The 142,865-nt window shown below is 32.3% G+C and overlaps 16 protein-coding genes across 25 annotated transcripts in view; 8 read left to right on the top strand and 8 right to left on the bottom strand.

Moving 5' to 3' along the window:
- The window catches only part of LOC101247821 (probable WRKY transcription factor 57), a 9,557-nt gene extending 3,875 nt beyond the window's left edge, over window positions 1-5,682 (top strand). The window contains exon 4 of one of the 2 annotated variants that reach the window (XM_010322575.4): window positions 5,370-5,682. The gene's annotated coding sequence lies outside the window, so the exon portion shown is untranslated. Of the gene's footprint in view, window positions 1-2,797; window positions 3,189-5,369 lie in introns of those variants that run through there. The other variant, XM_004239019.5, reaches the window with a different exon arrangement.
- A 3,660-nt stretch (window positions 5,683-9,342) lies between these two features.
- On the bottom strand, window positions 9,343-11,780 carry LOC101247524 (uncharacterized). Its single transcript, XM_004239018.5, has one exon. The coding sequence runs from the start codon at window positions 11,275-11,277 to the stop codon at window positions 9,682-9,684; it is 1,596 nt and encodes a 531-aa protein (XP_004239066.3). The 5' UTR covers window positions 11,278-11,780; the 3' UTR covers window positions 9,343-9,681.
- An 11,595-nt stretch (window positions 11,781-23,375) lies between these two features.
- Window positions 23,376-29,814, top strand: LOC101247218 (probable mitochondrial-processing peptidase subunit beta, mitochondrial). Its single transcript, XM_004239017.5, has 9 exons — window positions 23,376-24,769; window positions 26,568-26,732; window positions 27,135-27,272; window positions 27,365-27,516; window positions 27,750-27,858; window positions 28,207-28,305; window positions 28,448-28,513; window positions 29,086-29,193; window positions 29,372-29,814. The coding sequence occupies exons 1-9, from the start codon at window positions 24,092-24,094 to the stop codon at window positions 29,456-29,458; spliced, it is 1,602 nt and encodes a 533-aa protein (XP_004239065.1). The 5' UTR covers window positions 23,376-24,091; the 3' UTR covers window positions 29,459-29,814.
- Window positions 29,815-44,420: 14,606 nt separating this feature from the next.
- On the top strand, window positions 44,421-48,075 carry LOC101246925 (uncharacterized). The gene is made up of 9 exons (XM_004239016.5): window positions 44,421-44,664; window positions 44,758-44,975; window positions 45,529-45,643; window positions 45,969-46,058; window positions 46,248-46,421; window positions 46,512-46,631; window positions 46,964-47,074; window positions 47,778-47,859; window positions 47,931-48,075. The coding sequence occupies exons 1-9, from the start codon at window positions 44,524-44,526 to the stop codon at window positions 47,993-47,995; spliced, it is 1,116 nt and encodes a 371-aa protein (XP_004239064.1). The 5' UTR covers window positions 44,421-44,523; the 3' UTR covers window positions 47,996-48,075.
- A 2,983-nt stretch (window positions 48,076-51,058) lies between these two features.
- On the top strand, window positions 51,059-56,830 carry LOC101246631 (probable methyltransferase PMT5). 4 transcript variants are annotated; one of them, XR_741379.3, is made up of 10 exons: window positions 51,059-51,397; window positions 51,619-52,579; window positions 52,674-52,809; window positions 52,973-53,213; window positions 54,172-54,397; window positions 54,893-55,041; window positions 55,182-55,485; window positions 55,943-56,075; window positions 56,159-56,367; window positions 56,500-56,830. XR_741379.3 is itself a non-coding variant. In XM_069297850.1 (9 exons), exons 2-9 carry the CDS (start codon window positions 52,068-52,070, stop codon window positions 56,306-56,308), a joined length of 1,851 nt encoding a protein of 616 aa, XP_069153951.1. In that variant the 5' UTR covers window positions 51,059-51,397; window positions 51,619-52,067; the 3' UTR covers window positions 56,309-56,830. The 4 variants fall into 4 exon arrangements, 2 of the variants coding, with proteins under 2 accessions (XP_069153951.1, XP_069153950.1); XR_741378.2 differs by having other exon boundaries at window positions 51,099-51,397; window positions 54,890-55,041; XM_069297850.1 differs by having other exon boundaries at window positions 56,159-56,830.
- An 805-nt stretch (window positions 56,831-57,635) lies between these two features.
- Window positions 57,636-63,136, top strand: LOC101246346 (cytochrome c oxidase assembly protein COX11, mitochondrial). The gene is made up of 8 exons (XM_004239014.5): window positions 57,636-57,916; window positions 59,574-59,679; window positions 59,803-60,169; window positions 60,246-60,298; window positions 60,989-61,061; window positions 61,176-61,280; window positions 62,520-62,600; window positions 62,692-63,136. The coding sequence occupies exons 2-8, from the start codon at window positions 59,597-59,599 to the stop codon at window positions 62,791-62,793; spliced, it is 864 nt and encodes a 287-aa protein (XP_004239062.1). The 5' UTR covers window positions 57,636-57,916; window positions 59,574-59,596; the 3' UTR covers window positions 62,794-63,136.
- Window positions 62,882-64,700, bottom strand: LOC101264120 (MDIS1-interacting receptor like kinase 2). Its single transcript, XM_069297848.1, is given in 2 exon segments — window positions 62,882-64,541; window positions 64,543-64,700. Coding segments are annotated over 2 exon segments (1,332 nt in total). The 5' UTR covers window positions 64,587-64,700; the 3' UTR covers window positions 62,882-63,253.
- A 13,440-nt stretch (window positions 64,701-78,140) lies between these two features.
- Window positions 78,141-81,694, top strand: LOC101246054 (14-3-3-like protein GF14 iota). The gene is made up of 7 exons (XM_010322572.4): window positions 78,141-78,381; window positions 79,052-79,358; window positions 79,863-79,950; window positions 80,030-80,139; window positions 80,255-80,403; window positions 81,229-81,335; window positions 81,416-81,694. Exons 1-7 carry the CDS (start codon window positions 78,309-78,311, stop codon window positions 81,437-81,439), a joined length of 858 nt encoding a protein of 285 aa, XP_010320874.4. The 5' UTR covers window positions 78,141-78,308; the 3' UTR covers window positions 81,440-81,694.
- Window positions 81,695-82,521: 827 nt separating this feature from the next.
- LOC104647322 (uncharacterized) lies at window positions 82,522-84,746 on the bottom strand. The gene is made up of 5 exons (XM_010322571.4): window positions 84,572-84,746; window positions 84,130-84,205; window positions 83,400-83,451; window positions 83,170-83,239; window positions 82,522-82,878 (listed from the first exon to the last, which is right to left on the bottom strand). Exons 1-5 carry the CDS (start codon window positions 84,668-84,670, stop codon window positions 82,789-82,791), a joined length of 387 nt encoding a protein of 128 aa, XP_010320873.2. The 5' UTR covers window positions 84,671-84,746; the 3' UTR covers window positions 82,522-82,788.
- Window positions 84,747-90,695: 5,949 nt separating this feature from the next.
- On the bottom strand, window positions 90,696-93,370 carry LOC101245761 (uncharacterized). Its single transcript, XM_004239012.5, has 5 exons — window positions 92,846-93,370; window positions 92,126-92,198; window positions 91,840-91,891; window positions 91,579-91,648; window positions 90,696-90,979 (listed from the first exon to the last, which is right to left on the bottom strand). The coding sequence occupies exons 1-5, from the start codon at window positions 93,014-93,016 to the stop codon at window positions 90,893-90,895; spliced, it is 453 nt and encodes a 150-aa protein (XP_004239060.1). The 5' UTR covers window positions 93,017-93,370; the 3' UTR covers window positions 90,696-90,892.
- A 290-nt stretch (window positions 93,371-93,660) lies between these two features.
- LOC101244583 (pentatricopeptide repeat-containing protein) lies at window positions 93,661-98,515 on the bottom strand. Its single transcript, XM_004239008.5, has 6 exons — window positions 97,838-98,515; window positions 95,901-96,132; window positions 95,323-95,805; window positions 94,974-95,180; window positions 94,354-94,491; window positions 93,661-94,262 (listed from the first exon to the last, which is right to left on the bottom strand). The coding sequence occupies exons 1-6, from the start codon at window positions 98,440-98,442 to the stop codon at window positions 94,074-94,076; spliced, it is 1,854 nt and encodes a 617-aa protein (XP_004239056.2). The 5' UTR covers window positions 98,443-98,515; the 3' UTR covers window positions 93,661-94,073.
- A 6,667-nt stretch (window positions 98,516-105,182) lies between these two features.
- LOC101245458 (PLASMODESMATA CALLOSE-BINDING PROTEIN 3) lies at window positions 105,183-108,490 on the top strand. 2 transcript variants are annotated; one of them, XM_010322569.4, is made up of 4 exons: window positions 105,183-105,771; window positions 106,293-106,538; window positions 106,632-106,665; window positions 107,817-108,490. In XM_010322569.4, the coding sequence occupies exons 1-4, from the start codon at window positions 105,717-105,719 to the stop codon at window positions 108,094-108,096; spliced, it is 615 nt and encodes a 204-aa protein (XP_010320871.2). In that variant the 5' UTR covers window positions 105,183-105,716; the 3' UTR covers window positions 108,097-108,490. The 2 variants fall into 2 exon arrangements, with proteins under 2 accessions (XP_010320871.2, XP_004239059.2); XM_004239011.5 differs by having other exon boundaries at window positions 105,220-105,771; window positions 107,820-108,490.
- Window positions 108,491-109,214: 724 nt separating this feature from the next.
- On the bottom strand, window positions 109,215-113,515 carry LOC101244871 (alpha/beta hydrolase domain-containing protein VTE7). The gene is made up of 10 exons (XM_004239009.4): window positions 113,210-113,515; window positions 111,993-112,087; window positions 111,816-111,913; window positions 111,651-111,700; window positions 111,087-111,182; window positions 110,890-110,979; window positions 110,614-110,706; window positions 110,392-110,487; window positions 109,820-109,885; window positions 109,215-109,703 (listed from the first exon to the last, which is right to left on the bottom strand). Exons 1-10 carry the CDS (start codon window positions 113,405-113,407, stop codon window positions 109,530-109,532), a joined length of 1,056 nt encoding a protein of 351 aa, XP_004239057.2. The 5' UTR covers window positions 113,408-113,515; the 3' UTR covers window positions 109,215-109,529.
- Window positions 113,516-120,386: 6,871 nt separating this feature from the next.
- Window positions 120,387-125,571, bottom strand: LOC101263811 (alpha/beta hydrolase domain-containing protein VTE7-like). Of its 4 annotated transcripts, none has more exons than XM_004239416.5 (10): window positions 125,191-125,571; window positions 124,102-124,196; window positions 123,926-124,023; window positions 123,760-123,809; window positions 122,995-123,090; window positions 122,790-122,879; window positions 122,287-122,379; window positions 122,074-122,169; window positions 121,231-121,296; window positions 120,387-121,121 (listed from the first exon to the last, which is right to left on the bottom strand). In XM_004239416.5, the coding sequence occupies exons 1-10, from the start codon at window positions 125,377-125,379 to the stop codon at window positions 120,906-120,908; spliced, it is 1,089 nt and encodes a 362-aa protein (XP_004239464.1). In that variant the 5' UTR covers window positions 125,380-125,571; the 3' UTR covers window positions 120,387-120,905. The 4 variants fall into 4 exon arrangements, with proteins under 4 accessions (XP_004239464.1, XP_025886858.1, XP_069153948.1 ...); XM_026031073.2 differs by lacking the exon at window positions 125,191-125,571 and adding an exon at window positions 124,485-124,612; XM_069297847.1 differs by lacking the exon at window positions 125,191-125,571 and adding an exon at window positions 124,306-124,402.
- A 5,635-nt stretch (window positions 125,572-131,206) lies between these two features.
- Window positions 131,207-134,910, bottom strand: LOC101245164 (alpha/beta hydrolase domain-containing protein VTE7-like). 2 transcript variants are annotated; one of them, XM_004239010.5, is made up of 10 exons: window positions 134,591-134,910; window positions 133,088-133,182; window positions 132,911-133,008; window positions 132,756-132,805; window positions 132,582-132,677; window positions 132,410-132,499; window positions 132,180-132,272; window positions 131,965-132,060; window positions 131,816-131,881; window positions 131,207-131,710 (listed from the first exon to the last, which is right to left on the bottom strand). In XM_004239010.5, exons 1-10 carry the CDS (start codon window positions 134,795-134,797, stop codon window positions 131,453-131,455), a joined length of 1,149 nt encoding a protein of 382 aa, XP_004239058.2. In that variant the 5' UTR covers window positions 134,798-134,910; the 3' UTR covers window positions 131,207-131,452. The 2 variants fall into 2 exon arrangements, with proteins under 2 accessions (XP_004239058.2, XP_025886857.2); XM_026031072.2 differs by having other exon boundaries at window positions 132,648-132,677.
- Window positions 134,911-141,871: 6,961 nt separating this feature from the next.
- LOC101244287 (uncharacterized) overlaps window positions 141,872-142,865 on the top strand; it is a 4,132-nt gene continuing 3,138 nt past the window's right edge. The window contains exon 1 of the mRNA XM_004239007.3: window positions 141,872-142,148. Coding sequence (XP_004239055.1) covers window positions 142,017-142,148 — 132 coding nt within the window. The 5' untranslated portion in view covers window positions 141,872-142,016. The remainder of the gene's footprint in view (window positions 142,149-142,865) is intronic.

Below are 142,865 nucleotides of genomic sequence, written 5' to 3'. Positions count from 1 at the left end.
TATTTTGCTTTTTTGGGAAGCTTTTCATAAAGATCTCTTGCTTCGCTTGGTCAAATACCTTGTTAAATTGTAAAGTTTATCTCATATTACTATATCAAAAATAATTATTAGTTTCTTAATTATTGTTAAGTATATATTTTTAGCGGCAATTAATGTTTTTTGTATCTCTCTAAAGCCTTTAACTAAATTAGTTCTAATGCAATTAATACTGATAAAGACTTTAGAACTCTTTATAAATATCAATATTTATTACCACTAAAAGTTGTTTTTATTATAATGTATAATTGTATAAAGTTTTACATGAGGTAAATGATACAATTCAATACATGTTAATAATTGATTACTAAAGATTCCAAGCAGTTTATAAGTTTAGTCGAGAAATATATATTAAGTGATTTTTTTCTTATCTATCTAATTTTGATAGAGAGAATTATCCGATATTTGTTGTCGGTGGAAGATGATCAGATCAATCTATAAGTTAGTTTGTAAATAATAATAGGACATAGGAGTTGTCAATATTTTTATGTCCGGTCAAATCGAACAAGATCCCAAGTGATGGAAATGAAAAGTTGATAAAGTTTTAAAACATATAAAAGTCTCTTTCCCATAGATTGCTTTCCCACCGCAACCTTTTTTTTGTGGGTGTTGCTTTGTCTCTTTAAAAGTATTAATATATCTTTCCATACAATATAGTAATAATATTGACTTGTTTGGTCCCCCACTGGTTTTAAGCAACAATCTATGGTCTAATTGATGCATGATCTAGAAGTAATTGATGATTGATGCTTTTCATCCATTGTTTTACTATTTACAAATGCTTGTTACGATTGAATTAGTTTGATTATATTGTGATTGAAAGTTATAACCTTGTGACAGATTTTGGGATCTGTGATAACACGGCTAAACTAGTATAGTAGATAGAAAGTGGCCCTATAGCTAGCAAGTAGCTACTGTTCAAAAGGATGACATATATATATATCAAAGATTAAGAGGGGGGCCGTTTAAGAAAAAAAGAGACATATGATTAGTATATTCGTAAGTTATTTAGAATGTGGCATAATAATTAATGATGTGGTTGAGAACCATGAATTATCATGTTCAAATTTTAATTTGATCTCCTCATAAGGAATTTATTGATTTATGTGTGTGAAGAATAGCAAGTTGATAAAGAAATAAAGCTTGAGTCTAATCCGATCTCAAAAGCTAGTTCATTAAGTGAGGATTACCCGTCCATATTCCCATCCATTTGCCTATGTGTGACACCCACCCACCCCACACGCACATCTAACACTGAAGAGCATAGATAATATATACTTTCTCTATTTAAAAAAAAAAGACCTTTTTACCTTTTTAGTCTGTTTAAAAAGAATGACCACTTTCTTTTTTTTGATAACATTTTAATTTCTGCTTTCCATGTGACATGCATGTTTAAGGCTACAAGATCAAAGGACAATTTTGTATATTTGACCTAACTTTAATTTAGAATTACAAGATTCAAAAGTATTTTTTATATTCTTTAACTTCGTGTCAAAGTTAAACCAGATCATTCTTTGTGAAACGAAAAGAAGTATAGGTCAACATCAGAAACAATGAATTGAAATGTGTCTGGCTCTGAAACCATGACATTGATGATGAGATAAGGGTTGGCCAGAATCATATAAGAAGTCCATGCTATGGAACACCAACACAAGTACACCATGAGAATTTCTCCCTTAATGACATTTTCTTGTAATTAAAACCAAAAATCATAGCACAATTGCACAAAACTCTTAGTTAAATTTCTTCACATAAAATTAAAATGAGAAAAAGACTTTCCTTTTGTTAGTGGGGATTAGTTTTGACAAGAACCGAATATGTGATTGTTATGGTACATCAATTTGGCCATAGAGCTTTAAGAATCAGAGACCAAAGAAGGTGGCAATGGCGCTCCCTTAGCAGGTAGCTAGCCAGCATGCCAAATAATTAAAGGGAAATATTGCTTTGGTTGATGTTACACATCTCATGCAAAACATGCACAAGTAATAGAATAAGTCACGCTTGTCTGCGTAAATGGAAGCATATTTTTAAGTTGTGTGGTCCTACATGATCATATGCTTTGAATTTATTTTTTTGAGATATTATGCAAATATTCTTTCAGATTTTTGTATCTATGTAACGTGTGATCATACAATTTTCATATGCTTTAAATATTCTCATTTTCATTTGTGTTTTTATGTTATTTGAACTCTTCAAAAATGTTAGCGAGTTTCGTGTTGGATCTTTCAAAAACCATGTGTTTGGAAAATCTGACATGAGTATGTGGTAATGTTTTTGGAGAGTTTCGAACGACAAAGGTTAGTTTAACATACTTCCTCCGTTTCAATCTGTTTGTCATGTTTTGACTCTGTACAGAGTTTAAGAAAGTAAAGAAGACTTCTAAATCTGATATTAAATTAAGATATGTCAAATGTACCACAACGTCGTGGTTTTAAACATGTCACTTGAAAATTAGAAGTAAATAGTTGTCAAAAAAAGGAAAGAGATATTCTTTTCTTAAACAGACTATAAAGAAAAAGTATGATAAATAAATTTAAACGGAAAAAAGTATATTGGACTTCGAATGATGAATAAATATTGATAAATGTGAAAAGGTCCTAGACAAATGTATGCTCTTCCATCGACATGATTCAGGATTTATATTTGATGAGTTTAACTTTTTATTTACTGAAAATATTATATATTTTATAATTATGGGTTGTGAATCTAATATATTTTCACATTTTTCATGATTTTCCCCCTAAAAAAAAAAACCTTCCAGGTATATATTATATAGCATGGATGTCATTCTTGAATTTAGCTGGAATCAACCCTCTATTTTATATGAAGTTAGCTATAGCTAGCTTTTTATATTTTTTGCTGATCATGATATAGGAATCATGACTTATTAATGGAGAGCCATTGGATATATATAGCAGCTCTAGATATATAATTGTAGAGTTTACCCTTTTTTCAACTTTCTGTTGTTGGGATTGGTCATTTTGGGGGTGGGGGTGGGGTGGGGGGTGATAACATTTGACCTAATTAATATTGTAATTACATTGGCATTGTGTCAGTTATAGCTCAATTTGCTATATTTCTGTTTTAATTTGTGTAATGTATCAATTAACACTACTAAAAAAAATATCAAAAATCAAAAGGATTAAGATCCACAGACGGCTGCTGTAACTTAATTCGGAGAAAGCAAGTTCGATGCGACGAGCTTGACCCAAAAAGTAAACTCGTTGCTTTTACAGTTTTGATTTTCAAATTTGAGACCTCTGACGTGAAAGTTTCAAGCCAAATTCACTAGCCACCCTGAAGGGTTCGAACTATGTAAGTTTTGTCCTTAGAATTTTCATAAACATATGTTAAGAAAATATAGTAATTTGAAATCGAACCCATATATTTGTGATGGCATCGAACAATTCTACCTGCCTAATCAAGACTACATAACATAATTATCCTTCTAATATGGATTTTATATATCAAACCTACAATTATCTAAAAGGCTTCTACATATCATGTGCTTGTGTTTTAGTGTTGGTTCAATATTAGAGTTAAACTCAATTTATTCTTTTAGTTTCATATTTATTGGTTGTTATAATTTTAATAATTTCTACATATCAATATTGGACTAAGCTTGACCCCATAATATCGAGCTATAGTATTACAATTTTTTTTATTCTAACAACAAAATATATCAAGCAAGTTAAAATGTAGATATCTTTTTCGTAGATTTTACTTTTTAGGGTATATTTTGGGCGGGCATCGTGTAATTGCGTGGATTTCTAAGTTGCTCTATTGTCAGTTGACGTTTACCTTTTACCATATCCCTCTTTCTTCCTTTTCATGATATAAAAACTTTATATTATAATTCACCTTTTCCTTGTAACCTACGTTATCTTATTATTGTCGTTTTCACACACAATTTCTGTACATATCTCTCACCACTTTCCTCATCCATGCGTGAAGTACACACATATTATTATTTGTTAATGGTTACTCCTTTCATTTTTATTTTTTAGTTTTTTTATTTGATGTTTAATATTTTATTTCGGTTCAATGGTGGATCAATATCTTTAGAAATAAGGTATCCGTCTTAGGCCCCCAAATTTATAGAGGCCCTGTTTAACCAAAAAAAATAACTATATTTATTTCTATAAAACTTAAGAACAAAAGAAGAATATAAGATCAATAGAGGAACAATATAAATTTTCTTTCTTTCTTTCAAATATATCAATATTATTCTCAACAACTCTATTTATAGGATTATATTGAAGAATATCGAAGAGTGTCATAAATATTTCATTAAACCTTGAGAATTACTACCCATTATGGAGGAAATAAAGTTAGGAGTTATGCTCATTCATTTGACCATATTATCAACAACATTACTATCAATAAAGGATGAAATTAACATTGGAGTTATGGTCATTCATTTGATTACATTAGCAACAACATTACTACTCATAAAGGAGGAAATTAACCAAGGAGTTATGGTCATCCATTTAACGATTAAAATGATTTACAACACTCCTTCTTGGAAGACCATTGATAGATAATATGCCTCGTTAAAACCTTACTTAGAAAGAAACACCGTAAAAAAAATCTTAGTGAAGGACAAAAGAGTACACATATCTTGTTATACGCTTTATTTGCTACCTCGTTAAAAACCTTGCCAGGGAAACTCATTGGGATAAAACCTAGGTCAAGAGAAAAAGAGTGCAGCGCGTAGTTTACTCCCCCTGTTACAAACATCATTTAATTTCTTGGAGACGACGCATTCCAATCTTGAATACCAACTTTTCAAATGTTGAGGTTGGTAATGCTTTAGTGAACAAATTCGCCAAATTATCAATCGAGCGAATTTGTTGAACAGTTATTTCACCTTTTTTCTCAAGATCATGAGTGAAATTTTTTTTTGGTGAAATGTGTTTTGTTCTATCTCTTTTTATGTATCATTTCTTTAGCTGAGCTATATATGCAGCATTGTCTTCGTACAATGTAGTTGGAATATCTTTTTTCATAGGAAAATCACACATTTCTTGAATATGTTGAGTTATTGATCTCAACCAAACACATTGTCTATATGCTTCATGGATGACTATTATTTCTGCATGATTTGAAGAAGTAGCAGCTAATGTTTGCTTCATTGAACACCTATAGTTGTGCCTCCATATGTAAACAAATAGCCTGTTTAAGATCGAGCTTATGTGGATCAGACAAATATCCAGCATCTGCATAACCAATCATTTCTGACTTGGATTTATTAGAATAAAATAATCTCATATCAATGGTTCCTTGAAGATATCTAAGTATATGTTTGACTCCAGTCCAATGTCTCTTTGTAGGGGCCGAGGTGAATCTTGCTAATAAACTTACTGCAAAACAGATATCTGGTTGAGTGTTATTGGCAAGATAATTAGTGCTTTAATAACAGTAAGATATGGAGCTTCATCAAGAAGTTCTTCCTCATTTTCTTGAGGTCGAAATGGATCGTTAAGTATGCCAAGCGGTCTCACAACCATCAGGGTATTCAACGGATGTGATTTGTCCATGTAAAATCGCTTTAAAATATTTTTTGTGTATGTTGATTGATGGACAAATATTTCATTTTTCAAATGTTCAATCTGTAGACCAAGACAAAATTTTGTCTTACCAAGATCTTTCATCTCAAATTCTTTCGTTAAACACTCAACAACTTTTGAAAGCTCATTAGGAGTGCCACTAATATTTAAATCACCAACATACACATCTGTTATAACAAAATCAGATCCAGACCTTTTTATGAAAACACAAGGACAAATAGGATCATTTCTGTACCCTTCCTTTAGCAAAAATTGGCTAAGACGATTGTACCGCATCCGTCCTGATTGTTTTAATCCATATAAGGATTTCTGAAGCCTTATAGAACCAACTTTTTTCGAATTTTTATATGCTTCAAACATATTGAATGCTTCAAGAACTTTCATGAAAATATTGTGGTCCAATGAACAATATAAATAGGTTGTGGCAACATCTATTAGACGCATTTCAAGCTTTTCATGTACTGCCAGATTTATTAGATACCTGAAGGTAATTGCATTCACTACAGGAGAATATGTATCCACATAATCAATGTCAGGCCTTTGCGAAAAATCTTGTGCCACAAGTCGTGCTTTATATCTTAAGACTTCGCGTTTTTAATTTCGTTTTCGCACAAAAACCCATTTGTATCCCACTGGCTTGACACTTTCAGGTGTTTGGACTATTGATCCAAAAACTTCACGTTTTTCAAGTGAAGTCAATTCTGCTTGAATTGTCTCCTTTCATTTTGGCCAATCATTTCTTTGTCTGCATTAATTGACAGATTTTGGTTCAAAATCCTAACCTTGTTGCATTATTTCAACGACAACATTATAGGCAATATTATTTCATTTCACCTTTTTCTCGTTGAGACATCTTCATTCTCATTATTTTCAGTTATTTGAACCTTCTCATCCATTTGACCACATTATCAACAAATGGAGTTATGGTCATCCATTTGACTACATTATCAACAATATTACTACTCATAAAGAAAGGGAATTAACCAAGGAGTTATGGTCATCCATTTAACTACCAAAATGATTTACAACAATTATATCTTTTTTTAGTTCGTTTTGCAACATTAAAGAATGTTTTTTTTCTTTTTTGTCAAACTTTTGAATTTAACTTTCACATAATATGTTTAAAATCACAAGATTAAAAAATAGTTTGATATATATATATATATACGACCATTGATGAGTACAAAAATTCTTTCTGAAAATAGAGGTTGCAAGGTCACATGAGGGAATAGTACTTTGTCAAAGAAAAATATACTCTAGAGTCAATATCAGATTTAATAAAGCACAAAGAAAAGAGATACATCAAAAAAATCAAACTAAACTTAGAATAACTGATAAAGAATGATATTTTTATTTTGTAATTTGCAATTTTACATATTCAGGATTTTTCATTTTTTACTAATGAAAAAATTGTTTTAGTTCTTAAATGTAAGTTCAAATTGATGGAGATCACGCCGCCTCAATTGTATGTTTAGTCATTCCTCAAAAAATGCTGGAATTCAAAAGTCGTATAAGTCTAAAATTAAAATTTAAAATTAATACCAAATTATGACAATAATTAACCTAAAATGAGAATCTTCTAAATACAAGACCGCGAAATTAGCTACTTAATAAAGTTATAGTGTCTTTGATTAACATATGCATAATTGAGCATACTATAATTAGTTCTCTTATTTGCTCTTATCATTGTCAAAAGGGAAAAGACTCAAATATGCCATCGAACTATTAGTAAAGGCTCATTTATGTTATCCGTTAAAAGTTTATCTTATTTATATATTGCTGATAAAGAAAATGCTCATTCATGCATTTCTTTTTAAGTTCGGTTTTGCAAAATCATTTTTTACACACCAAACAAGGTTTAACACTTTTTTAAATGGTATTTTTGGATCAAATGCTTAATAAGTTATAATTAAATTGATCATAATTTAAAAGTAATAAATCATGCTAAATTAAGTTTGATAAAAATTAGTTACATGACTAAATATTAAAAGAAAGTAAAATTAGATTTTGTATTTTAATTGTCTAAACCTTTGTAAAACTTAAAAACAAATATTCAATATTATTGTTATTCTTAGTGTTGAAATGATTTTTTTTTTTGCATTACTATTAATTTTATTTTTGTCTACACTTTATTATAATTACCAACATGTGCGGACTATAATTTTTATTGAATCATTAAGAATTTCAACTTTCAAACAAGAAATAAATATATGAAAAGATAAAAACTATGAAAACGTATAAGAAATATTTAAAAATTATATAAAGTAAGTATTTTTAGGTATAAAATAAAATGTCGGAATGATTTGGTCTCGAGTTGTTTTTTTTTTTGTTGAAACCATACCAACCCAAATATAATCGGATTTTTTTCCAACATCAAACCAACTAAAACAAACTACTAGTTGAATTTTTTTTTTTGATTTGACTTAATTTTCCATTTAATCTGATTTTCAATTCGATTTTATACACTCCTTCTCGTAAGTACTTTATTGGGCCGGTAGTTGATCCATCAAACAAACATAAAAGAACTTAGTGGGCTATTTTTTCCCTTTTGGTACAAAAGGCCCAACTGATTTTGCAGAACAAAGGAACAAAGAAATAGTTTGATTGTTAGTTAGAATTATGTGGGTAGTAGTTACCTAGAAATAAATTTCTAATTACGTTAGTTCCTTAAAAGAATTTTATAAAAATGGATGGATACAATAATTAAAGTTCGGATATATTAAATACTGTCTCGGATACATAAATGTAGCTCATAAACATTAAATATTGACTTAGATACATTAATATTAGCTCGGATACATTATAGTTCGAATTCATAATAGGTAACTCGGATACATTAAATACCGGCTCATATATATTCATATGCAGCTCAGATACATTAAAGAAATAGAAGATTTTGGGAATTTTTAAAAGTAATAGGGGATAATAAAAATAAGTAAAACAAAACATGTGTATTTCCGTAATTTGCCTTTTTATATAAAATAATATATAAATCAACTCATAAATTTAATGTATTCTATTTATACAGGATTGTCTACAATCAAACACCTTACTTGATGAGTTTTGATGAGATCTATTAATATTACAGTAAAAATTAGTAAACAACCACAAATTATGCATTTACCTCCATTTCCTACTTTTGTGCTCCTTAAATTTCTCAACCAATAATTTTTTGATTTTTTTTTACTAGAAAAAGAATAGGTAAACTTGACTAGTTACATGTCAAAATCTGATGTCAGAAATTTAACTGAGTTAAAAATGAATTTGTTACGATTAGCTTAAGTTCATTGATCATACGTAAAATTAACTCGAATAAGTAAAGGAGGTGTTCCAAAAATTAAGACGTTAAACAATTTAGTAAGTTTTATGTTTAAGTAGTTGACTATTATTATTACTTGTTTCCACTTCAAACTAAAAACAATCATATATCTTGTGTTAGTGTGGTTGAACATTGCTACTTGCACTTGCTATAAGTGATGTTGGGTGTAACAACAACGTAACCAGTATAATCACATAAGTGTTAAAGGAGGGATGCAACACGAGAACTTTCTAGGGGTCGTGTATTCTAGTACTACTCTTATCCAAGCTTGCTTAACTTCGGAGTTTTGATGGGATATCTGGTGTATTAGTGTTGATATGATAGCGTCTTAAGTGAAGATGGTGAATTTGGTGAACTTTGTAAATTTGGGAATGACAATTTCATCAAGAAGTACACAACAGAGATAATAAGCTTCTTCAAATGGCAAAACCAAAGATATCACTAGGCTTTTCGAATAAAGCTAATGAAAAAAGAAAAGACAGATATAATTTGAATGTCTCAAAGCTAAAGAAATGAATATTTTTTAACCAGCTAAAATTTAAGCATATGGTTTTGATATGCCAAAAATTAGACTGAAATGTTGTGAGGTTCTTTTCAACTGATAAGCAAGAATGAAAACTACTATATTTATGGTATCAAAACAGTGAAGCAACTCTGCCTGCTAAGTTGCCTATACATTCTGCCATTGTCTCTGTCAATCTGGAAACGAGCTCGTTGCCAAATGCTCGAGCATCTTGTAACCTTGTTTATCACCAACTACCAAGACACGAGGTGTGCATGCTCATCATCGTCATCATCAAGAGGAGCAGGAAGATTAAGATCAAGTAAATCATCGACTTTCTTGACTGCTGAAGATCGATTCATGTTCTGTTCAGTTCCAACGATAAAATGAGATCTTTTGTGGCCACCTAAAGCTTGACCAGACTTGAAAACACGGTCACAAAATGGGCATTCGTGCCTTTGGGATTTCTTAGGCTTAATAGTTTTCTCAGGATTGTAAGACTGATCTTTAGCAGTAGAAGCTGGTGTTCTACTGCTAAATGTCTCTCTATTCTTGTCATCGACACTACTTTCACCAGTTCCATTTATTGACTCGAGATAGGCGTTGGCCTTTTTATGACATGGTCTATGTCCACCAAGAGCCTGATAAGAGTTAAAACTCTTCTTGCAGTTCAAGCACTCATACTTCTTCTTTTGAATAGCATTGCATCCTTCGGAACTTTTAGGACCGAGCTTTATCTTCTTAACGGACTTGTTCCCTAGTTCTGAATGATAAGAACTATCCTTCATTCTCTTTCTTGGTTCACATTTATCTATATATGAAGCTATCGCGTAATCATCATAGTCACATTCCGCGGTTAAATCCTTCCTTGACTCTATTGGATATTTCTTGGTTCTGTTTAACCCCTTGCCCTTATCAACCCCAGACTCAGCATGGCTCATTTGTGAAGTGCTCCATTTACTATTCCCATTTCTATTGAACCCATCGACAGATATATCCGATTCAACTATAGTATTGTCATCTAAAAAGTATCCAGAATCAGAACTCTCAGATTCAGCTTGATCAACATCTAAACCACTAAGTTTCTTAGTTCCCGGTGTTTCGTTTTGATTATAAACACATTTCATCCTATCCTTTCTACCAAATTTCATGTCAGTAGAGGATGATTTTGTCTCCAAAACAACAGAATTGTTATCAGAAGACTCAACAACTGAATTAACACCATTCCAGTTCCCTGTATCCCTAGACAACATCATCAAACACTTTGCTACAACTTCCTCTTGATCTAGTTCATCAATCTCAGAAACAGATGATGAACCATAATTAACAACACCATTATTATTATTACTATTATTATTCACTAAACAGTAATTAGAAGGCTTAGCTACAAGTCTCTTGTACCTCTTAGTCTTTAATGATCTGGTCTTCATCTTTGTCTCCTCCTCTTCATCATCATCATCATCATCAGTTTCAGTATCTGAATGACTGTCCATCACCAACTTCTCTGAATGACAAGCCATATGACCACACAAAGCTTTCATTGACTGAAACACTTTACCACATTGTTGACAAACTCTTTCCTGAGGAGGCAAAGGTGAAAAAGTTGAATCAACAGCCCTCCAAGTTTTCTTGGGATTTTCTCTAAGTCCATATCCAGAATGACTACCAACATCAAATTTTGATTGATGGGGAGTTTCTCTACTACTCCAAGATTCAAACTTTTCAACATTTCCTTCAACTACATGAGATCTCATATCACCTCCTAATGAATTCCCACAAAGGGATTTTTTGTCACCTACAAAATTCAAATCTTGATTGTCTTCCATTTCAGTTAAAAATTCAGCAAACATAGCTCAAATCATATATACCCACAAAGCCACATTTCAAGAAACACCCAAAAATCCAAAACAAAAAACAAAACTTGGAAAAAGCTCAGAACTTGGACTTGGACACAGATTTAACAATTATTAGAACTAGTCAGATGTGGGCACTTTTTTTTTTTTTGGAGAAGTAAAAGAACAGACCCACAGCAAAAAGAATGAATCTTTGAATACCATATCTATGTAATCTCACTCTGTCACACAGAAAAAAACACTAAAAACACATCAAAAGAAGAACACCCTTTTGCTCAAATGTTCATTTTTTTCAAGAATCACATATGAAAAAACCAAAAAAAAATAAAGAAATTGAATCTTTGAACTGAAATAGCCATAGAACAAGCCAAAGACTCTTTCTTTTTCACTTTATTTGTGTGTTATTATATAGTTGAAGGAGAATTCCATGCATGAAAAGAAAAATTGTGAGAAATAAGCCCAAAAAAAAACACAAAAAAGGGTAAACGTGTAATCTTTAGAGGATTATTCGTTCTTTAACAAAATTAAACAGTCAAGATCTATTAAATTTATTGAAATTTATGAAAGCAAGACTTTTTAAAAAAAAAATAAAAACTATTTTAGAATTTAATTCCTCCTATTAGAAATTTATATAAATGAGTTAATGACATTATAATATAAATGATTAATGACATCATAATGTGTGTGTTTTGGATCTAACTTAAAAAGAGTTATGTCTAATAACTCAAAAATCATAAATTGGAACTTTTAATTTATGATTTTTGACTAATTTTTGTTATTTTAACTTAAAATAAGTGTTTAAAAGTTTTTAAATTTATTTATCCAGACCCTATAAAATTATTTGTACATTTTCACAAATTAAGTCAATTTTTTTTTGTTATACTACTTTTTAGTATTAAACTATATAAAATAATAATTATTCAACTATTAGTAAATTTAATTTAATAAAATATGTCAATAATTAAATTTCTTTTAAGACTATCAAGTCAACATGAATTAAGTAGTATAAACCAAAATTAGAATATGCTTTATTACTTAGTCAACTCTGCTTAATACTATTATTCATTTTGAATAATGGTTGTATATAGAATATTTTTTAATTTATTTTCCAAAAATCTGCATTTAATAACTTCTTTTATTTTTTTTGGGTCATTTTGGGATTTGATGTGTCCTATGTTAACTTGGAGATCTTATAGCCCCAAACAAGCACGCAATTTGATTGTCACTGTACACCCATTTTTTCGCTTCTAAATTCTTGTCAAGTTTTATTTTATACTTCTCTTAAAAATATATAATAATTAAAGATAAAGGTATATAAAAATCAAATTGATCAATAAACTGAATTGAAAAAATTTATTTATTATTATTTGATTATTGATTTAACGGATCTTTAATGGTTTTATAAAAAATTATTGAAGTATTGATTCGGTATTGATTTTTTTAGGAAAACTTTCACATATAGTCACTTAAAAATAGTTAATTACACTCCATAGCTATAGTTTGATAATTACAATTTGTAGCTACATATTATATGGAGGAGAGAGACGAGCGAGACTGGGAGAGAGAGGAGAGAGGCGAGAGAGGGGAAAAGAGTGGGAGAAAGGTGAATTGTATATGTATATTGGTTAGATAATTGTATATTATACATACGTATTTATATATATGGCAAGAAAGATTGGGAGAGGAAGGAGAGAGGCGAGCGAGACTAGGGGAGAGGGAGGAGAGAGGCGAGCGAGAGAGGACAGAGACTGGGAGAGAGGAGAATTGTACATGTATATAATTGTATATAACTGTATATTATATATATGTATTTGTATAAATGGCAAGCGAGATTGGGAGAGGGAGGAGAGAGGCGAGCGAGATTGAGAGAGGGAGTAGAGAGGCGAGCGAGATTGAGAGAGGTAGGAGAGAGGCGAGCGAGAGAGGGCAGAGAGTGGGAGAGAGGTGAATTGTATATGTATATAGGTTAAAAAATTGTATACTATATATATGTATTTGTATATCCTGGCGAATTATACATATACAAACATGTTAATTATACAAATTTGAAGTCAGTTCACGTAATTAACGTATAATGTTAGTCGTGAGTGGTAATTATAGCAAAGTATAGCTATGATGAGTAATTAAATAGTATAAGTTTGCTTAGCCGCGTAATTTTTTCTTTTTAATATTGGGTTAATAACCCATTAAGAATAGGAAAAATAACTTAAATACACAACTATAAGTTTAGTATTCTCTAATTTTCCCTTCTTTTCTTAAACATTACATAATTCTTTTTTTAAAAAAATTTTAATAAAAGTTTAGAAATACATAGTCTTCTCTCTCATATAACACACACTTCCCCTATCATGCCTATTTTTTCTCCACTAAAACACTCAATCTTCTGAATCACTTTTTGAATATTGAATTATTACTTTTAATTAAACACGTTCCACAACATTTAATATGCAACTTTGAATTTCAAAATTCAAAAATATGAAATTTCTGAAAATTGGAAATACCATTGTTCTCTGGTTCTTCTTCTTCTTCTTACACCATCATCCGTCTCTGGTTCTTCTTCTTCTTCTGAGTCCATCATCCGTTCTTGTTTTCATCTTCTTTTCTTCTTGTTCATCATTCTATTACATCATATTAATGGATCCTTTTACGAATAGGAGAATTTATGATTCGGACAATGAAAATTGGAAAGAAAATAGAAAAAAGTCTTTGCATGATCCTATGAATGTTCAGAAGGATTCAAACAAAGATATTGGGGAATCTTCTAAATCAAAGGTTGCTAAAATACACCAAAAAAGGAGAAAAGCATCAACAACCATTATTTTCAGGCCGACATTGCTTCGGGTATGTCTTTTTTATACTTCTTTTAAAATTATTTTTAAGATTATAGTACGTTTGAACATATCTTTATAGTGTGTTATAGTGTTTATTTAATTTTATGATACGTGAATTAATTGTGTGTCAGATGCTTTTCTATGTATCACGAGTATTTGAAATTGTTATCATGTATCAGATAATAAGTTTAATATATATCGACTCAGTGTGATATAGTGTTTAGTCGATGCATTGATTCATGAATCAATTGCGTGTCAGATGATTTTATATATATCATGAGTATTTGAAAATAGTTATCATGTATTAGACAATAAGTTTAATACATATCGACTCAGTGTGTTATAGTGTTTAGTGGATGCATTGATACATGAATTAAGTGTGTATCATATGTTTTTTATGCTATATGAATTTTTGAAAACTGATATCATGTATCAGTAAGGTATTAGTTGTTTATTTAGTATTAGTTGTTTTATTTAGTATTTATATTCAATATCTTTAAAATATAATTTTTTTTTCAAATTGGAGCCACTCAAGTACAAGATAAAGAAGATACCAACACATCCCATAAGTTTTGCTGTCAATTTTAACAACACTTTTTCTGAAGGACTTTGAAAAATATATAGGGGAGAATGTAATCCAACTGTTTAGGGATACAATTTTTGGACCCTTTTTAGATATTACTAAATGTAATTTTCAGGTCAAATCACTAAGTGTTTGTTGTTGTTAGAGTTGGAACAAAGCAATCATAATGTGTTGCGTATTAGACATTCAAACGGGTGTATCCCAAATTCCTGAATGTCTCATCAAAATTGATGTATTCATCATGTATCATCCACAATAACAACAATCAAATTTGTATTTTTCGACTTTTCACTGGATGTTCATAAAATTGTCTTCGATCTAGATGATATAATCTTGAAGTTTTAAAATTTGAAAGTGTTATTTAATTACGTGTTGAATTAATGTTTCTTCATGATCTGTTACCGTAACTTAAGCTAAACTAAATAACCAACTTAAATGTTCCAATTTTTCCCCTTTTTATCTTAACAATTATTAAATTACTGTGTATCATTTATCATGTATCACAATGTACTAATGTATCAAGCGATGACAATTTTAGGGGATTATTAGTAAATACTAAATTAGTCAGGACAGATTGTAAATATTATATTTCACTATGAGATTTCTTAAATTTTTCAGAAGAATATAGTAATTTACTATTTTTAACTATATATATCAATATTAAATATTAATCGCAATATCTTACTAGTAATGACTTTGTCATCAACCTTCGATTCATATTTCATTGTGACTTTGAGTTAACAACTTCACATTATTCAAATCATCAAAATCAAAAGTAATTAAGAATCGTATTCCTCTTAATTATTCTTCGTGTTACATTTGTATAATTCTTTGCATGTTGTTGTTATTGTTTCTACTTTATCGGCACTTGTTAAATTACATTATTATCTTGTCGCGTCAAATTTATCAGAGAGAAATCATATATTTGTTTGATAAGCATTTTCTTATTGGTTAAATCGAAAATCAAACCGTTAAGGATCAAAATCGATAATCGATAAAAATATATTCTTGATTTGATTATTGGTTTAGCGTATTTAAAAATTAATAAACCGAATCGATAATACATAAAGTCAAACCGAATCAAACCCAGTGCACTAATTTGGTTGAATTATTTTTATTATTATTATTCTGTTTGTTGATTTTTACTTATTTGTGTATTACAACTAATTATATAATTTTACTTATTCTGTTTAAAAAATCAAAATATAGTTTATCATTTTGTGTGTACTTTATGTGTATTATTATATATAATTTATTTTCTAATATTTAAATGACTTATAATTATAGGATTAATATAGTAATTACTTAAGAGATATGTCAAGTCAAACATGAACATTGAACAAGTAAACATGACAAAACTTTTCTTTTGCAACCATTGCCACATTCTTTTTTGGGTGCACACAAGGTAAAATTGTGCTCCTCCTTTTCTTTCATTGATAACTCCTTTCATTGATAAGGAGTTTCGAACTTGAGACATCTAACATAAAAATTTCGACCCAAACCATTGGGTCATTCCAAAAATCTCTTTTGTATTATATTAATGTTTCTCAAATTCTAGTTGTCATATTATATTTTGGAAAATCAATTATGTAAATTTTGACAAACATTTAATAAAATCTATTTATTTAAACTGCCATGAGACAATTATAAGGAGGTTCTTTTTTCTTTCTTATTAATTAAATTAACTTTCAAAAAAATAATAACATAACAATTAATTTGAGCCAATATCAACTTATAAGACAAAAAATAATTGAGTTCACAAATATTGATATGCAACAAATTATAAGGTTTTTCTTTAATGATAAGAGGGAAATTTTTATACATAGATGGAAAGGCCAAGTACTTGAATATTAACCTTTATAGTTTAGCTTATTTTGATATGTGCCAGAACTATAAAATGTTTGAGTTAGTTGTACAAGTTATATTTTAAATATCAAAACATAAATGCAAACACAATCATTGTGATTTTGTTAGTAGGGCATATAAGAGTTTGCGTTCAATTTAGTTGCTCTCTTTTAGACATTTTAGTAAAATCTCTATATACATCTGTCAGACATACATATTGTCTTAAAGAAACAATATTAAAACTAACTAAAATAAAATTTATTTATATATATATTTATAGGAAAATATCCAAGTATCCCTCAACCTATGTTCGAAATTTCAGAGACACACTTATACTATACTAAGGTCCTATTACCTCCCTGAACTTATTTTATATGTAATTTGTTGACACTCAATTTTGACCCGCGCTGGTATAAATTAGTTTTCGAGCATCTTAAATTTTCAAACAAGTTAAAATAATTAGTTTTATAAATTTTTAAAAAAAATATAAAGTTCGCGTTATTTTGAGTAATTTTGTCATTTCTTATAACTTCTAGATAATATATATATATATATATATATATATTTTAATAAGTATTCTATTAAACTAATTTAGTTTAAAATGATGGTTATATTTTGAATCACTATTTTACAATTTAAATAATTATATTACTAAATAAAGAAACTCGTTAATTAATTAATACAAATTCATTTTATTTAAGGTGTGACCAAATTTATTATCCTAACTCAATTTGGCTATCTATTAAATTAACCCTCTCAAATTTCCAAATTCAATTTTGCAAATTCCATCTAAAACCCATTCAACCAATTAAATCCAGCCCCCATTCAAACCCATTCCCAATTTCAGTAAAGGGGTGGGAGATTTTTGAGTTTGGAAGTTGGTTGAGAAGTTCAGGTTAGCAATTTTGGGTTGAAAATTGAGAGAGAATTTCATCACTAAGGGTGGAGAAAATTCTGAAAAGAAAATCATTCTGTTTGTGGCGAGTTTTTTTCGGAAATACTTTGGTCTCTCTACTGATTGGTTTCAGAAGAACGGAAGAGGTCGGAGAATTTTAGAGAAACACTCTGTTTCATTAACAGGTGTTCGACCGTGCTGTTTCGTCGAAACGTCGTAACAGTCTCAGTACATCTCTTTCGTCGAGGGGCGGAAGCTTGTTCGCGTTGGAGTGGTGTGTGAAGTCGTCGCCTCCCTCCCCTGCTCGTGATCGTCCCTTTTCGCTGCTCCGAAGAAGGTACATCCTCCGTTCTTGTTTTATCAATTTTCTTTATGGAGCTCGAATAGTGGTTCATGTTGCGGTGAACGTGAAACGTTACATCGTATGTTGGTTTGAATCTGCTGGACCGTTGTGCGATAGTTCTGTTTTTTTTTTTTTGGGTTTTGTTTTTGCGCTCCTTTGTGTTGCTCATCTGTTCGTTACAAGTTTAACATGAGGAAAATCATACTGTATTGGTCTCGAGTTTGTTCTGTTTCGGGGAATCTCTGTTCGAATATTAATCGACTTGCTTTGATGTTTCATTTCGAACTCAGTGGCCATTAAGTTTCTGTTTGGTTCAAGCTGAAATTTTCCCATGATAATAATACTCTGGCATGTTTTGTTGAATGCGAATAAGTTTCTTTCATCTTCTTCAATAGTTTGTGATGGTTGAGTTTAATTCGAATTTGTTTTAAGGTCGAATGTAATTCGTCTTGCATAGTGAAAGCATAGCTGTCTATAACCATGTCTTTCTTCAAAATATTTCATGTATACACTTCCCGTTTCTCTTTACATCTCGTACGTTTATTTGGGATTATGTGTGCCATGGTAGGTTAGAGATAAGCGTGTTGTTTCAGTCTTGGGCGTCACTGTGTTTCGCTAATCGTATAATGCTTAGTTCGGTCCGGTTTGAATAGGCGAAATCTATGTATAGCATGTATTTTGCTTGTCTCGTTCTTACTTCACATGAATTATTGGCTGTCTTTAGTAGTTGCCTGAGAAGGTTGAAAATTTAGGAGTCTATTGCGTATGAAAAAGACAAGTTTATTGAGAATTTGAAAACATGTGATCTCTTGTATACTCTTCGGATAATAGCATTATTGTCTTCTTGGTTCGTCAAACTGATTTGTTCTTGATATAGGCATGAGGTCGTCTGTTTGATAAATGGGAAGCATGTCCCTTTGATATATTTTGAAGTTTGTTGGACATTAAATGAATAAGCATTTCCAGAAATATAATGTATAGGTGATACATAGATATTAATTTTAAGGTTACTTTCAGTTTATGAACCCTTGTCACTTTTTGGTTCGGTCGATTGCAAAGTTATAGGCCGCGGTCTAATTTGATTTTCTTGGACAGTCCTTGATAATTAATTCTTTTATTTTCTCGCTCTTATGCTAATTTATTGTAATCTTGTTGCATGTGAAAACTCCCTTTCAAGTCCGTTTGGGACCCCGCTTTCATCCATGCATTAGGAAGAGCCATAAAGGCTCGGAAATTCTCATCGAGTCAAGCCTTGAAACCGACGAGGAGATTCCGAAGTTTAGAAGGTTGAAGAAACTTGAAGGAAACGGATCGGAAGACCTCTCCATTTATTTAGTGTATTTTTATTTGTAATGGGCATAAGCCCTTGTTGTCGTTCTTTTATATTTTTTATTTTCTTGTATTTATGTTGTATGTTTAGATTAGGACAGGTACAAAACGGGTCAAATACCCAAAAGCAGGTGGGTCCAACATTCGGTCAAGGCAAACAGAACCGAAGTTGGACCCAAATCTCTCTCTCTCTCTCTCTCTCTCTCTCTCTCTCTTTACTATTCGCTTACATATTTGCTCAAATTTCGTTAGTTTTAGGATTAGAATAACTCCAAACCCCGCCGAACACCTTTCATTTTATCGAACTTAAAAAATTAAAACTGAATCTTAAAAACAATAAATTTCAAACTTTGCAAGTTTGTTTAGAGTAAAAGTTTAAAGGGTTCGACTAAAACAAAAACTCAAAATGACAGATTGTTTAAAATTCATGACATGTTTAGATGAAGCTTTAAAGAAGTTCAACTTTGGAATAGATTTGCAAATTACAAGATAAATAAAAAATATTTCAACTTCTGAATTTGGCTAAGTAAATTTTGATAAAATTCAAACTTCAATTCGCAAAGGTTAAAACAAAAATAGTCAAATAAGTTAATCGCCGGAAAATCGTAAGTTAGCGGAGTGTCTTAGGTGCCTTACACCTTCCTAACATACTAATAAGAATCTCGAACCCCCTAAAAATAGTTTCAAAACAATTTTTCTGTTTAAGTTGTTCAGAAACAAAGTTTTCTTGATTTTCCTTAAAAATTAAGTGGCGACTCCTAAAAATCGAAGATATCTTCAAAAATAAAACAAACTCTTTTCGAAATCAAATTATTTTTTGATAAAACATAATTTTCTACCCCTTTTTAGCCTACGTGGCACTAGTTCGGAAAAAAAAGTCAATCGTCGTTGGGCCCACAAGATAGTGCCACGTAAGCTAAAAAGGGATAAAAAATTATTAATAAAATAAGTTCAGGGGGTAATAGGACCTTAGTATAATATAAGTATGTCTCTGAGATTTCGGGCATAGGTTGATGGGGTACTTGAGCATTATCCCTATATTTATTTATGAAAACATTTTAGAAATAGTGACATTTTGAGGCCTAATTGTTCAAATTATTGTCCAAACGTAACATTACAAAATCTATTGAAAATTTTAAAATCGCTTTCTAAATATATATAATAGTTTTTGAAATTCGTTTTGCATCAATTATACTACAACAAATACATGTTGAATTGTTGGATCATTGATACATGACAAATATCATAAAACTCACGCTATATTTGATATATTTTTAAAAGCTTTCACAATATATGATAAATATAATATATAATTTTGTTTATTAGGTAACTAATATTTATTTATTATTTAATTATGATTAATAAACAATAATAATTCTCACTCTACTTCGAAGATTCCTTTGTAATTAAAATTAATTGAATTCAATCAACATCTAGTAGTTTATGATATTGGCAAAGTCAAAAAGAATTGCCTATTCAATTGGCTATACATTATGCATCCAAAAAATGAATGACTAGGAATTGAGTTAATTATTTTTAGAAGTCAATATATGGTGGATTGAGTATTTTAATTTGTTAATTCAATCTATTACGCTTATATTTATTGAAATTTAATAGTTATCAAAATTTTTGGAAAATTATCACATATCTATCTCTATTCAATATTGAAACCAACAAATACATATACAATCATACTTGAGCTTTACATCAGTCACTTGTCTTACTTTAAATTAAAACATGCGCGTAAAGAGATAAAGAAAAAAAATTAATTTTTTATTTGAGTGAAACACCTTACATAATTTTTTTAAGTCATTTCATACAACTAAGTAACTAGGGTAAAAACTTATTCTGTTGAATGTTTACAATAATCTAATTAAGTTAGTTTTAACAATTAAAAATTAAAGAGAAAATTCATATTTCTTAAACATGGTTAAATGATGCATGTAAAAATCATATCTTATATTATTAATTTAAGGTAAACAATTGATATAAGTAAGTATACTATTTATCACTTACTACTAGTCTAAGTTATATGACACATACTAAATTAGTAAATTTCAAATTGTGAAGGAGGAATTAACTCTACATGAATGATTATCCTACAATTTTCTATTCTCAAATAATGTATGTAATTATTTCTTGAGTGAATAATTTCTTGTGAAATAGTTTAAGTAGCACAGCCTATAATATGAATCATTATCCTAATTTTTTCATTAATTGGCTCTAATTTATAAATTAGTATGTACTAGCTCTAATGTTCTTTGCAGTTGACTCAAAAAGTCCTATTTTATACATATCTAAAGTGTCCCATGTGTAACGTAATCTTTTAAAAAAATTTAGTCCATTTTAATCATAGTATATTTTTAGTTTGATCAATCAATCATAAGTCATTAGGAATTACTCTTTCGTTCTTATAGTAAATATGTTGAAAGAGTCATAAGCCATTAGGAACTTCTTGATTAAGGATTTGAATTATTATTTTTTGTTTTTATTCTGATTTTAGCTATGATTTTTAAAAATAAATGATGTAATTTTTTAAAAAACTTTAATCAATTCAAATCATCGTATATTCTTAGTTTGATCAATCAATCATAAGCCACTGGGAATTACTCTTTCGTCCTTATAGTAAATATGTTGAAAGAGTCATAAGCCATTAGGAACTACTTGATTAAGGATTTGAGTTATCATTTTTTTGTTTTTATTCCGATTTTAGCTATGATTTTAAAAAATAAATAATGTAATTTTTTTTAAATTTTAGTCAATTTAAATCATCGTATATTTTTAGTTTGATCAATCAATCATAAGCCACTAGGAATTACTCTTTTCGTCCTTATAGTAAATCTTTTCGTCCTTATAGTAAATATGTTGAAGAGTCATAAGCCATTAGGAACTACTTGATTAAGGATTTGGATTATCATTTTTTATTTTTATTCCAATTTTAGCTACGTATTTAAAAAATAGATAATGTAATTTTTTTAAAACTTTAGTCAATTCAAATCATCGTATGTTTTTAGTTTGATCAATCAATCATAAGCCACTAGGAATTACTCTTTTCGTCCTTACAGTAAATATGTTTGAAGAGTCATAAGCCATTAAGAACTACTTGATTAAGGATTTGGATTATCATTTTTTATTTTTATTCCGATTTTAGCTATGTTTTTTAAAAATAAATAATGTAATTTTTTTAAAACTTTAGTCAATTCAAATCATCGTATATTTTTAGTTTGATCAATCAATCATAAGCCACTACGAATTACTCTTTTCGTCCTTACAGTAAATATGTTGAAGAGTCATAGGCCATTAGGAACTACTTGATTAAGGTTTGAATTATCATTTTTTGTTTTTATTTCGATTTTAGTTATGTTTTTTAAAAATAAATAATGTAATATTTTTTTAAAACTTTAGTCAATTCAAATCATCGTATATTCTTAGTTTGATCAATCATTCATAAGCCACTAGGAATTACTCTTTCGTCCTTATAATAAATATGTTGAAGAGTCATAAGCCATTAGGAAATACTTGATTAAGGATTTGGATTATTATTTTTTGTTTTTATTTCGATTTTAGCTATGTTTTTTTTTAAAAATAAGTAATGTAATTTTTTTTAAACTATAGTCAATTCAAATCATCGTATATTCTTAGTTTGATCAATCAATCATAAGCCACGAGGAATTACTCTTTTCGTCCTTATAGTAAATATGTTGAAGAGTCATAAGCCATTAGGAAATACTTAATTTGGATTATCATTTTTTGTTTTTATTTCGATTTTAGCTATGTTTTTTTAAAAAATAACTAATGTAATTTATGTTAAACTTTAGTCAATTTAAATCATCGTATATTTTTAGTTTGATCAATCAATCATAAGCCACTAGGAATTACTCTTTTCGTCCTTATAGTAAATATGTTGAAGAGTCATAGGTCATTAGGAACTACTTGATTAAGGTTTGAATGATCATTTTTTGTTTTTATTTCGATTTTAGCTATGTTTTTAAAAAATAAATAATGTAATTTTTTAAAAACTTTAATCAATTCTAATCATCGTATATTCATAATTTGATCGATCAATCATAAGCCACTAGGAATTACTCTTTTCGTCCTTTTAGTAAATATGTTGAAGAGTCATAAGCCATTAGGAACTACTTTGATTAAGGATTTGGAATATCATTTTTTGTTTTTATTCCGATTTTAGCTATGATTTTTAAAAATATGGAATAATAGCTATGAAGTTTAAAAAAATCGAATAAAATAGGAGGACGACTAGTGTTTTTTTTTCCGTTTTTAGCTATGAAGTTTGAAAATATCGAATAAAATAAGAGGATGACTAGTTTCAAACTTGCAGCCTTATGGTGCGAAGTGAAATTTAATACCACCACTTCACATAACAACTATCTATTAGAGTCATTTAATTTATTTATATATGAATGTCGTAATTTTGTATTTCATATAAATCAATATAAAATACATACTTTAACTAACGTGCATTATCGTTGGTGGTGCACTCGTCGTCTTCAAATCTCTGCTTCGTCTCTGATGCACACATGACCACCATGATAATTCCTTTTGCAAAATGATGTATAGGCATTTTACAAAATGTTATCGCATGTAAGATCATTATAAAATTTTCAAATAAAAGGTTTCAATGAAACTCACTCTTACAATACTTTTTAGCCGAGTGACATAATACTCTCCAAATTTTGAGCTGCAAATTGTTCTCAACTTTCGATTCGACATTTTTAATCATAATTATGAGTTCGAATCTTCTTGAATACAGAGTCTGGTGAGTAATAGTGAAAGGAGGGGCCTCTATGCCATAAGTTAAAAGATTTGGGTTTATTTCATATAAATTCTAATTTCCTAATTATGAATTAGTAAAAGGGTAAAATCGTCTTTACACTTATTGCTAGCCTTCCTAAAAGCCTTCCTATCTTCTCCACTGTCACTACAAAACTTTTCTATACTCCAATTGGCTCTTTCAACCACACACCATGGCCACGCGCCACCTTCTTAACCTCACGCGCCGCCGCTCTCGAATCACTCCCTTCACCGTTCTCCCACCATGCATTACCTTCTCTTCTCGATCCTCCACCTCCATAACCAACCCCTCCCAATCCCCCTCCTTACCCTCCCCACCTCCCCCAGACGCCATGATCTACGATCGCTTAGCTGAACAAGTCAAATCGAAGATCAAACGCCTCGAAGACCCGAACCCGAGATTCCTCAAGTACAATTCCCCCGATCCTACTGTAGCAGATCACACCTCAATCCTATCAGCACCGGAGACGAAAGTCACTACTCTTCCTAATGGTCTTCGTGTTGCTACGGAATCGAATTTGTCTTCACAGACAGCTACTGTTGGAGTTTGGATCGATGCTGGATCGCGATTCGAAACTGAGGAGAATAATGGCGTTGCTCATTTCCTTGAGCATATGATTTTTAAAGGAACTGAGAAGAGGCCAATTAGGGCATTGGAAGAGGAAATTGAGAATATGGGAGGGCATTTGAATGCTTATACTTCTAGGGAGCAAACTACTTATTTCGCCAAAGTTTTGGGATCTGATGTGCCTAAGGCAGTTGATATTCTTGGGGATATTTTGCAGAATTCTCTATTGGAGGAAGATAAGATTATTCGAGAGCGTAGTGTGATTCTTCGCGAAATGGAAGAGGTATGAGGCAAGAAACAAACGATTTTTATTGATTCGTAATGTATAGTAGAAGTATCTAATTTTGGTTTCAATTTGGACATTACTTGATTAGAAACTAGTACTACAAATCACAATCTTTTAGAATTAAGGTATTTAGGAAGTGTGTGAGAAAAATGTAGTTAAACGGAAAAACAGGTTGAATCCCCTAGTATTAACAATGTATGTAAAATGAGTACCAATTATTCTTAAGATATACCAAAAAAAAAAATTCTTGTCTTTAAGAAAGTATGATTGAAATGCAACTGTCCTTGAGAGTTTTGGGTGATTCAGATGGAAGAAGGAAGTTGCTACTTATAATAGGAGCTGTATCAATTGCTAATCCATTTGAAGTTAATGATCTAGAGTATTCTTTGTTTAGTTAAGAACCTTCTTATTTAAGTAGGATACGTTACCAGAAGTTTATGTCCTGTTCCACTACTGTGGTTCAGAATATAGCGATTCTACTTTACGCTCGTAGGTGCAGCTGATAGAGGGATCAAATGGTATATAGTTCATTTTTGGTAGCTTGAAGAAAGGGAAAGCTCCTACTCTAGTCATTGAGTGACATATAAAATAAGGAGACATCTTTATGCATGCAAAATATCTATTCCAAACATATATGCTATGGTTCCTTACTTCGACAGGGTACAAATATCTAAATTGCTTCAGCGGCTGCAATGGCTATAACAAAAATTGAGAAAATGTCTCCTTTTAATTGACGATGCTCTCTTTTTAGCTTTCAAAGCCAGTAGTTTAAAGATGACATTTACAATGATTTTGTCAAAGTGAATGTTTCCAATCTCAGAGAAAGCTGTCACTTTTATCTAAAGAATCCTTGCAAAGTATTTTGAGACCATTTACAGTAAGATGAAAATGTGCTATGATGATTACAACAAATTTTATGCTGTAAAGCTAGATTAAGCAGCAGGTTGAAAGTTTCTAATGTTTTTGACAATATATATCTACTAATAGTTCCTTTATTCGATTCTTGACTGGTTGGAGTGATGGAATTTCATCTTTAACTTTAGCCTGTGCAGAAATAGGCTATATATTTGATGTTTTTCATAATACCTCCGTTCATTTCTCTGCTGTCTGTAATTGATTGCCTAGTATGTTTACTTATGTTGAGATATCTGATTTTGCACACTGGAGAGACTATGTGAGACTGAAAGGCTGTCGTGAACAACCATCTAGTAGAGGAAGTTGAATCAAAAGAATAAATAAATGGATAGAAAATTGACTCTAATAAATTCTTAGCTAATGAAATGGTTAAATTGATTAAAAAGAAAGGGAATTTTTGGCAGTGTAGATGTCCTCATCTATTTAGTGCCAGTAACTTGGTCAATATTTTTTCTTTCTTGGATTGATATTATTGCTATCTTCATTCCTGTACCCAGTGTTATAGTGGTCCTGGGCTGTCCGCTCAGAGGCTATCTTGCTTGCAAATCATTCTGATTCTATATGAAGACAATGGTCAGTAACTGCAATGATTTCAAATGGTATGCCTAGTTTGTCTCTAGTCAGACTAAACAATAACCTCTTTAGCTTCTCCAATAATGGGTAACCCTAGTTGGCCATGTAACCTTTCATTGATGTCCTTGTAGATCTGTTTAACGGGTGTATTTGTTCATGGGGAGTCAGGTAGGTTTTCTTTATGTTACACTGTTAATTCTTCTGTTGGAGACTTATATTTTAGTCGAGGAGTTTGTATCTGTACTTGGTAAATTTTTCATTGAATCTCAATATTTGTGATTCTTCATGTTGGACAATCTTCTTGTAGGTGGAAAAACAACCCGAGGAAGTCATCTTTGACCAGTTACATACTACTGCATTCCAATACACTCCATTGGGTAGAACTATTCTTGGACCTGCTCAGAACATTGAGAAAATGACAAGAGCTCATATACAAGATTACATTTCAACCCACTATGGTGCTCATAGAATGGTACGGAACCTGTCATAGCTGATGCATTATCTGTTGGCGACTTCCTTGCTTACTAGCTTCTTCTGTTAAAAAAGATACTACTGGGATTCACCCTTTATTTCGAATTGAATTTTATTGATTTCATTGTAGTCATGTCAAAAGATTTCCACTTTTTTACCTTCTCTAAAGGAGCAAACATTAAAGTGATCCCACTTCTACGCTTCCTTGATCCAAATGAATGACAATCTGTCCTTTCCAGTGTGGTATCATATGACCTTCCATTCCAAGCCTAGTCATGTATATCTCAAACGCATAAAAAAAAATCCCGTGAGCACAAAAAAAGGGAAACTAGTGTTTTGTTATTTTTTTGTTTTTGATCAAACTTCTACCACACTAAAAGCGTCATTTAAGTCTTTGCTGTAGGTAATTTCTGCTGCCGGAGCTGTGAAGCATGAAGAAGTTGTTGAGCTAGTGAAGAAACATTTTACAAAACTATCATCTAATCCTATTACCACTTCCCAATTGGTGTCAGAAGAGCCAGCAATATTTACAGGTTCAGAGGTGTGGATAAACTACTTAGTTATTTACTCTTCTAGTTTATGTATTTTATATGAACCTTTTTACTGATTTTTGTTCTTCTTCCACATAAATAGATACGTATCATTGATGATGATCTGCCTCTCGCTCAATTTGCTGTTGCATTTAGTGGAGCGTCATGGACAGACCCTGATTCCATAGCTTTGATGGTCATGCAACAAATGCTCGGATCATGGAGCAAAAGTTCAGGAGGAGGAAAGCACATGGGGTTGGTCCTTTTCATTTGCTTAAATTAAACAAAAGTTAATTTTTTTTTTATGAATCAAGAGAAGTTTTTGAGTACTACCAGCAGCCAAAAAGTGCCCCTTAGAGAAAAGGACAATAGGAGTATTATTTGTTGATTCGTAATGCTTCATTTATTTTGGTTGAGTTGTTCTTTTCTCCATAAAATAGAAAGTTACTGAATTTGCTATCTTTCATGGGTATATGATCTTTGAACAGTTCAGAGCTTGTTCAGAGGGTGGCCATCAATGAGCTAGCTGAAAGTGTGATGGCTTTTAACACCAACTATAAAGATACAGGGCTGTTTGGTGTCTATGCTGAAGCTAAGGTTAGAAGAAAATTTCCACTACCTTTGTTTAATCAAATCTCAACTACTTCAGTTTCATTAACTTAGTATTATGATGTGATTTGCTGTATAAGGTCTTGTGGTCACTAAACTTTTGTTATCATGGTTCATTTGTTCTCTTGTGAATTGACAACTAGGTCAGGCCATACAAAAGCAAATTGAAATGTAATTCCAACTTTTTCCGTATTAAAGAAAAATAACAATTTGAAATGTAAAAACTAGTGATTGACATCATATTCGGTAAGTGATTGATGCATTTCTGCAATCAATGTAAGCAATCTTTGCATTAGGACTGTGGCTTTACTCATCCTTGTTTTCTACTTGTTACAGCCTGATTGCCTGAGTGACTTGGCTTATGTCATCATGAATGGTATATGCAAGTTAAGTTACAAAGTGTCTGATGCTGATGTGGTTCGCGCACGTAATCAGGTATTTGTTCACTCCCCAGTTATTCTTTTTCAAATGGAATAGCTGAGTGTTATTTGCCTCCATTTGATTCTAGGGACTTCTACTGTTGACTGCATGTCCTTTTAGCTGTATCAAGAACTTATATTTTCTTAATCTTCTGCAGCTGAAATCTTCTTTGATGCTCCACATTGATGGATCAGGCCCTACTGCTGAAGACATTGGACGGCAGGTAAAATTACATAGAATATATTTATAACCAAAAACAATTATAGGAGCAAGTGTTTGGCTCCTTAGGTCTGGTACATTTTAGTCTCCTTGTTCCTAACTCCATCAAGCAAGGCTCTACTATCATCATAAAAATAATGTAAGATAAAATAAAGGCTCTGCTATAGAAGGAAAAAGAGGGAACATACGTCGGCAATGCCAACCAATAAGTAAAGAAGAAGAATCTTAGCGGAGGCAAAAGAAGCTAGGTAATTTCTTTTCATCTACCTAAACTTTGGTAGGAAGAGTTATCCGGTACCTGTCCTAACGGGAGGTAATATGTATTTGGTGGAATAGTCTAGGTGCACAAGTTTGTCCATGTCACTTTTCCTTTAAATAAATGGAACCTAGATGACTAGGTGGTAGGAGCATTGCATATAGTTAATACATTTCCTCTCGTCAGTATAGCAGATCGTGTTCTGTTTGCTGGATTCTTTGCTGTCAAATGGATTGCCGTGATTGCATTCTAGTTCCTTGACACCTCCCTTTATAATCACTGAATTTACTTACAGTTGAAAGTTTCTTTTTTTATTGCAGTTAATCACATATGGCCGCAGAATTCCATATGCTGAGTTATTTTCCAGAATTGACAGTGTCGATGCTGGAACGATCAAGCGAGTTGCAAATCGTTTTATTTTTGACAGGGTAAGTCCCTAAGGCCTTCTTTACATCTACTTTTAGTCAATAACTATTTATATAGGCTATAAGTTGGTTATTTTATTAACACGCCATAAAACTATATGAATTACATCTTATATTTCCTGAACCACTACAAATACAAGAGGATTAAAACTATCTTTTTAATATGATTTTCCCTTTGTAGGATGTTGCAATATCAGCTAGGGGACCAATTCAAGATTTGCCTGATTACAATTGGTTCAGACGCAGGACATACTGGCTGCGGTACTAGATTGCTAATTCTTTCCTGATGACTTAAATTCATCTTCTTTTCCCAGTCGTAATCGTGACATTGGGCATTATACCACACATGGTCTACAAAACACTTTTGTCAATAAAATGAGCGACAAATTTTGTTGATCACTTTTGTTTTTTGTACATGGTGTTCATGTCAAGGAGAATACATTACTTGCTTCTGCCTTTGGCTGTCGATTCAGTCAGCATAAAGTTGCATCTCTTTCTTCTGCAATATATTTCGAAAATTGCATCAACTATTTTCCCTGTATTAGCATTCTTTGGGTAAAATATACCATTTGTGGTACTGGCTTGTTATTTATACACATACTTAACATCTCTCTCTCTCCCTCACTGCGTTGGTTGAAACTTTACTTCTGTTATTCAAGTTTTACTGGTTTGCTGTCTTCAACCAGCTTGTTCCGATGAACTTACATCATCCTCGACTATTTCATTAGCTACCTCTCACCAGTTAAACCCGCAGTTAACTCTACTGACAGATGTGTGAAGAACTCTGCTTAGGCAGATGCGAAAAAATCACTTAACATTAGTTGGGACGAGCATTTACTGTGGCGAAATTCATGATTGTTTTTTCTTTCTTTCTGAAATAAGCATTTAACATGGTACATATTATGGACAACTGACTATTTTCTGTGAATTACTTTGATATCTTTGAACATTCAGTCTTGTCTGTGGCGAACAATGTTTTAAAGGCGGGGATGCAAGGTGAGGTGTTATACCTAGCACAAGACGAGAGGTAAGTTTCATGGATCTACGAGGCGTACCTACGACTTATGAAAATAAGAAAAAGTAAGAAAATAAGATATATCAATTATAAAATTCTCATTTTATTACTAAGAAAATAAAAAAAAAAAAGAGTAAAATATTCAATAATTCTGCAAATAAATTTAAACAAAACAAGAATAATATAGAAAAAAAAATATTATGATTTTTTATTTGAGTAAAATAAAAACACTAAAATGATAATATCCGAGATAATATTTAATTTGAAGTTATCATCTACATCATCATCGACTTCCAAAATGGGTGGGGTATGTGTCAAGTCTAAAAGAGTAAAAAATGGGTGAGGTAATTATTTTCAAATTAAAAAATTAACTTTAAGATTTTTCTTTTTTTTTAAAATTCAGTAAATATGAATTTGTTAACGAAAAAAGGAAATATATTCTTTTTGTTAGACAATAAAAAACATATATCAGCTCAAAATAAATTTATGGCGAAGACTTTTTCCTTTTGAAAATCTTGACTTTTTTGATCTTTTCTTTTTTTCCTCGTAATTTCATATAAAGGTTTTATTTTTAAAATAAGAGGAGTTTTAACACACGATGAAGTTATTCATATGGTAAACACTTTCACTTCTAATCTCAATGTTGTTGGTTCAATTCAGCAGCTCGGCAAGAAAGTTAGAGTTCCTAGGAAATGCGTTAAAAAAATAAGTTCTTCAGAGCAGTCTTTGAGCTCCCACTTCCTTTCCAATTTGATAACTCGAACTCACAATATTTAGATTGAAAGTAAAGAGTGACTACCATTTGAATTATGTTCAATCAAAGTCTTGTCTCCGAAATACCTTTATGGAGTTGTGATGGAAAAGAGCAAAAAATGTATGCATTTCCTTAAGGAAACAATCTCCCCCTGAAAATTTTTTCCTGATATAATTAGTTCAAGTTTCACTTTATTCTTGTCTTCTAATTGTAAGTTAGGTAACTAATCCTTTTCATCTTTTATATTATACTTTAACCAAATTAAGTTCAATTCCAAATTAAACTTATCTCACTACAATTATACAAATGCAATGAAGGATCTATAGTTTTGAGGATATAAAACTTTGTATTGATAGAATAAAAAGGAAGAAATTAATGTCATGGGGAAAATGTTTTTCCTTGTAGTAAATGCAAACTTTTTTGCTCTTTCCTTTTTTCAATCACAACTTGACAACAAGAGGGATTGCTTAGATGGTAAGCAACCTTCAACCTTAAAGTTGCGGGTTCGAATCATCAAGGAAGCAAAAAGGCGAGAGTCCCTAGATAGGAGTTAAGTCCGAATAGACCCTAAAGTAGTGCTCTAATGATGATGGTCATGAATCCGTAATCTTGAGGTTGGAGGTTGAGGGTGGTTACTTACTACCTGTGCAACCTCCTCTTTTTTTTTCGAGAAACCTTTACCGAGTTGTGAAGGAAAAAAGAAAAAAAATCTACATTTTTCAAAAGAAAAAGAATTACTTCTCATTTAAGTTTTTTCTGATAATTAGCTGAAGTTTCAAACTTATTCTTGTCTTTTGGTAACTGATTTAATTACAAGGGATTTAAAGTTTTTAAAAAAATAAGTAAGGATTATAATTTTAAGATTTTTTTTCTTTGTTCCTTCACAATTTCATAGGGGTCTATATTAAGATGGGGAGTTTTGATTCTTTTAAACATAATAAGGGGTTGTTCATATGGTAAACACCTTTCATCTCTAAGCTCAAGATTGTGGGTTTGAGTCACCAACACTGTAGGGAAGTGGGAACGAATACCTAGGAAATGAGTTTCAAAAACCTTCAATCTTAAATTTAGTGATGATCATAATCCCTTCTTTTTCAAAAAAGACGTGACAATTTGGTCGGAAAATTTGAAAAACTATAAAAAAAAATTTAATTTAAAATAAATCGATCTTTTTTTAATTTTTTAGTTAGAATGAAAATTTGGCCAGAAAATTAAAAAAAATATAATATTTTTTTAGTTTTAATATAATTCGATCTTTTTTCCATCTTTTAGCTAAAATGTATTAAAGTTAAAAGAGTGAAAATGATTAAAAAGATAAAATAACACTTTCTTCTTGAATATACTTTAAGAGAAATAAGAAGTCTTTTCTCTACTTCCTACTTTCTTCCTCTTCTAAATTTATATAGTTTCATAACACGTTATCAGCACGATTCTTCTATTCTTAAAGAATTGTGATAGAAGACGAGAAAAGTGCAAATGCAAAAAGGTTGCAATAAGGTTCTTATATCTTAAAGGTATGATTTATCTTTATATTATAATTATTTATGTAACAGATCTGAAAGTACCATCTAAAGTAAGTATGTAAATAGACTTGTTGACTTTTTATACATTCAATTTTAATCGATTGGGAAGAAAATTTCTTAATTTATTTTAATAATTGAATAAGCACAATTTAGTGAAAGGTATGTTTTCAACCTTTATATGAGGTATGTGATCTATTAAGCTATATTTGTTAACCACTAATGTTGATTATAATAAATCAATAATCTCAATTTTGTGTGTAATTATACGTACGATCATATTGATGATCATCAAATGTGATAAAATTACAATTATTTTGAAGGTTTGAGGTTGAGCCTCATTATGGGTAAGACGATAGATTTAAGTTTTATCGCACCAATAGAATAAGACGATGGATTTATGTCCAATCGCAAAAAGAGGGTAAGACATTGGGTTAAAGTCCTGATGCATCATGATTATAAGATATTGGGTTCAAGATCCATCAATTTATGACATAAAACACTTTTATATGGATAAGACATTGAATGTGAGTCTAAATGCACCATATTGATAATATAATAATGACTAAAGAAAAATTAATTGTTTTTGATGAGAAGTCATGAAATTTACTGAATTTGCTCAATTACATAAAGTGAATGTGGTTGTAGTGCATAATATGTCTGAAAGAAGACAGGTGATTGAATAACGCACATAAATATGGAAAAAGGTACTAAAGCTATCATAATTTGATAAGCTCACATGTTTGTGTTCCATTCATGAAGTATGAGAACTTCTGATAAATGCTAAAATATGGATTCATTCTCTAAAGGGAATGAGATGTAAGCCACCATGCTAGTCATGAGAAATATTGCGACCTTGGTCAATGATGTGGTATCACCAAGAATGTCTCTAAGAAGACATGTATTATAGAAAAGTTTCATGTTTTATCTTCGGGCTTGTATTGGACAAGAATTAATGCAATTGAGGCACATTTTATGGTAAATAAGAACTTTACTAATTCTTATACTTTCTTAGTTTGACACGATTGTCTAGGACATCGTTAGTCTATAATGTTTAGACGAATTATGAAAAATTAAAATGGTCTTTCATGGAAGAAACTAAAAATTCTTTTAAATTGTGAGTTTTCTTGTAATGATTGTTAGCAAGACAAGCTAATTGTGACACCATCATAAACGAAAGTTGAGATTGAATTCTCTGCGTTCTAGGAACGTATACAAATATTTGTGGACCTATTCATCCACCTAGAGGATTGTTTAGACTTAATGGTCCTAATAAATGTTTCTTCTATATGGTCTCATGTGTGCCTATTATTATCTTGCAACTTGATGTTTGCAAAAATGTTGACACAAATAATATGTTATATGCACAATTTTCTTCAGATTAGTTCATTCAATGATGGGATCATGACTCACCTAAAGGGTGAAGTAATTGAGAAAAAATAAATCTGAAAATTACTCTTGGAGTAATAAAATTGAAATTTAGTCATATAATAGTAAATCAGAAATTTACTAAAGCAAAAGGCACATGACGTAGTAAACTTGGAGTTTACGAGTACTAATAATTTTATTAGTTGGCACGAACAATTTGGTCATCCCAAAGATGTGCATACTGAGTAATGGACATACATTGAAAAATTAGAAGATTCTTCAAAAATTCTTTACGTTGCTTGTTTTCATGATAAAGTTGATTGGATCAACTAAAGTTGAGACTAAATCCCTAAATTTTGAAAAATATAAAAGGTGAATATGGACCCGTTCACCTATCATGTGATATGATAAAAAAAATTGCATCAATAAGATAATCACATGTGTGTTTGTTGTCAATTTGCAGTTTGACATTCGCAAAATTGTTTGTGCAAGATAATTGAGCTAAAAGCACAACTTTCAGAATATGAAATCAAGATGATTCACCTTGATAATATTGATAAATATATAAGATGATGTAACATTAAATGTCACACATAGTGAATCATTGCTTATGAAAATAAAGTTTCATGTGTTGATCTGAAATATGATATTACATACAAACGTAGTTAATTAGTTTATGGTCAGGGACCAAATAGTTTTCATCTGATAATTTTGATTTGCAATATATGATTAATGAATATACTATGATGCACAAAGATAGATTCTTCAAAAGATTGAGATATATGTTAGTTTGTCTAACATAAGGGGGAGATTAAAAGCAACACAAGAGTTGTAAATACATCTATTGAATGTCCCTCAAGGATAAAGTCTATGACATGCATGAAGCATGATAGACTAATCAATTCTAAATAAAATAATCCTTGAAAAAAGGGGAGGATCAAAGAATCAAAATGATCATAATAAGGATACAATATGCTCTTGGAGAGCCTACTGTCACGGACCTAATGATTCTGACAAGACTCCGTGCGGCACTTGACGGTTTACTCACGATTCTTTCACGATCTCGTAAACTCAAGTAAGCCTTTTAATATTCGGAACGCTAAGAGAATAAGAAGAAAGACTAAAGACAGAATTTTGGAAGAGAGGACTTGTATTTTATTAGTCAATTGATGGATGATTTACAAATACAATGACCCTCCTATTTATACTACTCTAATGCCTAAGAGTAAATAAATGTTGTTATACAAGTCCCTAAGTACATGCACTCAATACATGTTCTACATTCCTAGAATGTGTCTCTAACTCTTCCAAAAGGCTCCTAGATTTCTCTAGTCTGCCCCAAGATTCTAGAGCCTCTCTAAGGCTCAAGGCCGTGCCCCTTCGTCTGCTGCACAGTTGGACCGTCTGCCCCCTTCGTATGCTGCAATCTGCCTGGATAGGTGGAGGGATGTCACAATCTCCCCCACCTAATGATGCGACGACCGCGTCGCATTGCGACTGTATCGGTGTCGAGTTCTGCCGTGCGATTATCAACTCACGTACTTGATCAATCCCTTCGAGTAGCCTCCTTAACGATTGCGCAACTTTTCTCGACCCGATCTTTCGAACTTCCTCCTTCATATGAGGCAAGTGCCTCGGTGGCTTCTTTTTCATCACGACAGTGTTCCTTCTTGGAACCTTCATGCGCGGTGGCAAGGACTTTACAACACCATTGTCTTCTCCCGAACTTGCAATGGTTGTTGCCGATGTTAACCTCATCCTTACGTCGACCCTCTCGAGCTTCATAGCCGTTAGTCGAGCCTGTCCCTCCGTCGCTTGTGCCTTTACCATGGAAACCGTACATGCTCCTCCTTTCTCCATAATCATCAATTTTTGGAGATGAGGATCGATCACTGCATGGCACTGCTGGAAGAACTTCTGCCCAAGAATAATATCAAAGAGATCTATGGGAGCGACGATGAATTTGGTTTTCCCTTGCCAATCGCCTATCGTGATGTTCACTCCGTGCGCAACTCCAACTACGGGAGTCGGCGGTGCATTGACCGTCCTGATTTGGGCGTTGCTTGGACTATAACGCAACCCCAACCTCGTTGCTGCCGTCTTGGTCATGATATTGACCTCTGCACCTGTGTCGACCAACACACGAGCACTTTTTCCATTGATCTTGATGTCGACATATTGAGCGCATGCCATAGACTTCGCAAGCCCCTGTTCTGCATGCTTCAGCTTCGCTTGCATTGGCTTCTCTTGCCTTGGCGTCTTCGATGGTTGCTTGATGACAGGTCCGCATAGGTTTATCAAGCCCAACTGCTTAGTCTCCCCGACTTCATCTTCCTCTTGGACTTCCTTATCCTTCCGCTCTCAAAGGATAGCACCAAGACTCTTGAGTTCAGGGCACTTTTTATAACTATGCGGCCCGCTGCATAAGTAGCAACCATTTCCCTTGGCAACCTGTTTCCTCACCAAGTTGCCACGATCTTCGGATTTCTTGCCGTCGGACCTATATGTGTCATGCTTGTGAGGCCGTGGCTCCTCGCCTCGCCTCTTGGGTTGTGGCCGTTGATCCTCGCCTTCACCACAATCTTCCCCACTATCATCATGACTACCTTCCTCGTCGTCCTCCTCGGCACTGTGAGACTTCTCCTGCCTGAAGTCTGTTATGGCTTCGGCCTGCGTGATGGCTTCATCAATAGTGCTGACCTGTCGCCGCTCCAACTCCGTTCTGGCCCAATTTTGCAGCGGATCCATGAAGTGGAACAACATGTCTTCATCCGTGAGGTTGGGAATCTGAAATGTAAGGGTGGTGAACTCCCGCACATACGCGCGTATGCTGTCCTTTTGCTTCAACTCCCTAAACCTGCGCTTTGCCTCATAGATGACGTTGTTAGGGTAGAACGCCTTCTTGAACTCCTCACGGAATTGCTCCCATGTGTTCAAGGTGCATGTCCCCTTCTTGATGTCGGACTCTTTACGCCTCTACCATAGTATGGCCATCTCCGAAAGATACGACACCGCAATGTTGATATTGTTCATATCACTTCGCACCCGATTACACTTGAAGTAATTCTCCAAGTGCCATAGGAAATTCTCCACCTCTTGTGCGTTGCGGACGCCTTTAAAGATAGGTGGCTTGGGAGCCTCGACTCTGGCCTCCCTTTTCCGGTCAAGTGATGTGGATCCACCAACCTCCCTGTCTTCCTTGAGCGCTGCCACTTCGGCCTTCAACGACTCAACTGTGCCAAGTGCTTCCATAAGTTTGAACTCTAGAGAAGTAATGGCCTCCTTTGTCTCGAACTCGGCCGGCTGGCGTACCTCCAACTCCTTCCGGATGTTGTCGTTCTCCTCAAGGGCGAAGTCTTCAAGGGTTTTGAATTTTCTGTCCGTCCCATTCAAGCGCCGGCCTAAAATCTCAATGGCCTGACTCGCCATTTCTACCCTTGCAACCCACTCTTCTCCGACAGTAACGTCTATGAAATCCTCGCCGGTCTCTTCGTCACTTCCATCGACAATTGTGGGCGGGTGAGATGTTTGCACCTCGCTTGGTGTGGGCTCGGGCAGAATCCCTTCATTTCCCTTCTGCTGCTTCTTCCCTTTCTTGTTCTTCTTTCCTCCATCCGTACGGACGTTGGTGGTGGTGCTAGCGCCGATAACGTCTCATTCGTTTGTCATTCTCTTACAATGAACCTGCTCTGATACCACTTGTCACGGACCTAATAATTCTGACAAGACTCCGTGCGGCACTTGACGGTTTACTCACGATTCTTTCACGATCTCGTAAACTCAAGTAAGCCTTTTAATATTCGGAACGCTAAGAGAATAAGAAGAAAGACTAAAGACAGAATTTTGGAAGAGAGGACTTGTATTTTATTAGTCAATTGATGGATGATTTACAAATACAATGAACCTCCTATTTATACTACTCTAATGTCTAAGAGTAAATAAACGTTGTTATACAAGTCCCTAAGTACATGCATTCAATACATGTTCTACATTCCTAGAATGTGTCTCTAATTCTTCCAAAAGGCTCCTAGATTTCTCTAGTCTGCCCCAAGATTCTAGAAGGCTTCTAGAGTCTTGCACAAGCCTCTCCAAGGCTCAAGGCCGCCTGCCCCTTCGTCTGCTACACACTTGGACCGTCTGCCCCCTTCATATGCTGCAATCTGCCTGGATAGGTGGCGGGACGTCACACTATGACATAACACTTTATGAAACCTCATGAGAGGGGTAGCTACCTAAAAATTAATGAAGTGATGAGATCTCAATAAGTTTAGTCGTATTGTGAATCGATACAAAATGGTATATCGTTGATGATATATTTGATACAATAGCGCGCAATATTGTAAAAGATTATGAGGATATGAATTTTACATCTATTAAAGCATTCTTGTGTAGAAATAATTATCAAGTGAAAAGTGGAATGATGCATCTTGGTAAGCGTAAAGCTTATTTGACTTGCAATCTAGGCACTAGAAGATGTCATACATCTAACATTGAATGTTTTCACTTAATAAAATTGAGATGAAAATATCTGATAAGTTCAAAATCTAAAGCATATACAAGTTTTTGAAAAACTTATTTATCGTCCTCATAAGGATTAAATTGATTCAAAATGCATAGAGAATATACAAGTATTATTATGCAGTTGACAACTAGAATTGAAACTCTTGAAGAGTTTTCAAAAGGCAATAAATTATTTGCGTAAAGAAGTCAAAGTAAGGAAATTGCAGAAATCTTTGATCCTGAAGGAAATATTCATAAAGCAAGATAGAAGAAAGCATATTTCATCAATGTTTTTCTACACTCATGAGCTCCCAAGAATGGTGATATCAACATGCAACATGTTTGTTCAAGTAATACTACAATTGATTTATCCACCAAGTCTCTACCAACTACAACTTTCAAGAAGATGATGCTCAAGATTGGAAAACGAAAATGCAAGTCTCTTGATGTTTTCATGAGGGGGAGTTAATACATGATGTACTCTTTTTTCATCACAAGGTTTTGTTTAATTGGGTTTTCCTTGTAAGGTTTTTAATGAGGCATCCATAATGCGTATTATTATATATGTGTACTCTTTTTCCTTCACTAGATTTTTTTTCTACTGGGTTTTATCTAGTAAGGTTTTAACGAGGCACATAATCTACCGACATTCAAGGGGGAGTGTTATAAACAATTTGTATTATAGTGAATGTCTAATTATGTGGAGTCCTAGTAGGATATGGTTAGGAATCCTACTTGGGGACCAAGTAAGGTTTTCCCTATAAATAAAGGGTTTTCCTTCATTGTAAATAAGATTTGTGAAAGATTTATGAATCTTGAATATACATCAAGAGAAATAAGAAGTCTTTTCTCTTCTCCCTACTTTCTTCTTCTTCTAAATTTATATAGTTTCATAACACTGACCAAATTTTCTGGCCAAATTTTTTTTTCTTATTTCTTTTAAATATGTAGTTTTTAAACTTTTAGTTTATTACATCAAAGTCATTAGATCACGACGTTTGAGGTTGACCTTAAGGCCGTTCTTCATGGATATATTGAAGGAGAGTTTTGACGTAACTTGATTACCAGAAACATGAGATAACTCGTAATGAAGTACTATAGCTGAAGCTACAGACTTCATTTCAAGATAAGTTAAGTATTTAGCTATGCATATTCTTGATCCACCATTAAATGTTGCATACTTGTATCCATCTTCATGCCTTTCACACTCTAGAACCCTAGTTCTTAGTTCTAGTTTAGTCGAGTCCGGAGCTTAAAGGGTACAAAAGATTAACAAAAATTTCAAAACGATATATAAAATTTTATATTAACCAAAATGGTAAAAAAGCTGCTCCAACAGCGACTTACCCCACCGGAAAAAGCAAAATCAATCGCTGCCTAAGCAACGATTTATAGAAGAAAAAAAAAAGGAAATCGCTGCCCCAGCAGCGATTTCAAAAAAATAAAATAAAGAAATCGTTGCTGGGGAAGCGATTTAAAAAAAAAATTAAATCGCTGCCCCTGCAGCGATTTTCTTAATTTTTTTTAAATTTTTTTTTATACAACAGCGATTACTTTATTTTTTAATTTTTTTTTTATAAAATCGCTGCCTAGGCAGCGATTTCCTTATTTTTAAATTATTTTTTTAAAATTGATGCCTAGGTAGCGATTTTGTAAAAAAAAAATTCTATAAATCGCTGCTTAGGCAATGATTTTTTTTTTTAAAAAAATAGATTTTGCAAAATCGCTGCAGAGGCAGCAATTTTGCTTTTTTTGGTGGGGTAAGTCGCTGTTGGTGTAGCGATTTTACCGTTTGGTTAATATAAAATTTTATATACCGTTTTGAAATTTTTGTTAATATTTTGTACCCTTTAGGCTCCAACTCTAGTTTAGTCTACTAATTTTTGAAGTGTTACGCAAATATAATATCAATAATTGTACCCATAATAGCAGAGCTAGGCAAAATGTGTCCATTAACTTGTACTTTCTTCATGAATGTCAGTTTCATCTTTATTTCTATTGTTACGTTCTTCTTGTGCCTCAGTTATCGTATTATTCAAAATTTGAATACTCTTCTTTAGGCTTCCTTCAGATCCAATTGAGTAAAAATCTCATAAATTTCCATAAGAAATTAGGATAGAAAAATCTTCTAAAAGCAAATTTAAAAATTGTATCCATTGCTAGTGCAATTGGATCCTCAGGATTTAATAAAGTTTTCAATTTTTTGCCTAGAGCAATTCCAAAAATATTATCAGTACCAAAACAAATCATCATTTTTTGTAAGTCAATTGACATGTTGTGTTTTGAAGCCTTGTCTAAAATTGGCAATGAGGCATTCTTGATTGTTGGGTTCACCCAACGATGTTCGATTTTCCTTTGCGATATCCATTCTTCACCCTTAGCACAAGATATACCTGTTAACATAGAAGTTAGCGCTCTCATATCACTTGAATCACGTAGAAATATGTAAAGAAAACAAAAACATATATAATCTTAGTAATTCATTTAGTTGACTGACTACTATTCGATTTCCCACATTAGCAACCCTTGTGGAATACTACCCACTAATGGCCATGTTTTTGGACCTTTCAATTTTCCTACTAGTAACCAAAACCAAACTAAATAATCACTTACTATAGTCATCAATAAGATGATTAAAACTAATTCCATTATCTATATATGGTTTCTCTAATGATTTTAAAAGGAATAAAAATCATCTTTCAAAATTCTTGAATTGTTGCACTCATTCACATTTTATAATAGGAGAATAATGACTGCTTTACAGGTTTACCTTCCTATTAATTAGGAAGTTTTAAAGTTTGATTAGGTCATGATCATGTGAAAATTTTCTATTATTTAGGAAGTTTGAAAGCTTGCATCAATTTTGCTTTATTATATCAGAGGAATATAATTAAACATATAAATAAATTGAAGTCATGAGGAAGATGTTTTTCCTTGTTGGAAATGTAAGACTTTTTTGTTCTTTTCCTTTTTCTTGCGTAACTCGACAGTAAGAAGGCATTGCTCAGATGGTAAGCACTCGTCATCTTTAAATTCGAAGTTGCGGGTTTGAATCATTAAAAGAGCAAAAAAGGTGGAAGCGCTCCTAGGTTCGATCCCATAAATTTGAATTTGGAGGTCAAGTGTGCTTACTATATGTGCAACCTTTTTTTTTTTATCTTCAAAACAAAAACCTTTATAAAGTTGTTAAGGTAAGTGAATTAGCGACTCGAACCCTTGATCTCAAACTAGAAGTACAATCGTTGTCCCACTAAAGCTAACCTTCTCCTTCTTTTGTATTACACATCAACTTAAATTCAAATCAACCATCTCAAAACAAAATAAAAACGATATTACTTAAGGAAAATGACAGAAATCACATACTTTTAAAGTAAAATTATCATTTGTCCCATATAAGTTTATAATTACAGAAATTTCTCAAACTGATACAATAATTTAAGCACTGATACATTAATCTGATATGCGAGATACATTAATCGTTAAGTAAGATACATTACATTCTACACATGATACACTAATCTGGTTTACATTTTATACATGACATACTAATCTGATGCGCGAGATACATTAATCTGATGCGCTGATACATTGATCTGATGCGCGAGATACATTACTCCGATGCACTGATATATTAATCTAATGCACGAAAATGAGGGATTTTGGAAATTTATAAAACTAATAGGGGATAATGATAATAAGAAAACTTAAATGTGGGATTTCTATCATTTTTCCTAGGGAAAATTTCATATATGGAAAACTTATTTGATTAAATAACATTATATGGGTATAGTTTACCTAATTACATTCTATGGGTATAGTTTAGTTATTTTAGGTATCTTTAATTTTGTGTATAAGGTTTCTTTTGTTTTTTATTTATACAATTTTATTTTAAAAAGTGATTTGTAACTGAAGCGTTAAATATACTAACAATAAATATAGATAATGCCATAATTTAAGGTACGTCCTTTTTTTAAGGTAAACATTCAAATTCAAAATTTTTTTCCAAAAAAATAAGAATTATACAACAATTGAAACAAAAGACAAACTTGTTTTTGCTGTTTATGAAACAGCAGTTCATCAAAAAAAATTTATTTTTTTCTTTGTAATCGAATTCAGTTAAGTGTTCATTGGATGAAAATTCATGTTTATTATTGCAATATTATACAATGTTCTGTTGGATTTACAAATTTTGATTTATGTGCGTTCGTTATTGTGGTGTCATAATTTATTTATTTTTTTGAAAAGTTGGTTTCAAAATATGATTATTTTAAGCAGAAATTTCGTACTATACAATTATATACTTTTTGTTGATGTAGTATTTGTATATTATAAAGAAGATCAGTGTAAGCGAATACATGTAATCGTTGGTGATAATTATATATAGCCATAAAGTAAGTGTTTTGCTTTTGATACAATTATATACTTTTTTTTATGTAGTTTTTGTATATTAAAAAGAATATCATTGTAAAATCAATTCAGTAATTTGATTGTATAATATATACAAAAACAGTCAATTTTAAAAGAAGTCATGTACAGATTAATTTTTGTATATGTCTACAAACTTACCTTTTTTGTATATTAATATGTGTACATGAGTATAGTAATTAAACATGGCAATATATACAACTGTCTAAATGACTTTGTATATACTCCAATAATATATATACTTAATATATACTAACTTCAATAATTTGTATATAACTACTAAAATATACAAATTACAATTTTTGTATATGTATATAAACTTAATATATACTAACTTCAATGATTTGTATATAACTACTAAAATATACAAATTACAATTTTTGTATATGTATATAAACTTAATATATACTAACTTCAATAATTTGTATATAACTAAAAAAATATACAAATTATAATCATATATGAAATTTTTTCATCTGTATAACTAAGTCCAATTACTTTGTGTATATATATACAAAAATAAAAATAATAATGAGCCTTTAAATATACAATCTGTTACAACCACTATTAAGACTTAGTATATTATTCATTATACATAACGTAAAGTATGTATAAAGTAATCAAATCTACAGACACATATACAAATATATAACTAAAACATGTGTGTACTAAACATGCAATATACTATATACAATTACGTGAATACAAAATTTACTTAAATAATATTTTTTTGTATATTGACATCTAAGTAACAAAAAAAATTGTATCTAAATTTGTGTTTTAAGCCACTACCTCATGATTATGATGTTCTTCAGATCCGTCAACTTCACATACATTTTCCTCTGAATCAATGTTTACTATTTTTCTCTTTCTTCCTCCTTGTACAATTTTAATGCCTCTAGCTTTAGCATTGTTAATAACTTCTTGAACTGCCGTAGGGTCATATTTTTTCTTTGATCTCAATTCTTCCATTGTTTGTTCATGTTGAACTTGTTTTGATTTTACCATAGACCCTACATCAACCCCAAAATCTTGAGTTAAACCCATTGAAAACGATGGTAAATTGTCAACAAAATTGACATGCAATGGAATACCTCTGGTAATCCTCATAGTTGAAGATGATTCATTCATTCTGTGACTAATTTGAGATCTAATAAGAACAAACAATAGATTATTTCATCAAAAAAATATGAAAAAACATAAGAAACACAATACATATACAATTGTTGAATAAGGAAAAAAAAGGAAAACGACTAAAATTTAGGAGTACCTACGAAAAATTGAATTCAACTTCGGGAGGGAGTAATTGAATTTTGGACAATTTGAAATTTAAATCAGATAGAAGTATTAATTGTAGGAGAAAAAGGTGGAATATGAATAGGAGAGATAATATTGTTTTGTGTAAATTTATATATAAAATTTAAAAAAACGTTTTTATACTATTGGTTGTATAATAGGTGGTGGACCCCATTAATTATAGCAAAAAAAACTATAATTATAGAAAGTAAATAAATTAAACTATACCCTGTTATATAATTACTTAGAAATGTTTGTCATTCCATATAATTTTCCCTTTTTCCTATTACTTATGATACTGGATCTCGACCTTGAATGCTTCATATTACGATGGACCAATTCATTATCAAGCTAAAAATAAGCCCATTATGGGCCCTCTGCATTTGGCCCAATAATATAGAGCCCGTTTAGGCATTTACACTTGTATTGGGAAAAATCGACTGAAGACGCTGAGCATGGAGAATTCCGACGAAGAACCGCCGCTCGCCGTCGAAATCAACGACGCCGTCAACTCTAATCAACTGACAAAGAGCTCAAAGCTTCCGCCGGTTGGCGTCACCGTCATCACCGGCTATCTCGGTTCCGGAAAATCCACTGTAATTTATGCTTCTCCTCTCCTTATTCAGTTCATAATTAGGTTAGTTAGTTTGGAATTAAAGCGTAATAGTTAATTTTGTTGTTATTTTTAGTTGATCAATTACATATTGAAAACTCAACATGGGAAGAAAATAGCAGTGATACTTAATGAGTTTGGTGAGGAATTAGGAGTTGAGAGAGCAATGATAAATGAAGGGGAAGAAGGTGATCTTGTGGAGGAATGGGTAGAGCTTGCAAATGGATGTATTTGCTGTACTGTGAAGCATAGTTTGGTTCAAGCATTGGAGCAACTTGTTCAGAGAAAAGAGAGGTTAGAGTTTTTTAATGATTATTACTCACTCCATTTCAACTTGTTTGTTCAACTTCCATTGAAAAAGATGTCTTGTTCCTTTTTTGGCAGCTATTTAGTTTCAACTTTCCGCATGACATGATTAGGATCACAATAGTAAAGGACATGTTGATATATCTTACATATCTTCAGTTTTTAGTTTAAGAACAAGATTCAAACTTTTTGTCAAGTCAAAACCTATTGTATATTGTATTGTCCTTTTAAATACAATGTTTGTTTCGATTATTATGTAAAATTTATGTATCATATTTGTTGAATCTGTCGTATGTGACGATGAAATGTGTCATTTTGTGTAACCACCATTTGGTTTGATCACCTTATCTTTTTATCTTCATCTTGTACTTTCGTATTACTTAATAATCCTAGTACAAGTCTGTTTTTACAAGTGTGTTCTTTGAATAATCATTCCTTACATGTTAAGTTTGGAGTAAGGCAACGAAATTCTGTAATTATTTGCTGAAGTATTTCACCTTTTTCAAATGTAATGATGAGCAGTTATTTTGTTTGTTTGCAGGCTTGATCATATATTGCTAGAGACTACTGGTTTGGCAAACCCTGCACCTCTTGCATCTGTGCTTTGGTTGGATGATCAGCTGGAATCAGATGTTAGGCTTGACTCCATAATCACTGTGAGTTTTGTGTTTTCAGAATTTTCCTCATTTTCTTTTACTATTCTGTGCATGGAGAAAAGAATTATATCTGTGAAGTGAAGCTGCTTAGAATTTGGTGTTCTATGGTTTCTCTTAGATATTGAGATTAAAAATTATTTCACTGGTTAGATGTGTATCTTAGGACTTGCTTATTAACTTCATTTACGGACTCATTCTGTTCTCTTATATGATTTAACTTCATATGCAACAGGTTGTTCTCATCGTTGCACTTCTTAAATCCTTGCCATTTTATTTTCCAGTTTTGCATAATGTTGGGTTTTGATTAGTTTTGCTTCTGTGACAGGTTGTTGATGCAAAGAACCTTCGGTATCAGCTAAAACCAAATCCTGACTCCTCTTCATTTCCTGAAGCTTATTTACAAATAGCTTTTGCGGTAATTGATATGTTAGTTTCTCCATTCAATCATCTCAGGTTTCTAATTAGGCTTTCAATCTGTTTTTTCAACTTTCCAGTGGTTGTATTCCCATTCTTATAGGTGCTAACTAGGACTGTACTTCATATAATAGGTCTGGATTATGGATGAAATCATGTCTAACTCTTATTTGTGAACTGTTGTGTGTAGGATGTTATCATTCTTAACAAGGTAGATCTAATTTCTCTAGATGACTCGGGAGCGGTGCTAGAGGAACTGGTGAAGGAAATACGTGATGTTAATTCCCTTGCTAATATTATTCATTCTGTGCGGTGCCAAGTTGACTTATCGAAGATATTAAACTGTCAGGCATATGATCCTACTGTAAGCAATGATCCTTATACATGAAATTCAGCTATTGCTACATAGCAGACGGAAAGCTAAATAATCTTCCATTTTCCTGATTTTTTAAAGCATGCTGCTCATCTTGAAGCATTGTTAAAGGAGAACAAATCTCTAACTACTAAAGGCCTTCATGACAGTGAAGTCAGAACATTGTGCATCTGTGACGCGCAGCAGATTGATCTTGATAAGGTAACTTTTTGAAAGGGGTGCTGGTATGTGCTTGCAGGGCTATGATTTTTGCTAGCTACTTCTGAGTTTTCTGATTCTTTCCTTGTAAAGCAAAAGGGGCTTGCTAATGGTGTCTGATTATCTTTTTCCTATCTAGGAAACTCGTCCTTTAGGGTCCTGTACATGCTAAAAGTTTTATGAAGATTAGTGCACCTTGAAGCCGTTTATTGTAGCTCATACATATTATTATCCTTTCTATGCTCCAGTTGTGGTTTTACCACAATTTCATACACAAAGGTTGACTCTTCACTATCTTGGATCACTAAAGTCCTCATTTCTCTTCTTGGCAATAGGTTCGTATATGGCTTGAGGAGCTCCTTTGGGATAAAAAGTATGGCATGGACGTTTATCGTTGCAAGGGAATTTTAAGAGTCAGAAACTCGGATGAACTCCACACTTTACAGGTAAGAAATCCTATGATAAAGATAACTTTCATCTCCACAAGCTGTTATCTTATAATAATATTTCACCTAACAAATTTGCTGTGCAGTAGTTAAGATTCACCGTCTCTTCGTTATTCTTACAGAAATAGAAAAACCTCTTTGCAAATTTTCCTGCGTAAACGGTAAAACAAGCCTCATACAAAAGCAAACAACTTTACTTGGAGCCTTGAACTTTCAAATTATTTTCCCTGGCCAGTCATTCTCATCTCTATTCATTTTCTTCATCAACAGATTAGAACACGTTTTAACAGAAAATATCACATCCTCCTTTCCCATCCAGTAAATCGAATCTTTCTGCAAGTTTAGTATAATATCTTCTCCAACTGATAATAGTAGTCTGACTCTTCCTATTTCCCAACCGTAAAAGTTCTCCTGAACTGAAAATTCCCAGCTTCTACCATCACAACAATCAGCAATCCTACAGTTTCTGTACAAATCCGAGAATGTTTCTGGTAAAGTGCACTCCTGATTCCACTTGTCTTCCCCGTTCCTTGTGTCTGCTATGCAAATGTGCATCAATATCTTTAATATTGCAACTTTACCAGTTATGTGAAGTAGCACAAAAAGCTATTCAGTGAAGCAAAACGTTATTATGTCTATGCTTTCTGGGTGTCTATGCTTTGTGTTTTCGTTGTCCTAACATGTTTACTACTGCGTCTGGCAGGGCGTGAGAGAAATATATGAAATTGTTCCAAGTCGTAAATGGAGAAACGAAGAGATTCAGATGAACAAAATAGTATTTATAGGTAAAGCTCATTTCAAACTATGAAGTTGATTTACAACTTTTTCTTCTTTTAATCTTGCCTTTCTTTTTCAGGCCGCTTTCTCAATGAAGAGATCCTTTTGCACTCATTACATACTTGTATTGTTGGAACTAATTGACTCGCATAGAATTCGATTAAATCCTATTTTCTATCGTTAAGATGGAAAACTAAATCAAGAATTCTCTATCTTCATCATTACTCGTTATTTCTTTCATCTCGATGATTAACTTAGTTTACGAGAAATCTTGTAGTGATTGAAATGATTTACGAGAAATTCTCTATCTTCATCATCCTTGGTGTATGTTAGAGCAATTTTGGCTGCACAAAATTAAAATACAATTGGTATACTAGTATTTAAGGTATATACATACCTATCATAATCAATGCTTTAAAATATATATCAAATTAAGAACTTGTACCCAAAGACACTTAAATGGCATTGTCAACAATAAGACCATGTGTATTGACTATTGTGTCCCACAAAAAAAAAAATCATACTTGCCCCTCAAATTTTCTTTCTAGTAACATCTCAAGTCCATTTAATTCAATTTAGGTTCGTACAATTTTATTTTCAAATTACCAAACTTCAAAAAACACACATTTGATTAAAAAAAAAACTTTTCTTGTAAAGTATCATAACTTGATTTTTCTCATTCATTCTAATATAAAATTCTTCTAAAAACATCATGTGCATCTCACCTTCAGAAATCTATCAACTAAAAACGTACCCGTCAAATCCAAATTGATCAACCCGTACACCTTAAAAACTTTACAAATTTACCCTTGTTTCAAATAAATGTCATTTAATAGAATGAGAAATATATAAAGCAATAAATAAATAAAAAAAGGTAGAGTAGGTGTTGTTTGTTATGGTGTCATAGCAAATTGTCTTTATCAATGAGTTGGCCATTTCTCCCGACAATTTACAACAGCGCGCTGAGCTAATATATTCATAATACTACACTAATAGGAGTTGGGCCATATATAGGATAGTAGGAGATTTTGCTTAGTTATTACTACCTTTTGGTTTCGTTTCAATTGGCTTGTCTGGTTTTATTTTAATGTAATGATAATAAATTTAAAATATATTGAATATCTCTAAATATTTTTTTATTTTTAATCGTATGATCTTAAACGTGTTATATGTGTGGACAGTTAGAATAGAAAACAAAAACCATCCATTTTGATCATTGAACTTTTTCTTTTATGTAGGTTATATTTATCACGTGGGCTTAACGCAACTTATAACGATCTTTTTTTTTAGTGGTTGAGTTTTTATATGACTACGAAATGTTAACTTAAATTTAAATCAAAATTATTGGATTATGAATTAAATCTACGTATTAGACTTCTCGCAATGTTGCGGATATCGAAGCGTCCATCACGCGGAATTATTTAATTAGGAGGTGTCAAACCAAAATTGGAGTATGATAAGAATAATTAACAAGTTAAAATAGATTAAGAAGAGTTTGATTACGACTCTATCATCATTTATTATAATTTCTTTTTTGTTGGTTACTTTTTTATTTTTCCTTAATATAATATAATCCTTTTCCTGTCATTCCATTTCCACATAAAATATTTCTCCCATTCATGTGATGCATGTGCTATGGAATCAAGCTAACAATTAAATATCATATTATAAAATTAATCTCAACATTTAAAAAAATACTTATTATCATATATTGTTTATCAATTTCATTAAAATTTAATAATTAAAGTGGAATAAGGATAAGTATTAATCTAGGATTCTCTTTTTCTTTGTTCTTCTTTTTCCCCCTTTAAAATATCTTTATTTTTTTACCTTTGTGTCCCTATTTTTAATATTACTTTATTTTTTAAATACAAAAATCATTTTTCTTATCAAAAGATTCACATTATCATAATTTACAAGATATTAATATTGATAAGTTAATTTACTTTGAAATATCAAAAGATATGTTATATATATATATATTAAATTCATGACATAATAATAAAAACACTTATTAGTTATTTATTGGTCCTAACTATACTAAAATTAATATGCTACAAATAATACCAACAAGAAAAAGAATTATTTCCAATTATTGACATTTTGCTTTTATTGCACATTATCATTATAGTTATAATTAAAAAAAGTACATTTTAAATATTATAGTGGAGTGTCCCGAAAGACTTGTTAGTGATAAATAAAGTGTTAAATTATTATATCATCGAAAATTATTACCCAATATTTGCATTAAAAAAATAACCAAAAAAAATATGACATTATGTCTGTTAGTTCAATTTTACCAATTAGTAAATAACAATGATTAATATTTTACTATATATATAATTATGATAAATTAAGTTGGTTAACATAAATACTGAGCTTGAATAAATAGTTACCATTTATGTTAGCATAGACATATTAAGAAAGGTAAAGTTGAAGTACAATTTCTAGAAGCTAATTATAATTTATAGGTAAGTTGTTATTTATATCTGGTGGTTGACACTAATCATGTAAATTTTTTTAGAGTTAATAGTAAAAAGCATATATAAACTAATCAGGTAAATTTGTTAGTTTTAATAGTACAAAACATATATAAATTAATTAGGTAAATTTGTTAGATTTAATAGTAAAAAATACATAAACTATCGCATCAAGTTTTATATCTCAACGATTTATTGTATCATTACATATCTAAAGTATCATTTCATTTATATTTAAATATACCTAGATGCTAAATCTGTCCACAACGTCTAGGTAAGTAGGTAACAACCATCCAAACCGTTAATTAGTTATCATATTATTACCATCAGTATTAATATATTACCCATCTTTGTATCTAGATAACAACCGTCTAAATCAAAAGTCCGTTAATTATTTTGTATATTCTTGCCATAAATATTAGTATATTAACATTTATCACATTGTTTCATTCTTTGTTTATCGCCATCTATAGTACAAAAAAAAACTATACCAATAATTATTTCTGTCTCAAATTATCTATCGTATTTATCTCCTCTTATAAAAATACTCTAATAACTATGATACTTTTTAAACTATTTTACCCTCCTTTATGTTTTTAATCTTTTTTTTAAAAATAAAATTAAATGGAAAAGAAAAGTAGGCCCCACTGATAATCCTAGTCACAAAGGGCAAAAAGTAAAAAATAAAAAATAAAAAAATTGTCACAAAAAAAAAAAAAAGTGAAAAAGAGAAAGATATTCAACACAATTATTCCCCTGTAATTATTAGATTATGTGAGTTTTCATTTCTCAATGTGCGAGTCCTGTAATTTGATCTGTATACAACAAACAAGGAGATTTACTCTCTGCATTTTCTCCAACAGAAAAAAATAAAAATAAAGCTGCTGTTACCTTCTCTTTCCTAAAAACTCTGTTCTTTTTCATTTTCTGTATCTTTCTTTATATGTCAATACCAATCCCAACTCTGCATAGCTTTCTGCAACTGTCACAATATATATATATTGAGAAAATAGAGAGACATTCCTACATTTTATGTCCATCCCATTTATCAAGACTCAATCTTTAGGTACAATAAACAAAAACCCTAAGCTTTTATGCTTTATTTGATTGTCATTTGTTGTAAAGATTGAATCTTTTTGGTTAAAGTTGTAATTTTTTGGTTTAAATGGCATTTTGGATGTGGATCTGATCTGGGGTTTTTGATCTTTTTGTGTTGATGATTGGAATGGTTGAGAATTTTGAATCTTGATTTGTGATTGGTCTTTTTCATTTGGTGTCTTTTTGCAGGGTGATCTGAGGATTTGGATTGCTTGGTTTGTAAGGGAATAGAGAGAGTTGTTTCAGAATTGGCATTGGTTGGATTGGTTGTGTGTTGTGTGAGAGAATTGTGAGTCATTGGTAGTTGATGTGTCATAATGTTTTAGGAGGGGCTTTTCACTGATCTGCCATTTGATTGTTGTACTTGGTGATTGTGGAGACTTGTGGTATTGGAATTTCACCTGATTTGTAATCTTGTTTAGTTTGGTATGATTGGAGAATTTCTTTATGTTGAGCTTAGGTAGTGGTTTAAACAGATGCCAGTTGAAATTGTTTGGATTTTGGGTGATATATATGGGAGATGGTCTCTGATGATATATTACATTTTTCATAGTTGTTGGAGGTTCAGGTTGAAGCAATAGCTACCACCTAGTGGTCTAATTCAACTCGATTTTCGAAGGGGTTCTTGAAACTTGGCCATGAGAAGCCCTTTGGTCAATAAACTATCATTAATTTTCGGCCCTAGACCGCCACTCAACCGAATACTCTTGTGTCTGGTCAGTGTCTGTGTGCTACTAGCATTGTTATCATCATTTTCTACTACTACCTTTGACTCGGCGACTTCCTATGCAAAGCCTGATATCTATACAAATTATAGAAAGCTAAAGGAGCAAGCAAGAAATGATTATTTAGAGCTTAAGAGCATTTCTCTGGGAGCTAACCTGATTAAGGATGTTGGTCTTTGTGGGAAGGAAAGAGAGAATTATGTGCCTTGCCATAATGTATCGGCAAATCTGTTAGCTGGGCTTAAAGATGGGGAGGAATTTGATAGGCACTGTGAGTTATCGCAAGAACACCAAAATTGTTTGGTTCGTCCTCCCAAGGAGTACAAGATTCCACTGACTTGGCCAGCAGGTAGGGATGTCATATGGAGTGGAAATGTGAAGCTAACCAAAGATCAGTTCCTTTCTTCTGGAAGCATGACAAAAAGGTATAGTTGGTCAAATTCAGGTCATCTTTCAAATTTGCACATCTAACTTTTTATGCCTTCTTTAAAGTTGGTCACCAGTTTACTTTGTTTCCAGGCTAATGTTATTGGAAGAGAACCAAATAGCTTTCCATTCAGAGGATGGAATGATTGTTGATGGTGTCAAAGATTACTCTCACCTTATTGCGGATATGATTGGTCTAGGAAGTGATACAGAGTTTCTTCAAGCCGGTGTAAGTTCAACGGTTGTGCTGCATTAAATAGACATTCTTATTTATCTCTTGTTTGTATCTTTGTGTGTTTCCTTAAAGTCAATTATATTGGTTTGCGAATGAGGTACTGGCTTCATTCCTACATCTAAATGCAGATATATTGTCTTTCTCTTCTGAATAACAGGTGCGCACCGTGCTGGATATTGGTTGTGGATTTGGTAGCTTTGGTGCCCATCTACTCTCATTGAGGTTGATGGCTCTTTGTGTGGCACCATATGAACCATCTGGTAGCCAAGTTCAGTTAGCACTCGAGAGAGGACTTCCAGCTGTCATTGGCAACTTTATTTCGAAACAGCTTCCATTTCCATCATTGTCCTATGACATGGTTCACTGTGCTCAATGTGGAATCATTTGGGATAGCAAAGGTATTGTTGCAGTTGTGCTTTGAGGAAGTACGATTTTCCTTTTGGCATTTATGAGTGTCTTATCTTATTATATTGGGATAATGCCCAAGTACCCCCTCAACCTATGTCCGAAATCTCAGAGACACACTTATACAATACTAAGGTCCTATTACCCCTGAACTTATTTTATTAATAATTTTTTACCCCTTTTTAGCTTACGTGGCACTATCTTGTGGGCTCAACGATGGTTGACTTTTTTTTTCGAACTAGTGCCACGTAGGCTAAAAAGGGGTAGAAAATTACATATAAAATAAGTTCAGGGGGGTAATAGGACCTTAGTATAGTATAAGTGTGTCTCTGGGATTTCGGGCATAGGTTGAGGGGGTACTTGGGTATTTTCCCTATTATATTTATAATTTCCATGTATTAAATATGATATGTACTTCATTTCAATTTTTTTTTTCATGATGTCGATTGTCAAATCCACTCCTAGAAACATTACATGTAATCCTTTTCCAATCTGTTATATGATTTACCCCCTACATTGGTAACATAGTTTCCAAATAGAATAATGTTGCTTGATATTGCCTATTTAGCTATACTTTACTACTGTCCTGCTAATCGGTTTTCCTTAAAATTCAAATCCTGCTCTCTCTCACCTGAGCTGGACCGCAGCCTGAAAGCTTAGACTATCTTGTGTGTCAGAGATTGATCTTAAGCTGGGGCTAAATAGATATTATTATTTAGAAACCAACACCATATTCATATATACAGATGCATTCTAGTCTATAGTTGATTTTATACTTTCACATTTTCTGTAGGTGGAATCAAAAGCGAGTTTGTTTTCACCTTTCAGCTATCATAATGATACAATTTCAGATCTCATATCGCCTTCTAAACATTTAAATATCCATTCAATCCTGTTAAAATTTGAAAATAAATGTAATAGCATGGAACTGACAATGATTTGACAAAACAGATGGGCTGTTTCTTATTGAAATTGACCGTTTACTCAAGCCTGGTGGTTACTTTGTCTTAACCTCACCTACAACCCAGCAGCAGGATAGTACTACCAATACAAAGAACGGAATTACATCTAGTTCACTGGAAGGATTCACTAAGAAGCTCTGTTGGTCTCTTTTGGCACAGCAAGAAGAGACGTTTATTTGGCAGAAGACAGCTGATTCTCAGTGTTATACATCCAGGTAAGGCTACTAAGAAAGGCAATGTGTGTAGCTAATTTACTCCCACTCTCCGACTGTGTTCGGTTTCTCGCTTCCTCGACTTTAGTTAAATCAAGTTATAAGCTAATTTCAAGATTAAAAAGAAAGAACGAAAGTTTTGCAGAGTTTCAAATCTAGAAATATAATACCTAATAAGGTACAAAAGACCATATTCTTTTGTTAAGGCATTACCCCTACCCCCCTACCCCCCAACCCATGCGCACACACACATCCAAACATTTCTTATGGATCATGGATAGGTTTGAAACTGTTGTCATTTGTGCACTTGTTTATAAAGTATTGTATGCCTATGCCCCCAATTGCCCTATATCATTTACAAAACCAAAAAAGTTGCCGTTTATGCTCTGGTGTTAATATTCGTGTGTTTTGATGTGTTTCCAAGTTCAGTTTTGCCTTTTATTTGTCTTCTTTTTCCACTTAACTTCCATGACAAGAATTTTCGTTTAATTGTAGCAGTCAGGGTGAGATACCAGTTTGTAAAGGAAATGAGATGCAAATGTACTACCAACCACTTGCACACTGTATATCTGGGACAACGAGTCGCTGGTGGGTTCCAATTCATAGCAAATCTGATCATCTGAACTCAACTGAGCTTGAAATTCATGGCAAGTGTTCTTTCTGTTTTCCCAAAACTTGATTGGTTGTTGCAATGTTTTCAGTTTTATATTCGTTCTCCAATTCTGGGTTATTTTGTCCCTCTATTTTTAGCAGTCATTTTTTTTACCAATCTTTTGCTTTGTGACAGGGCTCCATCCTGATGATTTCTTCGAGGATTCAAACTTCTGGAAATTAGCTCTGAGAAATTATTGGTCTTTGCTATCACCCTTGATTTTCTCTGACCATCCGAAAAGGCCAGGAGATGATGATCCATTACCTCCATATAATATGGTGCGTAATGTCATGGACATGAATGCTCATTATGGCGGTCTTAGTGCTGCATTAATGGAGGCAAGAAAAGCCGTATGGGTGATGAATGTGGTTCCTCTTGGGGCACGTAATACACTTCCTCTCATACATGATCAAGGTTTTGCCGGTGTTCTGCATAACTGGTGAGACATTGTTATAAATGTTCTAAAGACTTGCAAATACACGTGTAAAATTGGAAAGAATGCTTTCATGTTCTCAAGTTTCTTGATAGTAAAATTTTACTATATATTTTCTGTTTCGTATTAGTTAGCGGAAGCAATTACATCTTTCTGGAATGATCCTGTTGTTTTCCATGCGTACTTTAATGTTGGCTGTCAGCCTGAATAGGTTTTGGTTGTGATTGTAATCTTCTCCGTCACCAGAATTAATATCTTCTGCTTAGTGATGTCTTTATATAGTCAGTGAGAATGTATTTAAGATCATAAGAAGCTCGATCATATACTCACCTGGATATATTCTTAAAATTTGAGTCCTTTCAGTTGAATTCTCATAAAACAATTGGAGTTGAACTGTTTTTATTGCTAGATGCTCGAAATATTCTGGTTACTCATTCCGACTGTTGTTCAAACATTGGTGTAGGTGTGAACCCTTCCCTACATATCCCCGAACGTATGATTTGCTCCATGCAAATGGGCTCCTTTCCCATATTGCTTCACAAAAATGCAGCATGTTTGAACTACTTCTGGAGATGGATCGTATTTTAAGGCCTGAGGTAATATTCCATTTGCTCTTTTGGTTTACTTTTTCTTCGAAGGTTAGCTTGTTTCCCTCAATGTAAAAATATACTTGTTGCAGGGATGGATTATTCTTTCTGATACATTGGGTACAATAGAGAAAGCACGTACATTAGCTGCCCAAATCCGCTGGGAAGCCAGGGTGATCGACCTCCAGAATGGAAGTGACCAGCGACTACTTGTATGCCAAAAACCATTCGTGAGGAAGTGATATTCTGCAAAATGCATAACTTCACCAATCCAATGGTTGTCCAGTCCTTTTTAACACTGGTAAGTTCTTAACTTCTCGTGTAAACTAGGAATAAGTATGAAAACGCGGAAGTTCAATTGAAAATCTGTAAATCCGCGCTTTCTGTCATATATATTTTTTTCATGAAGTGGACTACATTTTGATATTACAAGGCCACAAGCTGCGCGTTGACGTCTGAATCTCGTGGTCCTCGCATAATATGGTGCTCACAAAGCTGAAACTAAAGTATTTGGAAGCTGATGAATATAGAGAGTGCTTTTGTTTCATCAAGTAGTTAACAGTACACAACAGAAGATTTTTGACCTTTTTCTATTTATTTTTTTTCAATATTTATGTAACAATTCTTTCATCTTATTTTTTTTTTTCAATTTTGAAATTCATTCTGAATTTTGTAATTGAATTATGTTTTGTACTGAGGAACTACCCTTTACTGAGAGCAAATGTTCTATATTGGATCAATCATAAAGATGACACTTAACCAAATTCTTCAAGAATTGGCCTTCCATCATTTGTCTTGTAGGGCTGCATTATATTTAATTGCTTGGACTCGGTATTTGATACGAGTGTGGATTTAGAGGTTGAGTATGGTATCCGATAAGACAGTACAAATTTAGGTACAGTACAAGTTCGAGTGTCGTTTAACCGTTTAAAAATAATTCAGAATATCTAAGATAGACTTATAGTGTGGTCTAACTCAATTTTTTGTTCTCACGTTGTAGTAAAGCTCAAATATTTCTAACAAAGAAATAATGAATTGATTTGGGGTGGTGGATATTTAGTTAACAATCATTATCGGTTAAATAGCTAAGAATTTGATTTTAAAAAATCACTTTGAAATAAGGATAAAAATTAGATGAATTATGATGCATATGAGTTGACGGATGATATTTTGCTCGAAAGCAAACACAGTCACATTATTTTTTAATCGAGAGTTTGAGATAGTCAAAAGTAAAAGTATGAAACGAATCTCTAAGTTAAATACTTTATATATCAAATAACATTAATACAATTATTTAATTGTATATCGGCTTATCGATTAACTCGTTAAGAGAAAAGCTCAATCCTTTAAAAATGAATAACTCGATAATAAAAAAATTAAAACTGTTACCAAAATCACTAAATCAATTATTCATTATCGATAAAAGAATAACTTTTACTTTTCAATTAAGATTATTGATTTTTGAACAACCCTAATATACGTTAAAGATAGTGATGACTACACTTTCAAATCCTGAACTTTATTACTTTATTTGGTTAGTATCCAAATGTAATTTGACAAACCATGTTTGGGCCTTCTAGTTTCTAATGGACCCAATTTCACTAAATTTGGGCCTCAACTGTAATTTCCTCATAACTTTCATCTTCCTCGCCTGAACCATTTTCCCACTCCACCGGCGGCCACTTCTCTCTACCGGAGACTTGAGTAAAAGATTGGGATTTACGTTTGTACTTTGAGGTTACTGCGCATTTTCACCTATTGGTTCGAATTCCGACGAGAGCCTCTTGATTTTTGCTATTTTGGGAACAAATTTGTATAGTTTGGAGCTTAAGCTTCCGAGAAAAATACCGGTATACCTCAAATCGACTCTATTTACTGCTTGTAGCTTGTTTGGATGCTTCTATATTTATATATTGATTATTGCTTTAATTTCGTATCATTAATCAGTGTGATTGCGTAGTAACCTTGTTTTTTCTTCTCATTTTGTCTCTGTTTATCATCTCATAATCCTATTTTATCATTTACTGTATCTTTTTGTAAAGGTTTATCTTTCAAATTGCGTATGTGTGACGATATGATGCATTATGAAGCTATATGTAACAACCATCCAAACAAAGTCTTTAACAATTTAATGTGTTGTGATTCAATTTTTTTAATATGTGCTCAATCTTAGGCTGTCACAAACTTTTTGATTCTCTATTTGTTAGAGAGAGAGGTATTTGAGTCTATGGAGTCTATCTTATCTATTGATTTTGGCTCTCAGGTTTATTTCTTATTGTTTTGTAAATTCCAGTTGGTTCATAGGCTTGTTTAATTTTTTATTAGTTTGCAGTGCACTTTTATACTGGTGGTGTTTTTATATCAGTTTTCCTTAGTCCTACTTAGATTTCACTTCTTTTGAGCTGAGGTTCTATCGAAACCGCCTCTCTCCTCCATAGAGGTAGTGGGTAAGGACTGGGTACTACATCCTACCCTCTCCAGACAATATGTTGTTGTTGTTTCCCTTAATCCTGTTCCTGTAGCTTGGTCTGAACTGGGATAATGCATTTTATGGAGTCTCATCTTTATTACAAAAATAAATAAATATTGGTATCATCAGGACATATCCCTGAGCAAAAGGATGAAAGAGAGTAAACTAGCCATCATTGAGTATAGGTAAGGCTCACCAAAACTGCTGAAAAAGAACCCAAATCTCTAAAAAAGTGAATTTGTAATAAAAAGCTAACCTTGATTGATCTTTTTTAAAGATTTGTATAACATATAGGAGCAATAAACTAGGAACTGTGTTAAAAGAAGCTACCGTCTGATAACAAATGATGTTTATTAAAATGCAATAACAAGGAAATCAAACAAATAAATAAGAAACAGATAGAACACATGGATAGAAGTAGAAATTAGACTGCGGAGGACAGAACTTAGTAGAAATAATGGATAAATCTAACAATTATATCATTAGATTTTTATCCTTGGAAGAAGGAAATGAACTTCTACAAGGAAGAAACCAAAAGAGGTTCAATATGGAGTTACAAGGGATAATCCCTAAATACTCACCAGAAGGAGTATTATCATCCAACGCTACCCCCCTAAAAGGGAAAAGAAAGAGACTATGTTCGGTTCTAATTAAGGTTTCAATACCCAAATTTTCCCTCAGCTAAGGCCTTAATAATTGAATGGGCCGAAACTGCAAGAATATCCATAATTAAAAAGATTTTTCCTGTTTCCTTGACTTGATTTTTTGGTTTCCACATCCTTTTAAAGCACTTATAACTCGATGTCAAATTGAAAGCCTTCAATGTCACGGGTGCTTCTACATCATTTTACGAGTAATATGTGTTCTAATACTAAGCTTTGCTTTTCAAACACCTTTATTTCATCAGAAGTCTTCAGCAGTAAAACAACAGAATAGTGCTGGACTATTAATTGAAGTGAAATATGTTCTTCTTAAAGATAATAGAGCATGTGGATCTTCAAAAAAGAAAATGACAATCTTGGATGTGTTGATTACAGGGTTGCTTCCAGTTTCGCGGAAGATGTCACTTTTCAGGCTCTCTAGAAGAGTCAATCCTTTACTTTCTTTAAACAGGACTCATCATTATCCACTTTCCACATCCAGGTGATTAATTAGCTATTTTACTTTTCTCTTAGTTCTTTTTCCCTTCTGGCATATCTGCATTGCCATGAGTTAATGGTAGTTGAGTGTGTCCCATATTGCTCAACCTATTCTTCATTGATTCAGGGAATATCTTGAAATTGTAGCGTCAAAAGATATAAATCTTGGGGTAATCAACAATAAATATGGACAAATCTTTGGTTTTGGATATCGAGGTTTCACATCAAGATGTGAGCTTAACAAATCTACTCTTCACAACTGCAAAGGGCCCTCCTTTTTGAGAGGGCAGAGTACAGTTACGTCTTGGCCAGTGTTGAATCTTCATCATCATTATGCAACTCAGGCTACTGCAACAGAGAATAAATCAAGGAAGATGCTCTTTTATTTGGTGGGTTTAGTTTTTGCTATGGTAGGGGCTAGCTATGCTGCAGTTCCCCTGTACAGAAGATTCTGCCAAGCCACGGGATATGGAGGTACAATTCAACGCCGGGAGGTCAGTTATTCTTCATTAATGTGGTTATGGATAGGCTTTCAAAGTCCTGAAATTAATGAAATTTACCACCTTACAGAGTGTTGAAGAAAAGATTGCCCGACACGAGAAAGATGGAAGAGTTACTTCCAGGTACTTCATATGTTGCTCACTTGAAGATCTTTTTTATTGTAACTTGCATGGGTACATTTAAAAGTTTTTTGTTCACTCATGTTATTAAAAATCATTGCTTCAAACTTAAAGAGATGAAGTGATGCAAAACTAGGGGACATCTCTCCATGGGTGGAGGCATGCGCTCTAGAGAAGTGTGCTCTCCAAACTATGAAGCCATACTGATACAGAGAAGAACCGGTCAATTCTTTAAATCTCAATGTTAAGGAGTTGCATTAATATTCGCATTATGTCTTATTAGATGCTGAAATGAGCAATTTTTATTGCAATTTGATTTAGTTACTAAAAGCAATGAGATTTTCTTGTGAATGGTGCACTTCACTTCAAAAAGAACGAGCTTTACTTCTCACTTTTGTTTCAAGCTTCATGGACCTTGTCGTTTTTTGTGCTTCTAAGAAGCATTGTTTCTCTTTAGTTCTTTCAATCTACTTTCCTAAAAGATAGTGAATAAGAAATACAGTGGTGTTCCTTGAAGCAAATACTACAGATAACTTGCAAATCCACCTAATTTCTAACCATTCCACGGGCCATTGGAGATTTCTCAATTATCAAAAGAAAAACATTATTTCTGGAAGAAATTTTTAATATGGTATGTTTTTAAGTGAAGCCTTTTTCACAATTTATTTATGTAACTCTTTTATATTTCATTAGGGAGATTGCAGTACAATTCAATGCTGATGTAGCAGACGGGATGCCTTGGAAGTTTACTCCAACACAGCGTGAGGTGCCTTTTCCGTTATAGGCATGTGTTATGTTCATTAATAGTTAGTCAACGTACTAGTGGTTTAGCATGCTTCGTATGTTCCACTTGATGTATTATCCTTATCTTGTGATTCAGGTAAGAGTAAAACCAGGAGAGAGCGCTCTAGCGTTTTACACTGCTGAAAATCGAAGTTCGACTCCTATTACAGGTGTATCAACATACAATGTGACCCCCATGAAGGTATTTGCTTATAAAATTAGGTGTGAGCGTAGTTTGTCCACCTCCCCTTGTTCTCTACAACCTTTAGGCAGCTTATGTGACTTCAAGACAGAACTCCCTAGTCCCTCCACCTATTGTCATATTTCAATGTTTTCCTCTATGGAACATCTCAAAACTGTAGATACTCCTCATAATTCTTATGTTATTTCTATTAGACAAGTCTTCTATTTCAGAGCCTCTTCCAAACATATTATAGGTCATAAATAAAGGAATCTTTTCTTTTAAAAATAAAGTTACAATATGATGTTTGAGAGTCAACTTTCATTGACGTTGGCACCAATTTGGTGCCACACCCTCTGTTCAAGAGCGTCACCGACATGAAGGTTTTAACTATCCGATACGGAACTTAATCGTACTCTCTAAAGAAAAGGAAGTGAAGGATGAGACCCCATGTCACTATGCTTTTTGAGACTCTCATAGATCATGTATCTACTACTGACGGTTATATATTTTGTAGTCCAGTCGTTTGCTCAAAATATATTGTTCTGAATAGATTAGTATAATTGACAACCATAATGGTGATGTGCCTTCAATTTCATAGCATAGTCACCCTAGTAGACCCATACTTAGTTGTTTCACCCTAGTAGACCCATACTTAGTTGTCAAATTCACACATCAAAAAAATAGTCATAACTATGCGCAACTTGCACCCTCTAGCGAGGTTATTCTTCATCTTTTATATTCTGATTGAACATCCATCTTAATTCATGGCATAGACATTTCTGCGCCATTTAACTTGTGGGTGTGTTAGACAGTAGTGGCATAATGTTCGCTCTCATATAACACTGCTAGTCTTATAGTTGTTCCATAAAACTTACCTTTTCGTTTAGTAGTAATCATTCTATCATGTAAAACCTTGATAGCCCTTTTCCATTTCAACCATACCATTTTTGAAGAGCATCTCAGTATCTCACCTAGATATCTATAAACACTACTCAAGCACCTCAACCCCGTCTAATCTCACATCATATTCACTCTTCTTATTTTGACTAAGCTCGTACTGCATTCGGTCTTTTGCTTTTCTTAAATCCCTTTCATTGTAGAATGATTCTCCACACTTCCATCTTTTGGATGACATCCTCATTGGTTTGGTCGATTAACACAATATGACCTCTATTTTCTTTTGTGTGTGTTAGCTCATCAATAATTAGGGCAAACAATTTCGGGCTTAATGCTGATCCTTCATGTTTGTCTTATCAGGCTGCTGTATATTTCAATAAAATACAATGTTTTTGCTTTGAGGAACAGCGATTGCTTCCTGGGGAGCAGATTGACATGCCTGTAAGTAGCTCCTCAACTTTCATTGCCTGAAGATTATTGCATCTATACCTCTTTTCATTCCAATGACACATTAATCAACTTGCATTTGTAGGTTTTCTTTTACATTGATCCTGAGTTTGAAACCGACCCCAAAATGGATGGCATAAACAATTTGATCCTATCATACACCTTCTTTAAGGTCTCGGACAAATAAAGAAGCTGCATAGCTCCCGCCACCTGGGCATGGTCACCACCAGATATGTAATTTACTGCAGCAATAACTTGATTTTTGTGGCTGACAAGGGAATGAACAGTGAAAACATTGTTTCACCTGTAGTTTGTGTTATTACTGGACCAAAAAAAAACTCATTTATCATCCTACTGCAATAATTTAAAAGATAACATAAAAATATGAAATGGCTACAACAATTGTAGCCTTTTCTTTAGCCATATTTTGTCTTTCTGTTTTGTTGGTTGATAACTGTTAAAACACTAAACTTGTTATGTATTGTACTTGTATGAAATCTAAGATGTCAATAACAACATACTCAATATAATCTCATGAGCTGAGTCTGAAGGTAAAGTGTACGACCTTATTCCTACCTAGTAGAGATAGATTGGTTGTTTCTGATAAACCCTCAATAGTTACAATAAACTAAAGATCAATATAGAACTTAAATTGAAAGACCTGATTTTAAGTACTTCTTAGAAGTGTGATTATTTCTTCTTTTGTTGTCCCTTTGACTTTGTTGATTATTTCTTCTTCTGTTATCCCTTTGACCTTGTTGCTTTTTTCTCCTTTGCGTAGTAATTGTGTGTTCATATTCTTCAATGAAATTTGAAAGCCATTTTGGATTTCCAGTAGAAATCATGAAATATCCAATAGAAAATCCAATACATAGTCCACATCCATAGCCCAAAAGAACCGCCTTCCATTCAATGAGGAATTGAGAATTGATTTCTTGATCTAGCAATGATGATGTATCATTTCCTTCTTCTACCCCTTTATTATGACAACGTCTCGTAACTGGGTATCCATGTAATCCAATATTACTTTGGAATGCATATGAATTTTCCCCAAAGGTTGCAAATTGACGTCCGTGAGGTATGCATCCTGTGAGACGATTGTAGGAGAGATCCAACCAAACAAGATTTGAAAGAGAAACGAGTTGTTCTGGTATCTCTCCTTCAAGCAAGTTGTCTGATAGGTCCAATAGCTCAAGTGTTTGCATCTTTGCTATTTCTACAGGAATGGGACCAGAAATTTCGTTGGAGGAAGCAGAGAACACTCTTACATTGATCAAGTTACCTATTTCTGGAGGAATATGACCTGCTAACTGATTTGAACCAAGATAAGTTTCAATAAGATTGACGAGTTTCCCTATTTCTACAGGAATGGAGCCAGAAAGGCGATTTCCATAAAGACACAAATAGGTCAAGTTGTTCAAATTCCCTAATGAAGTAGGGATAGAACCTTCAAGAAGGTTAGTATTTAAAGCTAGCCGAGTTAGAGACCTTAGGTAACCTATTTCTTTTGGAATCGAACCATTCAACTGGTTCATAGAGATGTGGAAGGTCCCAAGCTTGGTTAGTGAATCGATTTGTGGTGGGATTGTGCCTGAAATATAATTGTTGGACAAATCAAGACGGACAAGATTAGTGAGTTTACCAATTTCAAGTGGAATGATTCCAGAGAAATGATTTATACTAAGATTAACATATTCAAGAAAAATGAGAGTCGAAAAAGGAAAATCATAGAGTGTGTCAATAACACTTGCATTTGTAATATCCAAACTGTTTACCCTTCCATTAGAACATTTAACTCCATTCCAATCCCTGCATTCACTAGAATTTTGTGTCCATGAAGCCAATAATGAATCATTCTTATAATGCAAAGTTGATTTCCATTTTAGGAGAGAAGTTGCTTCCTCAATAGAAGCAAAAGTAATTGTGAAGAGATATAAGAGTGAAAAAATGAAGTAGAGGAAATATTTTGGTAACCATCATTATTGATTTTCAGTTGATTATTTTGGTTTTTGATCAAGAACTTGTATTTTTTTTAAATAGTGTAGCAGGTCTGGCTAGTCAATGAGTCTTCATTTTCTCAGCTTGTGAAACACAAGAGTAGACTTTGGAGTCAATGACTCTTAAATTGGCCTAAGTTGTAATGAAGATGTTGAAATTGTAGTACAATTCAATGAGTCAATGATTTGTCTTCTGTCGTGTTTTTTGGTTGATAAATGTGATCCACTTCCCTGGTTAAGTGTTGTACTAGTACTAAAAACTAAGATGTCGACACCAACATATTCCATGTAATTCTACAAATGACGTTTGGGAAGGGTAGTGTGTGTGCAGATTTTACCCTTACCTTGATAAGATTGTCGAGTTCCCCTATTTCTTTGGAAATGGAGCCAGAAAGGCGATTATAAAAATACAAATAGGTCAAGTTGTTCAAATTTCCTAATGAAGTTGGAATAGAACCAAGAAAATTTTGAATTCTTATTTCATAATTTTGGCATGGATACTCTAGAGGTGGCGGGTATGATTCACCAGGTCACTATGAAATGATTCTAAAAAAAAATGGGCGAAACAAAGTCTATAAGTAATATTTTTAAAAATTTATGAACTAATACGTACGAAAACTAAGAAAATCCTGAATTCTTGTTTCGTAACCCCCTAAATACTTGAAATAAAATAACATAGAATCCTCTAGAGGTTGTGAATATGATTCACTAGATGATCCTAAAGTTTTTTGAATCAACAATGTTTAACTCCATGATTCAGCATTTGTAATATATATTCAGCATGTTTACATTACCCAACATTTAATTCCTTCTGGAAAATGCTGATTTTTTGCTCAGAGATTGTGCCTGAAATATAAGTGATGGACAAAACAAGATAGATAATATTAGTGAGTTTACCAATTTCAGATGAAATGGTATGAGACAGATGATTTATGCTAAGACTAACAAATTCAAAAAAAAAAAAAAGTCAGACACAAATGGAAAATTATGGAGTAACACACGCGAAAATTAAGAAAATTATGAATTTTAATTTTATATAATCCTTCAATACTAGAAAGGGTGGCGTGGATCCTCTAGGCAATGAATATGGCTCACTAGGTCATTACGAATGATTTTAAGAAAATATTGATCAATTTAAGCCGGTCAGTAATATTTTTAGAAGTTTATGGACTGTTACATACACATCCAAATGCTATAAAAAAAAATGGTGTGAATCATATAGAAGCTAACAAGTATGGTTCACCAGATCATTACAGGATGATCTTTAAAAAAAATCCGTCAAAAAGAGCCGACCAGTAATATTTTCAAAATTTATGAACTAATTAATGCTCACGAAAAACTAAGTAAATCCTGAATTCTTGTTTTGTGACCCCTAAGGCCTGTTGTAAAAAATAGTGTGGATCATGTTGAAGCTATGAGTATGGTTCATCATGTCATTACGAGTGATACTAAAGAATTGGGGATCAAATAGAGCCAACCAGTCATATGTTAAAAAATTCATGAACTAAATTGGGGATCAAATATAGCCAACCAATCATATGTTAAAAAATTTATGAACTAATACATGTGAAAAATTAATAAAATTTAGAATTCATATTTTGTATATAAATTGTGTTGAGTCTAGACAAATTTGAAATTAAACTAGATTTGGTTCAAGTGCAATATAAAACTTGAACTAGTTACACTAGAGAAGACTTCAGGAATACTTTTTCCCTTTAGAAAATGCCCAACTTTTTGCTCTTTTCCTTCACAACTCCATAAAGGTTTCTTCGGAGCTGACAAAAGAGGTAGCTCAGATGGTAATAATCTTTCACCTCCAACCTCAAAAGTATAGGCTCGAGTCACCGGCAGAGCAAAAAGGGGGAGCTTTCACCTTGCTCCCTTGACAGTTCGAACCAAAGAACTGAAGAAAGAATATGGAGGATGCTTACTATTTGAGAAACTCCCTCTTTGTTATTAATAAAAGAGAAAATAAGCAACAAAGTTTGCATTTCAGAAATGGAAAAAAATCTTCCTCATGAGGTTATATTATTTATTTATATTCCTCTAATAACATAAAATTGATGTGAATATATAAGCTAAGAAAATATTTGAGAAAAGTGAGACAAAAATGGAAAATCATGGGAGTGTAACACACATGAAAACTAAGAAAATTCTGAATTGATATTTCATAATTCCTAAATAATATAAAGGGCGTCATAAATCCTCTAGAGGTGATGGATATATATAGTTCACTATATCATTACAGATAATTCTAAAAAAAATATTGACAAAATAGAGTCCGTCGGTAATATTTTCATAAAGTTAATGGATTAACACATGAAAAACTAAGACAATTCAAAATTCATATTTTATGGACCTCTAAATGCTTTAAAAAATGGTGTGGATCATGTAGAAGCTATGAGTATGGTTCACCAGATCATTAGAGATGATCCTAAAAAAGATCGACATAAAAGAGTCTATCAGTAATATTATTAAATATTTATAAATTAATACACACAAAAAACTGAGTAAATCATGAATTCCTATTTTATTACCCCAAAATACTATAAAAAGTAGCATAGATCATGTAGAGGCTATGAGTCTAGTTCATTAAGTCATTACGGGTTATTCTAAAAAAATTGGATCAAACAGTGCCAACTAGTGATATGTTAAAAAATTTATAGACTAATATTCATAAAAAATTGAAAAAAAATCTAGAATTCCTGTTTCGTGACCCCTAATTGCTAAAACAAGTGGCTTGGATCCTGTAGAGGCTATGAGTATGATTCGCCAAGTTATTATATATGGTTTTGGTAGTATTTGCACCAAAAAGTGTTGGGTTTGAGGCCTTTTTCTCTTTCTATGTGGATAAATAAAAATTTAAGGTTTTGAATCTTCTTTCCTTTACTTTGTGGATAAATTTACCACAGATTTGACTAGCCACGTTGGCCCATAAGCTCAATATTATGGTGCATATGTAAGACTTTCTTTTAGGTCTTATTTTGAAAAGAATCAGAAGAGTTTTGAGAGCAACCATATAGAGAGAAAAGTGAGAAAGAGCAAATTTTCGCACAAGCCCTATGAGCCTAAATTGTGATTTCCGCTTCATGTTTTTATCCGATTGAGCTGATTTTTGGACAACTTGTTTCTTTCAACTTAATCTTTGATTGGGAACTGGGAGAGGGTGATTTGGAGTCCTGTAGCTTCAAATTTTTGCTCGTGAATAGTAGCTGCGATTTTTTTTTTATTCCTTTTATTTCTCTAGCTTTTGGTGCTATCTTGTAGTTGTGTTGCTCATTGTTTTGCACTTTGTCGGTGACCATTTTAGAGACACTTTTGAATCTCTTGTTTATTTTAGTGAAGCTTTGGCCTTGTGATTTTTACTCTTCAAACCGAAGAGGTTGTCCACGTTAAATTTGGTGTCTCTTGTGTTGATTTAGTTTTCTTGCTTGGTGATTTGTTTGCTGCCCAAATAATTTTATTCTTCCATTATTTTATCTTCTCTTGGTTCAAATAGAAGGGAAAGTTTTGACTTGGATTTTCTTCCGCTATAACCCTATCGTGCATACTTATTTTGTGCTTGCCTTTTTCATCAAAAAGAGCCGGTCAATAATATTTCAAAGATTCACAGACTAATAATATACACGAAAAACTAAGAAAATTCGAAATTTTCTGTTTTGTGATTCCTAAATGCTATAAAAGATGACACGGATCATGTAGAAGTTCTTGATTACTAGGTCATACAAATGATCCAAAACAAACTTGGGTCAAACAGAGCCGGTTAATGATATTTTCAAAAATTTATGAATTAACACATATAAAAAATTGAGAAAATCTTAAAATTTTATTTCGTGATTCTAAATGCTAAAAGAAAGTGGCATGATTCCTCTGGAAACTTTGGTTTATGATTCACTAGATTATTACGGATTATTCTAAATGGAATGTTTGCATACTATATCCATATATTGCACTTGTACAATTGTATTTAGTCAAATCGAATTTGAAATTTAACCTAATTTGGTTTAAGTGGAATATAAAACTTGAACTAATTACCAGAAAAGACTTCATGGGAATGTTTTTTCCTTTTGGAAAATGCCCTTTTTTTTTCTTTCTTTTTTTTTTTTGCTCTTTTCCATCGCAACTCCATAAAGGTTTCTTCGGAGCTGACAAAAGAGGTAGCTCAGATGGATTGATCTTTCACCTCTAGCCTTAAAATTATACGTCCGAGTCACCAACAAAACAAAAAGGGAGATCTTTCACCTCCAACCTCAAAATCATAGGCTCGAGTCACCAACAGAGCAAAAAAGGGGAGCTTTCACCTTGCTCCCTTGACGATTCGAACCAGAAATCTCGAGAATGAATGTGAAGGATGCTTACCATCTGAGCAACTCCCTCTTTGTTATTGAAAAAACCTTTATAAAGTTGTGAAGGAAAAGAGAAAAATGAGCAACAAAGTTTGCATTTCACAAATGGAAAAGAATCTTCCAATCTTCCTCATGAAGTTATGTTATTTCTTATATTCCTCTAAATTCTAATAAAACAAATTGATGCAAACCTTTAAACGTTGACTCTTCATTAGTAAGTTTACCAATTTCAGGTAAAATAGTGCCAAGACAAATGATTTAAGCTAAGACATTTTGAGAAAAGTGAGACAAAAATGAAAAATCATGGGAGCGTAACACACATAAAAACTAAGAAAATGCTGAATTTCTATTTCATAATCCCTAAATAATAAAAAGGATGGCGTAGATCCTCTAGTGGTGATGGATATGGTTCACTAGATCATTACAAATGATTCTAAAAAATATTGACAAAAAAAGTCCGTCGGTAAATATTTCAAAAAGTTCATGGGACTAACACATGAAAAACTAAGAAAATTCTGAATTCATATTTTATGGACCTCTAAATGCTATGAAAAATGGTGTGGGTGATGTAGAAGCTAGAGTATTGGTTCACTAGATCATTACGGATGATCCTAAAAGAAATCAGCATAAAAGAGTTAATATTTTTAGATATTCATAAATTAATACACACAAAAAATTGAGAAAATCATAAATTAATGTTTTGTGACCCCTAAATACTATAAAAAGTGGCGTAAATCATGTAGAGACTAGAGACTATGAGTACGGTTCATGATCAGGTCATTACCGATGATCCAAAAATAAAAAATTGGATCAAACAGAGCCAGAAAGTAATATGTTTAAAAATTCATGGACTAATACGCACAAAAATTGAGGAAAATTCTAAAATTCATGTTTGGTGACCACTAATCATATCATATATTATTATAAGCGGAAAGCTCCTAACTTAAAAGTTGAATTACTATTTTGCCTTTATTTTATTCCTAAATTAAATTAAATATTAATATATAATTAATTTAATATTAAAATCATATTTAAATACATGCATCTAAACACAATGGTTTAAATTCTAATTATTTACATACTAAGTAATAATTATATTATATTATAGTAAATACTAAAAATAAGGTGTAAAGTCAAATTTTGAAAGACAAAAATATTTTATAGAAAATTGTTAGAAATTATTTCATAGAAAATTGTTAGGAATTACTTTTTTAAAAAAATAAAAATTATCTATTCTTTCTCTATAATTAATGTGTTTAAATGATTAAATTTGTTATCGTCTCTCTTGAGTTAGTATAATTTAAATGTATTGAATTATTAGTAAAAATAATTACCTTTCCTATACCCCATGTCTAAGATCACTTAACTTCTGAAAATTAACTTAAACAACTCTTCACATTTTCATCTTATCCAATGAATCTTTAGCTATATATATGTTTCATGAAAAATAATTTTTTTTTACCACTTGCCTCGTGTTGATGTGAATCATTAGGCAATTTTCAGGTACTTTTTTTTTGTTTTAAAATATTAATATTTGTTGATACTCATTAGAATGATATTTTGAATCATAAATTTTATCTTTACCATTTCAGATTGCTTTTTTTTTTTGTTACAGAAAAAAAACTCTACGCCTTGTGTATTTCTTTTTACTATATATATTGTTAGAATAAAAGACTTAAGAATGATATGACTATTGTGTTTTTTCTTATCTGTTTAATTTTTTTTTATTCTTTACCAATTATACTTCTTTAATATAATCTTCTATGAATTTATAAAAATAATATAAGTCTATTTTTATTAGTGCTGAAATTACTAATTCATGACATTTAGATTCGTTTTTAAATGTACTTTTATAATATTTATTTACTTTTATCTTTTCTTACTAATATAGTTTTTTGACTAGCTACATATTTGTGTACTTACTAATATGGAGCGTAATGAGAGATTATATATTCATATTATTAGATGCTACAGTAATTTAATTATTTTTCCATATTTCTTGCTTGATGGTCAATGTACTATTCGATTATTATGAATTTTATTTAATGAATAAAATATAAATTGTTTAAACTAATATTTCTAATTTCAACATTTTCTATATAATAATTCAACTAATCATAATAATTGTATGGGACAAACGTGCAACCCACGTTTTTGAAACTAGTATTATTATAAGTGAGAAACTTCTAACCTGAAAGTTGAATTACCATTTTACCCTTATTTTATCTCTAAAATAAATTAATATTAATACCTATTTAATTAATTAAATATTAAGTAAAAGTTATATTTAAATTCATGCATCAAATAAGATCTTAATGCATCATATATTTATGTAATAATTAAATGTAGATAATGAAGAGTCTAATAACCTTTCAACTTTAATTTGTTAGATAAGTGGGGTAATGAAGAGTCTATCAAATACACTCACACCACATTATATATATTCCTTGTTTTATTCAAGTTTGTAATCATGTTGCATAATACAGTAGGTTAGTCTACATCCCTCGTAAAATTTTCATTATCAGTTTGTAATTATAAGAATTCTTACTATTTTATTTATTTGTATTCTTTAAAATTTCATGCATATTCATCTTCTTTTTGTTGAGAAATATGTAAATTATGATAGTTACAAGATGAATATACTCCAATATGAAGTTGTAGTAAATATTTATTTTTCACATCTCCATCATTTTGAGTTTATAAATATAACTTTGTAGTTGATTACTGTATTTTTGTATTGGGATAATGTCCAAGTACCCCCTCAACCTATGCCTGAAATCTTAGAGATACACTTATACTATACTAAGGTCCTATTACCCCCTGAACTTATTTTATTAATAATTTTTTACCCCTTTTTAGCCTACGTGGCACTATCTTGTGGGCCCAACGATGATTGACTTTTTTATTTCAAACTAGTGCCACGTAAGCTAATAAGGGGTAGAAAATTACTTATAAAATAAGTTCAGGGGGGTAATAGGACCTTAGTATAGTATAAGTGTGTCTCTGGGATTTCGGGTATAGGTTGAGGGGTACTTGTGCATTTTCCCTTTTGTATTCATCATTTATCTTTTTAAACCAACATATTTGTACTTTTTCCTTTTTATATGTAATTTCAAATGTTCAAAAAAATTCATGTACTTAACTGTTATAGAGAGGTACAAAATAAGTGCAAAAGTAAAAATAAAATAAAAAATAATGTATAGTAAAAAAAATGACTAAATGATACATTGAATAATATTATTGTAGAATTCATTAATATATATATATATATATATATATATATATATATATATATATATATATATAGCTCAAGAAATATAATTTATCTTTATTCTTAACATATTTATACCTTCTTTTCTGTTTGTCTTATTTATTATTATTATATGATTATAGTTTTTTTATACATATGATATGTTTCGTCTAGAGTAAGTCATGTTTTATCTAGAATAAGTCTACTTTTAATAAAATGTAATTCAATTAGTATGAAAATATTTTTGTCTATATATTTTAATGTGATGTCTTTTTTATGGATGCCATGTCTTTATTTACTCTTTTTTTTCGTTTGAAAATTGTAATTTTTTCTATAAATTTGATGGTATACCGCCCGAACATTTTGTAATATTTTTCTTTATACATATCTTTTTTTATAGACAATTTCTTTTTTGATTATTAAAACTTATGTATAGCAATTAAAATATATTAATTCCTCTGATAAAATAAAATGTTTATTTTTCATGAGGTATTTAATATATCAAACCTCTAACATCTAACACAAGATTTTCATGTTATATTTTGTGCAGAGTTATATTCTTATGTTAAACTTACATATGCAAGGACTTAGATTTGAACTTAGCTATATAAATTAAAATTTTCTAATATCAATTAGGGGACAAACGTGCGATGCACATTCTGAGAACTAGTTGCTAAAACAAGTGTGGATCCTCCAGAGACTATGAATATGGTTTACCAGGTTATTTTATAGATGGTTCTGGAAGTATTTGCACCAAAAAGAGCTGGTCAATAATATTCAAAAAGTTCATGGACTACATACACGAAAACTAAGAAAATCCTGAATATTTTGTTTTGTGACTTGTAAGTCCTAAATGGTATAAAAGATGGTGTGGATCATGCAAAAATTCTTGTTCACTAGGTCATTACAAACGAACTTAAGAAAATCAGGTCAAACAAAGCCAGATGGTATATATGAACTAACTTACATAAAAAATTGAGAAAATCTTAAGTTCCTGTTTCACGATCCTAAATCCTAAAAAAGTGGCATGATTCCTCTAGAGACTTTGGTTTATGATTCACTAGATTATTACAGATTATTCTAAATTTTAATCGCACTTGTATAATTGTATAAAGAAAAAAACAATACATATGTTTGCATAATATATATATTAGACTTGTACAATAATATTTAGTCTAATCGAATTTGAAATTAAACTTATAGGCTTAAGTTGCTCATATGGTAATAACATTCACCTCCAACCTCAATATTATAGGCTTGAGTCACCAACAGAGAAAAAAGGGGAGCTTTCACCTTTTTGCTCCCTTGATAATTCGAACCAGAAATCTCAAAAATGAAAGTAAAGGATGCTTACTATCTGAACAACTCCCTCCTTGTTATCGTAAATGCCTCTATAAAGTTGCGAAGGAAAAGAGAAAAAGAGCAACAAAGTTTGCATTTCACAAATGGAAAAAATCTTCCTCGTGAAGTTATTTACTTTAATTATGTTACTTATATTCCTCTAATAAAACAAAATTGATGCAAACCTTTAAACTTTGACTCTTCAGTAAGGTTGCATTCATAAATTTCGACAACTCATATTTGATCTTTCCAGCTAACAGATCTGTTTGATCTTACTATCCTCTGACAAGCACTACATAAAAAAATAATCTTTAATGGTAATTAATTAAGGATAATAACTTGATTTCCCTAAAAACATAACTTGAGTAAAATTTACTCATTTAGAACTCTTTCGTAAAATGTCTCTAAAGTCTATAGCGGCTTTAAATTCAATGACATTAACTAAAACACTTTATCACTCTTTATGTTAATATATATTTGTTGCCACTAATATGATCTTAATTATACGTCGTATATTGGAATCCTGAAGCACCACCACGATCATGGCAGAGCCAGCCCTTCTATTAGGGGGTTTATCCAAACCTCCTTCGGTGGAAAATATTACTATTTATACATGATTTAAATTATTTTGTATGTATATATACTAAATGTTGAATCCCCGTACGTTGGTTCGTGTGTTTCGTTCTTCAGATTTTCAATCCCGTTATTAAAAATCCTAGCTCCACCTCTTACCACAATCCTCCAATACATACTCTTTTTGTTTCATTTTATTACTTGATCCTTCTATCAAAAATAAATGTTTCATTTTACAGAAACATTTTCCTTTAGAATGACAATGGAGCTAGCTATGGAAATGATATGAAAAGAAATTAAAGAAATAATGGAGCTACTGCACATTGAAGCAATGTAGGCAAAAGAAAATGTAGTTGTGATATATTCCTAAAACCTTAACACAATGATGATGATTAATGAAGATCATAGTATAGGGTTCACGTTTAGGTATGGAGAAAATTATGTGGGAGCACCACTGCCGAATGAGTCCTGCAATGCGCGATTCGAGTTTAGTTTGGGCTCCGTGGACTCCAAATATATAATCATATTTTCCAAACGAGATATTTAAAAATGGGAAGAACTGACATATGATTACAAATTCTTCTCTATCGATCGATGAACAACTTGTGTGTTATTATCTATACAACTCAAATCATTACTCAAAATCAAATTTAATAAGTACTATATTTATGTAAGTATTTTTTTTTTGTGCGTTTGAGACTTGATTAGAAAGTTGTAACACATGTAATATTATTTTGCAAATATGTACATTAATATTTTTAAAATTATAATATCTTCTAAAGAAAAGTTAGACTCAATGCAATCCACAGTCCACATGGTATTAGGTTGAGTTTGTGTTTGTTCGTTTTAAGGCCCAACCTAGCCCGATTCATATACTGAGTCGGTCCATATTGACAGCTCGAGTTTGTGTTTGTTGTTTTAAGGCCCAACCTAGCCCGATCCATATACTGAGTCGGCGTATATTGACAGCTCTAATATTAAAACTACTATTATAAAAGGAAAAGAAAACCCTAATATCAAGAAGAAACTAGGGCTCCTTCTGTCTCAATTTTTGAAAGAGTAACACTCTTCATTTCCAAAAGATTTTTGTTTCTCCTTAAATATGTAGGCTATATTAGCCAAAACAAAGTTTTAATTTGGTGATTTGGGATCTTTAGTAATTCAGCCAACCTGAAAAGATAAAGATCTTTTTTCTATGTTAGATATCATGATTTAGGGTTTAATTTCAAGATTTAGAAAAAATAACTACTTTTATTGGGTTGAATATGATATGTGTTTCTAGTTGTTTGGTGAGAATTGATTTTGTAAGTCAATTCAATTTTTATTTTTTTTAGTTTTATGCATAAAAGATCCTTCATTTTTACACATACAACAAGATATGAAAATGTACATCATTTTTTTCTATTCAATTTATAACTTGCATAAATTTGATTTTCTCACTTGTTAGGTGTTGATATGAGATGATTTTTTTAATACAAAATCTAGAAGGTCAATGTATCGGGTAAGTTGCTCGGACTTAGATGTGGATATCCGACATAGATATAGATAGATTAGAGTTAAATTTAAAAAAAAATAATCTAAATTTTAAGATTTGTGATAAGGATCGAGTTAGTTAAACGGGAGATAAGTGTTTCTATTTGTTTGGTGGATGCATGAGATGAAAAAAATAGAAATGCTAGTAGAAGTTTTGAGGAATTAAGATCACTTTTCCCTTTTACAAAATTAATAAAAGAAAATGATCTTTTCAGATATTCATATGTATTTGTACTAAATCTATGTTTGTGTATACAAGATTTATATTCTCTTTATCTTAGATTCTCCGAATTTTACAAGCCTGAGATTGATTTACTTTGTGTATTGTCAATTTCAGGGTCTCTTACCCGAGGTACTTGTACTTGCGATCTATTTTACAACTGCTAAAGATCAAGAGCTCTCTTCGGCAATCATTTTTGTTCAAACATAGGAAGTGACTGCTCGCCACTATTGTTGTCGTGGGCTCGTATCAATTGTCCCATGAAATAATCTGTTGTACTACATCAGTGTTCCCGTTCTAGTTGTTGTGCACATCAAATATTTTCTGAAGAGTTTGTAGTTCGCGATACAGTTGGATATACTTTTAGAGAAGACATGTCATAGAGGAGACTACCTGATCTTAATCCTATAATCTAAGTTCATTGTCACACTGTTCAAGCTTTGATTGAGAGTGACTATGAATTTGTTGGTGGATTAAGAAAAGGTTGGTTACCTCTATGGTCTTCAAGAAGCATATCAAGGCTACAACTAGCTGCATAATTGTTACTTAGATATACTTTTGGAAGACCTGTCACAGAGGAGATTACTTTTTTTCTAATCCTATTATTTTAGTTCGTTCTCTTACTTGTCAAGCTCTGGTTGAGATTTATGACAAGTATGATTGTGACTTTGATTGGTGGGATTAGAAAAAAATGAGTTTCCTCTATGGTTGGTCTTCTAAAAGCATATCATGGTAGCAACTGGTGTATAAAGTGTGGTAGAATTGAATTTCAACCACAAACTACTCTGGAAAAGTGTTGAGGTGCATAATGATTACCTTGATATACCTTCGAAAGACCTGACATAGAGGAGCTTATTTTTTTGTAATCCTATTATTTAAGTTCATTGTCTTACTTGTCAAGCTCTGGTTGAGATTTATGGCAAGTAGGACACTATGGATTTGATTGGTGGGATTAGAAAAAGATAAGCTTCCTCTATGGTCGGTCTTCTAAAAGCATATCATGGTAGCAACTGGTGTATAAAGTGTGGTGGCATTGAATTTCAACCACAAACTACTCTGGAAAAGTGTTGAGGTGCATAATGGTTACCTAGATATACCTTCGGAAGACTTGTCACATAGGAGCTTACTTTTTCCGAATACTATTGTTTAAGTTCATTGTCCTACTTGTCAAGCTCTGGTTGAGATTTATGGATTTGATTGGTGGGATTAGAAAAAGATATGTTTCCTCTATGGCTGGTCTTCTAAAAGCATATCAAGGTAGCAACTGGGGTGGCTATATTGAACTTTGCCGCCAAAGAAGTAGCTTTCTTGATTTCCCATCTGGTGTTTGATGTAGCATAAGAAGTAGTTACTTTACTACATAGAAAGAACTTGTTATCTCATTTTTTTTCCAATTTTGAAATTGAAGAGCTACTGGCACTATTCAACATTCAATATCTTCGTCATTTATAACCTTACACATGATAAATATTTTTTTTTGAAAACGGTTGAAAAGGCGAGGACAAAGGTTAATCGATTGTTGGCATCCCACCACCTAGTCTACCGATTTAGCCTCCCTTACGGGTTCATTTCACATCATTCTTGTACCTCGCTAGCTTTTGATTAATTACACAAATACTTGTATATAGGAATTTTGAGATTCAAACTTCTAAATCTCGACTCTCATTCATATAAAAAAAAACACCTTTAAAAATATCAAACTTTTTTTCCAACTTCAAACAATAAATATAGTCGCCCTCGTTTGAATTTTTTTAAAATACCTACTTAGTCCTCTTAAATCTCAATAATTAATCTTCATTGTCTTTTCGTATTATTTCTTCATAGAACAACTAAATACAACCCTAATAATATAACAAGAAAAAGAGTGAAATAATTATTAGGCATACAAGTTAGTCACGTTACATCTAGCCACCAAAATTTGTTAACATGTGATGGATATCAAAAACACTCACATTCGATCATTTTGTAAGTTGGAGTGTTCAACTGACACATAAATTTTAGTGTTGTTTATATAATCATTTTGTAAGTTAGAGTGTTCAACTGACACAATATAGACGCGTTAACGGTTAACTTACCAATTGAGGCTAACTTTATGTATATGTTTATATATTATGCCTCTTTTTTTAAATGAAACACATCATCAGTTCTTTACAATAAGCTAATAATAAGTTTGTTACCTATTTTAATGCTATTATACAATTTTTAACATGAATGATATGTGTACTAAAAATGATCCAAAGATGGAGATTTAGTCAAATCCTCCCACAGTTCTCTCATTCATCCACTTTCCCTTTTCTCACGCTTTTCCTTTACTTCTTTAACTCATTCAAAACAACTATCTTATCTTATCTCATTTGCAAACAAGAACACTCTATTTTAATTTTGACATTTGAACATCACATCTATTTTTATATTGTTTGTTTACTACAATTTGCATTGAATATGGCTTCTCAAAAGGAAAGAGAAACTCATGTTTACATGGCCAAGCTCGCCGAGCAAGCTGAGCGTTACGATGGTTAGTTTCATTTATTTTCCCAAACCTCTCTATAACAATGTCGTTTGTATGGATATCTTTTTGGATGTTGTATATAACGAAATGATGTTATAGAGAACATATAATATACTATGAAAAATTAATCTTTATAGGAAAATGTTACAGAAGGGTTTGACTGTACTTGAGACGGATTCTTTGATTTAGAAGTAGTAGATGCTCCTCTTAATTTTATACATGATTATAGTAGTAATTTCTATGTACAAGATTTGGAAAACAGAACATATGAGTACAATGATGAAAAATTGGTTACTTACTCGCGATATGCATCAAAGCAATAAATGCATGACATGTGTCTTTTATATAAAAAAAAAATCCGGTGATATTTATGATCTAGTGTGATGTATGGAATATATGACGAAGGTAGATCTATTGATTACCTTTCAATGCACAATTAATTAGACATGCAATTGCTTCGATTTGAATGATCAAGTGATGACTCGGACAAAAAGAAGAAAAAACCGAAGTGACTTAGTCACTCTCTGATATAATAACTATTAGTTGAGTGACAGTATGAAAAATCAATTCGATTTTTTATTTTTTGTTGATTGATAACTAAATAGTAAAAAGTTGAATCTTGGTTTGTGAATATTGAGTAGTTCTTAAATGGAATGTATAAATCTTGATTTTACAGAGATGGTTGAGAGTATGAAGAAAGTTGCAAAACTTGATGTGGAATTGACAGTAGAGGAGAGGAACTTGCTTTCTGTTGGCTACAAGAATGTCATTGGAGCTCGAAGAGCTTCATGGCGTATTATGTCTTCCATTGAACAGAAAGAAGAGTCGAAAGGGAACGAGCAAAATGTCAAGCTGATAAAAGGCTATCGTCAAAAGGTCGAGGAAGAGCTCTCGAAGATTTGCTCTGATATTCTTGATATCATTGACAAACATCTCATTCCATCTGCTGGCACTGGTGAAGCTACTGTCTTCTATTACAAAATGTAAGTCAATCGAGTTTTCTTTTTAAACCGTGCTTCCTATAGTATCATCCCCTATGGTCATTGTTATACCAACATTTGCTTTGTTATAATCGATGGACAAGGTAATAGGGTTAACTAGTAGATAAGTTGGTGGGAGGTAGATAATACCCCGTGGAACTAGTCGATGTGGATGCAAGTTGGCTACGGACTGTGATTTGAAAAAGAGAAAAGAAAAAGAGGTTGAATATGGTTTGTGAAGAATCTGGCTTACATGTAATCTCCCAATCTCCGATCCCCGGGAGAGAACAAGGAGATTTATCACATCAATATGATGATTGAAATGAAAATCATAAGCACGACCGTGATCCTTGTGGTCCAACATAATCAAGCTGCCATCATCAACACTAACACAAGCATGAGACTTTTTGGTAGCGCCACTGAATCAGATGTTTCAAAATCGAACTCTTTCAATTTTCGATATATTTTTAATAGATCTACCTTCTTATCTTTATCATTCTTGTTCAGGAAAGGTGACTATTTTCGTTACCTCGCTGAGTTCAAGACTGATTCCGAAAGGAAAGAGGCTTCTGAACAATCATTGAAAGGCTATGAGGCAAGTTACTCCTTAGTCGATTAATCGATGCACATTACTTGGAATACCACTTGATTTTGCATCTTTTTGCTCCTTTTAGGCTGCTACTGCCACTGCAAACACTGATCTCTCTTCAACTCATCCGATTCGTCTTGGTCTTGCTTTGAACTTCTCTGTTTTCTACTACGAGATCATGAACTCTCCTGAAAGGTAACATTTTTAACCAATCTTGATTAATACATTAACAACAACAATGTACCGAGTGTAATCTTAATGTTATACATATATGATATGATATGATATGATAATATGACTCAACTTGCAGGGCATGTCACTTGGCTAAACAAGCTTTTGATGAGGCAATTGCAGAGTTAGACACTTTAAGTGAGGAATCATATAAGGACAGTACCTTAATTATGCAGCTATTGAGAGACAATCTCACTCTATGGACTTCTGATTTGCCTGAAGATGGAGGTAATTAATTATCGTAAACAATTACTAATATAAAATGGATGAAGGTGATCCATGATGTAACTGATAAAACTATTGTCATATGACCTAATGGTCACGGGATCCATCTCTGGTGGAAACAGCCTCTTGCAGAAATGTAGGGTAAGGCTTCATACAATAAACCCTTGTGGTCCGACCCTTCCTCTGACTACACGCTTAGTAGAAAAACGCTACTTTTGCTACTTTTTGTTAGAAGTTATATGCACTGACAGTGTAAACACACCCCTCATCCCTATCTGTAAAAATAGAATTTCATATTTGTAGAAAATGGTAAAGAGGCTTCTATGATATCATCGACTGTAAGGAAGTAGAAATGAAGTGTTGTTACCTTGCAAACTTGACCTTGTTTCTCCTTGCAACAAACATGCACGAACCATTCACAGATAGTCCAAAATCTCGATAGTTAGCTCTCAGACTTCCAGTCAAAAAACAACGTCAATGAAGCCGTGCAGGTCTCTATTCCATTAAGGGGATTGTAACTTTCCATAATTTTTTGTCACTCAACGACTGAACCTTTGCTTATTTCTTTTTCTGAGGATCGACGTATCAAATAATTTTCCTTTTCCATTTTTCGACGAATCAACCATTTTCATATAATAGGTCAGGTACCATATATACCATTTTCATGAAGTTACAAATTAATGCTTATCGAGAGATTTAGTCGCAACCACCTTATAAATGACTTTATTATGTGTCAAAAAAATAACTCGTCAGTGCATAGAACTTAAACTCACGCAAAAAAAAAAAAAATCTTTTCGAAGCAATACTGAAGATAAAGATGTTTTACAGGTGAAGAGAATGTGAAGACTGATGAACCAAAAGCTGTTGAACCAAAATCTGCTGATGCAAAATCAGCTGAAGCAAAATCTACTGAGGCAAAATCTGTTGAACCTGAAGTAAGTTACATAACTTTAACTTTTTGAAGCTTATATGACTCTTCTAACATCAAATTTTTATTTTCTTGGCATCATCACAGGAGGCATCAAAAGATAAACAATAGTCGATACGCGCGCCAAATTACAACAGGATTTATTTTTTTTCTCAGTTTTACAAGACAAAACTGCTTTTGCCATAGTCTCATTAGAAGAATTAAGATGCAATTTATTGATTGATCATCTGATTTTATTCTTTTACTAGTTTGAGACTTGTTCACTGATTTTTTGTTTTTTATTTACTCATGTTGTTTATTGTGGAAGAGTTATCATCTAAACAACAGGCACATTTTGTATTACTTAATAGTATCTTCTTTCTTTTTCTTTTTTTTTTATGTTCAATCATTTATAGTTATGCATTGTGTTGTTGTCCGTTCATATTAATAGTCGTAGTATTGCTCTTGTAGTTTCTTGTTTTTCGATTTATGTGATTATTATATGTTGATTCCTTGTACCACGAGTCACGACTATTGTATTTTTTTGTTGTAGTTTTGTTACTATCTGTTGTTTCCAAGTACTTTTTTTTTTCACTTTTTTGAAATTTATTGAAAATGAAATTGTGTTTTATTAACTTGTTGCAAAAAATGGAATAATGTCCATATTTGAATATACTCAAATACAACTTCAAAAGCGAAAAGTGAGTTGGAAAATGGCTTTTTTCGAGTTGGATTTGGAATTTTCATGATCGAACATTGATTATAAGGTAAAAAAAAAAATTATTGACATATTTCATGGCCAAACAGATATTCGAGATCAACCATTGTATCAACTAAAGCTTGAACAAATGAGAAACATGCACCATATATATACTACCTCCATCAACCAAAGAGGAATGCACCTAGTTGTCATCTCTTGCTGGAATTCAAACCTCGTGATCGATATTGGAAACATCCTTAGTTCCCCGATTCATTCCTTAGCACGAAATCCATCATTATCATTTACGAGGGGTGGATAAGCAAGAAGGAATCCCCAATGGTTAGACTAACTGATCGAGAAGGTTAGCAAAGTTTCTTATATAGTGAAGTGAAAGATCTTTTGGTTTCTTGTAACGCAATGATCATTGACCGCTAAGTCATCCCATTGGGGCATTTTTAAATTTGTGTCACATGAAAGAAATATACCATGAAGCTATTTAACTACACCACATCATTTAGTATAAGCAAACTCTCTAGCCATTGTACATTTTTGCATTATACAAGAAAACAACAAAATGACTAAATTAAAAAGAGAAGTCTGATGCACAAAACATCTTGCGTTTACACAAAGTCTAAGGAAGGACTACACCCAAAGAGCGTGATGTAGACAATATCGATGTTGATACTTCACAATGGATTCAAATACAGAAAGACGGGGGGTGGGGTGGGGAGAAGGATTCTCTATGGAAGTTCAATATCCATATCGATTCCAAACTAGCTGATCAAGGCTCCTCGTCCATCATGAAATAACTGTGCGGTAGGCTAAACCCTTCCTCCTTCTTGAAGATTCTAGTATCCCCGTCATCTGGTTTCTGAAATTAGTTAAAAGAACACCACAGTAAGAACACTCATCCCACGTAACACTCAAAAAAAAATCCACGTAAAACCAAGGTTCTAGTGTATATGAAACAGAACAGCTAAAAGCATAAGTTGAAGATTCTACGAGATAAAATGCAGAATATAGTGATTCTGATAAGCATGGAACAGGAAGAATGGCTTTACATATGTAAATTCCTCTGCTCAAACAAGCCGTCTCAAATACCAAATAACGGAACAGTTGTGAAGATTGAAGTTAAATAAAAAGTAAAACCAATAATACATACCACCATATTCAAGTCGTAGAAGCGATCCAGCAGCTTCAAAACATCATCAGGAGTAAATGGCCTTCTCAAGCTGTGACAATAAATTATCAGTGGTGAAAGATAAACGATAAAATCACATTAAATTCTAACCAAATGCATCCGATTTCTTCTCTGAGAGTGTGGTGGTATGAGCTAGCTCATTCACAAAATGAAGCGTTAATAAACGAAAAGGACAAAAGTAGTCTAGTAACCTTCTACTCAGATTCTCTGTTAAGCCGAAAAGGACAAAATGGCGATGGATGCCTGCAACAAGAATCACGATGAACATGTTAAACGTGTCTCACTTCCACAGCAGAAAGCAAAAGTTAGTGCAACTAATCTGTGCTTTTCATTTCTTTTGCCTTCAGAAAAGCAAATTACTCATCAACAGTTATTTTTTTTCCTCGATCACAACGTACATTCTATAACTCTTCTACTTAGCTATGCAAGGAACCCCTCTACGCTAAATAGCATGAAAGAAACTAATTCTATTACATCTTAGGTATGATGCAGTAATATTTAATGACAAGGGAACCCGCAACCCACAGGGAAAACCATGTGTCTGTGCAATAGCTCGCAAAACTTACATTATTATTTATTGCATAAACAATCCCTGCATATAATCCATGCATAACTAGCATACCAACCAAACAACTCCTTACAATTACACACCGTCCATCTAAATAGAAAAATAACGCGTGCACTGTAGTAAATTCTTCAAACCCTAATAACCAAAGCACTTCTATTTACCAAGAAGTTCCAGATTACACCACGAGTTTCTATCCGCCACATTTTACTGTGAATTTCTACTTATGAACTAGACAAACTATGATAAAGTTACCACCTTCCAAGCTTCTATAACAAAAAAAAAACACAACAAAACTTAAAGAGGAAATTAAACATACAAAATGAGTAATGACACAAAACTAATACAATTTTTACCTCTCAATTTAGCAAGGGGGTAAATTTCAAGAGCCTCCAACAACCTTATCTCCAATTCGACCTGCGATTGTTCCTCCTATAGAAGAAACGAAACAACAAAACCAATAAATTCTATAATCAAACACATCAACAAGCATATACTCAATAGCAAAGCCACAATTTTATCGAGGGATTCAAAATATACACAAACCAAAGGGATTCAACATTTTTTTTCATAAACACGGAATCCTGATCAACTTTCGTGCACCTTAATTAATTCAACAGGATACCTACCACTTCCCACCAGCAACAGGTACCACCAGGTAACTCAATTCACTATACATATATAAAAGGGAGCATCTACTATATATATACCTAAAATTCTTGATAGTATAATTTTTCGACGAAAACATATATATATATATATGGATCAATGATCAAAAAGTTAACCTAAAAATTGTACCTTATGAGAAGAGGCAGGTTGACAAGGAGATTGAACAGAATATCCATCTTGTTCATCTTCCTTCTTTTCTTTGCCTTTTGCACTAGTGTTCTTCCCCATTTGCTTTTTTGGTTCTTGAAAGCTGGCTTTGATTCAATTTATTGATAAAAACTAGGTTTTTTTGTCTGATCTTAAAAAAGAAAAAAAGATTCTTGTGGGCTGGTTTTTAGGGGGGTTTTAAATTGCATTATTTTTGGGCTTTAAGATTTAATATCAAATATTTTTAAGAGGATATAAATGAATATTTATTTCATAATAGGAGTATAATTTTCATTTATATTCCTTTTATAGTTTGTCTAATCGCACTTCATAAATATTAGCTCAAATTCAATGTATCAACGCATATAGTCACCGCGCTGCATATAGTAAAGATACATTTGTATTTGTTCGATCCAATTTCGTTGTATTACTCAACAATTTATATCTACAGATACGATCAATTGCGGAATAATAGTGAAGAGAATGTGATCAAGGCTGATGAATCAAAATCTGTTGAGCCTGAAGTGAGTTTGATATACAGCTTATTATGAATCTTCTAACATCAGATTTTTATTTTATTTGCATCAAAAGCTAAACAATAATCGATACGCGCGCAACAAATTACCTCAAGAAAAAAGATATCTCAGCTTTACAAGACACCAACTGCTTTTGCAATTGGTAGTATTGCTCTTGTGGTTTCTTATTCTTCGATTTATGTTACTCGATCTTTATTGATTCCTTATACCTCGACTATTGTATTGTTTTGTTATTGTATGTTGTTTTTGTTATTATTTGTCGTTTTTTGTACTTCTATTACGTTTTTTTCAAGATTGTTTTTCCTTGAGTAGAGGGTTTATTAGAAATAAATTATCCATCCCGATACTACTAGACAAAAACTGCTAGTTCAATATATCCATATTGATTCTAAATTAGGTCAAGGTTTCTCGATCGAGAAATAACTGCGTGGTTGGCAAAACACTTACTCCTTATTAAAGCTTTCACCGTCAGAGGCGTATCACGGAGGGGGTCACTGGGTTCACATGAACCCATGCTGCCCTCCCGAAATCATATATAATAAACCAATAATGCATACTAATATCCAAATTGTAGAAGCGATCCAGCAGCTTCAAAAATCAGGATAGTCATATTAAGTTTTAACCAAATGCCACGGTTTTCCAGGGGCGGCTCAACGTAATTGGGGACCTAAAACGAAATTTCAATTCGCGGACTAATGGAAAAATTACGCAGATAAGCAAACTTATGCTATTTAATTACTCATCATAGCTACAGTTTGCTATAATTACCACCCGCGACTAACATTATACATTAATTACGTGGGCTGACTTCAAATTTGTATAATTAGTCATGTTTGTATATGTATAATTCGCCAGGATATACAAATAAATATGTATAATATACAATTTTTTAGTCTATATACATATACAATTCCCTCTCTCCCACTCTCTGCCCTCTCTCCTCTCTCTCTCAATCTCGCTCGCCTCTCTCCTCCCTCTCTCAATCTCGCTTGCCATTTATACAAATGTATATGTATAATATATAGTTATATGCAATTATATACATATACAATTCACCTCTCCCACTCTCTGCCCTCTCTCACTTGCCTCTTTCAATCTCGCTCGACTCTCTCCTCTATCTCCCAGTCTCGCTCGCCTCTCTCCTCCCTCTCCCAATCTCTCTTGTCACATATCCAATTACATATGTATAATGTACAATTATCTAACCAATATACATATATAATTCACCTTGCTCCCACTCCTTTTCCCCTCTCTCTCGCCTCTCTCCTCTCTCTCCCGGTATCGCTCGCCTCTCTCCTCCAAATAACATGTAGCTACAAATTGTAGTTATCAAACTATAGCTATAGAGAGTAATTAATTATTTTTAAGTGGCTATATGTGAAAGTTTTCCTATAAAAATACACTTTATATACGTATTTATTCAAAAATTATTTTTTTTACACTATTTATATGGAAATTATTAGTACTTAATATTGTTTTTTCGGTTACTAGTTTTAGGTAAGATATTATCAACTCAACATTGAAAAACATCCTTTAAGTGAGACAATTATTATATGTATTGTTAACATAATGCTATAAGTAATAAGTTGATAAATTTTAAATAAAGATAAGAGTAAGAACCATAGAATTTGACTCAAGAAGTTGATGACCTGGTATACCTCATTTTAATGTGCTTATACTCTACTAATGCTTGAAATTAAAAAGGAAAAAAAAGAAGAATTTGTAATTCACTTTTTCCAACACTTTTCACTATTAAATCTTATTTTTAACAAAGTACAAAAAATACTAAAGAGGATAAAATATTTATTTTAAAAAAAAATTATACTTTTTATCATAAATAATCAATTCTTCTATCAAAATTTTGACACATAATTTAATCTTGACAAAAATTTGGAGGCTTAAGGCAAAGGCCTTAAATACCAAAGCATAGAGTCGTCCCTGCGACTTTCTTATTTCAATTCTGAGAGTGTGGCATGAGCTAAGCTCACCCGCAAAGCCACAATGAGTTGAAGAAACATTGTGTATAGTCCCATCATTTTTAAGACATATTTTTATATTTACGAGCCAATTTTTAGAAATTACGCAACTTTCTTGATTTTTCGTGTGTATTAGCCAAAGGATCTTGAGTCTTGGAGCAAATTTTTTTGGGGCATCCATTAAGACCTTATTAACGGTGTGAGTTTGTCCCGAGTAGAAAACGTCTGCATTTTCAAGTTCAAACAAGACCCAAAGCACGAATGACTAAATTTATCGTTTTACATGTGCTATAATCCATGAATTTTAGGTGATACATGATCTCGACGGGTTTTTTGCCGAAACTTATTTTGGGCGTCCGTTAAGACCTTATTAATGGTGTGAGTTGGTCCCGGGGGACAAATGTTTGCATTTTCAAGTTCAAGCGAGGCCTACAACGGGAATGACTAAATTTATCGTTTAACATGTTCTATAGCTCGTGGATTTTGGGTGATATGTGATACCGACAAGTTTTTGCCAAATTTTTTTGTGGGCGTCTGTTAAGACCTTATTACCTTATTAGTGGCGTGAGTTGGTCTCGAAGGGCAAACGTCTGCATTTCAAGTTTAAACAAGGTCAGAGCGGGAATGACAAAATTTACCATTTACATGTGCTATAGTTCAGGGATTTTGGGTGATACGTGATCTCGGTGGATTTTTTATCAAATTTTTGTGGGTGCCCGTTAAGACCTTATTAATGGTGTTTGTTGGTCCTGAGGGGCAAACGTCCCATTTTCAAGATCAAACGAGGCCTAGAGCGTGAATGACCAAATTTATTATTTTATTTGTGCTATAGTCCATGAATTTTAGATGATACATGATCCCGACGGGTTTTTGGTCAAAAAAATTTGTACTGTCTGTTAAGACCTTATAATGGCGTGAGTTGGTCCGAGGGTCAAACGTCCGCGTTTTCAAGTTCAAACGAGGCCCAAAGCAAGAATGATCAAATTTAACGTTTTACATATGCTATAATCCATGAATTTTGGGTGATACGTGATCCCAACGGGATTTTGACCAAAATATTTTGTAAGCGCCCGTTAAGACTTTATTAATGGTGTGAGTTTGTTACGAAGGAAAAACGTCCGCATTTTCAAGTTCAAACGAGGCCCGGAGCAGGAATACCAAATTTACCATTTTATGTGTGCTATATAGTCCATAAATTTTGGATGATACGTGATTTTAGTGGGGTTTTAGCCGAAATTTATTGTGGGCGTCCGTAAAGACCTTATTAATGGCGTAAGTTGGTCTCGAGGGGCAAATATTTGTATTTTCAAGTTCAAATGAGGCCCACAACAGAAATGATCAAATTTACCATTTTACATGTGTTATAATACATGGATTTTGGGTGATACGCGATCGTGATGATTTTTTGCGCCAAAAGTTTTTATGGGCTTCCTTAAGACCCTATTAATACCATGAGTTGTCCTGAGGGGGAAATGTTCGCATTTCAAGTTCAAATGAGACTTTAAACAGACCAAATTTACTGATTTACATGTGCTATACTATGAATTTTGGGTGATACGTGATTCCAATGGTTTTTTGGCCAGATTTTCTTGTAGGTGTCCATTGGGACCTTATTAATGGTGTGAGTTGTGTCGAGGGAAAAACGTTAGTATTTTCAAGTTCAAACGAGGCCTAGAGTGAGAATGACCAAATCTACCGTTTTACATGTGCTAAGTCCATGGATTTTGGGTGATACATGATCCCGATAGATTTTTGGCCTAAATTTTTTAGGGCGTCTGTTAAAATCTTATTAATAGCATGAGTTGGCCCCCAGGGGCAAACGTCCATATTTTCAATTAACGAGGCCTAGAGTGGGGAATACCAAATTTACCATTTTACATGTGTTATCGTCCACGAATTTTTGGTGATACGTGATCCCGACTGGTTTTTGGGTGAAATTTATTTGGGTTTTCCTTAAGACCTTATCAGTGGTATGAGTTGGTCCTAAGGGAAAAACGTTCGCATTTTCAAGCTTAAACAAGACCCAGAGCAAGAATGTCCAAATTTACCGTTTCACGTGTGGTGTAGTCCAGGCTTACGGGCAAATTTTACTTAAAAATTTTGCAAGACCCTCTGTAATGACATGGAGGAGTGTGATACATATAGTTTCACCATGATCCATGTCTCTTTGGCATTAAAAAGTCAGCAAGAATTAGGTGCTTTTTCCAAATTTTTGTGGGTGTTAAGCAACACACTTTTTGGTTTATATGGTTTCTAGACACCTTTTTTGCAAAACATTTACAATATCATCCTTATGACTTGGGGGAGTGGTATCTAAAGGCTCACCATGACCTGTGCTATATTTTTATCATTTAGAGGCCATTCATCAGAAACATGCAATTTACTTAGTGTGTTAGTTAATGCATTTTTTTTATGATTTGGATTTCTGGCACTTTTTCTGTAAAACATTTAAAAGATCCTCTGGACCTGGGGAGCGGTATATGTGTAATTTCTTAGTTCGTGTGTTAGTTAATGAATTTTTTGATTATTTGGATTTCTGGCACTTTTTATGCAAAACATTTACAAGATTCTCTGTAATGACCAGGGGAACGGTAAATATAGTTTTACCATTATCTGCACCATATTTTCAAACTAATCAATAAGAATTAAACGATTTTCTCAATTTTTTTGGGTGTCAGTCAAGGAATTTTTTAGTGATATGGTTTCTTAGCACTTTTTTTTGCAAAACCTTTATAGAATCCTCCATAATGACCTGCTGGAGCAGTACGTATAATCTCATCCTGATCTGCGTCGATTTTTTAGTATTTAGGAGTCACTCAACAAAATTAGGCCATTTTCCAAGTTTTTTGTTTTAGTCAATGAATTTTTTGATGATATGGCTTCCAGACACTATTTTTTCAAAACTTTTACATAATCCTCTGTAATGACTTGAGAGAGCGGTATGTCCATACTATGATCCATATCATTTTTTTCGCATTTAGAATCACTCAACAAGAATTAGACAATTTCTCAGATATGACTTCCAAGTACTCTTTTAGTGATATGCAAAATCTTTTCAAGATCCTTCATAATAACCTGAGAGAGTAGTATGTATTATGTAAAGTCTCATCATGATCCGCGTCATTTTTATAGCATTTAGGATCACTCAAAAGGAAATAGACGATTTTCTTAATTTTTTTATGTGTATTAAATCAATAAATTTTTTTGTGATATGATATTTGCCCTAGAAGGATAGTAAAGTTCCCTCTAGGATAAAGTGAAACATCTTTTGGTTCCTTGTTACTCTATGCCCAATGACCACTAATTTTTGCCACATGAAAGAAATCTACCATGAAGCTATTTAACCATGTTAGAAAAAAAAAAAAGGATAATTAAGCTCTCTAGCCATCTAACATTTTGCATATATGCAACACAACAACTAATTCCATAATGATTAATCAACCAGATTCAAAAGGACAGCTCGATGCACAAAATATCTCATGTTTACACAGTGCGTCTGTGGAAGGGTGGCACCCAAGGAGTATGGTGTAGACAGCATCTCTTGACACAGTGGATGTTGATGCTTCACAATATATCAAATCTCTATGAGAAAAATTGTAAAAAGATCCAACTGTCTACTGTATATATAAGGAGAGCTGAAATATCAGCATGCATACAAACTTTTCAGTAAGATTAATAGATGCAGAATCTCTTATGGCATCAAAAAAAAAAATATATTGAACCACCCAGATACTACTATACAAAAACTGCCATATGTAGAAGTTCAATATCCATATCGATTCCAACTTAGTTCAAGGTTCGTCCCTCGAGAAATAACTGTGAGGTAGGCAAAACTCTTCCTCTTGATTTAGGATTTCAGAGTCCTCGTCCTCTGGTTTCTGAAATTAGTAAAAATGAATACAACTATAAGAACACTCGTTCCACGTAACTACTGAAAAGATTGCCCCATTAAACCAAGATTCTAGCCAATGAAACAGAAAAGAAGCATAAGTTGAAGGTTCTATGAAATAAAATGACGAATAGTAACATAAGCATATTTTCATGAAGTGAGACGTAATTCTCAAATTAAATTATGTAGTCCAACAAGTTTTGTTTCAAGTATTCAATCTCTTTCTATCGAGATCAAATATAAATAGGATGTATGCTGTACAGGGCCAAAATTTAGCAACAAATTGAATAAATCTGTCTCCTTGATGTCACTTTCCAATGTCCTAATTTTGGTCTCTTGGAATACACGGGATTAACTATGATAAATTAAGAGGATTTGATTTCTAAGAAACTCGGATTATTACGTCAAGAACGTGCAACACTGTATATTGGTATATCAGTTATGATCCTGCTGTTTGTGGAGCAGGAAGAATGGCTTTACATATGTAAATATTTCTGCTCAAACAAGCAGTCTTTCAAATCAAATACTTAATAACGGAAAAGTTGTGAAGATTGAAGTTAAATAGAAAGTAAAATCAATAACACTTACCACCATATCCAAGTTGTAGAAGCGATCCAGCAGCTTCAAAACATCATCAGGAGCAAATTGCCTATTGAAGCTGTGACAAAAAATCCAGTGTTGAAAGACAAATGATAAAGCTATGTTAAGTTTCTTCATTCTTAGGTACACTTTTTACACGTGCCTCAGCTTTCTTATTTCTTTTCTGAGAGTGTTGGCATGAGCTAAGCTCAATCACAAAGCACAAAATGAAGAGTTAATAAAACAAAAGAACAAATGTAGCCTAGTAACCTTCTACGCAGATGCTCTGTTAAGCCGTATAGGACAAAATGACGATGGATGCCTGCAATGTTAAACGTCTGATCACTCTCACAGCAGAAAGAAAAATGTAATGCAAGTTCCAGATTACACCACGAGTTTCTATCCACCACATTTTACTGTGAATTTTACTTATGAACTAGACAAACTACCATAAAGTTGCCACCTTTTCAGCTTTAATAACAGAAAACACAGCAAAACTTAAAAGAGGAAACATATAACAGGAGCAATGACACATAACACTTCCTACAAATAATACCTCTCAATTTGGCAGGGGGATAGATTTCAAGAGCCTCCAACAATCTTATCTCCAATTCCACCTGTGATTGTTCCTATAGTTCGAAAAATAAACATACCCATAAAGGAAAAAAACAAAAGAATCCATCAATACTGTAAAACACATCAACAAGCATATAATTAGCAGCAAAGCCACGAATTTTACCAAGGGGATTCAAAATACAAAGAAACCAAAGGGATTCAACATCTTCATCTTTTTATACTCATGGTATCTGATACGCTTTCGCATGACTCGATAAATTCCACAGCATACCTGTCAACTCCCACCAGCAACATGTACCAAGTAACTCTATCCACCAAGGCAACCGATGGGAATTTAAATAAAAGGGATTCAACATCTTTTTTTCATTATTAGATAACCGCGTTGTCCGAGTCCGGATGATTGTCACCTCCCACCGACAATAAGTACTATCAGGTAAGCTGATCCCCACTTTTTGAGTCCTATGCCTATTAAGAGCAAGATTGATACTTGTCTATTCCTACTCTCTATCCCCAAGGCTAGAGCAAATGTATATTTAATCAAAAGGGATTCAACCTCTAATAAGTATCTAATATAAAAATTCAAACTTAATAGTATAATTTTCCGACGAATGATGTTTGGTCCGATACCCTACCCCATGCATATATGAATAAAAACACAAAGGGTACCTAAATTTTTCTTAATTAAGAAAAAAAAAAGTACCTTACGAAGAGCAGAAGATGCAGGTTTACAAGGAGAATGAACAGACATTCCATCTTGTTCAGCTTCTTCTCCACCTTCTTCAACTTCCTCTTCTTCTTCTTCTACCACTGTTTCCTTTTCCGTTTCTGCTTCTTTCTTCCCTTTGCCACTTGCACCAGTATTCTGCCCCATTTGCTTTTTGGTTCTTGAGATTTTCTGGGAATGGAAAATTTACCACTTTTTTGGAGAATCATCCATCAAAGATTTGATTTTTTTATATATATTTTTCGTTTCTTGAAACGGGTTTTGATTCAATTTATTGAGAGAAAAAAAACTAGGTATTTTCAATTTGTTTGATCTAAAATTCAAGATTCTAATGGGCTGGTTTTGGGGGTTTTTGAATTGGATCAGTTTTGGGCTCTTGAATTTAATAAGTATCAAATTAAAACTAACATAAATAGCTATAGTTTGCCTAGAGTTAGCTCTAATTTGATATATCAAACACATAAAATCGCGCTAGATATATCTATCAATTCATATAGTTATGATTACTTTTAAAAAAAAATGCATACGTGTAAGTAGAATAGTAACTACAATAAATAGAGTGATAATCGAAGAATAATAGATAGTTGATAATAACATAAATCGAAGGACAAGAAATTAAAGGAAGGATAAACAAGGAGGCTAAAAGGGTAGTAGACAAATTTTTCTCACACCTCAAAATGTAGCAAACAGAATTCACATGTAAAATTGGTAATCAACTATGGAAGAAACTGAAGCAAGAATAAAGCAGAAAATTGCACTTGATGCAAACTGCTTCAGCATGAAGAGTACAGTTTATTCAAAAAATGAGATTCATCTCATTTCATTAGCAATTCCCTGTCTTTAAAAGCTACCTAATGGGTGGAAAAAAGAATACATAAATATGTTTAAACAAAAACCTTCTAACCAGACACCATCCTCCACAGCTCAATACTAACCAGAACTAAGTAATTTACAGCCACTGGTTAGAGGATCGCCCCGAGGTATATGAGATGTGACACTGCTAAACTTTGCGAAACGCCAACATCAGCTGTCCAACTAGCACAGAGGCAAGCTAGAAGAAGAGAGAAAAGAGTCTTTTAACATTCAAATGCTAGAAGCACTGATATACTAATATTTCATTCCATCAAGTTTCTCAGCAGAAGGGCGAGAAATTCTGAACGGGTGTTGACTATGCATGCTACCTCTAACTCCACTTCAGCAACATCTAACCAGAATATTCCATGTTGTATCTAAGATTAAAGAGCATGTTACGACGATTCTCTGCACCCATTCGGATGTTAAACTTCTTGGTCAACTCCTCAACTCGATCATCAGATTCATAATCCATCTCTCGAGTACATCGTCTTCGGATCTTCTTCAGCATCTCCTTGGAAGGTTTATACTGGGCATGTACCTGCACATGAAGCCAAAGTATAGTTCCTTAGCTAAAATGACAAGCAGTTTCATTTAATTAATAAATATTGGGAGAGTGAAAAGCAGGTTACCATCTCATCAACTACTGAAAGTGCAGCTTTCGGTTCTCGCTTAATAAGATGAGCATCAACAAGTAGAGAATATGTCATTTCATTTGGCTTCACTCCTAAATCCATAAAGTGCTCATAGACTTTTGTGGCTTCATCCCTCTGCAACAAGAAAAGATATTTTATTAATATTCATATAATCATAGAACAGAAGAAAGGCATTCTATGCAATTATTTGTTCCAATTACTTGTGCATACAAATGAAAGAATGTAGCTTCGAGCTATTATAACAATACTTGGGATAAGAACCTTCAAAATTATCACAGTCAGTACTTTATTTTATGATGAAAAATTCATTTGGAGTGAACCCTTTGGACCAACCACAGACTTCAAAACTCAGGGATGATGGCCCTGCCCCTTGAACTTTAGTTTCAATTGACACGGGGCTTGAACTTGTGACGTAAGACACAAGTCCTCAACCTTTACCAATTGAGCTTAATCCTGGGGGCTAATTAGTAAAATGACTCCTTCAGGTTTTTCTCAGTACATGTTTACCGATGAACAAATAAATAGGATCCAAAGAAATGACCTCTAGGTTGAACCCATACTATGTGCATTCAGATGTTACATTCATTTCTATTTACCTTGCCAAGCTTCCCAAATGCATATATCAGCGCATTGTATGAATGGATATCTGGGGTTAATCCAAAAGTGGATTCAATTGCAGCAAATGTCTGATAAGCACGATCAATATCCCATATATTGGCACAGCCTAAAATTACACAATTGAGTGCAGCAAGAGACTTGAAAGGGGGGTCTGCTCGGCTCAAATTCTCCAGCTGATAGTAAACCTGGAATATTTGGAAGTCAGTGGCAATACTAAGTTTAAGAAGTGACCCAGTTAGAGAACATCCAACACACTTAAGCAGGTACAGCAAAGTGCTAAGCTGTGAGATATTCAGAATTCTTAGTTGGAAGAGAAAGAGAACATACAGAGTCCAGGGTGACAAAACCATTCCTGCAGCAAGCAACAGCCAGTGGATTCAAAGAGGTAAAGGGAGAAAATAGTTCTTCTGCACTCTCATCTTTAGAACTAGCATAAGCTTTCTCAAACTCATGCAGGGTAGCAAAAGCATTCTGCAATTGTCCCAATGATGCATGGGCATACATCTTTGCAAGGAAAGACTCAGGGTTAGGGATCCTCATTTGCCGTAGTGAGCGCTTAAGGACTTCCCAAGCACCATTCAGGAGTTTCACATTGTATGTTCTACCAGCAGTTCCAAGTGCAGCCACAAGCAGTCCTTCGCCTACACTGAGTAAAACAGGGGGCTTCACAGTCTCACCTCTAACAATCCATTTCACAAAGAACTCCAAGGAAGTAAAAGCTAGTTCACTATTATCTGCTTGTAATGCACTATCCGCAAGGTGTGTGCACATGTTCCAAGGCGGCAACAGGCCTTTGTTCTGATCTGTTTTCTGGGAATACCCAAAACAGCAGTATCAAGACTAAAATATATTTCAAATAATAGAAAGTTTCATGGTTCGGATGATCTCATCGAAGGGATACAAACCTTGCATTTCTCTATTATTGACACCAATGCATCCAGCCTGTTGCTGTAGATACAGCTTCGCACACACTCATTAAATACATTCATGGATAGCTTATACCCAGATTTTAAGGCTGAATCAATATATTTCAACGCATCATCAATAAGGTTTGCTTTAAATAGCAAGCCAGTAACCAAATCATATGACTCTTCATCAGGCAAAGCTTCTTTATACTCAACTCCAGTTGCAATCATCCTGGCATAAGTATAGCACATGAGATCTATCAAATATCACCAATGCATGACAGAGTACATGCATGCATGATGAAAAAACATAGTGAACTGTCACAATCAAGACGAGCTCAATAAACTCCATGAGATTCCTTGTCACTTAGTAAACTTGCTATCCACACTAAATCAAAAGGAGCCAGAGAATTCAAGAATAAGCAAGCTGAAAGAATGGAAAAGGAGGAGCAAAGACATATGGCAAAATTTTGTTTGCAGCAAGACTAAACTAAAGGAAAATAAAACCCAAATAATAAAGCTATGAATCCAGTAGTAACTAACAGACAGGAGTTTGGACTTCTGCTGCAACTGGAATAGTTTTAGCACGCCTCGCTCAGTTCATTTTAGAGGCAGTTCCCCACTATGTTATTTTGAATGTTCCATTGTTTTGGTAAGGCTAAGAGCCTGTTTGGATTGACTTATGACTGATAAGCCAAAAGCCATGAGTTAGATATGGCTTTTGGCTTATTTTAGTTATTTTGGCTTAAAAACAAGTGCTTATAAGTACTCCTATTTTACTTAGAATGTGTTTGCATTGGCTTAATTAAGTAGTTTTAAATTTCAAATGCTGAAGCTTAATTTATATTGGATGAAAAATAAATATTTGTGATAAGAAGAAGTTAATAGATTAATCAAAGCAAAACAGTTGAAAAGCTAAAATAAGTTAATTTATTGCTTTTGACTCAAATACTTAAATTTGAAAGTTACTCTGAATTTTGTCAATCCCTCTGAAACTTTTGAAAAGAACTTAAAAGCTATTTTGGCTTAAAAGCACCTAGAGTAAGTCAATCCAAAGAGGCACTAAATAGAGAACTTCGATTTGTCAATTGCAACCAGCTGGCGGCTATATCACTGGTAAAATCTGCAAAGCTTCTTAGTGTGTTTATACTGTACACAAATATGAATAAACGTCATTAACATTTTCTGACTAATATGAAACCTTCCAAATAAATACCATACCATAATCCTGGATCACCCTAGCAGCCAACCGAAAGGGCCGCAAATGTTCATTTCACAACAAATGAAGATAGTATCTTTTTGTCAATATACATGCCTTATAAATTCTCTATTTCTAATCTATGAATATAAAGGTCTTAAAACTCTCAACTCACTAAATTTGAGTCTTAAGTTTTTCTGTGTGGTGTTTCTTGTACTGCAACGAACTTTTCAGCCCAATACTAATCTCAACTAACAGTCTCCAACTTTAGAAAATATAATTAAGGCCAACAACAATTTCATATAAATGAACTAACAGTCTCCTCTTTTAGAAAATAAAATTAAGGCTAACAATGATTTCATATAAATGAACAATAAAGCAAATAAAGGGATATCCACAGTTATATACAAAGTTTTAATTTCTATACCAGGTTAGATGTCATCCTCACCTTCCTCCGGCTTATCACTTCATACAACTAGTTTATAATAAGCATGGATCCATAACCTAAAAGTAAAGCAACAACCCTATACTGAAAGACTACCCGTGTACATAACTTAAATGCATAATAGATGTTATCACACTTGTTCTATACATTTGTTATTTCTTTTGAGCGGAGGTTCTATATGAAACAGCTACCCCGCAAAGGTAGAGTTTAAGGTTTGCATACATCCTATCCGTATATGACTATATTATACAAACAAATATATTCAAAGCTAAGTGATTAGCTCGAAATACAAACCTTTCGAGCAATTTGACAGATTTATCAGCCCATGACAATGGTTCACCAGATTGAAACATAGCTTTCAAGATCAAATTATGCGAAGCAGTATTAGCAACAAGTCCATACTCCTCCATTTGACTAGCTAATCCCAACAAATCATCAGCAGTAGCACCCATCATCAAATTAGCTCTCAAATAATAATTAAACAGATTCGCATCAGGCTTATTCGGTTTCCCATTTCTATCCAACGACCTAATCCAAAGCTCAAACACCTGTTTCATATCCTCCCACCTCTGCGTCGTTACCCAATCAGCAAACAGATTCATTAAACCTTCCACATCAAGTGATTCCGACATTGCCTGCATACGCGCAGCAGGCGATTGGCGTAAGAACCCCAAGGGTACAACGGAAGAAGATACAGATTGTGAGGTAGCTGCAAATGGGGATCTCCAGTTTTCATTGTAGAGTGGGCTACCGGAGGATGGATTCGGGGGTAGTGGGGTAGTGTTCTCCGGCGGAGTTCCGGCGAGTTGAGGTTCTTGTGAGAGGAAAGGAACGGTTGTGATTGATTTGAAATTTGTTAATTTTCTGATCAACGGTCGTGATCGAATCAGGATGGCCATTGTAAGTGTTTTTAAGCTTTTTGGGGGAAATAATTTGCTAGGGTTTTAGCATGTTGAAGAAGAAGAAAAGATTAGAGGGGTATTATTGATATTATCTAGAAGTTAAGGGGTAAATTTACTGTATTCAATTGTTTTGGGCTGGAGTTCTACTTATTGGGCTGGCTGAAATGGGCTTCAAAAAGGCTTGAAATCATACTCAACGACCTTAGAAATGAGTGATCTTTAACTTTTAACTTTTGGGCTTGATCTATGAATAAATCTTCGGGAATCGTTTGGTAGCTAATAAAGAAGGGAAAATTATATATAATAGCAAACTAATAACCTAAATTAAATGGAATAGCTAGGGTTTGATTTAATTGTGCTACATAGCAAACATTAGCTAAAATTTGTCAGCATCTCTCTCCCAAAAATCTCGCTCACCACTCTCCATTCTCGCTCGTCTCTCTCTCTTTATACACAGAAGTGTATAATTCTGTTTCTGTTTTGTATAAAGCGAGAGAAAATTGTATATACACATGCAAAAATGTATATCTTCGTGTTATACACTTAATTATACAATTTACAAACATTTTACTTCAAATATTGCAGAGAAAAAGGCGAACGAATTATACAATTGTGAATTATACAATTGCAGTGAAATACAATTTTCTCTAGCTTTATACAACAGAAGTGTATATATTGTGCTTCTGTTTTCGTATAAAGCGAGAAAAACATATATCTTCTTGCTATACACTTATAATTATGCAATATACATACATTTTAATTCGATTTAAATGTATGCAAAACAAATTATACAATTGCAGCAAAATAGGCCAGCGAATTATACAATTTAGGTCAGCGAATTATACAATTGTATATGTATAGCAAATTATACAGTTTTATGTTTGCTATGGAGCGCAATTATGCAAAGTTTGCTATAACATACAAATATGAATTTTTTGTTTGCTATATGTGAAAGTTGCCCAATAAAGAAACGGCTTATTCATGTGTCAATTTATTGAGAGGAACTTTCGCAAATAGCTACTATAATAAGTTTAATTATTCTTCATAACTATAGTCTGCATATTTACGGGTTGTAGTTTGTCTCGTTTGCGTAATTTGCAGGTTTGTATAATTCACGAATGTATTATATAATTCCATTATTTTTGTATAACTCGACATAATAAATTTATACAATTACAAACATCAGAAGTGTTCACAAATTATATTATGCAAATTTTGAATTATATAAAAGTTATACAAATTATATCATACATATTTCGAATTATACAAAATTTAAAAAAAAAGAGCCGCGTAATTATAGCTGAAAGTAGGTTGCGAATTGTAATTAAGACAAACTATAGTTATGTTAAGTAATTAACTCATATATGTTTGCTTATACACGTAATTTTCCTATTTATTTATAAGTTATACAACATTTGGTAGCTAATAAGGACTTATGGTTTATTAATACATGTATGATTTAGAAGAGAATGATGTATTATCTTACGTGGGATAAAAGATAAAATAATTAATATCCGTATAATTTTATTCAACTACCAAACAATAACTCAAGTTTTAAAATCAAAATGCTAATTTTGAAGTTTTACTCATAGGGAAATAGGGTCAAAAGTTTAAGATTGTTCTTATAAATCACCCAATGGAATTATAATCTTATCCGCAACGTCTCAAAAAATATAAAAACATGGTGTTTTATAGCGAACAACCTATACTATGAAATTCCACAAATAGAGTTTGGGATAGACAAACCGTATCACTATCTCGTGAAAATAGAGAGATTATTTTCAAAAAATTATCCCTCGTATTTTACGATCATACAATTCTTAATATAGCTAAATATAATCAAAACTTTAAAAGAAGTGTTTGAAATTGAGTCATTTTTTATTCAAATTTCAAACCTAAGTCTGAAATTTGAATAGTCTTTTCCCAAAAGTGATTATTCCTTTTTATCTCCATACTTCTGCATTGTACAGAGTTAAATTTCCATGACTTCCCCATCTTCTTTGCTTTCCTAAAAGTTATCAATTCTTTTATCCTTACGTCGGTAACAATGATGACATATTCAGTATGATTTTATAAGAGATATTTAAAAAGAATAATGTGTACGTAAAGATAGAAATGTTATGTGTATATTAAATGACCTATTAAAGACTTATGATCTAATAGTACTATCATAAAATTTCCACATAATAAATATGAGTTTGATTCTCATTGTATCTCCTCTCCCACTCGTATAGTAAATTGTATTTGATTAAATAAACTTTCAACGTAGCTTTAGTACATATAACTTTATGGTTAAAATATTTCAAATTATATAATAAAATAATTTCTAACAAAACAATTTTTTTATCAAATGAATTTAAACTCGAGATTTCGTTCTCTCTATTGATTACCTAAGACATTTTTGTTGAAATCAAAGTGAGATGCCAATGTAGTAGGAGGTGATTCCATAGAACCTAAAATTGGTGGTTGGACACATAATAGTAATAGTATTAATCAAGATTCACCCACTCTTATTGGTTGTCCAAAATAAATGAAACATGTGAACGTGATTCTCTAATTAAGATTAATTTAATGTGTGACAAATAATTAAGGGTGTCACAGTTTGCTGTATTTAGTGGGTGTAAGGTCCCCCACACCCCCTTAACCCCTCTTTTTTGCCTTTGCATATATATTATATTATATGTTAAAAAGGCAAAGAATATATCAACCGCGTTTGACAATAGTAATGAAGAAAATAACAACTTTTCTTAATTACTAACGATCTTTATGGTTGAGCGACAAGTATTCTTTCATTCTTAACCAGATGTTTCAGATTTTAGTCTCCTTAAGTACAAAGTCGCATTTGTTGGGGAATATTTATCGTTACTGTGTGACTTCATGGCGCGAATCTGAATTTAATCGAACTCCAATATAAATATCGAACAACTAAATGAAAACTAGTAGACCTTCGTCCCAAAAGAAAAGTACTTAAATTTTTTTAAAAAAATTAACGACAATAATATAATAGAAAATCACAAAACAATTGAAATAACATGTACTAATAAAGATTGAAAAATAAGATCACGCGTAAAATACAAATTAATACTACAAATTAATCAGATGTCTCAGATTTCAGTTCTCCTTAAGTACAAAGTAGCATTTGTTGGGGAATATTTATCGTTAATGTGTGACTTCATGACACGAATCTGAATTTAATCAGACTCCAATATAAGTATCGAACAACCAAATGGAAACTAGTAGACCTTCGTCCCAAAAGAAAGGTACTCAAAAATCTTTAAAAAAATTAACGACAATAATATAATAGAAAATCACAAAACAAATAAAATAACTGTTAGGTTGTGGAGCCTGATTAATATTTGATGTAGTGTCAAATTTTAGGCTGCAATATTTATTCTCCATTTATTCTCTATAACCTAAAATACTCTGAATTATTAATATATACCCCATCGCCGTGGAAGTTTACTTACCGGGTGTTACCACGAAATATTGGTTTCTCTCTTTCTCTCTCTAGATTTCTCATCTCTCTCTCTTGCAAATTCTTGTGTTCTTCATTCATTAAGTGTATGTATGAATTCAATCCTAACAATAACATGTACTAATAAAGATCGAAGAATAAAATCCCGTGCGAAATACTAATTAATACTACAAAAATAGAAAGAAGATAGAGAGAAAGAGACTACCGTCCTACTACTCGTACAAAAAATCCTACTTTATTATTTATATATTATCTATCTATTATAATCTTCTATTCTTTCTCTCAAAGTTTAACATTGAAAAATACTTTTACAATATACCTATAGTTGAAAAAAAAATTAATAAATGACAAAGCAAGACTTTTATAAAGCACCAAAAAAGAGAGAGAATAACAATAATAAAGCCCTTTAAGAAAAATTAGAATAAAGTGAATTATTCATTAAATTGAATAATAAATAGAATTAGATATGGTTTATCTATATATTTTTATTAGATTTTTGAGTTTAAGCCTTTAAATATAAAACTCTAACAGAATATATTACCTCTTTTGACGTATTTTATAATATGATTTTGAATTAATCAGCATTTTAAAATAAATATAAAATAACATCGAGCGAATAAAATAAAATAAAATAAAAATAGCATACTACTTTTCTAATTCTAGATAAATCTTATGCAAATTAAAATCATTTTTATTTTGTTTTCTTTTCAGAAAATGGGTAACATAACAAATTGGCTGGATAGAAGATGAAAAAGAAGCTTTTTTTTTTGTAAGTATATTAAATTTCAAATTCTTTTTTCCTTTTTCATATTATTTTATTTGTTTAGTTAATTACTATATAAAATGATTAAAGTTTGCTCATATTTGACGTAAAAGGGTCTATTCATTTAATTTGATACAATAAATAAATATATCTTACTCAAAAATGTCTTCTTCAAATTAATTTGTATATGAGTTGGATATGCCCTTTTTGCTCACGTATATTTTTTTCCAAAAGAAAAATTCTAACATAAATGATTACTTCACTTTACAACTTTATATATATATATATATATAATTAGTTTTACAATTGAATTAATTTAAAATATATTTTGAATAAATATAATTTTTACTGAAGATGATATTGATAGCTCAAATATTACTATTTTCTGCGATTATTAAAGAATGTAACTTATTCATCATGGATTAATTGTATCTAATATATTTAATTGTAATAAACATTAAGTTTTGAAATTATAATTTTAGGATTATAATAAGTTTTTACTTTTAAAACTTTGAGAAGTTAAACAAACTCTATTAAATTTAAAGTTTGAATCAGTTTCTGTATGATATGCTACATTAATATAAGAAAATAAGTTTTATATTCCTTAGGAGGGACATGAAATAGAATTAATATTTTGGTGCATGACAATTATAGTGCTTGTGATATTCAATGAAGTAAGTTAACCTTAAATTAATTGTTAGGTATGTTTATTATTTCTTTATATAGTAAATAAGTTATATTCAGATTATTTTGAAAATTATATTATTGCAACATATAAAAGATATATTTTTTTTGTTTAGAATTAATTGTCATAATTTTCTTTTTTAAGTCAAATTATAAAAATTTTAACTAACATTCTATGGCGTATATTTTAATCATATTAATATGGAAAAAATTGCAATTGATAGTATTTTTTCATATAGTTTTTGAATATCTATTTTTTGAAAAAAAAATATATATCAAATTAACGTAATCTGATTTAATTTTAAAAATTGATCAAATTGACTTTCGAAAAACGCAATATGACAAATAAAAATGGACAAAGAGAGTAATAATATAAGCTTCACATAATTTTGATAGACTAGTAAGTATTCTCTATTTTCAGATAGCTTTGATCGAGACTCATAATTAAGTAATGATCGTTTTATTTTTATAGTTAAAATTATTAACATAAATTTAAAATTAGTGGAACGTTTGAAGTAAAATTTGGATATCAAATTAAAAGTTACGTTAAATCTCGTGGCTTTTCATTTGTTTTGTATTCTTCATGTCTACAATGATCATGTCATTTTCCTAGATCCCATTATTTCTTTAAAAGAATTAAAAGATAGTTGACTAATAAAAACAATTATTTGTATATTTTTTTTTCTTTTTGCATTTTCTCACTTCATATATCACTCCCACAGTTAAATCATATTTATAGAAGTGCAATGTTCTATTTGTTATTATAGATACTTGAAAAACTAATTAAAAATCATATTGTAAAAAAAAAAAAGTAAATTATTTAATTATATTGTACAAATATTATGTGTAGATTCTAAGATTTCTAGTACCTCCATTGATATGCCAAGAGACACATAAGTGTTATATTAAACAGTGACAGCACAACCCTTGTGGGGGGCCCTTCTGTTTTATAAAGGTTTAGCCTAGGGACCTTCGTCCGTAAAAATAACATATTCAGTATAATTTTAAAATAAATATAAAATTTAATACGTAAAATTTATTATCTCAAAAATTTTAATTTGTTATATAAATAATTAATATTAATAAATTTTAATTAAAAAATAATTTAATAGATTGAGTGACTTTTTGAGGAAAGAGTGGATAGTTGAGTGACTTTTGAATTAAAATTCAAAGTTGAGTGACTTTCTGAGAAAAAAGTGCATAGTTGAGTAACTTTTGAGCGAAAATTAAAAGTTGAGTGACTTTCTGAGAGAAGAGTGCATAGTTGAGTGACCATCCAAAGTATTAACTCTAGTTTTTATGCATACCTTATATAATAACAACATTTGTCTTTAATATCTTTTTCATTATTATAACATAATGTTTGTTATAATATGAAAAAGATATTAGTTTAAAGTTATTTTAGAGAATAACGAAAATAGAAACGTAAAATTATTTTATACGATATTTGATATTTATATTAAAGTTTAACTTATTTCGAATTCATAAAACACAAAACAAGAACGTAAAATTTTTTTATTCGATATTTAATATCTATATTGAAGATCAACTATTTTAAATTTATGCGGCCTTTCTTTATTGGTAACGACTTAAGACTTTTTTTCACACGAAACTTGAATTTGATGAGTATGATTAAAGAGGAACATACATATAAAGTTTTTGAGACAAAATTATTGAAATTTTTGAGGAAATCTTTTTTCACTAGTCATAGCAAAAAATAAAATAAAGAAGTTTGAACCATGGTTTAGTTAGATAGTAACCATGTAGTTAAGTTTATGACCGTTTGAGAAACAAAGCCACTGACATACATAGTACAGAGTACATATACATACAGTCGAATACATGACAAAATGCTTTGGCTTTTGCTGCTCACTTTCCTAAAACACATTACCCCATGCTCCCATTCTTTTATAGTAGTAATTTTAGAATGAAAAATATTGTTCGATACGATGTATAAGAATAATATTTAATATAATATGTTGATGATACTAACAGTGTTTAATTTAGTAGATTAAAATTCCAAATATGTTGTATATTTCTTTAAAATATAGTGGAAACTATGTGAATTTATTTTAATTTTAATTATATTTGAACAAATAAAAGTGAACGGAGAGTAATAACATAAGATTTTATACATATAAAATGCCACCCAAAATTGACATAGAGCCTCCACCTTCCACCTATTTTTCTTGTCTCGAGAGCTCCATATCCCTATAACACACTTTCTCTGTTCCCCTTAAACATCTTATCTTTCTGCTTTCTTCTTTACAGTAGAATTTCACTTACCTTCTTGATTTATACAGGGAATACTAATATCTTCATATCTACTTCTTAAAGCTTGGCACAATCATGGCTGCTTTTGTACTGTCTTTAATACTTCTCTTGGCTTTAACTGGTTACTCAAGTAAGCTGCTTTTGCTACTTTCACTTGAAGATTCTTCTGTTTTCTGCATTTTTCATATGTTTAGTTGTGTATCCAACTATTTCTTTTGATATCTCACTTCAAGATTCTCTTTTTCCTGCATTTTTTCATCTTCTTGCCATGGGTTTTCATCAGATTTTGCTCTGTACTGTGTATCTAACAATTTCTATTCTTGTGATGAGTTTTTACTAGATGTTGCTCTTAGTAGTGTATTTACAGTTTCTTATTTAAAGATTGAGTTTTTTTTTAGCTTTCTTACTTCAAGATTCTCTTTTTGTTTGCTCTTAGTGGTGTATCCAAGAATTTCTTATCAAAGATTAGAGTTTTCGGTTCTTTCCCTTCAAGATTTTACCTTTTCTGCATTTCCATGTGTTTAACCAGAATAGTTGTTCTTAGTGGTGTATTCAAGAACTTGTTATTCGAAAGATCCAGTCTTTTTTCTTGACCATTATCAATGATTTCTCTTTCTTGAGCTGATTTGTTCTGGTGGTCTTTTTTTCTAGGTGGTGCTAATTACTGTGTGTGTAAAGATGGTTTTGCGGACACACTTCTGCAGCACAATATAGATTATGCCTGTGGAAATGGAGCTGATTGTACTGGTATCCTTCAAAATGGTCCTTGCTACAACCCTAACACTATTAAAGATCACTGCTCCTATGCTGTAAATAGCTATTACCAGAGGAAGGCTTCAACTGGTGCTACTTGTGACTTCAGTGGAACTGCTTCTTTGACTTCAACTCCACCAGCCTGTAAATTCTTGAATCAACTCACTTTTCTCCTCTTTCTGTTTCCCCTCTTCTAGTAATGGTCACTCATATTTTTTTTCTTTGCTTTATCAACAGCCTCTAGCTCTGCATGTTATCAGACCACAGGAGGGTATGTATTCTTAAAGCTTTGTTATTTATGATGTGAGATCTTGTAATTATCTTGCCAATATTGAATGTAGCATCTCCTCAACTTGCATCCAGAAAATTGTTTTTTTCCTCTAGGACAATAAATGGTGATGTTTCCCTTTTTCTGCCCTGTTGGCTTCTCCTTGTAGATCATCACTCTCAACTTCTTGATCTTGAAAAAGATTTTTTTTCCCAAGATGTTATTATAAATATCCACCTACCCCCAGGGCTGGTAATAACATGGAAGTTAAAATTCATCTATCTAGGTAAAAAGGACATAAAAGAGGTGCAATTATTAATGCTAGATAAATTTGACTGTATGAATAAATGGTTGAAAGCTTTTCCTAATATAGTGACATTTTTCTCTGAGGACATGATTAAAGATTGTTGTTGGCTGTTCCTTTTGTTTCTTTTTAACCTAATTCTATCAATAGTCATTTTTAGTGTCCTAACTGTGTGAATTACTTTAAAACACAAGATCAGTTAGATTCATCATTTATATTTTATCCCCATGTGACCTGTCTTGATGTTGATATATAATCTGTATGTTAATGTTTTATTTGTCACTTTCCTCATTTGTTATGATGGATGTCTTTTTAGTTGAAATGTGTTTTCCAACCATGATACAAATATTTTATAAGAACCAAAGTCCTTTATACCATTTCTCATAATTCATGTAACATGCCTACTCTGGTATATCTATAATGACAACAATAGTGTGCTAACTAAGTGTCAATCTCAAGCCAGTTGGAGGCGGTTCCATCTTAGTTGGACTTTGAATTTTCTTGTAGAATTAATAATTGAATATTGTGTATGGACGGTGTAGTATTGCTCATGTAGTTTCTTGTCCTTTTTTGTTACTATGTGTTTTTTCGTGTATTTGGACTATCATATTCTTTTGTTTTGTTTCTATTGTTACTATTAGTTATTTCTTGTATTTCCATTATGTCTTTTTTTGGACTAACTTTCCTAGAGCCAAGGGTCTATCATAAACAACCTCTCTACCTATGAGGTAGGGGTAAGGTCTGCTCTGCGTAAATTCTACCTTCCCGGATCTCATTTTGTGGGATTATATTAGTGGATGGATGGTGTGCGACATTGGCCTCTCATATTGTTTTTTTTTACTTCAACCAGCAGCACTGGAGGTACCACAACCCCAAATGCACCAGGAACCACAACAAATCCAGGGATTGGCACCGGCACCGGCACTAGCACTGGCACGGGCATAGGCACAGGCACAGGCACAGGAACTAATACAGGTATTAACAACCCAACTTTTGGGATGGGACCAACAGGAAGTGGTGGCTTCAACCCAGATGGCAGTGGCACAGAGGCTCTTCATCAAAACAGAGTTTTTATCACCATGGCACTTTTGTTTACAAGCAGCTTCTTGATGGTATGCTTAAGAATTTAAAAAAGGAAGTCTGAATGTGAGGCAGTGAATGAAAGAAAAAAGGTTATGAGATGATAATGGACTTTTGGGCACAAAGTATGGGTAGCATTTTTTCAATGGTCAGCAGGGGGGGAGAATCATCTGGACACATTTCCACTTGGACATCTTTTTTTTGTTATTTACTTCTTGTTCTCTTTATTATCTCCATATATGAGTGGACAAAGTTGGAATTAGATTCCTTCTTGAAATGGAGATGTGGCTGTTTCTGGGGTAGTATGATGTACCAGTAATGTAGAAGAATCTGATCTCTTCTTTTTAGATTTTTCCTTTTTGTATATCTAGAGAAGTAGAGACATGACATGAAGTATGTATTTTTTATTTTAGAAAATTTTATCAATGAGTACTTGCTACCCTACTCACCATCTCTGATAAATTTAGTGCATATCTGTATTAAAATATAACTCCTGTAGTTCCCCCACCTGTACATCTGTAAGTATAATTGAAAATCCAACTTAAAGTAAAGCACAAACAGGGTCAAGTATCCTAGTTGTCAGAGTGTATGGAATCTTGATTTATCACAAGGGAATAAACCAAACAAGGGTTCCTTCCTCTTTTCTTTACCACCCTTTTGCCTGCTATCAATCATCATACATAATGATCAAACAAATTTTTTTTCATACAGTGGTGGATGAAATGAGTGAAAATCATAAAGAGATGAAGAAAGTGGGATGTAATGGTCCATGTAATGAGTAAAAATTACAAGAGATCAAGATTTTGGATCTTGGTGGTCAGAATACTGAAGTGCATGTGCTAGCATGTATCTAGTGTAAGAGTCTTGCACATAAGCTAGCCAAAACGCCACGATTAGGTATAAAATAGCATTAACAACTTTTGGCCTTGTTTGGTTTATGCAGGCAAAAAGGGCAAAGGTAAAGTGAATCTGGACTAAAAACTTGTTTGGTTTCTTTAAAAAAGAACTTTCTTATAATTGTTTTACTTGGATGGTGACTCCACTGCACATGCATGTGTTTTTTTTATGATATAATAAGGGATAATGACTTGGTAACTACTTTTGAACTTTGTCAAATGCTGCACTTTTGTTGCACAACAAGACATATGTCAACAGCAAATCACACAAGTTCATAGTAACTGGTAATTGATATAAAATAAGATTAGCATGTGCTGGAAGAAAAATATACCAGAATCCTAATTACTAAAGCATTCAGCTAATACTCTGCTCAAGTATTCAGTTTAATTACACTTCTCTACTGGTGTTAAAAGCACCAAAGCACCTTTGACAATCGATATGCATGCAGTGAGGTTGATGGTGCTCAAAGAATGAGAGCATATTCACCATTATAACTGGCAAACTAACCTCATTACGAGGTAGGACCAGGAAGTTGGATCTTCACGTGTGAGATATGCTAACTATCTGCTTGCACAAGTACCAGTAATCAAGACGGAACTGAGATGGTGGAGACTGAGTCAGGGTTTGCCCTCTGTGATTGGTCAGGGCGAACAAAGTCCGCTATCAACCTGGAGACAGCATCAGGCTTCTCCACATGAGGGATATGGCCACATTTTGGTATTTGGCGTAGAATTGCATTTGGAAGTTCACAATGCAATCTCTGACGACATGAAAGTCAATGGACACTTCAGTATCATTGTTATGCACTCCGTGTACTAAATATATGAATGCTAGGAGCTAACAGGTTTAGTGATCCAAAGTTTGAAAGAAACATACCACTGCAAGCTTGTTGTCAATAATCTGATCATCTTCACCCCAAATTATCAGTGTTTTCTGCTTGACCTGCAGGAGTCCTAGCATGAGAATGCTGAACAATTTTCCATCGTGACAAGACCGAAACCAGTAGACAACATAGAAAATGAAGTTACAGCTAGAAATGCCATGTAACAGCAGAATCAGAAGCAAGTTGAATCCATCAGTGTCAAGATCACAGTAGTCTACATACCACATGAATGATTTTAATGACGTCTAAAGCTAATAGGTTTGTAACTCCAAGAGATGTTTGCAGTTAAACTTATGGTGTATCACTTTATGCCATCTCTCTTATTTAAACAAATTTTTCAGAACTAATATCAGTGCCCACAGGTTCCTGTATTTAGACTCCAACAATTGCATGTTAAGATGAAACTAGTAAGATCAAACTCAATATTGGTAGTTTTCATAATCAAATCAATGCCTATTAAATAGAGCAAGATAATGCTGTTTGATACTAGTCTATGCCAAAAAAAGTGACAAAAGGCATGTATATTTAGGAATAACTTGAGAAAATTTAGTAAATCTTCACATACATGTTCTATCTGAGAAATGACATTGTAACCTCCACTGATCATGAAATTCACCAATGCATCCTCCCACCAAGGTAATGAACAATGTAAGCGGCCAATCTGGATAGAAAACCAGATAATCAGAAGTGTAAAACAAAAGAGAATAAAAATATGCCAGAAGCACATTTTGAATATCTGATCTCCATGACTTTAAGGTTTCTAAAAAGATCAAAGGGTCAAACTTACATTAGTCCAGTCTATGCAGGTACTAAATGGTAAGCCATTGAAAGCTAATGAAGTTGCATATAAGCGAAGTGGGAGACTTTTCAACAAGTAAACCTGCAGCAGGTTATTTCTCATTAACAATGGCAAAAGTTTCTCTTCTTTACTTTTAGAGTTTGCTAATCAGAAAACAAGTTGCTAATAAACTACACATTATAACATATATGTAATGTTACATCAAACATCCAATCTGGCGTAGAATGTACTCTTTTTTTTTAAGAGGAATAGGAGGTAACTCACCCCAGCATAAGCTACTGCTTTGGGTAAGGTTGCAAGGTTTCCTGTACCTTCCGCGTAAACACTTGCATCAATTAAAACCAGCCTATCAACCTGATAAAGTAAAGCTACTTGAAGCAAGCATAAAATAATACCTTCTTCATACAGGAAAGTAATTTACAACATCTGAACAGGGATCCTAAGTTACCGAATGAACTTACAGCTTCTGGATATTTAACAGAAAAGTCAATAGCAACAGCAGATCCAAGACTAGGTCCAACAAGTACCATTGGCTTCTTGATGTGGGTAGACCACAGCTGAAAGACAAACAAGACAGCGAATTTCAAAACATGTAAGCTGAATTTTTTTTAAGAAATGTAATATCCCAGTAAATGTTCAACATGGTCTTAAGGCCAGGCCAGGAAGATATGCCTGGCCCTTATCAGACTTCTAACGGTTTCTACAGCTAGACAAAGAAACACTACTTCAATATTTTTAAGCGTAGACCTGTGCCAAGTAAGCAAGGATGCCCCTTTTTAATGCTTCATAACTGTAATATCATACCACTGCACAATGCACAATGAGGCATAACTATGTACATGACCCTGCATAAGTATTATAGTTACACTACTAGGAAAAAAGATTGAGAGATTTACCTTAATTTTGAACTTAGATGTAACTTCACATTTATCAGAATGTGTAATGAAAGTTGAAAGATACTAATTCCAACCTTTCAAAGTTCGTATGCACTAGGTTAGAACATATATTCCGGAATCAGTACGTACCTGGTAAAGATGATCACGCTTGGAAGCTACATCACACGATGGAAGCCTTCCTTAAATATCACAGGAAACAAAAAATACAAACCATGAGCAAGTCTTCGTTTTTGTTTGCAGAATCTTTTTGAAAAATAAAGAACTGAGAAAAAGCTATAACAAGATATAACATACCTAAATCAGAGAAACCCCATCCAAGGATATCAACTGCCCATGTCTCCAATCCAGCATCCTCAAGCATTGGAAGAGTGTACCTCCACTCTAAACATGAGCTGAACAATGAGGCATAATGAACAACAGGAGCATGGCAAGAGAAAGTGATCAAAATTCATAGCTTAGCATGAGGCACACCTATCAAAACCATGGAGAAGCACAACTGGATTGGCCTCTGTCTGTTCTTTTGGCTTCACACAACTACTCATGATGCATCCCTTCGATAAGTTTACCTAAAATGAACCAGCAATGAAGCTGGACCATCAAACAAAGGCAGTACCCAGAACTTTATAAAGAAAGAGTTAATTGATTCGATCCAGTGCAATATATCTAGATATGTGACTTTGTTAGGATTATAAGAACAGAATACATAAAAGAAAAGAATGATTAAGTTGCATATGATGAGTGGACACCTCTATGACAGCGGGTACACTACCGCAATGGGTGCACTCACACCCGCTCCATTTTGTTCCAACTGTGTGTGTGAACAGGGGAATACTTATAAGAGATAACACTCATTCTAAGTCAGCACACATCGTCACAAAGTAGTGTCCAGTAGTAGTCTGCACCCAAAGTCTTAAAATCATGGATATCCCAAATATATGATACTCTTTCCATTTTAGGGATGTCCTGAAATGTTTGATACCATGCCACTTCTATACTGCTTTCAAGAAATAAAGTTCATTGAGCTATCTAAATTACAGACTGGGATGTTACCTCAATCAAAACAACTTTTTAACAATTACTGAATTATCTTCTTGCACTACCGCCAAAAAATATTTAAGTCAAATTAGCATCTTCAGATTCTAGGTTCAATTAAATACAGTCATAAAATGAGCTGGAATGAGAACAATTTAAGAAGATAAAAAAGTAAAAATAAGAGTTCTATCGTTCCTTGTAACCTAATCCATATCTAACATCGACATGCAGAGACATAAAGGTAACCCCTATAGCTGCAATGAGTACCTGCATCCATGCACAAATCTTGTGCTACTGATTTTAGGTTCTAAAGCTCTACTTCCGTTTCAAAAAGAATATGAAAACTTTAATTTCAACTTTATAAGATTAAGTGACATTTTTTTTTGTACATTCAGCATATTTTTAGCTTAAAACCACAAGATTCAAAAACATTCTTTACTTCCTTATTTCGATTTTTCTACCTCTGTGATAATATAATCCAAAAGAACAAAACTTTACTCATCAGAACAGAACCCATTTCATAAAAAGTAGAGAATTTTCCCCCAATTGAATCACAATTCTTAATGCACTTAAAAAATTCTACTACTTGCTTGAGAAAACACAGAAAACTATCTAGAAATTAACCCCAAAAAAGACAGCAGCAATAAAAAACTTACTGGTATTCTCTCAATTCGTGAAGCCAGCTTTCTAGCATAAGGGTCTTTGATATTCTCGATTTGTATAGGAAGAAAATCCGGAAATTCACCTGCCCTGATCGTTAAACGCCTCGAATAAGAGCATTTCAAATTGGTTCCAGTTAGTAGAAATGCTGGCGGAGGAGCACCACTGGTTCCGGCTGAGAAAAATGTCAGCATATTCTTTGTTTCTCAGTCGCTCAGCCGTGCACGGTGGCCACCGGTTTTTCTACTACTCATACTGAGAAGAGAAAGAACACCAAAAGGCGCCCATATAATATTTATCCAATCATGTGGCGCCAAGATAACGCCAACATTTATTTATTATAACTAGTTTCCGAAAACGTGCTTTGCACGTTTATCCTAAAATACTTCATACAATGTTTGTAGTGCAAATAATAAATTTAAACAATATATATATCAAGAATTAGCTATTATGCATGAAAAAATACTACTTTCAATCACATTTGTTACCGACCCAAAGGTATATATGTACATTTCACAAATTTCTTCAATAATTCATTTCCTCGTAAATTCAAAAAATAATGAAGTTACAGTGGTTCATCAACTTATAAGACACCATTGATTCTCTTTATCTTCATTTTTATTCTCTTCATGTTCATTTTTTTCTTTCTTTAATTTTTTTGTTAGTGAGTTGGATTCACTTGTACAGAATCACATCAACTTTTTGTCTTGTAGGATATTCCATTGATTGTCATGAATGCAGTGATAAAGCTAGAAGTCTTTCTTCTTGTCCTTGTGTAAAAGATTCCTTTTTTGGATAATCCAATTAAGTGTACCGTCTCAACTTCTATAAACAAAATTTTATTTAAAAATCAAACCAAAATTTTATTAAGAACATATCAACTTACACAAAAATAATTAATTGCATATAAGGAACAATGATTTATTACCTGAAAATTGATACCACTTGAAACAGTTCAATCTGTGTTGCTTCACTTACTGCATCATCACTATGAAATATTAGCGTCATTTCTTAATTGTATCTTCATAAAAAAAAAGTCAAATTTAAAAAATTTATTAGTAGTTGAAATATTCAACAATTTAGATGAGTTCAAATAAAGATATATAAAACATTGAGCATAACAAACTCATATAAAAAAAAATAAAGATAACATGATTACATGAGAAAGTATAATATATAATATAGGAAAATAGAGAATCTGCTAATAGAAGATAAAAACATTACAAATTAAGTGATCCAAGAAGTGCCATCAACTTCTTGAGAGTGTGGAAAGATTATGAAGGTGTGAATATTAATGATGAGATAGTGGAGATGTGGTATTAATACACATTATGACAAAATTACACCTAAAACTGATCAGATAGAGAAATGAAAAGTTTCTCTAATACGTTTTCGTAATAACTTTATAATTAATTATTTTTACAGCTATTCATTGTCCTACATTATTTTAACAATAAGTGAATCAACTTAATTAACAATTTAAACATATTTAATATTTAATTAATTAATTATTTTATAATATTTTAATTAAGTATAAGGCTAAAATGGTAATTCAACTTTTAAGTTTTGACCTTCATGCTTATAATAATATATGATTAGCTTATAAGAAGAGTTTAAAAATTGATTAATTTTTATAAAATTGTGAAATTTTCATGTTTATTATACACGTTATCACATTACTTGAAATGTCAGTAGATAGTTGAGTATTATTTCAAATTTCCTCTCGCTTCACTAGTAATGGTATTTAAGTGGTCCGCTAGTTTTTTTTTCTACTGTTGAGATTATGAAAATAAGCAATATAAATAATTAATTGATTGTATTTGAGATAGTTAGTTACATAAGTTAGTTACAAGTTAGTCACAAAAAAGGAATCTTAGTTAGTTACTTTTTTTTCTCTCTTTTCTTTTATTAGTTTGTGTATATATACACACAACTCTTCACACATATTGGATGATATAGATCAATATTCATTCTCCCAAATATTCTCTAAAGCTTCTCTACTCCCATTAATGGAGATTCTCAACATGGTATCATAGCAGTAGGAATTTCGTTGTAATCCTCTGCTAGATTTTCTTCTTCTTCTTCTCTGTTTGCCTTAAATTGAAGATCGTGTTCATCTTCTCGTTACAGTGATTCTTCGTAATGGCAATTGAGGATAAATCTGTTGTTATTGCTGAAGTTCAAGGTTCTGCTTCAATCAATCACAATCATCCTCTGTATATCCATCCTTCCGATACTCAAGGTTCTATGCTTATTTCAATTCAACTTCTAGGTTCTGAAAATTACTCGTTATGGAGCAAATCTTTGAAGCTTGTGTTACTTGGTAAAAATAAGCTAGGTTTCTTGTTAGGAACTTATACTAAGGACATGTATCCTCCCTCCATGCATGATCAATGGGAGAGATGCAATGCTATTGTTCTAGGTTGGATTATGAATATTGTGTCTAAAAGTCTAGTTAGCACTATGATTTATAGATCTGATGCACAACTGTTTGGAGGATCTTCGAGAAAGGTTTGATAAGGTTAATTCATCTAGGGCATTCTATCTTCACAAGGAGACTGTTACATTGTATCAGGGAACTTCTTCTGTATAGAATTATTTTTCCCGGCTTAGAGAGATTTGGGATGAATTTGAAACACTTATACCACCTTCCTTCTGTGCATGTCCAGAATCCAAACAGTATGCTGATCATTTTCAATTTCAAAAGTTGTGGCAATTTCTGATGGGTCAAAATGAGTCTTATGCTCGTGCTAAGAGTCAAGTGTTAATGCAAATTCCTGTACCAAATGTTAATCAAGCCTATACTATGATTATAAATGTAGAAAGTCAAAGAGTGATGGTGTTAGTAGTAGTTCCTCTTCTACAGAATCTTTCTCAGAAACTACTCTTATTAGTAACATGATGTGTTGTCATGGTGGTGGATATCATAACAGTAGTGGTCCTAGTTCAGGTCCTACTTACTATCCTAGCAATGGCTCTAACGGAAAGGGTGGTTATAGACCTAGAAATAATGGTGATGCACGACAAGGAGGAAGATCAAATCTTTACTGTGACTATTGTCATTATAGAGGACATACAAATGAGTCTTGTTATAAGCTTCATGGATATCCTAAGAAGAAAAGAGGATCTTCTTCTCATGCTAACAGTGCTGCTACTGGAGGACATCAGCTTCCTGAAAGTGGAGCCTATGATGATTCCTCTGTAAGTACTAATGCTAAGTCCTATGGTACCTCTCCTAACAATCTCTCACTAAATACACAAGGCATGTCACTCTTTACAAATGAACAATACAATCAGATTATACATATGTTGAGCAAAGGAAAAGGCAAGAAAGCAGATTTTATGGCAAATGTTGCAACTGCAAGTTCATCAGGTACTTTTATAGCTCTCACATCTGATGTGGTTCATTCCAACTGGATTATAGATACAGGTGCTCAAACCATATGGTTCACAGTTTGATTCTTATGAAACAGTGTACAGACCTTGGATTTAAAAGTGATATGAAAGTAAATTTTCCTACTGGTGCTCAGGTGGCTATTAGTCATGTTGGAGATTCACTAGTTCTTAAGGATAAACTAGTGAAGGATGTTCTCTTTATCCCAGATTTTCAGTATGACCTATTATTTGTCTCCAACTAACTAAACAACTAAAGTGTGCAGTAATATTTTTCCCTAACTTCTGTATCTTTCATGATCTCTTCAGTGGGAGGGTCCTGGGATTGGTAAGGAAGATCAAGGTTTATATCTTCTCAATACAGAGCTACAATCAAGTACTTTACAAGACAATATTACTAGGATTTCATGTATCAGTTCTCTTATCAGCTTTACTTCTGTTTGTTCACTAAATTATCTTTGGCATAAGAGATTGGGCATGCCCCTTTCACAGTTCTCGGTAGAATACAATGTTTACAGAATGGACCTATGAATGACCACAATTGTACTGTTTGTCCTATTGCAAAGCAAATAAAATTACCATTTCCTACAAGTGTGTCTCTGTCTAATGCTTGTTTTGACGTAGTGCACGTTGATGTATAGGGACCCTATAGGGTTCCTAACAATGGTGGGAAAAGGTATTTTTTAACACTGGTAGATGACAAATCCAAATATACTTGGATTTCCTTAATGCACACTAAGTCTTATTATATTGTCTTGTTGAGAGATTTTATCTGTATGGTCAAGACTCAGTTTGGAACCATTGTCAAGTGTATAAGATCAGATAATGGAACAGAATTTTTTAGTTCCCAAAGTAAATGCTTTATTTAGAGAGCATGGGATTTTGCATCAAAGTTCGTATGTTCATTCTCCTCAACAAAATGATGTAGTTGAGAGGAAGCATAGATCCATTCTTGACATGGCTAGAGCCTTAAGTTTTCAGGCTTGTATTCCTATTATATTTTGGGGTATGTGTGTGTATGCAGCAGTATACATTCTTAATAGGTTACCTACCAACTTACTCAAAGGCAAGTCTTCATATGAGATGTTATATGGTCATGCTCCTTTTCTTAGTCATGTGCGAGTTCTTGGTTCTTTATGTTATGCTACTGACCCCAAAAGACTTGATAAGTTTGTCCCTAGAGCTATCCCTGCTATTCATATGGGTTATTCTTCTACTCAGTAAGGGTATATCTTATATGATTTCAGCTCCAAAATCTTCTTTGTAAGTAGAGAACTGTGTTCAAAAAAGAGATATTTTCTTTCAAAAATCTCAAATCTTATCTTGATTCTTTGTTTCCTATTATTACTCTTCCTGCTGATTTAGATCCTGAGTTATCTACTCCTAGTTCACCTTCTTCTTCTCAGTTTCCTACATCTGTTAGAACTATTGTTTCTTTTGAAGTCAGTGATTCTGAAAGAGTTGTTCCATTTGTTGCTCCTCCTAGGAGATCCTCTAGGCAGTCTAAACCTCCTGTTTGGCTAGACTTCTATGTTACTCCCACAACCAAAAATGCATCCCTATATCCTATTTCAAACTATGTTTCATATTCAGCCTTATCCTCTACCTATAGAGTCTCTCTTGCTACTTATTCTAGCATTTTAGAACCTCATACATACTCAGAAGCATGTCAAGATCCTCTTTGGGTGGCTGCTATGCAGGATGAAATTACTGCTCTTGAAAGTAATGGAACTTGATCTATTGTTCTTCTTCCTACTGCTAAGGTTGCTATTGGTTGTAAATGGGTGTTTAAGATTAAATACAAAACTTCAGGGGAGGTTGAGAGATAACAGGCAAGGCTTGTTGCTAAGGGATATAATCAACAAGAAGGCTTAGATTTCACTGAAACTTTTTCTCCTATTGCAAAAATGTTACTGTCAGGTCTGTTATTGCCCTTGCTGGTTGGTATATATTTCAGATGGATGTCCTTAATGCCTTTCTACAAGGTGATCTTTCTGAGGAGGTCTACATGCAAATTTCTAAGGGTTTTGCAAACCAGGGGGAGAAACACGTGGTTTGCAAGCTTCACAAGTCTTTATATGGACTGAAGCAAGCCCCTAAACAATGGAACCTAAAACTTACTGAAGCACTGATTGATATGGGGTTCTTGCAATCTCATTATGATTATTCATTGTTTACAAAGAGAGTTAGGGAAAGAATTTTTTGTCATACTTGTATATGTAGATGATCTTTTGGTCACTGATAGCAACTTAAATCTCATACAACAAGTTAGAAAAGACTTACAACACAGGTTCAAAATGAAGGATCTTGGAGAGTTGAAATATTTTCTTGGAATTGAATTTTTCAGAAATACAGATGGCATTCTTATAAATGAGAGAGAAAGTATGCACTTGGACTTGTATCTGAACTTGGACTTGCAGGGTGTAAACCTGCATCCACTCCCTTAGAGTTCAATCACAAGTTGACATCCATTGTGTTTGATGAATGCATAGGAATAAATACAGAAAATAAAGCTCTTGATGATTATGGAAAATATCAAAGATTGGTAGGTAGGCACTTAGTTAATATATGCACTCATCAAAAAATTCTCATATGGAAGCAGCACTTAGAGTGGTAAGATACATAAAAGGTACAACAGGTCTTGGTTTGTTCATGCCAAGCAACAATGTGTCTGAATTTGTAGCTTACTGTGATTCAAACTGGGGAGCATGTATAGAGTCCAGGAAATCAGTGACTGGCGACATAGTCAAGTTGGGAAATGCTTTGGTGTCTTGGAAAGCAAAGAAACAAAACATAGTGTCAAGAAGTTCTGCAGAAGCAGAGTTCAGAAGTATGGCTACCACAGTAGCTGAGATAGTTTGGCTGAAAGGATTGTTCAAGGAATTGGGAGTAAAGTTAAGCTGTCTGTTCAACTGTTTTGTGATAGTAAAACTGCTATCCAAATAGCAGCACATCCTAACTTTCACAAAAGAACAAAACACTTTGATATAGTCTGTCACTTTGTAAGGGAGAAGATCATGGAGGGACTCATTCAGACTAAACACATAGGAACTAAGGAGCAACAAGCAGATATACTCACTAAAGGACTGTGCAAGCCTCGACATGAATTGCTAATTAACAAACTTGGAATGAAAAATATATTTTCCACTTCTCAGCTTGAGAGGGAGTGTTGAGATTATGAAAATAAGCAATGTAAATAATTAATTGATTGTATTTGAGATAGTTACAGAAGTTAGTTACAAGTTAATTAGGGAAAAGGAATCTTAGTTAGTTATTTTTTTCTCTTTTCTTTTATCAGTTTGTGGATATACAGCTCTTCACACAGATTGAATGATATAGATCAATATTCATTATCCTAAATATTCTCTAAAGCTTTTCTACTCCTAGTAATGGAGATCCTCAACATCTTCACTATGGAGTAATATATGTTGCTTTATCGACTTTTTATCTCGACATTTACTGTCATAATTTTCTTGTATCTCTCTAAAGTAACTTTTCTTTTGAGTTAAGGATCTATCGTTATAATATCTTTTATCTTATTTGTTGCTTCATTTGCTTTGTATTTAATACTTTGTTATCATATTCTTCTAATAACCCTGCTCCATGTAACTGCTCTTTGAGTCGAGGATTTATCGGAAATAAACTATCTACCCACAAAGGTATGACATATAAATTGTATAACTTACCCTCTTCAGACTTCACTGGTGGAATTATACTGAGTATGTCCACGTCACAAGAAAATAGAGAAATCATCTGGAAACATGAACATGGCACAAAAAATAGGAAACCATGCAACCATTAGTGCAGAAAAGCTTATTCTTTTAACAAAAAGATGACAAATACTAGTAACATATATCGTTCAACTAACTTCCCATCTAACAGTATGCCTCAACTAAGATAATTTAAGAGAATATTACACAACAAAAGTTCACAACTGCCCCAAGCTAAAAAAAATCATAACTATGGCGTTTGCCAGCTTGCGTGCTCCTCGAATATTCCCTCAGCTGCTACCTCCAACCAGCAAAGGTTTTGAGTAACTCAGCCTACTAAGGCTTATCCAGGCTATGCCTCACTGGCGATAAACTCTAGCTCTGGGTATTGAAGTAAAACTGAAAGAAATATGTACCAGAATGCTGAAGTAGTTAGCTGATTGCTCAAGTGTTCAGTTTGTTACACTGGAACTGGACGCCAAAGCACCTTCCCTATGTTGGTAATATTGCCGACATTGCTTAAAGAATGAAATCATAGTTCATCATTGAAGCTGGCAAACAAACCTCATCACTATGTTGAACCAGAAAGTCAATTTGGATATGCTAAACATCCGCTTTTACAAGTACCAGTAATCACAGGAAAAGAGATGGTGGAGACAGTGTTAGGTTTCGTCCTTTGTGATTGATCAGACTGAACAAATTCCGTGATCAACCTAGAGACAACATCAGGCTTCTGCACATGAGGAATATGGCCACACTGGGGTATTTGGCGTAGCTTCGCACTTGGAATTTCACAATGCAATCGCTGAGCACATAAAAGTCAATGGATACTTCAGTTACTCCATTTACTGCATATTTGGCTGCTAGGAGCTAATAGGTTAGTAATATATTTCCAAAATTTGAAAGAAACGTACCACTCCAAGCTTGTAGTCAATAATCTGATCATCTTCGCCCCATATAATTAGTGTTTTTTGCTTGACCTGTATGACGGAACTCCTCGCATGAGAATGGTGACGAATTTTTCACAGGGACAAGAGTTAACCTTTCCGGGAAAAGCAATCAATAATTCCTAAGTTACCCACAAAAAATTGGAGATTCATGATAGTACAGATCTAATAAACCAAATTTTAAGCAACACCATGAGCAAATAATTGATGATTCACCATATCTTTACTCAGGAGCTCCTAGAAACTTGAACACATGCAAAATTAAACAGGAGATAGCATTAACCCTGGATTTTTTCAATTTTGTTTTTTCATATCATAGCAGTTTTGGTGAAATTGAAAATGTACAATGTTGTACTAATGGGAAAAAATCTGACATAAGCAAGCTTTTGTCTATGTGATAAGTATATAGGAGACTTTCTTTTTCCTTCAAAATTGATATCATTTGGGACAACCAAAAAAACAAAAACTGATAATTAATTGGATAGAAAAGAGGAACTATTTGAAGCAAGTGGCATGGTTTCCACCTAATAGTTGTGGCTGAAGAAAACAGGTGAACTTCACAGTATGCCAATATGATGGACAGACAAGACCATTTGGCATGAGTTTTTGTATATAGACTCCAACATTTCACATCTTTTTCTCCAAATCATTTACAGCAAGAGTTTTTGTATATCGACCCAACATTTCACATTATTTCTCCAAATCTTTTACAGCAAGAAAATGTTGCTTGTTAACATAGTGATGATAAAAGAAAGTAATAAAGGTGGATAAGAAGCCATTAAGATTATTTAGTAGTAAATTTCCACATACATGCTTTATCTGATCAATGACGTTGTAACCTCCGCTGATCATGAAATTCACTGTAGCATCCTCCCACCAAGGTAATAAACAATGTAAACGACCTATCTGGATATGAAATCATGTAATCAAAAGGTTTGATAAAACAAGTAGTGCAGAGACACCTTTTAAACATCTGAGCTTCACGCATTCAGGTTTCTTAAAGATCAGAGTGTTAATACTTACATTAGTCCAGTCTATACATGTACTTAATGGTAAGCCATTGAAAGCCAATGATATTGCACATAAGCGAAGTGGTATGCTTTTCAACAAGTAGACCTGCAACAGGTTTTTGTCATAATAGTGAAAAATCATAGATGGAAGATACTAGAAGAATGCTGTAAACATATTTTAAAACATGTTGTATCTATGATTTGGATCAGAATATATCCCTTCGTGTAGTAGTCCCCCATGTATCTAGAACAGGTTCTTTCTTCATTTGGTGTTTTGCAGCACTAAGGGAAAGATCTGACCAACAAAGAGCCTCAGTATACAAGGGATGCTAAATTGCTAATCTTGGATCAATTAATGAATAGGTAAGAAGCCTCTCTCGTTTTTATTTAAAGCTAATCATAAACCAAGTTATTGGTGAAGCAACAATCCTTATGATAAAGATGTTCAGTTACATCAAATGGTCAAAGTTGAGTAGAATGCATCTCTTTATTTGAGAGGACTAGGGGAAGACTCACCCCAGCATAAGCTACTGCTTTGGGTAATGTTGCGAGCTTTCCTGTACCTTCCGCATAAACACTTGCATCTATTAAAACCAGCCTATCCACCTATGAAGTATAAGTACTTCGGAGTTAGCAATAAAATGATTCCTCCTTAATAGTAGAAAGTAGAAACAAATCTATAAAATCTGGATAGGAATTCACAGTCATTGAACATACTTACAGCTTCTGGATAGTGGACAGAGAAGTCAATAGCAACAGCAGATCCAAGACTCGGACCGACAAGCACCATTGGCCTCTTAATGTAGGTAGACCACAGCTGAAAGAAAAATGAGAGTGAAAAGTTAGAAAACGTGTAAACGGTTCTTTTTTTCTTTTTTTTTTTTTTTTGAAAAAAAGAAAAGATAAAAGAAGAACCGTTAACACCATTATTCATAAGTTGGGTCTTATTTCCCAGATAAACTTAATCGAAGTAAACATTACACCATCATTCCTAAGTTGGGTCTCTATCGAGTAAGAGAGCTCCTCTATGATGCTACATAACTGTGATATCATATTATACTACTGAACAAAGTGTAATTGTAGAACCTAACCCTGCATATTAAGTCCAATTTACTAAGCCTCACTACTCAAGCTAATTAAATGTGACTGTTAACTTAATTCTGTACTTATATAGGCTACTTCTTCTCTACCGTAGAGGTAAGGCTGTGTACACACCACCCTCCCCAAGCACCACTTGTGGCTTACTCGTGTATAAGCTACTTTTACATTTATTAGGATTTGCTATAAAAGAGACTAATTCCAGCCTTTCAAGTTTGTATGCACTGGATTAGAACAAATACAACAACATACCCAATGTGGTCCTATAATTGGGGTCTGGGGAGGGTGAGGGTAAGGGGCACCACAGACCTCACCCCTACCTAAGTGGGGTAGAGAGGCTGTTTTGAACACTAGATTAGAACATATATTCGACAAAATCAGTAGGTACCTGGTAAAGATGATCACGCTTGGAAGCTACATCACACGAAGGAAGCCTTCCTTAAAAATCACAAGAAAACATAAAGGGATGAAACTATGAGCAAATCCTGAGTCTTTGTTCGCAAAATCTTTTTGAAAAATGAATATTGCGAAAGTGCTTGAACAAAACAATATACCTAGATCAGAGAAACCCCATCCAAGGATATCAACTGCCCAGGTCTCCAAACCAGCCTCCTCAAGCAATGGAAGCGTGTACCTCCACTCTAAACATGTGCTGAACAATGAGGTATAATGAACAGCAGAACACAGCAAGAGAAAGTGATCAATACTATTAGGATAGCACGAGGCATACCTATCAAAACCATGGAGAAGTACAACTGGATTGGCCTCTTTCTGTTCTTTTGGCTTCACACAACTACTCATGACACAACCCTTTGAAAAGTTTACCTAAATGAACCAGGAGAAGCAGATATTTAGATAAATCAATACAAAACAGGGGAAGCAAAATATTTAGATCTCTGAGTTTACGATTAAAAAGAAAATACATATTTCATACAAGAAGACTGATTAACTTGTGGATCGTGGGCAAACACCTTCATCACAGCAATGGTAATATCCACCCCCGCGGCATTCATCTAGTTATTGTGTGTGATATATCCGAAAAGATTCTAACAATGTATCTTCATATTAATTCCCCATGCATTGTCAAACAAGTAGGTGCAGTAGTAAACATACCAGTCTCAAAATCTTGGATGCACATCTGCCGTATTCCTAAACAACCATGACCAAATAGAAAGTATTCTCTCCTTCCCAACATCCAACACTTCTTCCTGTCATATCTGTAAAACTTTCACATGTTTTCCCTTTTCCAATTTTCCATATTTGGTTGGTTAAAATTTTAGGAAAATATTTTCACTACAAAAACGAGTTCCATAAGTGGTTATCCACTCCTCCTTGTCCTCCAACACACACCCCATCCATGTCTGACATCCTCAGGCATAGACATCATAACATCCCATTTGCCAAAGTCACAAAATTATCCAATACACACGCGAGAGGTAGTAAGTACCCCGTGCACACAAGGTGATACGACCACGATCACCGCCGCCACCACCACCACCAACAACAGCAACAAACTCAGTGTAATTCCGCAAATAAAGTCCGGCCAGTATAGGATGAAAACAAACATTACCCCAACCTTTACCCCATCCATAAGATCTTGCATGCATGATGCAAGTCTTAATCTACTGATATTAGATCCTAAATTTATCAAAAGAAACGATTTTTTAACCAATCAGCACAAACCCATTTCAACAAAAAGTACAGATTTCACACCCATTGATTCCAATACTTCAAACACATCGAAAACAACGGAAATCAGCTTCACACCCACTAAAAGAAAAAATACACACATTTTAAAAAGAGAGTGGAAAAAACGTACTGGTATTCTCTCAATTCGTGAAGCCAACTTTCTAGCATACGGGTCTTTGATATTTTCAACTTGTTTAGGTAGAAATTCCGGAAAATCACAGCCAGCCCAGATCGTTAAACGCCTCGAATTCAACCATTTCAAATTGGTTAATGCCGGCGGCGTAGCTCCACCAGCTCCGGCTGAGAAAGATGTTAGCATTGCAGACGCAGAGTAGTACTGGATTTTTCTGCTAAATTTCAACTCTTCCACAAAGAGTATATACTATACAACTGGATTTGACATTTGCCTGTAAATTAATACTAGCAAACAGAAGAAGCATTCAGCATTGTCGCTTTTTTTTATGCCTAACTTGTTTATTTCTCTTCTACTTCTGGCAAACAATAAATTCATAGGGAAGAATTTTATTATGGAAAATTTTGTATATTTCTCTTTGGCGAAAAGCCTCAAATTTCACTAGTTTAGAGCTTAATTACATATTTTTGCGTGTTTTTCTTAAATTATCATTTATTCCAAATTTTGATTCTCATTTATAGGTACTTGAGATACATAAGTCAAAATTATGTGTAATTTGAATGGTTGTACCCGTTGTATTGTATTATATGGTTAGTTTAAGTATAATGTTTGTTTTGATTGTTACTTAAATTTTATTACTTAGATTGATTAAATCTATAGTTAAGTAACAAAAAAGATTTATTTTATGGAATGACTTTTAATGTAATCACATTGTTAGAATGCAATACGATCCATTAGAAACAACATGTAACAACCACCCAAACAAAATGATAGATAAATATGTTTAAGTGTATGTTAATTAAAATTATTAATTATTGAGATAATATGTAATTATTTCAAATTATAAAAGAAAATAAGCAAAATATGATAGAAATATTGTGTAATTAGGTAGTTTTTTTGAAGAAAAAAGAAGATCAATGGTTTAGAGCTACTCCCTCCGTTTTATTTTTTGGTCTATCTTGATTTGACACAGAGTTTAAGAAAGTAAAAAAGTATTTGAATTTTAGAGTCTTATATTGACGATATATCAAATATAGGAGTGTACAAGTCAAATCGAATTGATGAAACAAGACAAACCTAAGAAAAAACTCGATTTGTGATTTGATTTAGTTGACTTAGGTTTGAAAAAAAAAGAGCAACTTACATAAATTACTATATTTATAGGGTTAATCAAGTTCAATAGTTATAAGTATGTTATTTACTATAAATGACTATACTTTATATGAATATCTAGCTGTATTTGTGGGTTTTTTTGAATTATACAGTGACATCATTAGAATTATAGTGAATCAAATAAGGTAACTGAATCCCTTTAATATTGTGCTGAAATTCTCAACTTCTCATTATTACATTAACAACTAATGGTTACATAGTCAATGTGCATACTTTCGAATTCCAATTACTTTTTTTAAAAAATTGGATACATCGTGTACAAATTTTCATTGTCACTATTGTTTTTATTCAAATGTAAAGGTATTTTACTTACATTTCTTTAGTTAAATTGATTTATTGTAATTGTGAATGAATTTTGTTTGTTTCGATTCAAATACACGATAAGCATAATTGTATCTCTAAGATTGTTCAATACAATTGTGTTAATATATCAATACAATTGGATAATCTGGGGGGAAAAATGACAATGAACTATGTCAAAATATGATTATCCAAATGTATATGTATTTCACTCTGTGTTAAAAAAAAAAAAAAGATGTGTTGTATACATATACATTCAAATCTTTATAATGTATTAATGTATCCAAACGCACTTGCATTTCTAATTGGACAATCCATGAAAAATAACAAGTATTCAAATGTATATGGATTCTATTGTGTTCAATATTCAAATACAATTATATGTGTGTATTAAGAGAATGAAATGTATTCATGTATAACGTTATTTATATCAAAGTGAATTTTAACATAACTAAATTATGCATTTGAATGACAGTGAAAATAACTTTTTCAAACAAAATCCTACAAAAATTGAAAAACATATATATGTATACAAATATAAACTTCATATAAATGATAAAAAAAATCCAATTAGAAAATATCCAACAAAGATGAATTACAAAAATCGTTCATATAATCATGCAAATTATCTTGAATTAGAAGGAAAATAGAGGGTAAATAATAATTAAAAAAAAAGACATTAATACATGTATATTGAAAGAGAAAAACATTGAATAAGGTAACTAGGTAAGTACGGGGACCATAGCCCCATAAAACATGCATATTGCATTTATTAGGTGTATAGTGATATCTTTCCTATTTAGTAATAATTATTTATATACATATAAAAAAACTAAAAAAAAAACTGACAATTCAAATTTAAGCTTGCTAATTAATATGTAAGTATATTCATGTAGCATAAAAAAAATTATATTGTAGCTATATACATTAAATATTAATTGATGTTTGCTATATTCTGTAGTTTTTAAAAAAAAAAGAAAGAAGAAAAATAGCCATAATCGCAAGTTAAGAGATAATACACAAGTACTCCCTCAATCTATGCCTGAAATCTCAGAGACACACTTATACTATACTAAGATTCTATTATCCCCCCTGAACTTATTTCATAAATAATTTTCTACCCCTTTTCGGCCTATGTGGCACTATCTTATGGGCCCAGCGTGTGTTGATATTTTTTTCAAACTAGTGTCACATAGGCCGAAAAGGGGTAGAAAATTATTTATAAAATAAGTTTAGGGGGTAATAGAACCTTAGTATAGTATAGTATAAGTGTGTCTCTGAAATTTCAGGCATAGATTGATGGGTACTTATGCATTTTCCCGCAAGTTTACAATCTATGTTGTAATTCTTTGTTTTGTATTCAATTTAATGATAGTGTTTAACCTTATAAATTTAGCATACTGAATGTTAATATTTCAATGAAAATATTTGTAGTTGGTGTCAATTTCGAATTTTTTTTGAAAATTTCTATTCAATTAACACTTTAAAGTTTTACTTGATCACACAAATAAAAAGTATACTTAAATCTCTTTTTGACAAAATGGTCAAATGACCCTCTAATCAATAGTTGAATTCTCAACTACAGATTTATAATTGGAATAATTGTATATAATAGCAAACTAATAATCTAAAATAAATGGAGTAGCTACGGTTCGATTTAATTGTGCTCCATAACAAACGTCAGCCAAAGTTTGCCAGTCGCCTCTCTTTCAAAAATCTCGCTCACCACTCTCTCATTCTCGCTCGCCACTCTCCCTCTGCTCGCCTCTCTCGCTTTATACACAGTGTACATTGTGTTTCTGTTTTGTATAAAGCGAGAGAAAATTGTATACACACATGCAAAAACATAAATATTCATGCTATACACTTAATTATACAATATTCAAACATTTTACTTCAATTCAATTGTAGACAAATGAAAATTTTATACAAATATTGCAACAAAAAAGGTCAACGAATTATACAATCGTAAATTATACAATTGCAGTGAAATACAATTTTCTCTCGCTTTATACAACAAAAGTGTATAAATTGTATTTCTGTTTTTGTATAAAGCGAGAGAAAAACATATATATTCTTCCTATACACTTATAATATACAATGTACATACATTTTACTTCAATTCAATTATATGCAAAACAAATTTTATACAAATATTGCAGCGAAACAGGCAGCGAATTATACAATTGCAGTGAAATAGGATAGCGAATCATACAATTACAGCAAAATAGGCCAGCGAATTATACAATTTAGGCTAGCGAATCATACAATTGTATATGTATAGCGAGATCAGCGAATTATACAATTTAGTCCAGCGAATTATACAATTGTATATGTGTAGCGAATTATACAGTTTTATGTTTTCTATGGAGCGTAATTATACAAACTTTGTTATAACATACAAATATGAATTTTTTGTTTACTATATGTGAAAGTTGCCCTTTATAATTTACGGGGGCCCTACTACCCTCCCTTAAACTATTATAAAACAAAATATAAACAACCCTAAGACTAGAGCCACATTATTTTTATGTAGTGTGCATCACGCCTTGCCAGCGGTCAAATATCACATATATATAAAAAATATAGTTATATTTATTTTCTTCATCGTCTTCTTCCACCTCACTTTGTTCGAATTCATGCTTCAATTTTTTTCACTGTAACTCCCCAAAATCTTTATCTCTCTCCACCTCCACTTACACCTTCTATATTCCACAAATTAAGTATCAATATTTAAATTAAAAATAAAATAAAAAGTATTAATATTCATCAGCAACTCCACAATAACTTCTTAATGAACTATTTAAACCTCCATTTTCACCTCTCCCGCTCAAATTTCACAATTGTAACTCCAATTTCAAGTTTGAAGTTCTCGCTAATCGTCTTAAAATTGAGGCTAAATACGCCTTTTTATTAATTGTTTAAATAGTGGAGGATTTACGCCTTCTACATTAAAGGAAACTACTGAATTATTGGGATTGTATAGAATCAATTGATTGTTGTTGCTCAACTTCGTGAAATTTTTATCATGTGTAGGTTAGATTCCTTCATCGGCCTTTAATAAAAACTAAAAATAAAATCTGGAGGTTGATAATATTTGTCTGAGCAAGAAAATTAATGACTTTAATTTATTTTTTTACTACATAAATAATAGTAGTCTTTATAATTGTTTAATGATTTTGATGGTTAATGGATGTGAATTATTTAGTAAGATAAATTATGAAAAATTATTAAGAGATGGGTGAGGAAATGGAGCTGCTATGGTGATAGTGGTTCAACAATGGGAATGGAGATTTATAGGGAGGGTGGGTGTTGATGAGAGGGGAGGGGGGATGATAAAAGAAAAAGAAATGAAAAAACGTAAAGAAAATAGAATTAAAGGCAAAGTTGAAAAATGAAAATGGTCAAAAATACTCCTTAATTTTGTTTTATTAGTTGAAATATACTTTTACCGTTAAAACTAAGTTATTTTTGTCCTTACCATTACTAATTTCATCATTTATACCCCTTAGTTGACATAAATTCCCAAATTGATCCAAGTTAAATCAATTTCAATTAAAATGACCCATTTTGTCTTTTCGATTCAAACCCGACCCAACTAACTTAACACAAACCTATTTCACATGTCTGTGTATGTGATTGCAAAGGTTTATGATGACTTAACATTGGGAGTTGTAATTTGTCTATTTCCACAGTTCAAGAGTCCATTTTATTGCAGGTATAATTATGAGGCCTGAATTTATTTATGATATGTGTTGTGTTGGGAGAGTGAAATTGCCTCTAAGTATACTTGATTATTGTTGGGTGCATGCTCTTCATCTCTCATTCTGTTAAAGTAAGAAAATTATGTTAAACTAAGAAAATCGAATTGGCAAGCTGATAAATCCACGAGAATATATGTTGTTGCAAATGTATGAAGTTTTTATGGAGCAAAGAGATGAAATTTTGTTTTATTCAGAGAGGAAGAAAATGAAGAAGAAATTGATTTTGAGATTTAATTTGTCATGAGTTTTGTTTGGGTTGGATTTGAATTTGGATCGGATTTAAATTTGGGTCGAAAAGATGAAATTGGGTAATTTCAAGTGAAATTGGATGATTTTGGTCAATTTGGGACTTTCCATCCAATTGAGGGGTATAAATGATGAAATTAGTAACAGGAGGGGTAAGAATAACTTTCTTTTAACGGTAAGGATATATTTAACCAATAAAACAAAGTTGAGAGGTATTTTTGACTCTTTTCCCGATATTTAACAAAAAGTTTAAATTATTTTCAAATATTTTTTTATCAATTCTTTGTCGCTCACATGCCTTTGAGAGTGTGAATACACTATCTGTATCATTCAACACTTAAGGGTATATTTATTCCGCTTTAAAATAGTATGAAAGGATAATAGGATACCCATAAAATATAAGTGTGTAGTTGAGAATTTGACTATAGATTAGGGAGACATTTGATCATTTTCTCTCTCTTTTTCAAAATCACTCTATCATTATAAGTAAATCGAAATAAAAAAAATCGACTATAATCGAAATTGAAAAATCGAATTAACTTATTCAAACTCTTATATATTGATCCAACCACCCATATAATTAAACTTGACTACCTGATTATTAACCCCCACCCTGAAATGTGTTGTTTCATTCTTACCTTTCATCCTTTGTGAACATGTTGAACAGCATTCTTGTGAATCAAATTTGAGAACTCAATCATATATCCAAATGCTTTACGTTTTGACTATTTTACCTTTATTTATATACACATATACAAGAACAATCGAGTATTGATTTATGAAAACATAATACCGCGAAATTGAGGAGATGGTGGAGACGCTGGATATGCTAAATATCTGCTTGTACAAGTACGCGAAATCATCACAGGATCAGAGATGGTAGAGACAGAGTCAGGTTTCGCCTTTTGTGATTGATCAGACTGAACAAATTCCGCGATCAACCTGGAGACAACCTCAGGCTTCTCCACATGAGGAATGTGGCCACACTTTGGTATTTGGCGTAGAGTCGCATTTGGAAGTTCACAATGCAATCTCTGACCACATAAAAATCAATGGAACACTTGAGTTATAACCGCGTATTTGGCTGTTAGGAGCTAACATGTTAGTAAATATTTTTCCGAAGTTTGATTGAAACTTACCACTCCTAGCTTGTAGTCAATAATATGATCGTCTTCGCCTAATATTATCAGTGTTTTGTGCTTTACCTGTATGACAGAACACTAAGCAATGAGAATGGAGCAAAACGCTCTCTGTGCTATAGGAAAATTATCAGTAAACGTCCACATACATGTTCTATCTGATCAATGACATTGTAGCCTCCGCTGATCATAAAATTCACTGTTGCATCCTCCCACCAAGGTAATAAACAATGTAGACGACCTATCTGGATTAAAAAAAAAACACGTAATCAAAAGGTCTGATCGATAAGACAAGTAGCACGTACAGATCCACATTTTAAACATCTGAGCTCCACGACTTTCAGGTTTCTTAACGAAAACTTACATTAGTCCATTCTATACATGTACTTAATGGTAAGCCGTTGAAAGCCAATGATGTTGCATATAACCGAATTGGTAAGCTTTTCAACAAGTAGACCTGCAACGCGTTTTTTGTCAACATAGTGAAAACACAGAGAAATCGTAGATGGAATATACTCGAAGAATGTCTGCGATCATATTTGAAAACGTGTTATATCTATGATTCAGATCAGAATATACATCCCATGGACTCACCCCAGCATAAGCTACTGTTTTCGGTAAGGTTGCAAGCTTTCCTGTGCCTTTCGCATAAACACTTGCATTGATTAAAACCAGCCTATCCACCTATATAAAGTAAAAGTACTTCAGAGTAAGAAATGAATTTGTAATATTTCGAAGGGGATTCACAGTTACTGAAAGTAGTTACAGCTTCAGGATAGTTGACAGAGAAGTCAATAGCAACAGCTGATCCTAGACTAGGTCCGACAAGTACCATCGGCCTCTTGATATAGGTAGACCACAGCTGAAAGAAAAACAAGGCTGGTAAATTCACAAAACGAGTAAACGGAGAACATACTTTACACAAAATCAGTAGGTATACCTGATAAAGGTGATCGCGCTTGGAAGCTACATCACACGATGGAAGCCTTTCTTAACAATCAGAACAAAACGAAAAGAGGTGAAACGATGAGCAAGTCTTCATTTTTCGTTTCTGCAAAAATAAAAAATGAGATAGAGCAAGAACAATCGAAATACCTAAATCAGAAAAACCCCATCCAAGGATATCAATTGCCCAAGTCTCCAGCCCAGCTTCCTCGAGCAATGGAAGCGTGTACCTCCATTCTAAACACGTGCTGATCACAACGAGGTATAATGAACAACAGCATAGCTAGAAAAAAGTGATCAAAACTAATAGCTTACTATAAAACATACCTATCAAAACCATGAAGAAGCACAACTGGATTTGCTTCTTTCTTTTCTTTTGGCTTCACACAACTACTCATGACACGATCCTTCGATAAGTTTACCTAAATGAACCAACAAAAAAGATCAACAATCAAGACAATAACAGTACTTTATAAAGGAAGAAAATGGTGGATTCAATACAAAACAGGACAAGCAAGATTTTTAGGATTTCATATAAATTGGGACAGACAGAGTAAACAATTACTCCTTCTGACCCAGTTTATATGGTATAATGAATTTCGAGATTCAAACTTCTAAACTTTGACATGTATTCAGACAAAGAAGCCAAATTTTCTAATATAAAATTTAGGGAAAATGGATAAGTACCCTAGACTATAACCGAAATCTCATAAATGCATCTTAACTAAACTAAGGTCCTATTACTCCTAAACTTATTTTTTTAATAATTTTGTACACCTTTTTGGCTTACGTGACATCCAAATATCTCTCACGCGCCTCAATTTCGTGGAGGCACTTACGTGGCATCCAAATATCTCCTACGCGCCTCAATTCTGTGGAGTCACAGAGTGTACCACATAACACAAAAGATGTAGAAAATTACCAAAAAAATAAGTTCGGGTAATAGGACCTTAGTTTAGTTAAAATGTATCTAAGATTTAACCAGTCTAGGAGTACTTGAGCATTTTCCCTAAAATTTATATATTAAAAAATTACGTAAAAGGTACTTTAAATCACAATAATTAACAATATTTTAAATCACAATAATTAACAACTTAAAATACTTTTAAAACATAGATAGAAATTTCGATCAAAGAAAAACTCAGTTATCCTTTTCGCTAACACTTTGTTTGAACATTGTATTGTACTCTATTATATTTAAATATAAATTTACTAAAATATTTTTAATTATTCTAGGGTAGAAGGTTTGACTAGGTTTAAATAATTAAGGTAAAGGATAAAATAATATTTTGAAATATTATGTGAAAATATAATTGGAAAAAAAATTTAGTAACAATGGGAACACACTAAATTGGTTGTTCCATAACATAGAGGTTTCCATTATTACGGAATAACAAAATTTAGCAATACAGTACAATACACTTTTAAGTAATCAAAACAAACATTATAGATATAGTAACGATATAATACAACACACCAAATTGGTTGTTCCATAAAATATAGGTTTCCATTATTACGGAATAACAAAATTTAGAATACAGTACAATACACTTTAAGTAATTATAGATATAGTAACGATATAATACAATACAATGAATAACAACGATCAAAATAGTGTAAGGACCCAATATATAAAGAAAGTATCAAGTACACGAAGAAGTGAAAGTGGTATTATCACTCTCGCAAAAACAGCAATAAATATACACATTAACAAAGAATACTAAACTTTACGAAATTTTTCATATTTTAGAAATTCTAAACTCGTCTCTGCTTCATTCACTTCCAAAATAACAAAAATAAATTTCACAACAGCACATTGTTAAAACTTACTGGTATTCTCTCAATTCGTGAAGCCATGTTTCTAGCATAAGGATCTTTGATTTTCTCGACTTGTTTAGGAAGAAAATCTGGAAATTCACAGCCAGCCCAGATCGTTAAACGCCTCGAATTCGACCATTTCAAATTGGATCCAATTAGAACAAATGCCGGCGGAAGAGCACCACCGGCACCGGCTCCGGCTGACAAAAAAGTTAGCATACCAATACCAATAGCAATAAAAGTGCAAATAATTTATGTAGAAATTGAATTTGATATTTGTCTAATAAATACTTCGCAATTTGGCATTTGACATGAGTTTCTTGTTTCACTTTTCCCCCCTAAAATATAGGCTTTCTATTTCTACTTTTTTTTTTATACACACATTATATTTTTAGTTTTTTATTTGATATTTGAGATTTATATTAAATTTTTAATTAATAAAATTAAATTCAAACTTTTTGATTAATAATAGCTTTTTATTTAGGGCAACTTTCACATATAGCAAATAAAAAATTCATATTTGTATGCTGTAGCAAAATTTAAATAATTGTGATCCATAGCAAACATAGAAACTGTATAATTCGCTATACATATACAGTTGAAGCAAATTGTATAAAACGAAGTGTATAAAACAAGAAAGAGAAAGATACTTAGGCAGAGAACTGTATAAAAACGAAGTGTATAAAGCGAATTGTATTATCATAAGTGTATAGAACGATTATATACAATATGAATTTGTATAAAATGAGAAAGAAAGAAAGACAAAAGAGACATGACAAGGAATATACAATTGAATCGAATTGTATAAAATGAGAAGGAGAGAAAGTAGATATAATTTGAAAATTGTATAAAACGAGAAAGAGAGAAAGTAAAAAAAAAACTGGGCAGGGGAGTATTTTTATTGTATAATTATAAGTGTATAGGACGAAAATATATATATACTTGCATGTGTATATACAATTTTCTCACGCTTTATACAAACAGAAACGCAATTTATACATTTCGCTTCTAATTGTATAAGTGAAAAAGGCGAGGGTGACGAGTGAGATTTGGGAGGGTGGCGAGTGAGATTTGGGAGAGTGGCGAGCGAGATCTGGAAGAGGGGAGAGAGGGGAACAAAAATATATGTATTTATATAATTTTATTTGTTTTATACAATTAGAAACAATTTTTATATACTTGTGATTGTATAAAAAGTGAGAAAGCAAGCAAGAGATTGAAGAAGAGTGGCGAGCGAGATATTTGGGAGAGAGACGTCTAACAATTTTTTGCAAACATTTACTATGGAGCACAATTAAATCAAACCCTAACTACTCCATTTATTTTAGGTTACTAATTTACTATTATGTACAATTTTTTCATAAAAAATTCATTCAATCTCTATTTTCATATCCCATATTTTTTTCTTTTTCTTTTTTTTCTCAAGCTCCGATGAAAAAAGAGGTGGTGGTGGGGTTGGGGTGGAAGTGGGAATGAGATCCTCTTGCATTTGATGGGATGGTAGCTATTCGCATACTGTTTTTCATTTTATTATAATAATTTACTTATTGTAAAGCGATAAATATTTTTCGATCATTAATTAAAAATTTTGAATTTAAATTAATTTAAATAAATTTAATTAAAAATTCAATATAAATCTCGAATAATAAATAAAAGGAAAAATTGTATATAATAGCAAACAAATAACCTAAATTAAATGGAATAGCTAGGGTTTGATTTAATTGTGCTCCATAGCAAACATTAGCTAAAATTTGCCAGCATTTATCTCCCAAAAATCTCGCTCGCCACTCTCCATTCTCGCTCGCCTCTTTCGCTTTATACACAGAAGTGTATAATTCTGTTTCTGTTTTGTATAAAACGAGAGAAAATTGTATATACACATGCAAAAATGTATATCTTCGTGTTATACACTTAATTATACAATTTACAAACATTTTACTTCAAATATTGCAGAGGAAAAGGCCAACGAATTATACAATTACAGTGAAATACAATTTTCTCTAGCTTTATACAACAGAAGTGTATATATTGTGTTTCTGTTTTTGTATAAAGGGAAAAAACATATATCGTCTTGCTATACACTTATAATTATGCAATATACATACATTTTAATTCGATTCAACTGTATGCAAAACAAATTATACAATTGCAGCGAAATAGGCCAGCGAATTATACAATTGTATATGTATAGCAAATTATACAGTTTTATGTTTGCTATGGAGCGCAATTATGTAAAGTTTGTTATAGCATACAAATATGAATTTTTTGTTTGCTATATGTGAAAGTTGCCCTAAAATTTAAGTATTTTTTTAGAAATCAATCTTTATGATATTCTAATAATATATGATATATATCATGTGAGTATCATAAATAACTGACACATGTCGCCATTAAATAAATCTATTAATTTTCAATGGTACTCTATCAGTACTTGATATATATTATTGTTGGTATCATAAAAAATTAATAATACTAGGTTTTATTATTGGAATATGAAATAATATCATAACATTTATGTTGGTATAATAATTGATTTGATGAACAAGCAAATATGCGTTGACATTTAATTGGTACAACTTAAAAAAGAATTGATTTTGAAGACCGATTTGATATTATTTGCCTAACAAATGGAAGGAAAATTCAGCCATCCAACAACGGTTCATTTGATTTTTTTAAGAGAGGTGATGAGATATTTTAATTCCAAAATAAAGCAGAAAATCAAAAATTTTATTTGTGTGCATAATAATTGTAGAATATACTTTGTTCATCTATATAATAAGTGTATTCATTAGGGCTCTAAATATGAGCTAATTACACACCCATGTCGATTCATACAGACTTTGACATTTTACGGGCTAGGTCATTTTTGATGTGAGATATAAAACGGTCGGCCCAACCCATAAGTGCGTTGGCTACAGACTTGCCGGGCCAACTTACTTCTTTTAAAAAATTATATTTTTTTATAATATTAAATTAAGTTATAAATTATAATTTTAAAATATTATCATAAATATCGACAAAACAATATTACATGATATTAGTGTTATTACTTGTCAATCAAATCAACAAATAAAATTATCTTTATAATATTTATCAATTTTTTTTTCAAGAAAAACTATAAATATCTAAATATGTATATTAACCTAATTGTTTTGAGTTTGGAAAATCTCTTTAATTTAAAATTTTAATATTACACTATATTTTTTAATTAATTTTTATTGACCCACAGACTGATCCTACCTATATTTCTCAAGCCTCGCAAATCAGCATGCTTATTCAGGCCGGACTAAAAAACTCTTTTCTTAAATGGACTCCAAAATTTTTAGCTCAGTCCTATTAATTCTCGAATTAGGTCAGATCAGCCCAACGGACCTAGCCCATATTGACGGTTCTAGTACTTATGCATATATAAATATTATAATAGCAAAATATATTATATCGTTAAACTTAATAATAGTGAAATATATTATATTTCTATACTTGATAAGTGGAAAAAGATATATGTGAATTGGCCTTTTTATTATAACTGTGGAAAAAGATATATTTGAATCATTAATAAAACAACAATCAGATAACCAATTCAATTTTCTTAATATAAAATACATGGAAAAGGGTCTACAATATATTTGAATTTTGATCGAAATTATTGTTACAATACTAAACTTTGAAAAGGACTTTTTACCCCTTTCACTATTTAATAGTGTATTTTAAAGGTATACGTGAACATAAAAAAATATTGCATAATTATAAATAGTACTGTGTCTCCGTATGCATATATATATTTCTTTTAAAATACACTATTAAATAGTTCAATAGATAAAAAATTCTTCATAAAATTTGATATCATAACAATAATTTCAATTTAAGTTATGCTTTTCAAACCCTTTTTCCCTAAAATATATCAGCTTTAAATTATATAATCTAAGGTATATTTGAGCTTTTTTCATTTGAAGTAAGATAAAAAAAAATCTCTAAGGGCTCTTGATGTCCTTGGACATTTTTTGCTAGCACCTAATATTACTTCCCATCAAAATGATTGTAATGTACTTACTAAAATTACTCCTCTAATAATTTATTCCCACTTAATTCAACTTTAACATCCTTAATTATTGGCACAATTTTTATATAGTTTGTAAAAAAATTTATTTGTATTGAATGTTTACTTTAAATTAATGTAATTTTTGTTACTATGTGATTTGATGAAGTAAAATATATATTACTTAATTAAAGTTAAGTAAAATGAAAAATAAACCTAAACACGTGACATGCATCTAGTGAATTGGTATAAATATCTAATACGAATAAATTTTACCCATTATTTCTCCATGTATTTTTTCTAATAGGCAACTACACCATATCTTTACCTTTCAGGACTTGATTATTTAACACCAAATTTGTTGTATAATATGGACAAAATTATATCCCATAGAAGCAATCTTCATAAAGATATGAAGAATATGTGTAAGTAAGCGTGTTTGGTAAAAAAAAAAATATTTTTCAAATTTTTATATTTGATTAGTCAAAAATTTTTACTTTTTTTTAGAAAGAAAAAATTAGTATCTTAAAAATAAGAAAACTAACTTCATTAGCATAAATAACAAAAATAAATTATATAAGTGATATTTTTACATTGACCGTTCTCCTCGCCCTGCAATACACCCCATCCCCACCACCTATTAACAATTTTTTTTTTGTTATAAGACGTGAGTTTCGACCCTATTCTCATCGAACCAACTCACTAGGAAAACTCATGATGAGAAACAATTTTAAATGTAGGAAAGCTTCCAAAAATTCGTTTTTCACTGATTCAATAGAAATATTATATGAATAACTCATGAACATTTCTCAGTAAAAATAAGTGATTTTTAATCGTGTATAATATCTATCTAAATTATATACAACTATTTGAAAATATCTTGTGCTTACTTATCAAACACCAGTAATAAGTTTGAAACTAAACCCACTTAGTTATTGCAATTTGCAACCCTAAGCTACTCTTGCTAAATTCTAGGTGGCTAAGGTATAGGGTAGCACCATAACAGGTGTAACGCATTCGATTTAATCGATCAAATCTACTTTTAAATTAATTTTTGATTTCTAAAAGTATTTGATAAATATAAAAATAGTTTAAAATTATCAAAAATAACTTAAATAAATTAGAAAGTAGTTGAAAAGGATATAAATAACTTAAAATAAGTTAAAAACCAAAAGTAGGTTCCCCTACTTTTTATTTTTAACTTAAAATTCAAAAGGGCTCTTAAGATACAAAAGACTAATTTGTTTATAATAAGTTTAAAATGTTTGAATCTGAATACATATCAATTTTTTTTAAAAAAATTAATTAAATATCTAAATTATTGTAATATCTTATTACGATCGAAATATGAAATAATTAATATGATAACAAAGACTAGTCCTTTCTATTTGGGTGTATGATTGAAATTTCGCATATAATTCGAAAATACTTAGTGTCGTATCATTTATGTTTATAACTTAGTTAATCACATACTTAGTAGATAGTTCAGTATCACTATCAATATTAATGATTACTATAAAATTATTGAAATAGACTAATTTATATTGCAATTAATATACTATAGTTATAAATTTACTAGATAACACTCTTACCTGAATCACGAATATAGCTATCTAAGATGAGTTCGTAGCTTAAAGGGTGAAAAACATTAACAAAAATTTTTAAATAGTATATAATTTTTTTTATCAAAACGGTAAAATCGCTTATGAAGTAGCGATTTTGTCCGCCGGAGTTGAGCAAAATCGCAGTTATAGCAGCGATTTGTACAATTTGCTTTTTTTTTTTAAAAAAAAATAATTTACAACGAAGGCAGCAATTTTGTAAATCATTTTTTTAAATAAATCACTGCAAAGGCAGCAATTTTTTTTTATTATTTTTTTTAAATTTTTAGCGATTTACCAATTCTAAAATGGTATATAAATTTTTGCTTCAGGCTCTTATGCAAAATGGTGTTGGGCTCCTTTTGCTTCAGGCTCTTATGCAATTTTTCCACTGGCCCATTCGTTATCATTGGTTCAAGCCCAATTGTTAATTTTGGTCCATTCATGTCATTCTCAAATTAATTTTAATATTTGTATCATTAAAATGTGATTGGTGATGATAATTGCTGATTCAAGAGTCTTGGACAGAAGGGAGGGGACGGAGACGGAGCTTCCTTCTTGGCCAATTCATTTGTGAGATGGATGACATAAGGAATAGTCACAAGTTCTTCATCATTAACATGCCAGACATGCTCGGCAAGCTCTCTTACCGACGTCCATGCTGGTGGCAACTGAAGACCAGTTGCATCCAGGTTTCTAGATACTTGATCACGGTTATTATCAATGTTGGTTGAGAATGATTTTGGCTAACGATGGTGTGTGAGTCGTAATTAGCTACTACACATTTCATATCAGATAATATTATCAACGAAATAATTTTTTATTCAATTCAAAATATTATCAAGATTTGATGTGTAATCAATCTTTACTTTTCGACATTCATAACAAGCATTCTAATAGTTGATAATTAACAATTTTTTTTTTGTATTTGAAAGTCTTAAATATTAACATTTTATTTCTTCGTTACAACATGTACTCTTATGTCACTAGCACTTGACAATTTTCAGCGTAGAATCAAAGAGTAAGTGACGAATTTAATCGAACTCAATACCTTTGATTTAAATCTTTTAAAATTTGGTGGATGTATTATTTTAGAACTACTAACTTTAACACATTAGAAAATATATTACACATTTTTAGAAAAATATGATTCATACCTATAAGTTTTAAAAACTATGAAAACTAACTATAAGTTTGTATTACAAGTCAATTGAATCGTCGTTCCAACAATAACAAATGATGTCCATGAAACTAGAGTAATGTGGTAGTTTGGAGAGAGTGCAACAAACATCATTCCATACATCGTGAAGTAGACAATGCACGTGACATTGTTACCCTAAGTCGATTGTTCTTCATTTTCATTAACAAACATATCATCATTTAATATTCATGGAATATTTTATCACTACTTTGATCATGTAAAAAATTATGTAACATAACGCAAATAATTACTATAGAGGGTGTTTTTATAAAAAATAAAAGTTTGAAGTAAAATTTTAATTTTCAAAGGATTCCAAATAATGTGATTTGACTCAAATACTAGAAAAAATTAGTACTTGAAAATTTGGAATTTATCAAAAATATTTGTCAAATAATAATAAATTAAATGGACAAACACTATTAATAAAAAAAATTCAAATATTATCTGCAAAATCTATGGCCAAACGCCCTAAAAATCTGAATTTATTTATGGTTCTTCCGTTTACCGAGAAAAAGATAATTATTTATTTGAATTTAGACAAAAATATAAATTCTATTTTGGAGTGCTAAGAAAGCAAAAAATAAAATAAAATAATCCGCCATGGATGCGCAGCAACAGCAGAGACAACAAGGTGTTCCAGCTCGCCCAAGGTCCGGCGCCGGCAGGGATGGCGGCGGAGACTTCACTCCTATTCTCACTGTGCTCGTTGCTTTCATCTCCATTTTCGCATTGGTGAATCAACTTTTATCCCTAAAAATATCAATATACTGCTTCTAAATTATCTATTGATTTCTCTATGTATGAATTTATTTTTGTTTTGATTATTGATTTGTGTTTAATATGTGGAGTGCATAGTGCTTGATAATTGTGTTTATTACATTAATTTGATTTGTGCACCTGGTGCTTGATCAATAGTGTTAATAGTGTTTGATAATGGCTTTGACTAATATAGAGTAGACTTTTCAGTTTAATCCATTCTATGATTCTCGAAATGCCTTTTTTTAAGCTTAAGTGGATTATCTGCTTAAGTTAAACCAATCTAAGGTCTGTAATAAGAGCATCCGTCGACAAAAGGATCACTTAAGATGATCATCTCGTGGCTATTGAGAACGAATGAAATCAGATGATTCCATGAAAAATAGGAAAAATGATTTGTTCGCCTTTCTAAGAGGAGCAGGATGTTGGTGATGTAGTGGTTTTGATTGAATTGCTTTTTTAGGGTAAAAGAAAGACTAACTAGATTACAGTGTTTGATATATGAGCTATAGAAGTATTAGAACCTGTTTGGATTGGCTTATTTTAGGTGCTTTAAAGCATTTTTGTAGCATTGGGATGATATGAAAAAGTGGCTTCGCTCTTGTTTTTAAGCTAAAGTAACAAAAACAAGTCAAAAGACAGTTAGGATTCCTAACTTATGGATTATGTTTATAAGCCATGAGCTTATAAGTC

This window comes from Solanum lycopersicum, chromosome 5, assembly GCF_036512215.1.
Source record: "Solanum lycopersicum chromosome 5, SLM_r2.1".
Lineage (NCBI taxonomy): Eukaryota > Viridiplantae > Streptophyta > Magnoliopsida > Solanales > Solanaceae > Solanum > Solanum lycopersicum.
This window is presented reverse-complemented; position numbering and strand designations above follow the sequence as displayed.

Excerpts from the sequence above, each read along its gene's own strand:
- LOC101245761 (XM_004239012.5), bottom strand. The coding sequence starts at position 93,016 with ATGGGGCAGAATACTGGTGCAAGTGGCAAAGGGAAGAAAGAAGCAGAA. Across the intron at positions 91,892-92,125 it reads TCCCCCTGCCAAATTGAGAG|GCATCCATCGTCATTTTGTC; the intron begins GTATTATTTGTA and ends TTAACATTGCAG. Across the intron at positions 90,980-91,578 it reads TCTACAACTTGGATATGGTG|AAACCAGAGGACGAGGACTC; the intron begins GTAAGTGTTATT and ends TACTAATTTCAG.
- LOC101245164 (XM_004239010.5), bottom strand. The coding sequence starts at position 134,797 with ATGCTAACTTTTTTGTCAGCCGGAGCCGGTGCCGGTGGTGCTCTTCCG. Across the intron at positions 133,009-133,087 it reads CTTCTTCATGGTTTTGATAG|CACGTGTTTAGAATGGAGGT; the intron begins GTATGTTTTATA and ends CGTTGTGATCAG. Across the intron at positions 132,061-132,179 it reads CATGTATAGAATGGACTAAT|ATAGGTCGTCTACATTGTTT; the intron begins GTAAGTTTTCGT and ends TTTTTAATCCAG.
- LOC101244583 (XM_004239008.5), bottom strand. The coding sequence starts at position 98,442 with ATGGCCATCCTGATTCGATCACGACCGTTGATCAGAAAATTAACAAAT. Across the intron at positions 96,133-97,837 it reads TCTGTCAAATTGCTCGAAAG|GATGATTGCAACTGGAGTTG; the intron begins GTTTGTATTTCG and ends TACTTATGCCAG. Across the intron at positions 94,492-94,973 it reads CATTTGGGAAGCTTGGCAAG|AGGGATGAAGCCACAAAAGT; the intron begins GTAAATAGAAAT and ends TTCTTGTTGCAG.
- LOC101246925 (XM_004239016.5), top strand. The coding sequence starts at position 44,524 with ATGGAGAATTCCGACGAAGAACCGCCGCTCGCCGTCGAAATCAACGAC. Across the intron at positions 45,644-45,968 it reads GGCTTGACTCCATAATCACT|GTTGTTGATGCAAAGAACCT; the intron begins GTGAGTTTTGTG and ends CTTCTGTGACAG. Across the intron at positions 46,059-46,247 it reads ATTTACAAATAGCTTTTGCG|GATGTTATCATTCTTAACAA; the intron begins GTAATTGATATG and ends TGTTGTGTGTAG.
- LOC101247218 (XM_004239017.5), top strand. The coding sequence starts at position 24,092 with ATGGCCACGCGCCACCTTCTTAACCTCACGCGCCGCCGCTCTCGAATC. Across the intron at positions 27,517-27,749 it reads GGAGGAGGAAAGCACATGGG|TTCAGAGCTTGTTCAGAGGG; the intron begins GTTGGTCCTTTT and ends ATCTTTGAACAG. Across the intron at positions 28,514-29,085 it reads CTGAAGACATTGGACGGCAG|TTAATCACATATGGCCGCAG; the intron begins GTAAAATTACAT and ends TTTTTATTGCAG.
- LOC101245458 (XM_010322569.4), top strand. The coding sequence starts at position 105,717 with ATGGCTGCTTTTGTACTGTCTTTAATACTTCTCTTGGCTTTAACTGGT. Across the intron at positions 105,772-106,292 it reads GGCTTTAACTGGTTACTCAA|GTGGTGCTAATTACTGTGTG; the intron begins GTAAGCTGCTTT and ends CTTTTTTTCTAG. Across the intron at positions 106,666-107,816 it reads TGTTATCAGACCACAGGAGG|CAGCACTGGAGGTACCACAA; the intron begins GTATGTATTCTT and ends TACTTCAACCAG.
- LOC101246054 (XM_010322572.4), top strand. The coding sequence starts at position 78,309 with ATGGCTTCTCAAAAGGAAAGAGAAACTCATGTTTACATGGCCAAGCTC. Across the intron at positions 79,951-80,029 it reads AATCATTGAAAGGCTATGAG|GCTGCTACTGCCACTGCAAA; the intron begins GCAAGTTACTCC and ends TGCTCCTTTTAG. Across the intron at positions 80,404-81,228 it reads TGATTTGCCTGAAGATGGAG|GTGAAGAGAATGTGAAGACT; the intron begins GTAATTAATTAT and ends GATGTTTTACAG.
- LOC104647322 (XM_010322571.4), bottom strand. The coding sequence starts at position 84,670 with ATGGGGAAGAACACTAGTGCAAAAGGCAAAGAAAAGAAGGAAGATGAA. Across the intron at positions 83,240-83,399 it reads ACAGAGAATCTGAGTAGAAG|CTTGAGAAGGCCATTTACTC; the intron begins GTTACTAGACTA and ends TTATTGTCACAG. Across the intron at positions 82,879-83,169 it reads TCTACGACTTGAATATGGTG|AAACCAGATGACGGGGATAC; the intron begins GTATGTATTATT and ends AACTAATTTCAG.
- LOC101247524 (XM_004239018.5), bottom strand. The coding sequence starts at position 11,277 with ATGTTTGCTGAATTTTTAACTGAAATGGAAGACAATCAAGATTTGAAT.
- LOC101246346 (XM_004239014.5), top strand. The coding sequence starts at position 59,597 with ATGTCACTTTTCAGGCTCTCTAGAAGAGTCAATCCTTTACTTTCTTTA. Across the intron at positions 61,062-61,175 it reads TTACTCCAACACAGCGTGAG|GTAAGAGTAAAACCAGGAGA; the intron begins GTGCCTTTTCCG and ends CTTGTGATTCAG. Across the intron at positions 61,281-62,519 it reads ACAATGTGACCCCCATGAAG|GCTGCTGTATATTTCAATAA; the intron begins GTATTTGCTTAT and ends TTGTCTTATCAG.
- LOC101246631 (XM_069297849.1), top strand. The coding sequence starts at position 52,068 with ATGAGAAGCCCTTTGGTCAATAAACTATCATTAATTTTCGGCCCTAGA. Across the intron at positions 54,398-54,889 it reads TCTCAGTGTTATACATCCAG|CAGTCAGGGTGAGATACCAG; the intron begins GTAAGGCTACTA and ends GTTTAATTGTAG. Across the intron at positions 55,042-55,181 it reads AACTGAGCTTGAAATTCATG|GGCTCCATCCTGATGATTTC; the intron begins GCAAGTGTTCTT and ends GCTTTGTGACAG.
- LOC101263811 (XM_004239416.5), bottom strand. The coding sequence starts at position 125,379 with ATGCTAACATCTTTCTCAGCCGGAGCTGGTGGAGCTACGCCGCCGGCA. Across the intron at positions 124,197-125,190 it reads CACGAATTGAGAGAATACCA|GTAAACTTTTCAAAGGGTTG; the intron begins GTACGTTTTTTC and ends TGGTTCATTTAG. Across the intron at positions 122,170-122,286 it reads CATGTATAGACTGGACTAAT|ATAGGTCGTTTACATTGTTT; the intron begins GTAAGTATTAAC and ends TTTCATATCCAG.
- LOC101244871 (XM_004239009.4), bottom strand. The coding sequence starts at position 113,407 with ATGCTGACATTTTTCTCAGCCGGAACCAGTGGTGCTCCTCCGCCAGCA. Across the intron at positions 111,914-111,992 it reads CTTCTCCATGGTTTTGATAG|CTCATGTTTAGAGTGGAGGT; the intron begins GTGTGCCTCATG and ends CTCATTGTTCAG. Across the intron at positions 111,701-111,815 it reads ATGGGGTTTCTCTGATTTAG|GAAGGCTTCCATCGTGTGAT; the intron begins GTATGTTATATC and ends GTGATATTTAAG.